The sequence below is a fragment of the Callorhinus ursinus genome, unplaced genomic scaffold (assembly GCF_003265705.2).
Source record: "Callorhinus ursinus isolate GAN/ISIS: 27379988/994484 unplaced genomic scaffold, GSC_fseal_2.0 scaffold2, whole genome shotgun sequence".
Lineage (NCBI taxonomy): Eukaryota > Metazoa > Chordata > Mammalia > Carnivora > Otariidae > Callorhinus > Callorhinus ursinus.
Window position 1 is genome coordinate 56,167,245 of NW_027397064.1, and position 144,179 is coordinate 56,311,423.

The following is a 144,179-nucleotide window of genomic DNA, read 5'->3' on the forward strand; positions in this document are numbered from 1 at the left end:
AGGTGCCTGGCTGGCTCGGTTGGTAGAGGAGGCAACTCTTGATCTCAGGGTCATGAGTTCAAGCCCTACATTCGGTATAGAGACTACTTAAAAAAAAAAAAATTACCCTTTTAGGCTAATATTCAGTATGGTAAGTTGTTCATTTCTTTGTTCTGATTAATTCCCTGAATAGCTTTTGTTTAAACTTCAATAATTTTGGGATAAGGTAGAGTGTGCTTGGAATTTTAAGAACAACGATTAATGACATTAAGTTTGTAAAAGCAAGAAAAATGTAAAACTATTATTTTACATGTTTGCTATGTAGGATATAGCTCTTAGTTTTTGCCCCTTCAATTCTCATATGACATAAAATATTAAATTACTTTAGACTACTGGTCATAGGTAGTCAAGTGATATCTGATGGTTAGAAACATAGTTCAGGATCAGAAATGTTATCACCATTCTTCAGGAAAAGGTGAGATGATAAATTTCTATGATTGGTATGAGAAAGCCTGAAGTAATTAATTAAAAAGAGAAAACATTCACTCTGTTGAATCTGTTTTTGGCAAATTTTACAAGTAAGGGAACTAAATTTCCAAAATTCTAGGCTGCATAATTATTTCTAGGACAAAATTTTTGGTAGATCAACAAAACTAAAAGACAATCTACTGAATGTGAGAAGATATTTGCAAATGACATAACTTAAAAAGGATTAGTATCCGAAATATATAAAGAACTTACACAACTTGACACCAAAAACCAAATAATCCAATTAAAAAATGGGCAGAAAACACAAACAGACATTTCTCCAAAGAAGACATATAGATGGTCAACAGGCACATGAAAAGATGCACAATATCACTCACCATCAGGGAAATGCAAATCAAAACCACAGTAAGATGTCATCTCACACCTGTCAGAACGGCTAAAATCGAAAACACAAGAACAAGTGTTGGCGAGGATGTGGAGAAAAGGAACCCTCGTGCATTGTTGGTGGGAACGCAAACTGATGTAGCCACTGAGGAAAACAGTATGGAGGTCCTTCAAAAAATTAAAAATAGGACTACCATATGATCGAGGAATTGGACTACTGAGTATTTACCCAAAGAATACAAAAACATGAATTTGAAAGGATATATGCATCCCTATGTTTATTACAGCATTATTTGCAATAGATAACCAAGTGTCCATCATTAGATGAATGGATAAAGAAGATGTGATATATATATATATATACACACACACACACAATGGAATATTATTCAGCAATAAGAATGAAATCCTGCCATTTGCAACAATATGGATCTACAGAATATAATGCTAAGCGAAATAAGTCAGTCAGAGAAAGACAAATACCATATGATTTCACTCATATGTGAAATTTAAGAAAAAAACGAAAGAAAAGGAAACCAAAAGAGAAAATATAACATACAGAGAACAAACAGATTGGGGATGGGGGAGAGTGATGGGTGAAACAGGTGAAGGGGATTAAGAGTACATTTATCTTGATAGCATGGAATTGTTGAATGCCTATATTGTACACCTGAAACTTTTTGGTTGAAGATTAATATATAAATTGATGTTTTCACCAAAGATCAAACAAACTAGCTTTCTCTAAAGTACTCAATTTATTAAACTATTCCCTGGGTTTATTACACAGTGGTAAATAATAAACCACACCATTTAAGGGTTAACCAAAAAGAAAAAAAACAAAAGCTTAATTTCAGCTACTATATTTTTTACTTAAGAAATACATGAAATTTAAGAAAACCTTAAATGTTCTAAGATATACCACAAGGCATTAATTACCCACATGATTACCAAAACCCAAATACCATATCGGATTTACAGAGTCAAAGCCTCCCAAACTGTTTCTTAATTCACATATCCTTATAATAATCCTTGTATTTAGGGAGGTATTTATTCCCATTTTGAATATGGAAAAAGGCAACAAGTTGGACCTGTGGCTTTACAAAGGTTATCAAGTAGTACAGATAGTTTGTCTCGGTAATTTGCTCAGCTTTACAGAGGACTGTACAAGTTATTTCCATCACCACTCGAATGCTCATTTAACAAATATTTATTGAGCATCTAGCTTGTGCCAGTGTTGAATACTGAGCTCACAATGGTGGGAACAAAGACGGTTCCTAACCTCATAAAGCTTCTAGATTACTGTGAAAGACAGATGTTAGACATATAATTACCCTTCAGATCAGGATCACATGTGGCTCTGAGAGTATGTAACAACAGACTTGACCCTGTGGTATTGGGGAAGACTTTCCTAAGGAACTCATGTTTCAGCAAAATTCTAAAGGATGAAAGGAACTACTGACACAAAGAGGAGTACATGAAATGAATGGTGCAAGGAAGGGGTGCCGCTGTTGTGAAAGAACTGGGCACATTCGAGGATTTGAAACAGCAGCATAGGAAGAGCTTTTTAAAAAGGGGAAAGCAAATTGATGCAGGCACTGTGGAAAACAGTATGGAGGTTCCTTGAAAGTTAAAAATAGAATTACCATATGATCCAGTAATTCAACAACTGGGTATTTACCCAAAGAAAACAAAAACACTAATTCAAAAAGATATATGCACCCCTCTGTTTATTGCAGCATTATTTACAATAGCCAAAATGTGGAAGCAACCCAAGTGTCCAACCATAGATGAATGGGTAAAGAAGTTGTGGTATGTACATATACAATGGGATATTATTCAGCCATAAGAAAGAATGACATTTTGCCATTTGCACCAACATGGATGGACCCAGAGGGTATAATGTTAAGTGAAATAAGCCAATGAGAGAAAGACAAATACCGTATTATTTCACTCATACATAGAATTTAAGAAACAGTCCACAATAGCCAAACTGTGGAAAGAGCCAAGATGCCCATCGACAGATGAATGGATAAAGAAGATGTGGTATATATACACAATGGAATATTATGCAGCCATCAAAAGGAATGAGATCTTGCCATTTGCAACGACGTGGATGGAACTGGAGGGTGTTATGCTTAGTGAAATAAGTCAATCAGAGAAAGACATGTATCACATGACCTCACTGATATGAGGAATTCTTAATCTCAGGAAACAAACTGAGTGTTACTGGAGTGGTTGGGGGGTGGGAGGGATGGGGTGGCTGGGTGATAGACATTGGGGAGGGTATGTGCTATGGTGAGCGCTGTGAATTGTGCAAGACTGTTGAATCACAGATCTGTACTTCTGAAACAAATAACGCAACATATTTTAAGAAAAAAGAAAAAGAAGAAGATAACAGGAGAGGAAGAAAAGGGGAGTATGTCAGAGGGGGAGACGAACCATGAGAGATGATGGACTCTGAAAAACAAACTGAGGGTTCTAGAGGGGAGGAGGGTGGGGGGATGGGTTAGCCTGGTGATGGGTATTGAGGAGGGCACGTTCTGCATGGAGCACTGGGTGTTATGAACAAACAATGAATCATGGAACACTGCACCAAAAACTAATGATGTAATATATGGTGATTAACATAACAATAAAAAATTTAAAAAAAAAGAATTTAAGAAACAAAACAAATGAACACCAAAAGGAAGAAGAAAAAAAAAAAACAGACTTAAATACAGAGAACTGGTGGTTACCAGAAGGGAGGTGGATAGGGGGATGGGTGAAATCGTTGAAGGGGATTACAAAAAAAAGAAAAAACATTGGCAAAACTGTAATAAGATATAGATGGGGAAGATCAGCAGGATCTTGTTGATAGTTGTTAAGGACTGGGACTTACTTCAATGACTAAGAGTTTTAGACTCAACAATAAGAAAATGAACAATCTGACTTTTAAAATGAGCGAAAGAGGGGTGCCTGGGTGGCTCAGTCGTTAAGCATCTGCCTTCAGCTCAGGTCGTGATCCCAGGGTCCTGGGATCAAGCCCCACGTTGGGCAACCTGCTCTGCGGGAAGCCTGCTTCTCCCTCTCCCACTCCCCCTGCTTGTGTTCCCTCTCTCACTGTGTCTCTGTCAAATAAATAAAAACTTTAAAAAAATAAAATAAGGGGCGCCTGGGTGGCTCATTCGTTAAGCATCTGGCTTCGGCTCAGATCATGGTCCCAGGGTCCTGGGATCAAGCCCCGCATCGGGCTCCCTGCTCCGCAGGAAGCCTGCTTCTCCCTCTCCCACTCCCCCTACTTGTGTTCCTCTCTCGCTGTGACTCTCTCTGTCAAATAAATAAATAAAATCTTTAAAAATAAATAAAAAAATAAAATAAAATAATAAAAAATAAATAAAATGAGCAAAAGATCTGAACAGATATGTCACCAAAGAAGATAGATGGCAAATAAGCATATGAAAATATGTTCTGCATCATATGTCATCAGCAAATTAAAACAATGAGATACTACTACACACCTAGGAGGTGGCCAAAATCCAGAACACTGACAAATACCTAATGACAAGGATGTGAAGCAACAGAAACTCTCATTCATAGCTGGTGGAATGCAAAATCGTAGTCACTCTGGAAGGCAGTGTGGCAGTTTCTTACAAAACTAAACATACTCTGACCATACCATCCAGCACTCATGTTGCTGGGTATTTACCCAAATAAACTGAAAACTTATGTCTACACAAAAACCGGCACACAGATGTTTATAGCAGCTTTATTCATAATTACCAAAACATGGAAGCAACTAAGATATCCTTCAATAGTGAATATCAGCAACCAAGATATCCAGACAATGTAGTATTATTCAGCACTAAAAAAAAAATGAGCTCTCAAGCCATGAAAATACACGGAGGAAACTTAAATGCATATTACTAAGTAAATGAAAGAGCAAATCTGAAAAGGCTAAATACTGTATTATTCCCAACTATATGATATTCTAGAAAAGGCAAAACTATGGAGACAGTAAGAAAGATAAGTAGTTGTCAGGGATTAGGGGGAGGGAGAGATGAATAGGTGGAGCACAGATGATATTTAGAGGAGTGAATCTACTCTGTATGATACCATGATCATTAATACATATCATTATACATTTGTCCAAACCCAAAGAAGGTACAATGAGTGAACCCTCATGCAGACTATGGATTTGGGGTGATAATGATATGCCAATACAGGTTCATCAATTATAGCAAATGTACCATTCTAGTGTGGGATGTTGATAGAGGGGTAAGTTGGAGGTGGGACAGGAGGTATGTGGGACTCTGTACTTTCTGTTCAGTTTTGCTCTAAATCTAAAACTTGCTATAAAAAATATTTTCTTAAAAAGTTTTAGAGGGCAATTCATGATTAGATTTACATTCCTCAGAGATCACTCAGGCTGCAGTGACCTCTGTGAATGGAGATAAAGAAAAAAATGGGTGTAGAAGACAGTTAACTGCAGTTGTCAGGTGAGAGATGGTGCTAGTTGAGTCTAGGGTGGTGTGGGAGGAGAAAGAGAAAACATGTTGGCCCTAGGGAGAGAAATAAGATTCAAGTATATGTCCCTGGATAAATGAATGGACTGCTTACCCTTAGTTTCCTCATATATTAAGAGAGAGAAAAGAGGTATAGGGGTTGGCCAAGGGTCTTCATGATTTGGGTAGAACCTAACACTGAACCATATGTAAGAGAAACACGGAATTAACTGAGTACTTGGGACAATTATCTTTTCTTTTGTAATGGCAGCCCTGTATTAGACAAGAGCAAAATGAGACAGATTATGGTTGTTATGAGAGAACTTTTAAAAAAATTTTCTTTTTTTTTTTAAAGATTATTGATATGAGGAATTCTTAATCTCAGGAAACAAACTGAGGGTAGCTGGAGTGGTGGGGGGTGGGAGAGATGGGGTGGCTGAGTGACAGACACTGGGGAGGGAGGGTATGTGCTATGGTGAGCGCTGTGAATTGTTTAAGACTGATGAATCACAGACCTGTACCTCTGAAACAAATGGTACATTATATGTTAAAAAAAAAAAAAGAAGATAGTAGGAAGGGAAAAATGAAGGGGGGGAAATCAGAAGGGGAGACGAACCATGAGAGACTATGGATTCTGAGAAACAAACTGAGGGTTCTAGAGGGGAGCGGGGTGGGGGGATGGGTTAGCCTGGTGATGGGTATTAAAGAGGGCACGTACTGAATGGAGCACTGGGTGTTCTATACAAACAATGAATCATGGAACACTACATCAAAAACTAATGATGTAATGTATGGTGATTAACATAACATAATAAAATAAAAAAAATAAAAAATAAAAGATTTTATTTATTTATTTGACAGAGACACAGCCAGAAAGGGAACACAAGCAGGGGGAGTGGGAGAGGGAGAAGCAGGCTTCCCGCCAGCAGGGAGCCCAATGCTGGGCTCTGGGATCATGACCTGAGTGGAAGGCAGATGCTTAACAACTGAGCCACCCAGGCACCCTTAAAAAAAATTTTCTTGGGCATTCTTTAAATATAATGATCCACTACTTTAGTAATAATCCTAATTACAGTGATAGCAACCAATAAATATGATAATATAATCAAATATCTAAAATAGATATTTCTAGAAACCAATAAATAGTGTTATTTTGAGTTGGATTTTTCTTTTGTTTACATTTGCAACTTTGAGTCTTGGTAATCTCTATGTAACTTTAACAAAGTTTTATAAACTGGGTAGATATTACTCATTTATAATGTTCATAATATGTTATATACTCTAATGTTCATAATACACTGGCAATCCTATCATTTGCCCCTATCTCACTCCCGTTACTATTTTTCCTGAGTGAACAGAAATAAAATTTGAGAAAGATTTGAGACACAGAAACAGTATCACCTAAGGTCTTGGTTCCCTTATCCCATTCCTAATCCCCAGACAAGCTCTTCTAAAAATATTAAAAGCTTATAAAGGTGCATACCTGAAAAACTGCTTGATAATTAGAGCTAAAAGCTCACTGGTCAGCCATGTCTTGACAAAAAGCATGTTTGAATTTAATAAAAGTGTATTTGAAGAATTAATACACTATAATAAGATAATGTGTAAATCTAGAATATTTTGTTAGAGATGATTAACATGTACCTAATGAGAAAAAACTCATTAGTTGAGAAACAATATTTTCCATTACTAAAGAAAAATCTACTTTCTTGCTGTAAATGAGTTATTTGAGGACAATACATAACTATAATAAACATAAATCCATGCATTATTTTAATATCTTATGCTTCATAAAGAATTGAATATTAAATTATTATAATTTTTAAAAAGGTATTATGGCTAAAAAAAAACAACATAAGTAAATACCTGAAATACCTCCTGGCTATCCCATGATATACGTGCCTAATTCCAATGTTACTTTCTTTCTCAATATTTCAGCAAGGCTGTATGTAGTTCTAATAGGCCATTAACGTAAATGCTATTAAAGAATAATCAGGTCTGCTAAATGAGGTTATATCATTTACCAAGATGACAGATTCTGACTTTGAAGAAGATTGCTGACCCTTTATATGACCACTAAGGACTAATGTTTGACTTATAAATTCTAATTTCATCTTTTGCACACTGAGGAAAGAGATTAACAACTTTATCCACATCAAGATGCTTGTTTTGAAGAATTGATTCCATCTCTTTGAATAGTTCTTTCTCCAGTTTCCTCATGTTGTCCAACAGGGGTTTGGCTTTTTCCTAAACAATTAAAAAATAAAAATAAATAAACACATACACACACACGTACAAGTCTAACCAAATTCCAACTCACCTCTACAGACAAGATTTATTCATTCTTGTTTCCACTTCTAGTCTGGTTCCCCTCCTCTTATTCTTTAGACATAGAAGGAATGAAATTCTTTGGGAAAAATCATTGTTCTAGATTGAATTAACCCCAATTTATTAGGTATTTTTAGTAGAAAAGATAAGAATAACTGTGTAGGATTAGTCTATAAGCAAGAAACTTAGAAGACAGATAACAGGACCATTGAAATTATGATATTATATATGGGGAAGGTTGCTGAAAATTGAGGCTAAGTTTTTTTTAATAAATCTTTATTTTGAAAGCTTTATGATATAGCTACTACAAATAGTTGACTTAAACATCTTATTTTGATAGTATAGCTTTAAGCAGCATTTTTGTCATAAGTAATCAATTTTCGTGTCACCAATGTTCCTTATTCTTCGAGGCTAAGATACTTTTATGAAGTTGGATCTTCTATATTTAAAATCAGGATTATCAGATTCAACAAAGGAAAAAGAACAGCAGTATTCAAGGGAAAGAAACTAAAAGACATTTTCTCAATGATTCCTCCCTATGATTTCTCTCTGTTTCAAGAATGGGGCAAATGGTCATGACTTTTACAGAATGAAGCAATTTTTAAGTTATTGATGAATTACCACAACCAGTTACAGGGTAGGTACTGAAAGAAAAAGTGTGTAAGAAGAAAGTTATCAGAAAATGAGCTTGGGGGGTGCCTGGGTGGCTCAGTTGTTAAGTGTCTGCCTTCGGCTCATGTCATGATCCCAGGGTAGTGGGATTGAGCCCCACATCGGGCTCCCTGCTCGGCGGGAAGCCTGCGTCTCCCTCTCCCCCTCCCCCTGCTTGTGTTCCCTCTCTCGCTGTGTCTCTCTCTGTCAAATAAATAAAATCTTTAAAAAAAAAAAAAAAAAGGAAAGAAAGAAAGAAAGAAAGAAAACGAACTTGGAAGTTTTCCTTCCATTTCTATTTTTTGGAACAGTTTCAGAAGAATAGGTATTAATTCTTCTTTAAATGTTTGGTAGAATTCCCCTGGGAAGCCATCGGGCCCTGGGCTTTTGTTTGTTGGGAGATTTTTGATGACTGCTTCAATTTCCTTAGTGGTTATAGGTCTGTTCAGGTTTTCTATTTCTTCCTGGTTCAGTTTTGGTAGTTGATACATCTCTAGGAATGCATCCATTTCTTTCAGATTATCTAATTTGCTGGCATATAGTTGCTCATAATGTGTTCTTATAATTGTATTTCTTTGGTGTTGGTTGTGATCTCTCCTCTTTCATTCATGATTTTATTTATTTGGGTTATTTCTCTTTTCTTTTTGGTAAGTCTGGCCAGGGGTTTATCAATCTTATTAATTCTTTCAAAGAACCAGCTCCTAGTTTCGTTGATCTGTTCTACTGTTCTTTGGGTTTCTATTTCATTGATTTCTGCTCTGATCTTTATTACTTCTCTTCTCCTGCTGGGTTTAGGCTTTATTTGCTCTTCTTTCTCCAGCTCCTTTAGGTGTAGGGTTAGGTTGTGTATTTGAGAACCTTCTTGTTTCTTGAGAAAGGCTTGTATTGCTATATACTTTCCTCTTAGGACTGCCTTTGCTGCATCCCAAAGATTTTGAACAGCTGTGTTTTCATTTTCATTGGTTTCCATGAATTTTTTAAATTCTTCTTTAATTTCCTGGTTGACCCTTTCATTCTTTATTAGGATGCTCTTTAACCTCCAAGTATTTGAGTTCTTTCCGACTTTCCTCTTGTGATTGAGTTCTAGTTTCAAAGCATTGTGGTCCGAAGATATGCCGGGAATGATCCCAATCTTTTGGTACCGGTTGAGACCTGATTTGTGACCTCGGATGTGATCTATTCTGGAGAATGTTCCATGGGCACTAGAGAAGAATGTGTATTCTGTTGCTTTGGGATGGAAAGTTCTGAATATATCTATGAAGTCCATTTGGTCCAGTGTGTCATTTAAAGTCTTTATTTCCTTGTTGATCTTTTGCTTAGATGATCTGTCCATTTCAGTGTGGGGAGTGTTAAAGTCCCCCACTATTACTGTATTGTTGTTGATGTGTTTCTTTGCTTTTGTTATTAATTGGCTTATATAATTGGCTGCTCCCATGTTAGGGGCATAGATATTTACAATTGTTAGATCTTGTTGGATAGACCCTTTAAGTATGACATAGTGTCCTTCCTCATCTCTTATTATAGTCTTTGGTTTAAAATCTAATTTGTCTGATATAAGGATTGCCACCCCAGCTTTCTTTTGGTGTCCATTAGCATAGGAAATGGTTTCCACCCCCTCACTTTCAATCTGGGGGTGTCTTTGGGTATAAAATGAGTCTCTTGCAGACAGCATATCGATGGGTCTTGTTTTTTATCCAATCTGATACCCTGTGTCTTTTGATTGGGGCATTGAGCCCATTTACATTCAGGGTAACTATTGAAAGATATGAATTTGGTGCCATTGTATTGCCTGTAAGGTTACTGTTACTGTATATTGTCTGTGTTCCTTTCCGGTCTATGTTACTGTTAGGCTCTCTCTTTGCTTAGAGGACCCCTTCCAATATTTCTTGTAGGGCTGGTTTCATGCTTGCAAAGATACAAATGTAGGGATCCGAAGGGGTACGTGCACCCCAATGTTTATAGCAGCAATGTCCACAATAGCCAAACTGTGGAAGGAGCCCAGATGTCCATCGACAGATGAATGGATAAAGAAGATGTGGAGTGTATATATATATGTATATATATACATACACACACACACACACACACACACACACACACACACACACACAATGGAATATTATGCAGCCATCAAAAGGAATGAAATCTTGCCATTTGCAATGACATGGATGGAACTGGAGGATATTATGCTGAGTGAAATAAGTCAATCAGAGAAAGATATGTATCATATGATCTCACTGATATGAGGTATTCTTAATCTCAGGAAACAAACTGAAGGTTGCTGGAGTGATGGGGGGTGGGAGGGATGGGGTGGCTGGGTGATAGATATTGGGGAGGGTATGTGCTATGGTGAGTGCTGTGAATTGTGTAAGACTGTTGAATCACAGACCTGTACCTCTGAAACAAATAATAAATTATATGTTTAAAAAAAAAAAGAAGATAGCAGGAAGGGAAAAATGAAGGGGGGGAAATCAGAGGGGGAGACGAACCATGAGAGACTATGGACTCTAGAATTCTAGGGGGGAGGGGGTGTGGGGAGGGGTTAGCCTGGTGATGGGTATTAAAGAGGGCACATACTGAATGGAGCACTGGGTGTTATATGCAAACAATGAATCAGGGATCACTACATCAAAAACTAATGATGTAATGTATGGTGATTAACATAACATAATAAAATTTAAAAAAAAAGAAAATGAGCATAATTTTAAACATTTGAACCATTATGGCACAGAACTCCAAAAAACAAAGATTCTTAACCTTAATGTGCACTTTAAAATCAAATTGTATCTACTTTTTCTGAAGAAATGCTACTTTACATATCAGTGGGGAAAATGTATTTTGTCTACAAATGGTATTGGAATAATTTAGTCAGCTCTTGGAAAACAGAATCCCTATTTCATAACATACAGAAAAATAAATTTTAGACAAATTAAAGAACTAAATATTTTTTTCAAACACACATATACATACTGAAAAAAAATACAGAAGTTATCTTTTTATTTATTTATTTGACAGAGAGATACACAGCAAGAGAGGGAACACAAGCAGGGAGAGTGGGAGAGGGAGAAGCAGGCCTCCTGCGGAGCAGGGAGCCCAATGCGGGGCTCGATCCCAGGACCCTGGGACCATGACCTGAGCCGAAGGCAGACGCTTAATGACTGAGCCACCCAGGCGCCCCAGAAGTTATCTTTATTTTGAGGTGAGGTTGGCCTTTCAAGCATAAAATCAAGATGCCTTAATGGAAAAGACTAACAAATGTAATTGACTAAACTTAAAACTTTTCTGTCAGACAAAAAAGTTAAACAATAAGCTGATGAAAAATCTGCAACATAACAGACTCAAAATTCACATATTTTTGCCTCTTTGAGGCAAAAGACAAAAACAACCAACAAACAATTGAACAATAGGCTAAGGAAAAGAAGAGGCAAGTCATTTAAGAGGAAATACTAATGGCCAATAAACATATGAGAAGATTTTTAACCACATTAGTAATCAAGAAATGTAAATTAAGGGGCGCCTGGGTGGCTCAGCTGGTTAAGCAGTTAAGCAGCTGCCTTCGGGGGCGCCTGGGTGGCTCAGTTGTTAAGCGTCTGCCTTTGGCTCAGGTCATGATCCAGGGTCCTGGGATCAAGCCCCACATCGGGCTCCAGGCTCCTTGGGAAGGCTGCTTCTCCCTCTCCCACTCCCCCCTGCTTGTATTCCCTCTCTCGCTGTGTCTCTGTCAAATAAATAAATAAAATCTTTAAAAAAAAAACAAACAAACTGGCTGCCTTCGGCTCAAGTCATGATCTCAGGGTCCTGGGACGGATCCTCCCATTGGGCTCCCTGCTCAGCAGGGAGCCTGCTTCTCCCTCTCCCTCTGTCCCTCCCCACCGCTCATGCTTGTGTGCACGCTCTGTCAAATAAATAAAATCTTTAAAAAATGTAAATTAAAAGTAGCATTGACTCTCTCTAAGACATTAAAGTAGATTAGAACCAGAGAAAGACAAATACCATATGATTTCACTTGGATGTGGAATCTAAAAAACGAAACAAACAGCAAAAATAGACCCATAAATACATAGCAAACAGATTGATTGTTGCCAGAGGAGAGGGGGGTGAGGGGGTGAGCAAAATGGGTGAAGAGGATAGGGAGATACAGATGTCCAGTTATGAAATGAATAAGTCACGGCGGGTAAAAGGCACGTAAGGAATATAGTTAATGGTATTGTACTAGCATATGGTGACAGATGGCAGCTACACTTGGGGTGAGCATAGTATAATGTATAGACTTGTCCAATCACTATATTGTACACCTGAAACTAATGTTAACATCATGTGTCGACTATACTTAAATTTAAAAAAAAAAGTAGACTAGAACCCAGCTCTTTGACACTTCCCTCAAATTCTATTGTCTTTCCACTACTTTCTGTTGTCATTCAACATTTACTGCCTATTAACTAAAGCCTAAAACAGTAACAACAGGTTTTAAATTTTAATTTCAGTATTACTTAGAAAAATGTCAATCAGCAATTTAAACAAATATTTAATAATAAGTCTACAAAACCAACCTTCCAGAAGCAGTATTGAGGGGAAAAGGAAGCTGACAACTCTTGAGAACTATAGTAAGCAATTAGTGCAGTGTGGAGGCTGCTCAGGGAGGAATGAGGGAAAATCCCCCCAGAGCAGAGAGTCTTGAAACATATCACTGAGAAACTTGAGCATCAGGGCAAGAGGAACCAAAGGGCTCATCATTCTTCACAGAGCTGTGCTGAGTCTGGAGGGTAAGCCAAGCTCAGACAGTGTATGACACCATGGCCAGTGGATTGGGCTCTCATCAGCACACTTAATGGGCTCCTGGGACAAATTGCTTGCCTCTCACTCCAGGCCACCAGGCTACAAAAAGTGTTTACACTCGAAGTTTTTTTTAAGATTTATTTGAAGGAGGGGAGGGGCAGAGGGAGAGGAAGAGAGAGTCCTAAGCAGACTCCTCACTGAGCACGGGGCCCACACGTGGCCAATGCTGGGCTTCATGTCAGGCTCAATCTCATGACCCTGAGATCACGACCTGAGTTGAAACCAAGAATCAGATGCTGAACTGTGTCACCCAGGTGCCCCTACACTCAAAGTTTTAATAAATAAATAAATATAATATAAAAAATATATTATTTTAATAAAATAAATAAATATAATATAAAAAAATAAAGCAAGAATAGTGTCAAGAATTCACAGCAAATACCAGGTCTGGACAGAACTATCTGCTTTAAGTGTAAGCAAAGCAGGTGGGGGAATGGCAACCATGCAAACATACTACAGACAAAAGTCAATAAATAATTACCTGGAGGACAATTAATTTAATTCACTTTATGTAGAAAGAATGTAAATGTATATACCTTGATGAAGTAAAAGGAATTATAGGCAATAGAGTATAAACAGGTGAGAAAAGGTGTAAGATGGCCAATATTTTCCTTCATTGAAGGAAGTGAGTTGATGGTTCTGTAAAAAACCTTTAGGTAGCCCTTCCATTTCCTTCTAGTCTATTTTTTATCTCTGGGGCAGAGAGCGAAGAGGGCAAGAGAGCTGAAGAAGTATGGATATTATAAAATTGTCAATCTATGTGTGTATCTATCTGTCTCCCCCAAAATATATCTGCTTATTTCTAGAGATGAGATTTTGGATGACATGTTAATCTTCTATAATGCTTACATTTAAAAATCACAAGCATTTATCATTTTTGTTAAACTCCAACTCATTATTATTATTTTAAGTCTAAGGGGTGTTAAGCACTTTCCATTAAAATTAATCTAAGGCTATATGATTCAGAACGTTATGTAAGAGACTATGTTAACTGCCCTCCAGTAGCTTTGTCATTTTTGGTGTGAGATATAAACGATGTAAGCTGCTTAAACTCCCTAAGTCTCAGATTCTTTATCAGTAAAATGGACATAATAATAGTAGCTACTCATAAAAATGAACATAACAGTAGCTACTCATAAAGAATGTGAAGATTAAATAAAATATTCTGTGTAATGGTACCATGATGCTGTTGGATAGTAAGTGCTCAGTAAATATTAGGTACTGTTATTACATTTAATATATTAAATTTCCCTAAAAGATTCACAATGCATTTTTTTTTTTTTACTTTTACAAACTTTATTTTTCGTCAACCTTTCCCATTTCTATTTCCATTTTGTTTGCTTTGTGGAAGAGCAGCTTAAAACCGCTCAGTGGTTGTTCCTGCCCATTCAGTGGCCTGAGCAGTGGGAGCTGCAGACCAGTCTTCAGTGGCCGGCTGGGCGCTCCAGTCCTCAGTGGGGAACTGCTGAATAGGCACCGGGGGCACCTGCATGCCTCCAGACCAGTCTGCGACTTCAGGCTGAGTAGCAGTGAACTCAGGAGCTGGAGCCGTCCATTCACCCTGAAATTCCTCCTTGGTCACAGCCTGTTCAGCAGAGGCCTGCTCTTCCTTTTCCATCTCTTCAGGATCTCTGTAGAAGTAGAGATCAGGCACGACCTCCCAGGGTGTTAACGGGAAATGGTGCCACGCATGCGCAGAACTTCCCTGGCCAGCCTCCACCACATCAGACCCACCGAGTGAGCTCCCTTGTTGTTGCAAGGGATGGCGATCTCCACATAGTGCAGAGGAGAGTCGGCGTTAGAGCGATGGCAGGCAGGTTAACATAGGACGCCTCTGTAAGAGGCTGGTGGTCAGCCCTGGGCTCAGTAACCACCAGCAGTCTCGGCTCCCGGCAGGCTGCCTGGATCGGGTTAGTGAAGGTTCCAGGAGTGAAGCGGCCGGCAATAGGAGTGGCTCCGTAGCAGCAGCAAACTTCAGCACAGCTCGCTGGCCACTATCCCTGGACGATGGGACACTGACATCAGCTGAGTTTTCAATGGCAACAGTGGCACGAGCCACCAGCAGAAGCTTCTCCCAGGTCCTCTTCAGATTTATGATGTAGATACCATCACTTTTCCTTTTGTAGATGTACTGTTCTGTTTGAAAGTCAAGGTTGGTGCCCCCTAAATGGGTTCCTGCTGCAAGGAATTTGAGGACATCCTCCTCCTTCGTTTGCAGGACATCAAGGGCTCCAGACACTGTGAAAGTTTCCCTTTAAGTTATAACAACAGGAACGCAAAACAACGCTGTATGAACACTTCCCTAGGTAGCGCGGAAAGGCTCACAATGCATTCTTAACCATTATTTTTAACCTTCAATTACAGGTCTATAATCTAAACATCTAAACTATTTTTAAACCTATTTTTAGATGAAGGAAGGAAAGAAAGCTGAAATTCCGAAGTTCAAAATGTGGATTGAATCATACTTGAAATCATTCTTAATGATAAAACAGAATATAATTTAATCATACCTCCTTTTTATCTATTATTTTCAAAGCCTGTTGATGTTTTTGGTAGAGTGGGTGTCTTCTGTCAGGCTTAAACTGAAAACGTGGCTTCTTTTTAACTGGATCTTCAAGTGCAAATGTTGGTGAACTGGTATCCAATAGTGGTGGAATATTTGGTACAAATATGAAAGGCTTAAAAATGGATCTAGAAGAAAAAGTCTTCATTAAATTGGCTTGTGGGGATATAAAAATATTCAGCATTATTCTAAATCTTTTAAGATTTCCTCTAGTCTCTATTAATTTGTTACATACTAGTCGTTCCTGTCATACTACTTATACCCGTGTCTGTCTTTCCTGGTACACCGGGCTCTCCTTTGGGGCTGGGGAGCACACTTTATTCAGTATCCCCATGAACCTAACAAAGGGGCTGGCACAGAAACAGTGCCAAGTGAAATTACAGTTCATCATTTTCTACTGCAAACTCCACAGTTGAAGGGTAAGAACAAGCCTCAGTGTTACAGATTGAGGATTAGGATTTGGAATGAAAATCAGCAGCAGTATTAAGGTATTCATGAGTCTCATTCCATCTTCTTGAAAATATCTTTAATAACATGAAAGACCATAACACTAGGAGATAGTGACTATAAGATCATTTCTAAATGTAATGTACATTAAGTTCTATGAGACACTAATGACTAAAGATAGTCTGTACAAATCCTGCTTTAGATATAACTTCAACTACTGATAGCTTAAATTTTATATGCATGTATTTTATAGATATGAGTAGATAAGTAACCATCTAAATCCAGCTCAGCTACATCATTTAATCTTTTTACTGTTATTAATCATCTAATGTTGTAATATTGAATCTGCAAAAGAAAACCATATACTTTTCTTGACAATTTTAAATATATTTGGGGAAAGAGAGTAGGGATAACTGCATAGAAGAATCTATTAACATATTGTCCTATAAAAATGAGAATAGTTATGGCAGTTATGTACATATGGAAATGGCAAACTACAACCTGAACAGAAAATGCATCCAAAAATTATTGTCATATTTGTGTAAGAAAAATTTAGCCTGGCAAAATCACCAACAGACTAATGACTACCCCACTCCTTGACCCCTTGCTGGTTTACAATATTCTATGACTTTACCTCTCAGGATCAGGAGTCCCAGTAAAGAAATGAATGCAAGGAAGGCTGGAGTCTTGAGGTAAAATAGAAACCATGCTTGCAGTGGTCAGGAATTCTCCCTCCATATTAATGCCACTTGGTTTATCTCGGAGAATTTCCATCATTGTTTCAAAAGTTATATTTCCTAGGGAAATCATTTTAAAAATCATCAAATACATATGAATTTGTAGATTGATATACTGTTAATATGAACTGCTTTCTCTATTGATAATATATAACATGAGATAATGATCTAAGTATAAATTAGAGATTGACTCTAAACGAACCCTGTATCATAAATATTAGATTAGCTTCATTCCACTGTTGTAATGAAGATTTTTTTAGAAAATATAAAATACAAAGTCTCAAAACCATTTATCAGGTAAAATCATAACTTCTTAAGAAGGAATAAAAAATGCAAAATATGCTCAGTCTTGTTGCCCTTAACAAAAATTTTTAAGATGTATTTAGTTAGCAGTGAACTGACAATATCAGTAACTACTATCTGAGTCTATTCATTCTGGGAACAAACTATTAAGAGAATATTGTGCTTGGTTTCCAATATTATACAAGATGTTCTTTATAAAATAATATGCTACTTTTCCTATAATAATTTCTGTACCTGACTTTAATACCCTTATCTGAAAGTGTGAATTGTAACCAGAGTGGGAATGAAGGAGACAAAACACATTATTGGTTAATGGAATTTTTATGAACATAATTCTGCTGGACTACTTAAAAAACTTAAATGTCCATTGTGTGTGATGAAAGTAGATGGCATTATATTTTGTTTTCTGTTTTCATATGCGAAGTTTGATATTTTAAGGAGTTTTTTATTTTAGAAAAATAGAAAAAATCTATTTTATCTCTTTAGCAAACACAACATGACCATTGTTACAGAGAGCCTCAGAATTCCATATTTGCAAGGTATTTCCACCAAAAAATTTAAAAAGCCAATCATGCCTTCAGACAGCTCTGCTCTCCGCTATACATTTCCATAGTCAAAGATGTGGTTCCAGATCTAACTCCTAATGACAAGATGAATAATCTTATCCCTACACAATGCAGTCCTCCAAAAGTAGCCCAAATACCTTCTTCTAACATGTCATAATTCTCTTCCCAAAAATTTGACTCTCAGTTCCCCCTGAATCAAATTAAAACTCCTTCAAATGAAAACTTACCATTAAGCTTAATTGAAATAAGGTTTTCCTTTCCTATAAGCATTCCTGATCTTTTGTATATATTGGTCCTATCTCTGCCATTAGATTATAAATTCTCTAAAGACAAGAATGGGATTTTTCTCTATTTAGTTCTCAATCATTCAACACATACTTATTGAGCATCTACTAAATGCCACGCACTGTCTTAGGAAATGGAGAGACCAGAGAGATAGATATTGATGCACTTTGACACAGATATGTAGCTCTGTGAATGTAAAGAAGTGAAAGTCCCCTGGTCCAATTTCAGTTGGGATGACCACAGTTAACCATTCAAAAAAGGATCTTTCCTGAAGAGTTTCAGAATAGGTTTAAAAGCCTTCCTCTGAATAAATACAAGAAATTCTCATTATTGAAAGAAAATGGTACTAGAAAATAGCCATTTAAAGCAGCACATTTAAAATAAGAATCAAAATTTCATGGTAAATAGTGGAGGAAAAGGACTGATTAGGTCTTTAAAATGAAATAATAATATTACAAAAATAAATTTATATAAGCTTATAGTTAACAAAATTTAGGTTAGAATTTTAATATGCTAATTCTTAGAACAATGACCAAATCCAGTGCAATTTTTCCAACAAAAGTGGTAAGAGAATGTAACTTTAACTACTGCAACATGATCATAAAGATAATTTTTGAAAATTATTTATTGAGAAAGTGAGAGCATGAGTGGAGGGGCAGAGGGAGAGGGAGAAGCAGACTCCCCGCCAAGCAAAAAGCCTGACTCAGGACTTGATCCCAGGACCTTGAGACCATGACCTGAGCCGAAGGCAGTTAACCGACTGAACCACCCACTCGCCCAAAACATACTAATTTAAGTCTTTGTCTGATGAAGCTAGTTTGTGGATACCAGTGGGTCACTTTCTACCGTCTGCTTTCTCTTGGTTTTTCAGTCGCTTAGTCTTATTCCTTGGCATGTCTGATAATTTTTTATTGAATGTTGGACACTATGCACGAAAGTCTGTAGAAGTTCTTCATGATGTTTTCCTCAACAGAAGATTTAATTTTCTTCTGGAAAACAGACAGAATATAAGTAGATTACCTATTGATCCAGTTGAGACTGGTCTATTCCCTATGGTAGCTTTTCTGCGGTCTCAACTGAAAGTCTGGGATGTTTCCCAGGCCTCTTCCTGGTTGGCTATTAGATCTAAGTTTTGTCCCTAAGGCCTTGTGAGATTCCCAAATCTCTACTTAGCTTTTTAGGCTCTTAGCAACTACTTTTGTCTTGATTTCTCAGTATCTCATCCTACATTTGTGCTGCTTAGAAGTCAAAAATTGCTTTAAGGAGAAATTGTGACATAAAAGGTCAGGTACTTCTCAGAGTATAGCTAATCTTTTCTCAATCTCTTGGATCTAGGCCCTCATATCCTAACTGTTTTGGGTGTTCACCGATACCTTCAAACAGTTGTTTTTATTCCTCCAGCTTTCATAGTTATTCTGGGGGGGAGGTTAGTGTAATACTAGTTATTCCTTGATAACCAGAAGCAGAAGTCCAGCTCAGTGCTTTTAACCACTCCACTACTGAGCCTCCCATCAGTCCTTTTTTACCCTCAAGTAGTATCAATTTTTCAATAATAGTAACGAACATGATAGACCCATATTATAAAAAGTTGAGCTAAAAAAAAACTCCCATAAAACATATAGTTCCTGCCATCAGATATTTTCACATACTTTATATTGGAAATATTTAACTATTGCATTAAAATTCATTCTAAAGAAACAAATAACTTTCATTTAACACAGTTCGTTGACCACAGGTATTTGTCTCCTCTCTCCTAATACCCTACTACAATGACAGTAAAGGAATAAAAAATGAAATAACTCACAAAGACAAAGAGAGCATGAAAAGCAAGAATTTCCTCCCTCCATTCCCATGATATAAAGGAATAATTAAAAGAAAAACGCTTACAGCAAGTCTGTACTCAAAATGTGATTCTGTGACATTTAAAATTAAAATAAAATTGATTTCCATATAAAATAATCTAATGTTACACCCTCAGTCAATCATATACGTTACTATTTCATGTTAATAGCAAATTTTCCATTTCTCCTTAGGATAGCTATGACTTCAAATTCAAGAAAAATAATTTATAGATAACTTGTTATAAGAACAAATCTTTCATTAATTTTGAGAAAATGCAGGAAGAAAAAAAGAGGGTGTATCTGAAAACAGCCCTTAACATTAAAACTAAACAATAAAGCAAAAGCCTACCATCCACACCTATCAGACACATAGCTTCTGCACCTAGTGAGATTTTAAAATGATTCAAATCTAAATTCCTATAAATGGCAAGTTTTAATGAAAACAGTGTCAGAACCATAACACTGCGATAATACAGGTATTATGAAAATGTTTTCTGTATTCAAAACCTACAATTCTCAAAATGAAGGGAGGATTTACATGATCACTTGAGTAGGATAGCTATAAGTAATCCACTAGCAAGCATTGAATAAGTACTGAGACTGCAGTAGCAGGGTTCAGTAAAATGAATGCAAAACACAGGGTGCAATTTCACTGCAATTTAAACTAGTTATTTAAAATACATGAGTGAATATAGATACAATTTGGATATACATGCAGCACAGTTAATAGCTATCAGGTAGCTGGAAAGAAGAAGGGTAGGCTCTTCCATCTAGAAAAATCATGGGAAAAATTAACTATAATGTACTACTAGACAATTTTCTATGAAAGTATTGGAAAGACATTTATTCTTCTGGCAAGCACAGAAGGCTGGATGAACTGTACATTATACTTGGGGAGAAAAAGAAGTTTCAGGTCAGATGCAACTCTTGCTATAATCATGCATTCATTTTAAATCTATATATAATCCAGCTATTTTGTAGTTAAAAATAACAGAATTAATTACTATGATGCAGTGGCTAATTAATTTATAGTTACCTCTATTTTTTTCTTTCTTTTGTCCAATTACCCGGTTAAACCCTAGGATTCTTGACATTTTCCTCTCCACTTTAATTATGTATTGTTTTTCTTCATTTTTTTAGGAATACTTCCTAATTTATGTCCTGAGCCTCTAAGTTATTGCCAGAAAAAGTACACAAGAGTGATTTTTGTTAAATTATCTGTAAGTTACAATTTAATTTAATTCAACTAACAATCCTTTGTTAACTTAATCAAAAAATACATATTAAACACATACAACATACTAGTGCAAGACACTGAACTAGGTGCTGAGAGAAATATAAGCTCAAATAAGAGAGTCCATTTTTTTCAGTTTCATAGAGGAGATAAATGAAGAGTACAGTTTCCTCATTTGTGAAATGAAGATAATACCTACTTCACATAGTTCCTTACAGAAGATAATGCAATCACTTAGCACAGTGTCCAGCCCGATAGCTTTTAACAAATGGGAATAGGTACTGCTGCAACTGCTACTCAGTCTCTACTTTTACAGCAATAATAAGTCTAAAATTCCTTAGAATAACACATTTTAGCATTTTCTACATACCCATCTACATGGAAAATAAGACAGTTTAAATAACCTATTTATAAAATGCCTAACATTAAGAAACCTTATTAAAAAAACCTTTCACATGAGGGGCGCCTGGGTGGCTCAGTTGTTAAGGTCTGCCTTCAGCTCAGGTCATGGTCCCAGGGTCCTGGGATCGGACCCTGCATCGGACTCCCTGCTCAGCGGGAAGCCTGCTTCTCCCTCACCCCCTCCCCCTGCTTGTGTTCCCTCTCTCGCTATCTCTCTCTCTGTGTCAAAAAATAAAATCTTTAAAAACATTGTCACAAAATGTTTTCTGTCATACCAAATAACTAACAGATTACTAATGTGTTTAATGAATACCTAAGAAGCAAATATCAATCACTGATCTATCTCTAAGTAGTTGCTTTCTGATTGGTTTACAGAACCATTTTATCCTTCAAGTGAAGGAGAATATATTAGTCACATATTTTGAAGTATTAATGGAATGATCCATTTAGTCGCTAACTGCCACCCAATAACCTAAATAGAAGTTACTTTTCCGGAGCTATATGGAAGCAAAGGGACAAAGATACAGTACAAGTTTTTTTAAGAGTTAGTAGTAACCAAATATAAAAATGGAAAAAGATATATTAATAAACACGCAATTTGAAATTACAATTTTTCAACAAACATAAGAATGTAAGAATAATTAGACATATGAGAATATTTCTAATCTCACTAGTAAGAGATTTCTATTTTAAAATAATAACATGCCATTTCTGCTACAAAATTTATCAAGGCTGAACAAAAATAATATCCTATATTGATAAATATATTAGAATGGCACTCAGATATTGCTGATGGAAATTTAAATTGATGCAACTTTTCTGATGATCATTTTGGCAATGTTTTCAAAAGCCTTAAAACATGCATATATTCTTTGACCCTACATCCTACTTCTAGAAACATATTCTAGGAAAATAATCATGGATGGGAATATAAATAAGCTATAAGCATATTATGTAATTTTCAATAATGAAAAACTAAAAACAACCTAAATAGTGGGAAATTTGTTAACTAAATTATGATTCATACAACTAATCTTTACTATATGATGATTAAAATATAACCATATGGAAATAAACAAGATATCAAAATAACAGAAAATTATGCATCTGTCAAAAATATGAGAAAATTGGGACTATATTAAAATAGAATTATCTACATTATATATTGCTAACTAAAGAAAAGTTATATGCCAAAAAGTGTGTGTGGCATACTACCATTTCTGTAAAAAAAGAGAAAAAAATTATACATATTTGTTTCATTAAGTATATATTATCTCTGGAAGAATATATAAGGGGTTGCCTTTGGAAAAAAGAAATTAATATCTAGGGACAGGATAGAAGGAAATGACTTCACTGTGGATTTTGAATCATGCGAATATATTTCTATAAATAAAATAAGGTCATAGAATATTAAATGACATAGGAAGGAGTTCTGCTTTCAATTAGCTGAATAAGCTCCTATCAGACCAACCCTCCCTTAAATAACAATAAACTTGGGACAAAATATAGACTACCTGAAGGTTCTTTACAGTGAACAAAAGCAGGAAAATTCTGGAGGGAGACATATGGAAGATGGGATGAAGCACAGGATAAATTTCCTATTTTTGTTTTGGCTTTAGCCCAAGGGAAGGCCTCCGTCAACACTGTGCAATATTGTGCAAGTATTTACAGAAAACCTTGGGCTTTCTGGCCTGAAGAACTAGAGGTCAACCACAGGTACTAGAAAGTGAAGGAAGAATCCCATAAAAGATAGAGAGGAAAACCCCCAAATTCTGTGCAAAAACCAAACAACAAAAAAACCTGCCCAAATTCCCATCTGTGTTGTGAATCAGCATGTGGGGCACACTGCAAGCAGCACAGCTAAAGATAAAAGAACTGAGCTGAAATTTGAGCTGCCCACCAGTAGAATCTGCAGGTTGAGTACAACCAGTTAAACTGTCTAACAGACAACTGTCAAGAGTTATTCCTTTTTAGGTGAGTTTTGGTGGCTTGTGGCTTTCAAGGAACTAGTTCATTTCCTCAAAGTTTATAGTATTTCCCCGTTATCCTCCTAATGCCGGTAGGGTAGATAATGATATTTCTTTACCTGACATATAACTTGTGTTGTCTTCATTTTTTTCTTGGTCAAGCTTTCTAGGGTGTATCAATTTTATTGATCTTTTCAAACAACCAGGTTTTAGTTTGATCAATATTCTCCATTGTTTCATTTTCAATTTTATTGATTTCTGCTCTTATCTTTATTATTTCCATCCTTTTCCTTGATTGGGATTTTTGTTTGTTCATTTTTGGTTGGTTTTTTGTTTTGTTTCTTGAGGTGAAAGTTTAAGTTTATATTGTTAAGTTTATATTAAGTTTATATTTATATTATATTAATTTCTTATTATCAACTATAAGCATTAAATGCTATAAATTTCCCTGTTAGCACTACCTTTGCTGCATCCCACAAATTTTGGTATATTCATTTTCACTTCATTCCCCTCAAAATATTTTCTAATTTCCCTCGAGACTTCTTTTCTGACCCACTGGTTAAAAATGTGTAATTTCCAAGTATTTGGGGGACTTTGCAGATATCCTTCTATAATTGATTTCAAATTTAATTTCATTATCACCAGAGATCATACTTTGTTATGTTTCTTCTAATTTGGTAAGATTTGTTTTATGACCCAGGATATGGACAACCTTGGTGTATGTTTGATGTGCACTTGAAAAGACTGTGTATTACATTGTTGTTGGGTGGAGTATCCTATAAATAATGGATTAGATATACCAGTGGTTGATGGTATTGTTCAGTTTTTTTATATCCTTGCAGATTTCCTGTCTAGTAGTTCTTCTGATAACTGAGAAGTATTGAAGTCTCCAATTATAATTGTGAAATGGTCTATTTCTCTTTTCAGTTCTATCAGTTCTTGCTTCATATATTTGGAAGCTTTGTTGTTAGATGCATATACATTTACCATGGAGACATAATAATCCCATTAAAATGACCTTTTTTGATTATGTAGTATCCCTCTTTCTTCCTGATAATTTCTTGCTCTAAAGTCTAATTCATCTAATATTTATATAGCCAGCCCAGCTGTCTTTTGATGAGTGTTTACAAGATATATCTTCTCCCATCCTTTTACTTTTCACCTTAAGTTAGTTATTTATATATAGCAATAGCTGAGTCTTGTTTTGTTTTTTAAATTCACTTTCACATGCTCTTTTAATTGGTGTGCCTAGAACATTTATACTTATACATATGTTGGAATTCAGGTCTACATTATATTGTTTGTTTTCCGTTTGATCCTTCTGGTTTGTTGTTCCTCCATTTCCCCTTTCTCGCCTTATTTTTGAATATTTTCTTAGTACTCTATTTTAATTTATCTGTTCAACTTTTTTCTATATCTTATTATGTAGCTTTTTAAAAAGTTGATCTAGGGGCCTGCAGAGCAACATGCCTAAGTTTTATTACGACTACTGTGACACATACCTCACCCATGACTCTCCATCTGTGAGAAAGACACACTGCAGTGGAAGGAATCACAAACAGAATGTGAAAGACTACTATCAGAAATGGATGGAAGAGCAGGCTCAGAGCCTGATCAACAAAACAACCGCTGCATTTCAACAAGGAAAGATACCTCCTACTCCATTCTCTGCTCCTCCTCCTGCAGGGGCAATGATCCCACCTCCCCTCAGTCTCCCGGGTCCTCCTTGCCCTGGTATGATCCCAGCACGCCATAGGGGGGCCCTCCCATGATGCCAATAATGGGCCCTCCTCCTCCTGGGATGATGCCAGTGGGATCTGCTCCTGGAATGAGGCCACCTATGGGAGGCCACATGCCAATGATGCCTGGGCCCCCAATTTTGAGACCTCCTGCCCGTCCCATGATGGTGCCCACTCGGCCAGGAATGACTCGACCAGACAGATAAGAAGAGACAGGAACCTCTTTATATTCATTTTATATTACTTGTTCTACTTCACCAGGAGATCATAGTACTGTGACTCTAGGTGTTTTCCCAGGACAAGGAAGACTTGCTCCCCCTTCCTATCAAAGAGAGAATAGTTTTTGCCAGGGAGTAGTGGGACAAAAAAAAAAAAAAAAAGAGCAATTTTCATTTGTATTGTGAAATGTGAAAATAAAACTGTCAACTGTTGGGTGCCTGGGTGGCTCAGTTGGTTAAGCGACTGCCTTCGGCTCAGGTCATGATCCTGGAGTCCCGGGATCAAGTCCCATATCGGGCTCCCTGCTCGGCGGGGAGTCTGCTTCTCCCTCTGACCCTCTTCCCTCTTGTGCTCTCTATCTCTCATTCTCTCTCTCTCAAATAAATAAATAAAATCTTAAAAAAAAAAAACTGTCAACTGTTTTAGTTAAAAAAAAAAGTTGATCTAGGATTACAATATACATACTTAACTTTTCCATTTACTAGAATTAATATTTTAAAGCTTCAAGGAGCATGTAGAAATCTTACCACCATACAGGTCTCTATGTACTCCCCTCTTTATACTGAGGTAATTGTGTATCATAGGAAATGTAATGTTAGCTTATAACTGTCAGACATATTTTTAAAGTCTTAAGAGGAGAAACATAGTTATATTTACCCAGATATTTCTCATTTTTGTGGCTCTTCCTTCATTCTTAAATTTCCATGTTTCACTGTGGTATCATTTCCTTTATATCTAAAAAACTTCCTTTAAAATTTCTTTTAGATCAATCTATTGGCAACAAAGTCTCTTAATTCTCCTACATATCAGGATATTTTTATTTCTCCTTCATTCCTGAAGAATATTTTGGCTGAATATAGAATTCTGGTTTGACAGATCTTTTTAGAATTTTAAAAATGTTTCACTGCCTTTAGGCATCCATGGTTTATAATGATAAACTCGCAGAAATCATTTTTTTACCTGCATGTAATTTGTTTTTCTTTAGCTGCTTTCAAGACTTTTTTCTTTGTCTTTGGTTTTTAGCAATTTGTGCATTTAGGCATGGATTTGAGTTTATCTTGTTTGAGATTTCTACCTCTCCTGAATCTGTAAGCTTAAGTCTTTTGCCATTTTGACAAGGTTTCAGCCACTATTCAAAAATTTTTCTGCATCACACCATTCTCTCCTTCTGAGAATCTAATGACATAAATTTTAGACATCTGGGTACTATTGCATAGTCCCTAAGACCCTGTTCTTTTTGTTTGCTTGCTTCAACTTCTGTTGTTCAGATTAGACAATTTCTACTGATCTATCTTCATGTCCACTGACTCTTTCCTCTGTCATCTCCATTCTGCTATTGAGCCTACTGAGTTAATTTTTACTTTGGTATTGTGTTTTTCAATGATAAAATTTCTAATGAACTATAGATTCTAATTAAAAGGCAGAACTTATTAGAATGGTTTTAAAAAAGAAAAGATCAAACTATATGCTTTTTATAAGAAATGCACTGATAGTCTGAATACTGATAGTTTGAAAGCAAATGATAGGTAAGTATATGTCATGTAAACAGTAAGCAGAAGACTGGGCTAAAACTGACTTCAAGAAAATGATCATTACCATGAGAAATAATGTTTCATAAAGGCAAAAGGGCCAATTCACCAGGAAGACTTAACAATTATAAATGTGTATGTACTTAACAATAGAGCTTCAAAATACAAAGCAAAAACACACAATTCCATAAATATAACTTGAGATTTTCACACTCCTCTCTCATTAATATATACAATAATTAAAAAAAAATCAGTAAAGGCATAATGATCACAATATCCAGAAGGATCACATCCCTTAGTAGTGGTACCAAACCAGCCCTAGAGTAAAGGCTACTCTAGACCTATCCTAGAAAAGCTTAAAAACAGTTACTTAATTAATATAAGTCCAACACTCGTTAAAGGAATAAAACAAAATCCAGCACGCAACAAATAAAATCTACAATGTCTACTATCCAATTAAAAATTACCAGACACATGAATTAGCAGGAAAATTTGACGCTAAACCAGAAGAAAATCAGATCAACAGAAACAGATCCAGAAATTGCAGAGATAATGGAGTTAGCAGACAGTGAGGCTAAAACAGCTATTATAAAACAGGTATGTGCTGAATATGCTCATTGAAAAAAAACCATGAAAGTAATTAATAGAGAAATGGGAAATATACACAAAAAGTACCAAATGGAACATATAGAGATAAAAAACATAATAACTGAAATGTAGTATCACTAGATGAGATTAACAGCAGATTAGATAATGCAGAGGAAAGGATCAGTAAACTTGAGGACATAATAGAAACTATCCATAGTAAATGTAGAAACTACATCCTTTTATCTCAGTGTCCACATAACTTAAATGTTTTCAATGGCAGTTACATGTAGATTCATTATGGCAAATTTCTCATTTGGATAGGAAATTTGAGTAAAATCTGAATATCTATCATATCAAATATTCACATAGTGACTATAGAGACACAGGTATGCTGAGATCCTGTGGGATTTACTGGTTCAACTAGTGTTTGTTTCTCAGCACAGCACAGGTAGCTCCAGCTGAGCCTACCAAATACATTTAGCTTCGAGTTCAATCTCTCACCAGAGACTGTGCTGACCCATAGCCTGAGACAACAGACAGCTGAATTCCAGGCTGGGACTCTGGGAAGGGAGCAGAATTGCATTTTTCAGATTCATAATCTTGGTAAGTAGTCCAGTTCCTGCTCCCCAAATAAGTCTTCACCTAGACACCGACCTTCTCATGGATGTTAGAACTATCGTTTAAGGCTTATATCTGGTCCAGAATCCCCTCTTTGATACAGATAGGAGAACTATATGAGGAAGAGACACCTCAAATCTTGCCAACACTATGGGTTCTCTCTTCATTTTTGGTAGTTGGTGATTTCCTTTTCTTGTGTTTGACCTAACTATATATATCCTTAATGTTTAAATATTTTATTCAGTATTTCTAGAATTGAGGAGAAGAGGGAATTCTTACATCTGCTCACTTAAAATTCTCAACTAGTTCTAGATACAACTATTTTAGTAAGAAAATAACCAAGAGTATTATCAAAAGACAGATTAAAGAAACCCGTCTCCATATTCCAATAATTTCTGAGAAGAAAAATAATCCCAATTTTGTTTAAGAATATTAGTAAAAACTGAAAAAAGGGGTCTGAGGATTGTGAATCTGAACCTGTCGTTCAAAAAGTATTATTATCCTCTCAGAATTATATAGCACTTCACTCATCTCAAGAAAAAAAGCTTATATTAGTTTATAAAATTTCAGTTTAATAAAACTGTATCTTCACTAAGAATAATTCCTTCAAAACCAGATTTTATCATACCCACATTATACCCAGGCAGAATATAATTTTTCATTCTGATATTATTTCAGTGATAAAATTACCTTTGTGTTTATTCAGAAGCTTGTAGCCTTCACAGTATCTGCCTGGTGAAATCATCATCTTGGCTGTGTCAAGATAAGAGTATGTTGCAGCAAAATCAAACTCCTTTTTACCATCCCACCAACCTTTCTGCTTAGCATAGTTTCTCATGTCTGGATGTTCCCGATCAATCTTGATTGTTATAGAAAGCTGATTAGAAATATTACGAACTCCCTCTATTTTCAAAGAAGAAGAGGGGAAGGGAAAAGAAAAATTGCATTTAACATGTTATATTTATCTGTACATTATGATTCTTAATCACTATTTAAAATGCGAATATAGACTTCTAAATTTTGTACCATGCACATCTCATCTATTACATACTCAAAAAGATAAATAGGGGTGCTTGGGTGGCTTGCTCAGGTAAGTGTCTGACTTTTGATTTCAACTCAGGTCGTGATCTCGGGATCATGAGACAGACCTGCATCGGGCTTTGCGCTGGGTGTGGAACCTGCTTAAGATTCTCTCTCTCCCTCTCCCTCTGTCCCTTCTACTCCCCTCTGCTCTGCTTGTGATCTTACTCTCTCCCTCTCTCTCCCCGCCTCTAAAAAGATAAATGAATTATTTTAATTAAACTTTTTAAACTTTTTATTTTGAGATAATTGTAGATTCACATGCAGTTGTAAGAAGTAATACAGAGATCCTGTGTACCCGTTACACAGTGTCCCCCAATGGTAACATCTTGTATAATAGCACAGCTAAACTATTGGTATTGATACAGTCAAGATACAGAATATTTCCATCTCCACAAAGATCACTCACGTTGCCCTCCTATGGGCACACCCACTTATCTACCCCCACTAAACCCTCATTAAACCCAGGCAACCACTAGTCTGTTATCCATTTCTATTACTGTCATTTCAAGAATATTACACAAATGAAATCATATGGCATATAACCTTTTTTTTCTTTTCTCACTTGACAGCATTCTCTAAAGATTGATCCAGGTTATTACATATATCAATAGTTCATTCCTTTTTATTGCTGAGTATTATTCCATGGTATATATCAGTTTGTTTAACCATTCACAAGTTAAAGGACATCTGGGTTGTTTCTAGTTTTTGGCTATCATGGAGAAAGTTGTTATAAATATTTGCGTACAGGTTCTTGTGTGAATGTAAGTTTCTGAGATAAATGCAAGATTGCAATTGCTGGGTGGTATGGCAGTTGTGTATTTAGTTTTTTTAAAAAACTGCCAAACTGTTTTCCAGAGTAGCTACACACTCTTACCAGCAATGATTAAGTGATCCAGTCTCCACCTTCTCACCAGTGTTTAGTAGTGTCATTTAAAACATTTTAACTCTTTTGATATAAGTACAGAGATAGCTCATTGTGGCTTTAGTTTGCATTTCCCTAATAGCTAATGATATTGAACATTTCATGTGCTTTTTTGACACCTGTATATCCCTTTAGGTGAAATGTATCTTCCTGTCTTTTGCTCATTTTTCTGGTTGGATTGTCTTTTTACTGTTGAGTTTTGAGATTTATTTATTTGACAGAGAGAGACACAGCGAGAGAGGGAACACAAGCAGGGGGAGCGGCAGAGGGAGAAGCAGGTTTCCTACTTAGCAGGGAGCCCGATGTGGGGCTTGATCCCAGAACCCTGGGATCATGACCTGAGCCGAAGGCAGACCCTCAATGACTGAGCCACCCAGGCGCCCCAATAAATAAAATCTTAAAAAAAAAAACAGATCTAATAAAATTTTTTAAAAAAAGAATAACAGTCTGCTAAGCAGAAATCAATTAAATTACTCTAACAAAGTCATCCTTGGGATATTCTCACTACAAAAACTAGAATAACATCATGATAGAATCAGACAGGGAAGAGGAGTTTTCCATCTAATAGATAATTCACTAAAATTTAATTATGTAGTTCTTGGGCTCATTTAGCAATAGGAAGAGAAACCAGTTGGAAAAGTTAATCTACAACTGGATGATTACACTCAATGAAGGTGTTCATTTTGAATGGCTAGTAGGGCTATCTTTCTCAAGAGAATACATTTATTCATTTCTCTCTTGCATTTAGCACACTTAATAAAATAAAGAGTGCTAGTGGTACAATCAGGCCAATTATAAAGTAAGAAAATAGTCTAAATTCAATTTTATATATTATACAAAATAAAAACAGGCAAAATATAAAATAAAATGTCATCAAAACAATTGGCAAGAACTTATTTTGAAAAATAATATCCAAATCCTCCAAAGTGCAAGGCTACCTTCATGAAGACTTTCTGAATTTCTCCAGCCCACAACGACTTTTCCTTTCTCTAAATGTTCACATCATCTATGTGCCTGAATCATTCAGGCATTTAATATTTTACATGTGCAAATTATCTCTCCTGTAAAACTAGGAGATCCAGGAGGTAAGTACATAGAAGGTACATGATCATGCTTGAGTACAAGGCTGTAACTCTAATGAAAGAATATTGAACTGAGAGTCAGGATGGAAAGATTTAAATTCTAAGTCTTTCAATCGCTGCCTCAAGTAAAGCACTTCATTCACATCTCCAGATTTCGTCACTTGAGAAATGAAAGGAATATATGGTCACAAAGAAACCATGAAAAAAATGCATGCAAAGCATCCTAAAACAATCAAATTGTTATTTTACTCAATATTTACTCTTTACTATTGTATCAACATATTCTTTCCAGCCACTAACTGACAGATACTAATCCCCAGGAGCACTCCCCCTTTCTCACCTCCATATCCACAGGCAATAAAATGTTTGAGTTCACCCCAAAGTTAAAAGAGGAAGAAATGGCACGGGGTTATTAAGAAGCAGAAAAGTACTAAAACAGGGCACCTGGGTGGCTCAGTTGGTTAAGCGACTGCCTTCAGCTCAGGTCATGATCCTGGAGTCCCAGGATCGAGTCCCGCATCGGGCTTCCTGCTCAGCAGGGAGTCTGCTTCTCCCTTTGACCGTCTTCCCTCTTGTGCTTCCTATCTCTCATTCTCTCTCTCTCTCAAATAAATAAATAAAATCTTTAAAAAAAAGTACTAAAACAACCAAGAGATGCAGCACAGAAAATATATACAGGTTATATAAAATTAATATCATAATATGGAAAAGAGAGAACACTTTTTCTCTTTTTCAGAAAAGCCCCTTGTAGTGCTCTTTCACTGTTAACATTCTTTCAAATTTTTTCATTTCCCTGAAGTTCAACCCTTCATTGCACTGGATTATAAATCTTGAGAAACAATTAAATGCAATGTCTGCAGTTAAGGGGGTTATTTTATTAATTATAAGACAAATTAAAAAAAAAACAAATCATGAAAAGTTGTCCATACCTCGTACTTTTTCTGCAGCCCAGTACTTCCCTGCAGTCTCCAGAATCCAGGCTTCATTCCTATCAGCTATCAGGAAACTATTGTGATAGCTAAATACCATCGTACTCTCTGAACAATTTCCACCCTGGCCATATTTTTCTAATAGATCAACAATGACATTGAGGGCTTTTTCAGCTGTATCAGCTCTTTCAAGGCCAAGTCTAAAATAAAAATATAAAAGTTCTCAGATTAAAATAAATTTCCATCATTTCTCTTAAATAATTTCATGCACATGAGATTTTTTGTTTATATTCAAAGCAAAAACTCTTTCAAGTTAATGGATAAACTGAAATCCAACTTCTAAGCCATTCCTTCCGAAGTCAGTTTGGAATCATGAAAACAAAGTCTTTGGAATCATAGATCAATGTCCAACTATAAAATGAGGATAATAATATATAGCCCATGAGGTTACTGTGAGAATTAATTAAGGTCTGATAAAGTATGTTAGGTACTTCATATAATTCACATAAATGAATCATAATTTTCAACTCCTTTCCTTCTCCCAATTAATGATCTTTGAGTCTGCAAATTACATGCATATATAAGCATATTTTGGAAATACTGCAGGTTCAGTTCCAGATCACTGGAATAAAACGAATATCACAAAAAGCGAGTCAAATGAATTTTTTGGTTCCCCAGTGTATATAAAAGTTATGTTCACACTATACTATAGTTTATTAAGTGTGCCACAGCATTATGTCTAAAAAAACAATTACATACTTTAATTTAAAAATACTTCCTTGCTAAAAAAATGCTAACCATTATCTGAGCTTTCACCAAGTTATAATCACTAATTACAGATCACCATAACAAATATAATAATAATAAAAAGTTTGAAATATTGTGAGAATTACCAAAATGTGACACAGAGACACAAAGTCCGCAAATGCTGCTGGAAAAATGGTGCTGATACACTTGCCTGGCATAACATTGCCACAACCCTTCAATTTGTAAAAACTGCAATATCTGTGAAGTGCAATAAGGCAAAGCATAATAAGATGAGGTGTGTCTGTACTCTGAAGCATTTTAACACAAACTATAAAGTATCAATGTCCAAAATATGGGAAAAATAGGAAAATAAAACTTATAAGAGTGTTAGACAAGTTCTATACTGAAAAAATATAATTAAAAAATAACCTGACAAGGTCCATGCCCAGTAGTGCCTCTTCATCACAAACTTCTTCTCTTCCCCAGACAGCTTCATTCCCAATGCAAACTCCATGCTCATTGGCTCCCATTTCTGCCCCCCATAACCAAGCTGGGCGACTAAGGACAACAGCATATGTTTCAGGAACTTGATCAATTTCTATGTAAGTACACTGTAAAGAAAATCATAGCAACAACTATAAAACCAAAAAAGAAAAAGTTATCAAGTTTCAGAATCTTACAAATCAAGCAGAAGACATGCCCATTATGAAATAAAGTATAACTAACTTAAAATTTTCTATAATAAATTATTACCCTTAAAATATCTTCAGAATTGACCCTAAAGCTTTTATTCATTCAAATATTTATTAAGCATCTCTTACTACAAAGCACTCTGCTAAGAGATATATTAGTTATAAAGATGAATCAGATACAGATCTTGCTTTTGAGAAACGAAGACTTTTACACTAACTAAAATACAACAAAAATGTAAAGTGTAAGGGCCATTAAGAAAAGTAAAAGTGAGGTGTTAACGCAAGCTCAGGAGAGAGAGTTTCTAGTTGTGAAATCTTGAAATATTTTGTAGAGGAAGATGTATTCAGTTGAAGCTTAAAGGGAATGAATCTCAATCTCAATGTTCAGTATTTCTTAATTAGTGACATAAGTCCCATATGGTAGCCCTTATATACAAGAGAATTGCTATAGAAGCCTATGTAACCTGTGGAAATCACCCATCTGGTGTGATGGGTGTACATATTTTTAATATATATATATATATGTATATATATATATATATATATACTGTAGTATAAAGTAGTATAGTAGTAGTATAAAGAATCAGAACCACTGGTTTACAGAATAGGAGAAATTTAAACATAAAGAGAGAAAGTGGAAATGGATCTAAAATGAATAGTCTTGCAAAAGAAAAAAAAAGGCCTGTATACAGAAAACATCTAATATTTAATATATTTTAGTATTAGAATAGCAACAAAATGAAATCTGAAAAATACATAACAGCAATAAAAGCATAATGTGAAACGTTTTAAGTTCCATGTTGAATGGATTTTTAATAATTTTTAAAGGATCCTTTAACTAATGTGTATACTACCAAATGGACTGCATAAAATGCATGTTAATAGTATTATCACAGGGCCCCATAAGCCTTTTTTAATGATAAAACTGTTACTTCTAGAGACTGGAATGACTTTCTCTATTCTATACCAATCAGAATACTTTCTGTCCATCAAACTCCAGCTGAAACCCCAGCTCCTGGTGAAGACTTCCTTGATTCTCTAGTCTGAATTAACTGCTCCTTCTCCACTGCTGTCACAACTTGTTGCTCTTACTTAAATTTAGCATTTAAACCACCCTACTTTATAATAGGGTTAGTTACATACACATCCTATTCCTCTACTAGACCCTAAGCTCCTGGAAGACAGAACTGGTCTTGACAGCACGCTTTAAATCTTTGCCCTATTTGACATGCTTGTGTATGATAAACATTCAAATATTTGATCAAAGAATTAACAATTATTTTTATTGTTATTTCAGCTTCCTCCAAATCATTGAAATATAAGACCAGAAATCTAGTTCTGACTCAAATTATTTTTCAAATTTAAATCCTTGAATTTTTAACTTCTATAGTCCCTGCCAAATAGCTAGGTAATTATTTTTTTTAAAAAAGCTGTTTATGATATTTTTTAAAGAAAACTATTGCTAACAAAACATGTACTTCACCCACCTGAAGATGTTCTCTCGGGTTATCATGAACTGCAGCAGGAAAATAAACTACTTCCTGTACTTCATCGCACAATCTATCTGAATTTTTCCCAAAAATAATCCCGTTACCAACAGTTGCTGGAGGTAATGCCACAAAAGTATCACAGGAACAAGGTTCCATTTTTTAAAAAACTAAAAAACATATAGAAGATTCAAAATAAAAGGAGAAAAACATTTTTAGTACATACAAAACAAAGAATTTTACTTGATGACCAATGGATGTTATTGCCATACCTAATAAAGGGTGTTCGTTAAAGGTTAAACTTTATACTGTACTACAAAAATCAGAAAGAAAACGACTTGGGAATGAATCCTGTACTACGAGAATCAGTAAGAACATAGCAATGACCAGTATCTTCTTCTAGTCTATAGGTCAAATTTATCCTCTAAGATCTTTCTCTCCTGAAGTCTTCCCTGAATCTCCTTTCACTATTTCCATATTTGGGAAGCCTGCATTTTACTGCTATGAAGACCATATCTGTGTACACATACAAGTTTCCATATCTGTGCACATACATGAGTCTCCTTCTGGATAGTAAGATCATTGAGGGCTGGGAGTACACTTTATTAATCTTTGTATTCTCATCCCCTGAACTTATGAAAAGTCCCAATATTTCCTCAAACAAGAAGAACACACTCAGAATATAATGCTGAGCTGGAGAAGAATACACAGATTATAATACTGAGACGACTAAAATTTTTAAAAACTCACTGAATCAGACAAATACAAAAACATTGTTTTTGTTGATATTTCCAGGAAGAAGTTCACATACATAACTTGTAAATCCTGATTGCAGAATTTAGTATCAACATTGTGTCTTCATTTGTAATTTGGAAAATCTTAAATCCTCAATTTTGGTAGAATATATTTGCTTCCAGAATGGACATACTTTTTTTGAGTTTCCTGCTTTCCTTTATTTTATAATGCCCAAACTTTAGGATGGCTTTATACAAATAAAGGCTAGCAATTTAAAAACAGAACATAAATCTAATAAATGTTTCATTAAAAAATCAAAATGACTCAAGTAAGAAAGAAACACCTTTAGCCTGAATTCTTAAGACTTGTCTCTTTTCCTCAGCTATGGATAGTTCCTCAGTTACACGATAGCTGCTGTTCTTTTCTGTGTGAATTCCAACCTTTAGGTCCTGGATCGCCTTTTCTTTGTGTTCCAAAATTATTTCTACCACTGCATATCCTCGGCAGGCTATTTAATCCCTATCTAAGCCTTCTGTCTCGTTGGTAAATATCTCAGGAGGCTGTTATTAGAATTTAATAAGACAATGTGTAAAGCTTTTTTGCATAGTGCCTGACACATATCAGACACGCAAAGAAAGCTGTTATAGTTATTATTGGACAGAAGAGTAAATTTCTCACAAAAGGTTTATTCTTGCTATCACACCCACTGCCTCCCTGAGAGAGGACTGGGTTGGTGGATCCCCTACAGCGGTAGCAGCCACGTTCCTTGAAAACCCTGGAGTCTCAAGGGCCGTCAAGCTGCACTAGATGATCAGTGCTGTCTAACTGGCGTCCTACGAGAAGCTAAGGAAACATGCCCCCTAGTTAGGAAAACACCTAGCCCACTTAGAAAGGGAAGGTTTGAGAGTCTTTACGAACTCCTAGTACGCATTCATCATTCAACAAATGTTTATGAACATCTTTCTCAGCCAGACACCGTACAGCTGGTAACAAAATATAATCCTCGCTCTCGTGGAGTTGGCATTCTATTTTATGCTTTAGTTCACCAAGAGCTTTCAGAAACATCACATCGTTTGATCCATACGAACGTACTACAGTTTGGGCGAGAATTACTGTTTTCACAACGCAGACGAGAAAATCGGTGCGGAAAACTTCATGGAACCCGAGTCAGAGTCCACAGACTAAAGGGCTCGAACCTCAAACACCCCTTCCCACCCAGCACACACTCCACACCCCCGCTGGCGGCGCTCAGCCCGCCGCCCGCTCACCTCAGACCCGGGGCACCTCCCACAGCCCCTCGGTCCCGCCCGTGCGGCCCCTCGCGGCTGCCCACTTCGCACCTCCGCTACGCACGCCCCTCTCCCGTTCACGCCCCTCCCCCATTCACGCCCCTCCCCCCGGCCCCAGGACCTACCCTCAATGAAAGGGGGAAGGGCGTGCTGGGGTAGGCGGAGGCTCTAGTCGCCGGAAGCTGTCACCTTTGACCGCGGAAGTTCCCTCTCCCCCTGGCGGCGCAGTTCCGGTTAGGAGGCAGTGTTTGTTTACGTTGTTCACAGGTCTAGCGGCTACCTTCCCCACCTTAGGCTTTAGGATGGGGAAGTCTTTCGCCAATTTCATGTGCAAGAAGGACTTTCATCCCGCCTCCAAGTCCAATATCAAAAAAGTAAGTAAGGGGAGCAGGGGAGGGTTCTGGCCCTTGGCTTCTGGGTTCCCAGGGGCTGCTGGAGGTGAAAGTGGTGGTGTCTCTGGGATTCCTGGGACAGTCACCTCTTCCCCAGGCCTAAAGCCCTGATCTTCTCGCCCCTTCTCCGCTGAGAAACTCGCTGACAAAGCTGGCCCTCGACGCCTATTCTACATCAGCCAGAAGACGGGCAGCCTTCGTCTGCTCGGTCGGCTTGTCAGCTAGAATGTAAATCTTTAAGATATGAAGAAGTCTGATCATAAGGTTCCTCATTACTTCCTCAGCTGCTTCTGGTTCCCAGAGATCGTGGCTTCTGAGCTCTGCCATCCTGTCCAAAGATGATTCCCTGTTTATTTAAGATAACTCTTAAAAGGGAAATAAAGTCACCTCTTGCTTCCTCTTTTTATCCCACCTAGTCATGTAGCGTCTGTCTGATGACCTCTTTGAAGTTTGGCTATTTATTTTACTATTTTTTAATTGAAGTATACACAGTGTTACATTAGGCTCAGATACACGACGACGTTTGGCTTTATTTTTGTATTTGCTTATATTTTTTAAAGTAATCTCCACACCCAACGTGGGGCTCGAACTCACGACCCCCGAGATCAGGAGTCACACGTTCTGCGACTGAGCCAGCCAGGCGCCCCCGTTTTGGCTTTTTAAATCGGTTACAGGCATACTCGGTTCAGTACAGAAAAACCGTGCTGAATAGTAGGACAGTGGAAAGCAAGAGTGGTGAAGTAGGAAAAGTCTGACCTTGGAAACAGACCTGGATTCTAGTTATTTCAGCACAGTCACTTTTAGCCCTGAGACCTTGCACAAATATTTAATATCCCTTATCCCCATTTCCTAATCTGTAAATTTAAAATGACCAGTATCCGTTACCTTGCCTTGAGAAATTGTTTTGAGGACTAAATAGGATGGTGTATAAAGGTTTTGAAACAATGTACCACCTAGCATGGGCCCACCACATAGAGGAATTGCCCAATAAAATGCTAATTGCCTCTACACACAAACTTATTTGTAGCCTGACCCTAAAATACATGTGTTACCCAGAGCTTCATCCTTGGCCTGTGGCTTACTTTATATGCTTTTCCAGACAGCCACATCCAATTTCATCGTTTTAACTACTCCCTCTCTACTCCCGACTCTCAAATCTACATTCTAAGTTTTCTCGCCCTAGCTTAAGGCACCTCTAGACAACTATATACTAGACAGTGTCATCTTCGTATATTACAGGCATCTCAAACTCAGCATATCTGAAATGGATATATTTTTCATCCTAAATCTGCTCTTCTTTTTATACTTCCTATCTCATATTAGTAGGAAATAGAGGTAGTAACACAAATCCATCCTGACACCGAAGCCAGAAATTTCAAGATTCCATCACTCCTTTATCTAGGTAGCTAGTAAATTCTCTTTGTCTTACCTTCCAAATATCTCTTGAATTCATCTCTCCTCTTTGTCTCTACTGCCTGTTTCTTAGCTTAGACCCTCATCATCTTCCACCTAAACTGTTAAATTTCCTAAGAGGTTTTTGTTTTTTTGGTTTTTTTTACTCCAGTCTTGACCCCTCTTGACTCCATTCTCTATATAGCCATGAGAATAATATTTTCTTAATTTGGCAGTTTTATTGAGATATAATTCACATACCATACAATCACCCACTTAAAGTGTACTATTCAGTGATGTTTAGTATATTCTCGGATTTGTGCAGTCACCACCACAAACAATTATAGAACATTTTCATCACCTCCCACAAAAAACTGTGTCTGTTAGTAGTCACTCTCCTTTTGTTCTTAACCTTCCCTGCTCTCCCTCCCTAGGTAACGACTAACTTCCTTTCTGTTTCTGTAGGTTTGCCTATTCTGGACATTTCCTATAAATGGAATCATGCAATATGTGGCCTTTTATGAATCGTTTCTTTTTCTTAGTATAAAGTTTTAGAAGTTCATCCATGTGGTAGAATGTATCGGTATTGTATTCCTTTTTATTGCTTAATAATTCCATTGTATGAATATAGCACATTTTATTTATCCATTTATTGATGAATATTTGGGTTGTTTCCATAGAGTAGTCTTTTTAAAACACAATTCTGATCTCTTTTGGCTCCTTATTAAAATACTACAGGATTAAGTCCTAGTTATCTAACTTCAGTTTATTTTTCCTTCTTCATCCCCTATTGCTGTTCTTCCTCAGATTTTATACTCCAGTAATATCAAACTACTTAATTCCTATTTTACACATTTGGGCCTTTGAGTTGTTCCCTCTACTGGTAATATCTTACCCTGTTTTTTCCTTGGCAAAATTTTGATCCTCTTCAAAACCCTGCTTAACATGTATGAAATTATTTATGTATGGTGTTATTTGTTGAAGCAGAGTTTATAATGGCAAAATATTGGAAATTACTTAAATGCCCATCAGTACAGCAGGAGATTAATTAAATAAATGATGGGATAGCTCCACAGTGGAATGATATTCAGCCTGTCCTCCCCCGAAACCAGGAAAGCTTTTATTTACTGATCTAGGAATGATCTCCATGATATTCGGTTTTACTTTATGCATATTCTGTGTGCATGTATGCAGTATATGTTACCATTTATGAAAAGAGTGTGTATGTTTGTTTTATATATGTATATACATATATGTGTAATTTTATGTATATATGCATTAGAACATCTTTAGAAAGATTATAAGAAATTATAACCTTGGCTACCTATGAATATAGTTACTTAATTTAAAAATTAACCTCTAGAGGTGCCTGGGTGGCTCACATGGTTGAGTGTCCAACTCTTGGTTTCAGCTCAGGTCACAGTTTTGGGTTCGTGAGATTGAGCCTCCTGTCAGGCACCGCGCTCAGTGGGGAGTCTGCTTCAGATTCTCTCTCCCCCCTCTCTCTAAAATAAAATAAATAAGTCTTTAAAAAAAATTAACTTCTAAAAACCAAAACTTGCTAGAAAGCATTCCATTATACCAGACTTCCTCCTGTCCTCTAATCACTATCTTGTTCTGTTTATCTTGGGCATATTTCTTTTATCCTGATATCAAACTTTATTATTATTTACACAATTCATTTTTCTTATTATGAAATAGCTTAAACATACAGAAAAGCTATATAATTTTTATTAGATTCTGAGCATTTTGAAGGCAAAAGTGTGTTTTATTTTTATTCCAGTCCATGGTACTCAATATGTATTTAAGCTCTTGAGCAATTGAGACTAATAAATAACTTTGTAAAATCTAGAGCTTTAAAGAAATGGTATTCTTTTAGAAATAATATCCTATTCATTTGAATATTATTAATGTGTTATTCTACCAGGCAGTGACACCCTGAATATATTTGTTGCAGCTGTTTTCATTTTGAGCTACAGTGAAAATTCCAAATGTGCTTTTTATTGCCTATTCCAAGTATAGGGATTTTTTTTGTTCTATAACATTACATTGGTAAGTATGAAGTCAGTGGAAGAAACTTTCAGGAAACTTGTACCAAAAGAAATTTCTGGTATATGCTGTCCCTGAAGAATTCTCTTTTCATTTCTGTTTTTGCTTTTATTTCCATATGAATTCCTTGTCCACATCTAAAACAGTGTCCCCTTAGAACCTTCCTATTTTATCACTACTAAAATACTGGTAACTACCCCTGTTTTGCTTCTAAAATTGAGTAATGGCAGTTTGTCCCACACCCTCCTCACCACACCTATCTGCCCCACAATTAATAATTATAATTTTATCAATGTAAGTATTTGTCCTCCAGTTTACCTTCTTAAAACTTAGCATGTTTGGAGAGAAAGTTCTGACTTGCTGTTTAGATTGAATGGTTGTCAAATACTGTGTCCTTTACTCTAAAAGCAGTAGGAAGGCATTGAAATCTTTTAAACCTAGAAATAACCTGATTAAGTATCCTTGAATAAGTTGTGTGAACTTTTTACCTCCACCACTTTTATGATTTTGAGGATTTCACATAGGGACACATTCAGCCTGTGGTGTGGTGCCCTTGAGCAACTCCCAAGACATTTGACGCATCTGTGTTGTCTCTGTTTCCTCTCTTGTCTCTTCCCTTTTTTCTACAATTACCTTTCAGTTTCTTTTCTTTTTTTCTTTTCCTTATCCTCCATTTCTCCTCTTTTGGAGTGTCTGTGTTACCCATTGGCATTGGTGGGCATTATTTATTCCTACTGGTTGTGCCCTAGACGTTTTCTAGACTAGACATGTTCCATATAGAAAGATGGTCATTCTCTTCTCTGAGATAACACAGAGACTCAGTGCAAGAAGCTGTTGTACCACAGGTGCTCAAAGTGGTTCTTAAGTTTGATATTTTTGCCTGAAAGTTTAGCTGTTTTGAATGACTAGATTTAAGGACCTATATCAAGGCACAAATCAGACTTTTTAGCTGGTATTTTGTGGTGATGTCATTATGGCCAAACAGGTTATGTTGTAAACTATGATAACATTTTATATTTTATTATAAAGAAAAGCAAACTTTTTATTTAACTTAAATTTTTTACTTAATCTAGGTATGGATGGCAGAACAGAAAATATCATATGATAAGAAGAAACAAGAAGAATTAATGCAACAGTATCTTAAAGAACAAGAATCCTATGATAATAGGTAAGAAATTCCACTATGCTAGTGGTTTTATTTGTGTGTGTATGGTTGGCTTTTTTTTTAATTCAATTAATTAACGTAATGTATTATTAGTTTCATAGGTAGAGGTCAGTGATTCATCAGTCTTGTATAATACCCAGTTCTCATTACATCACATGCCCTCCTTAAAGTCCATCACCCAGTTACCCCATCCCCCCACTCGCCTCCCCTCCAGCAGCCCTCAGTTTGTTTCCTATGATTGAGAGTTTCTTATGGTTTGTCTCCCTCTCTGATTTTTGTCATGTTTTATTTTTCCCTCTCTTCCCCTATGATCGTGTTTTGTTTCTTAAATTCCACATATCAGTGAGATCATATGATAATTGTCTTTCTCTGATTGACTTATTTTGCTTATATGCTAGGGTTTTTAGACTAATCAGTTGCATGAGAATGATCACTTATTAAATCATATATTAAATTAGTTTTTTTTGGATTGAATGCCCCAATGATAGGATTCTATTTCCTGTGTACCCTTTTTACTCTTATATCTATACATTGCCACTTTTTCCAACCTTACCCATAATTCACATAAAACATACATTGATGTGACTCTATATACAGTTTATGAGCAAATCCCAACTTAGGTAAAAGTTGGAAGAACAATGAAAGTCTATACTCAAACTACTGAGACAGCTTACAAAGATATTTCTTTAGCGTACACTGAAATGAAGAGATGCACAGGACACCTTCAAGAAGTAAAATGAAGTGTCTCTACTTGACCTACATGTCGTTGCTCTATTAATGGCAGGATCATAGCTAGAGTCCTTTATTGGTTTATTCCAGCATAGGACCTGCCCTTTATTTATTGTAATTTTATGTTTATATTAGCAAGTCTAACTCAAGCTGGTTGCTCTTGGTTAATCAAGCAGTGAATAGTGGTGCTTTAGTTATATAGACCATACTTTCTTCAGCTCATTTCTGTTTTTCATCAAAATATGGAATATAAGTACTACTAAACTGTTACTAAATATTCTCTTTAAAATATAGTATATTAGGAGTGAAATTACAGAAATAAAACTTTTTATTTTTATTTTTTTAAAAGATTTTATTTATTTATTTATTTGACAAAGAGAGACACAGCGAGAGAGGGAACACAAGCAGAGGGAGTGGGAGAAGGAGAAGCAGGCTTCCCGCTGAGCAGGGAGCCCGGTGTGGGGCTCGATCCCAGGACCCTGGGATCATGACCTGAGCTGAAGGCAGACGCTTAACAACTGAGCCACCCAGGTGCCCCAGAAATAAAACTTTTAGTTTCAATTAAGTACTTTTCTCACTAATTCTGTTTAATCTGGTTAACTTTTATTGAGTACCTTCCATGCAAGATAATAAATAGCAGGCCTTTTTGTTACAGGGGCTTATAAAAGTGTGATACATAGTTTGTCTCTGCCCCCAGGAATACCTACTAAGTATTACAGTTCAAAGCTGAATATAATAACTGATATATTAAAAACACAAATGTTTTAAAAACTATAGCATGCTAATGTAGGACAGAATAATAATTTGGGATAACAAAGTAAGACTTCATGAAAGAAGTGATATTTGAGCTGAACTATGAGGATTTAGATCTGTGGTTCTATCTGAAGACCATTATTGCCCCCCCACACACCCATGCCCTTGCCAGGGGACCTGTGGCAGTGTTTGGACACCTTTTTGATTGTCACAAATCAGAGGTTGGATGCTACCAACATCTAGTGGGTGGAGACTGGGGATGCTGCAAAACAACCTACGTTCAGAAAAAAACAAACAAAACAACCTATAGTATGCAGGACAGCCCCACACAGCAAAGAATGATCTGGTCCAAAATGTCAGTAGCATCACTGTTGAGAAACCCTGATTTACATATAGTAAAAGCTTATTAAAGATCACAGGGAAAGTAGAGAGGGTGTTCAGGGAAGCAGCCGATAGTTGAGTTGGGCTGATAAAGAGAGATAGTGGAAGTGGAAAAGTAGGTTTGCAACAGATTATATTGTTTATTCTTTTCTTTTTTTTTAATTAAGTAGGCTCCATTCCCAACATGAGGCTTGAACTCAAGACCCTGAGATCAAGAGTCGCATGTTCTACCAACTGAACCAGTCAGGCATCCCCTGTTTATTCTTTATCTTAAAAAAGAGTTACTTTATTCTAGGTATGGATGGCAGAACAGAAAATATCATATGATAAGAATTCTTATTCTTATTCTTATTCTCTTTGTAATTTAATATTTGAAGCTATACAAATATCCTGTTCTTCCTTGAACTATTGTTCACTAATTTAGCATTCACTGGTGGATATTGCCTGCATCAATTATTACTGTGGTATTCTAATCTATTCCTCTCATTCCTTCTACATTTTAAATTTTGAATTCCTGTGGAAAAAAGAATTTTCCCTTTCCCTCCTTTAGTTATTTATTTAATTATTTATTTCTATCAGTATGGACTCAGGTATTTATTTAATGGGTTATAATCCAATACTATTGTTACTTATTTTGGTGCCCAGATTGTTTCAGTTTTGGCCTTTGACTGCCCTACCAGCTTGGCACCTGTGTCCAGCCCCTGGTAACCACTATTTTACTTCCTATCTCTATGAATTTGCCTGTTATAGGTGCTTCCTATAAGTAGAAAAAAATATTTGTCTCTTTGTGTCTGACTTATTTCACTTAGCACAATGTGTTCAAGATTCATCCATATTGTAGCATGTGTCAGAACTTTTTTCTTTTTATGGCTGATTAATATTCCATTGTATGTATATACCATATTTTGTTTATCCATCCATCCATGGATATACACTCGAGTTGCTTCTGCCTTTTGGCTGTTGTGAGTAATGCTTCTGTAAACATTGGCATGCAAATATCTTATCTGTTTAAGCCCCTGCTTTCAGTTCCTTTAGGTATATACTTAGGAATAGATTTGCTGGATCATATAGTAATTCTGTATCTAGCTTTTAAAGGACCACCAAACTCTTCCATAGTAGCTGCACCATTTTACATTCCTACCAGTAATGCACAAGGGTTCCACTTTCTCCATGTCCTTGCCAGTGTTTATTATGTTCCTTTTTTTTTTTCCATAATAGCCATCCTAATTAGTATGCAGTGGTATCTCATGGTTTTAATTTATATTTCTCTATGGTTTATATTTATATTTTTCTAATAACTAATGATATTGAGCTTTTCATATGCTTGATTTTAACTTTTAAAATGGTGTTAATTTAACATATAATTTGTTAAAAGTGTATGTTGGCTTTAAGTATATATATTTACAGAGTTTTGGAGCCATCACCATAATCTAATATCAGAACGTTTTCATCATCTGAAAAAGAAATATTGTACCCGTTAGCAGTTACTTCCCATTCCCACATCCTGTCCCTCTACCTGTCAACCCTAAGTAACCACTAATTTACTTTCTGTCTCTGTAGATTTGCCTGTTCTGAACTTAGCATATAAATGGGATCATACATAGAAATGGTCTTTTGTGACTGGCTTCTTTCACTTAGTATAATGTTTTTGAAGTTCATCTATTTTGTAGCAGTATCAGTAGTTCATTCCTTTTTATTGCAAAATAATATTCCATTGTATGGATATAGATCTGTCATCCTTTTGCTCTCTTCCTTTTTTTTTTGCTCTCTTCCTTTTTTTTTTTTTACGGTTCTATATAAATTCCAATGGAAATAAGAGAAGAATTATAATTATGTAATATACCCTTTGTGATTGCCTTTTTCAAGTATAAGAGGAGATTCTATTCACTCTTTAGCTTTCATCTTTATAATCAGTACTTACTTGGATCTTATGAATTAAAAGTTTAACTCAACCAGGCATTCAATTTATTGCAGAGCTTTTTTTAAAAAAAAATCACTGCATATCTCTCTAAACAGAACCCAAATTGGGAATTTTCAGTGTTAGAACTAGAAAGAAAATGATTTTTGAGGTGCAGCAGACATTGATTCCATCATAGTAATTAACCTGTTGTAGAATATCTTTAAACTCTTCTCTTCGGCCTCATCAAAGAATTTGATTCTCCTATTGACTTTGACTCTTATTACAAGCATTAATTGGATTTGACTTTCTAAAGAAATTCCAGAGAGACTCATTTTTCCAAAACTGTTTGATCCCTCACAATTAAGAAAAAAATGTTGTCACTATTTAACTTAATTCCAAATTTGTGCTGCCATATAGGATTTCAAAGCTGTCATTATTTCCATAGCATTTTAAAGTTTAAGAAAAGCATCTGAGAGTGACCATGGCATTTTTTCCTCTTTTCTGTTGGAAGGGCGAAGATCTCTCAGGTAATGAGAAAGTCTCAAATTAAAACCAGTTACTAAAGAGACAGCACTGTTTGACTTTCTATTCATGTACTTCAGATGTTATTTAATCAGTGAAGTAAAGTTTTGGAACTTTATCTCTAACAAAAATATTTTCTCTTAACTCCCGTAGGGTTGTGAGAGATGGGGAATGATTATTCTGTAATTTTTTTCCTCCTATGTAAAATTGTTAACTTTCTTGTTTAATTTAGGTTGCTTATGGGAGATGAGCGTGTAAAGAATGGCCTTAATTTCATGTATGAGGCCCCACCAGGAGCTAAAAAAGGTACTTGCTTCATTTCCTTTTTTTAGTCTTTGATGTGTTGACAACTAAAGATTGAGAACTATTAGGACAGACATTTTTTTAAAAATTGCTCTTCATCTTTTGGGGCTCCTGGGTGGCTCAGTCAGTTAAGTGTCCAACTCTTGATTTGGGCTCAGGTCATGATCTCAGGGTCATGAGACTGAGCCCTGTTTTGGGCTCCGTGCTCAGCACAGAGTCTGCTTAGGATTCTCTCTCCCTCTCCCTGCTTGTGTTCTAAGTAAATAAATAAATGTATATATAAATAATCTTTAAATAAATACATACATAAAAGTTGCTCTTCATCTTTTAAAATTGCTATTATTCTGTAAAGGTAATTTTAAAATACTGAATTCAGTATAATAAATACTAAAAATAATTGTTTAATCTAGTAATATTTCGTGACTTGACTTTTTTTAATGACTTGATCTTTGAGGAGGAAAAAATGTCAGCATCAGCAGAAGTGCATTTATTCTTTTATAATTTGTGTATACATCTTTAGTTCTTCTTGCTTAATATACTTATAGATAGCATAATACTCTGTCAATGAAAAATATAAAAGTTTAAAAACTAGGAATTAACATGCTTATTGCATACTGTCTCATTCAATATTGTATTTATCCTTAGTGATTTGAATTTTATCTTGTGAAAGAAGAAAAAAGGTCAAACCAATAATTTCTTACAAGTTACAATTAAATACCATGATATCATAGTATAGTATATGATAGCAGACTTTAATGTTGAAGTTTTTAACTTGATATACCTTTTTTTTCCTCCCATATCTTTGATCTGCAATCAAGAGAACAGAGAGGTAAAGTACTATTTTCTGTGTTTGGATTTACTTGGCAATAGATTATAATTTTATGGAAAAATTGAAAGACTTCTTAATGAATGTTTTTAGAAAGAAGAAACAGAAGGAGAGACCGAATACAAATTTGAATGGCAGAAAGGAGCCCCCCGGGAAAAGTAAGAGCCAGTTTTCTTTTAAGATGAAGTATATATTATGGGGTGCCTGGGTGGCTCAGTCGTTAAGTGTCTGCCTTCGGCTCAGGTCATGATCCTGGGGTCCTGGGATCGAGCCCCACATCGGGCTCCCTGCTAAGCGGGAAGCCTGCTTCTCCCACTCTCCCTCCCCTGCTCGTGTTCCCTCTCTTGCTGTGTCTCTCTCTCTCAAATAAATAAATAAAATCTTAAAAAAAAAAACTTTTTAAAAAAAGATGAAATAGGGCGCTGGGGTGGCTCAGTCGGTTAAGCGGCTGCCTTCGGCTCAGGTCATGATCCCAGGGTCCTGCGATCTAGCCCCATGTCCGGCTCCCTGCTCAGCGGAGAGCCTGCTTCTCCCTCTCCCTCTGCCTGCTTGTGCTGTCTCTCTATCTGTCAAATAAATAAATAAAAAATATAAAAAATCTTAAAAAAAAATAAAATAAAAAAATGAAATATATATCACTAACTTTTCTAATATCCCATCTTATATTGTCTTTTCATTCACTAGTGCAGGCAACTAATGTTAAAAGGTATTTGTTTTATACAACTAATTTACTTGATCATAGACTTTAATTTTATATAGTTTTCCTTTTTTTTAAATCACAAATCATCAGGGGCACCTGAGTGGCTCAGTCGTTGAGCGTCTGCCTTCGGCTTGGGTCATGATCCCAGGGTCCTGGGATCAAGCCCCGCATCAGGCTCCCTGCTCAGTGGGAAGCCTGCTTCTCCCTCTCCCACTCCCCCTGCTTGTGTTCCCTCTCTTGCTGTTTCTCTCTCTGTCAAATAAATAAATAGAATCTTTAAAAAAAAATCACAAATCATCAAACTGGACAATTAATAATAAGTGGTGTTTGGAATTACTAAATAGATTTCATAGTTCTGTGTATTTATTGAAGTTATACATTTTATAATGTATTTAGAACTATAAAACTTTTCAGGATAACTGCTGTTTAATTTATTAAATTGTTCTTAATATTGTGTTTGTACATATTCTCTACTTAATAGATATGCCAAAGATGACATGAACATCAGAGATCAGCCCTTTGGTATTCAGGTAAGTGACCCATATTTTACTCTGTAAGAATAATTTTTGTTTAATAAATACTTCTTTATACTGTTGTCCAAAAGGTATGTAAGCTGAAAAGGGCTCTCTGGTTTTGATTTGTATCAGGTAGTAAAAGGACTAGGGGAGAAAACATTAAATGTAGTAGACTGATAAAATAGGAATTGAGAATCTCATGTTCATGTGGATTCCCTGTACATATGCCTATTAAATTTGATTTTCTCCTGTTTAAAAAAAAAAGATAGGAATCAAAGTTTTGTACTGAGGGTTATAATGATAAGGGTCTCTTCAGTTTTCAGGAATTTGGAGAATTAGCTCAAGGTTAAGAAAAGATTTAAAACTATTTGTTTAGAACCGGGACAAAATATCACCAGAAAGCCAGATTCTTGTTGGAAATAACATTTTTTGGAATCCTGCCTTGCTTATTCATTTACATATTATCTGTGGCTACTTTCCTGCTACATTGGCAGAGTTGGAACAGAGACCTCTGGCCCATAAAGTTTAAAATATTTACTCTCTGGTTCTTTACAGAAAAAGTTTGCCAACCCCTGATTAGGAAACCGAAACTTTAAAGGTTAACTTTTAAAAATTAGAGAATTTAAGATTCAGCCATAACGTAATTCCTTTTTGGTATTTTACCATTTCTTTTTGGATGACATTGTTTTATTGCCACCAAGTAACAGTCAAAAAGAAATAGGATTCATAGCTTTTAGGCAGAATTTATAAGATATTAGTATTTACGTTAAATTACCAAATATAGTCATGGAGTCTTTCACTGGAAATCTTTTAAAAATGACAGTAATTTAACTTAAACTCTACCAAGGAGTAGGGATTTGAACAGTTGTTAGATTCTTACTAAATAACTAAAATAACATCCACTATTTCTCAGGTTCGAAACGTGAGGTGCATTAAATGTCACAAATGGGGTCATGTCAACACAGATCGAGAATGTCCTCTGTTTGGTCTTTCTGGAATCAATGCAAGTTCAGTTCCCACTGATGGCTCAGGTAGGCACTAGACATGAATTATGTTTGTTTTAGAATTTGTATCAAGGATAAACATAACAAGGAAAGATAACATTTTTCTTTCATCTCTCTGGGTATTGTTTTCCTTTAGTTTGGTTTTTTTGGACTAAGTCATGTACCCAAAATATGATCAATGGGAAACTCTGGTAATATATTTTGAATTTGAAATGCTGTGTATTAGAATTAAATTTAATTTTTCTAGCCCAGAGCCTATAAACTTGATTTTAAAGGTAAAAAATATATTAAGCATAGTTCATCAGGTTAGTAACCTAAAAATAGAAGGAAAAAATGGTTATTTCTCATATTCATGTCCTCCAGAATTGTAAATGTAGGCTGACTAGAAGACTCAGCAATTGTATCATTTTAGTCCAGAGATAAAATCAAAACTGAGATTAAAAAGATGTTAAATATGTTAAAATTTTTTACTTGAAAGTTATACCTTCCTGCATATTATTGACAACTTAAAAAAACTGGTCTAATTTGGTTTGGATCATTTGCATTCTCAGATTTTTTTTTTTTTTTTTAATTCACTCTCTATTTGAGAGAGAGTGAGAAAGAGAGCACACAAGCAGGGAGAAGGGCAGAGAGAGTGAAGCAGACTCCCTGCTGAACAGGGAGGGATGTGGGGCTCAATCCCAGGACCCTGAGATCATGACCCGAGCCAAAGGCAGACACCCAACCGACTGAGCCAACCAGGTGCCTCTGAGTTCTCAGATATTAAAGCTGACAAGTTTTAAATTTATCAGTGCCTTATTAGTATATTATTGAGACAGCCACACCAATCCAACTATAAGTCATAATAAATTATAAATAAAAATAACCCACTTAACTGTAATCTTAAACAAGTTACTTCACTTTTATGAGCTTCAACTCATCTTAAAATAAGGATGATAGTATAACTCAAGAGATTTTTCAGCATTATTTTGACTTCCTATGGCTTTCACTACCACCTTTGAGCCCAAGGTTCACTGTCAGTCAGCATATGACCTTCAGCCTCTATTCTCTTACAAGAGTTCCTGCTTCCTTCCAGCAAGCCAGAGGCAGGCTTTAGGATTCAGGATGCCAGTTCCCATATTAAGAGTTTAGGAATTTGATTCATTGTCAAGTTTGATAGTGTTTTGTTTTGGTTTTTTTTTGTGGGTTTGTTTTTTTTTTAAGTAGGCTCCATGCCCAGTGTGGATTCCAGTGCATGGCTTGAATTTATGACCCCGAGATCAAGATCTGAGCTGAGACCAAGAGTCAGAGGCTCAACCGACTGAGCCACCAAGGAGCCCCTTGACACTTTCTTTTATGGTGTTATGGATGTTAGAATGAGTAGAAAAGTACACAGACAGAATATTAACAATTGATTTTTTTTTTTCCTTACTGCTCTAAAGAAGGTTTAGAAATCATATTTTACAGAGAGGGCAACTATTTGCTCAGTGGTGAGAGAATGTTGGTCTGTACCTGGCAATCTCTGACAAAAGAATGTCCCACTAATTCCACAGTGCAGGTACCCGTAAAACCCACATATTGATGTTCCCTCCTCCCCTGCCCCCACTCAACTGATGAAAGAAGAGAGAGCGGTCCCAAAAGAAATAAAGCCCCAAAGAACATGGGTATAGACTAGGTCATATAAAGAACCCGTTGACCCAAATATTTCTTTTTTTTTTTAAGATTTTATTTATTTATTTGATAGAGACAGACATATAGTGACAAAGATAGCGAAAGAGAGCACAAGCAGGGGGAGAGGCAAAGGGAGAGGGAGAAGCAGGCTCCCCATGGAGCACGGAGCCCGATGTCGGGCTCGATCCCAGGACCCCGGGATCATAACCCGAGCCAAAGGCAGACGCTTAACCGACTGAGCCACCCAGGCGCCCCAGCCCAAATATTTCTGACCACTGATCTTAGTAGTCATAGGAATCTGATGTTGTATCTGAAAGGGGGTTGCATCTTTCTCATTTTTCCTTCACTCAGCCTTGTGGTGCCCTTACAACTCTATGACTCCTGTATTGGCTAGGGGCAGGCAGTGGTAATGGCTGTCTTTGTTCCCCAGCTTCATCTTACTTTGATCCTGCTTCTGAGAGAATGAGTAGGATAGACTCCAGACTTAGCCTTTTATTTAGTAATCAATAGACCTGCTTTGTCTTGATTCTATATTAGAAAGTCTATAACAACAACCGAAAGAACTTGTGGTATTAACCTATTTTTAAGAGTATTGGAGGGGCACCTGGGTGGTGGCTCAGTCGGTTAAGTGTCTGCCTTCGGCTCAGGTCATGATCCCAGGGTCCTGGGATCGAGCCCCACATTGGGCTCCCTGCTCCTAGGGAAGCCTGCTTCTCCCTCTCCCTCTGCCCCTACTTGTGTTCCCTCTCTCACTGTGTCTCTGTCAAATAAATAAATAAAATCTTTTTTTTTAAAGATTTTATTTATTTATTTGAGAGAGAGAGAATGAGAGATAGAGAGCACGAGAGGGAAGAGGGTCAGAGGGAGAAGCAGACTCCCTGCTGAGCAGGGAGCCCGATGCGGGACTCGATCCCGGGACTCCAGGATCATGACCTGAGCCGAAGGCAGTCGCTTAACCAACTGAGCCACCCAGGCGCCCCAATAAATAAAATCTTAAAAAAAAAAAAGTATTGGAAATGGTGAGGGGTGCCTGGGTGGCTCAATTGGTTAAGTGTTTGCCTTTGGCTCAGGTCATGATCCTGGGGTCCTGGGATTGATCCCCACTTCAGGCTCTCCCCGCTCAGCAGGGAGCCTGCTTCTCCCTCTCCCTCTGTCCCAACCCCCTGCTCGTGCTCTCTCTCTGTCTCTCAAATAAAATCTTGGTGAATTCAGATACAACAAAGCTGGTTTATTAGCTCTTCTCCACCACCCATTTACATTCATAAACTTTAATCATTCATTTTATACAAAGTTTTTGGAGCCCACTTATGGTGAGGTTATACTGTAGTACTGTTCTTCAGTCATATAAACTTTCAAAATAAAGTGAACCAAATAGAAAAATGCTGTATTTTTTAAGCTTCTAATAAATCTTAACATATTTGTAACCAAGCTTGAGATGTCTACAAATTAGTACTTAGTATTTCTCTGTATCTAAATGAATTGAGCAGTGGGGTGGTAGAGGGTAAAAAAAAGTGTTAACTTTATTGAAATACTATAGTTGATATCACTAATAGATAAAATGTTCCTTCAAGTCAACATGAAAAAGATGAACATATAAACGCAAAAGATCAAAAGACGTAAATATAGGTAGCTTAGAAAAGGAGGGCTCCAAATGGCCATTAAACCTATGAGGACATTTTCAAGAGCATTAATAACCAAAGAAATAGGGACGCCTGGGTGGCTCAGTCAGTTAAGCATCTGCCTTCAGCTTAGGTCACGAACTCAGGGTCCTGGGTTCGAGCCCCGTGTCAGGCTCCCTACTTCTCCCTCTGCTGCTCCCCCTGCTTGTGTGCTCTCTGTCAAATAAATAAAATCTTAAAAAAAAAAATAACCAAAGAAATGAAAACTAAAATAATATATTATCTTTTTGCCTACCAAATTTGGCAAAGATTTAAAAGAAGTATACATCCAGTGTTGAAGCAAGTGTGGTAAAATTAACATTTTAATCCACTGTTGATAAATTGGAATAGCCTTTTTAAAGAGTCATTTGGTGATATGTATCAAAAGCCTTAAAAACATTCATATCCTTTTACCTAGAAATTCAGCTTCCAGGAGTTTTAGGAAAGTGATAAGGGGGAGCTTCTGAGTGGCTCAGTTCGTTAAGCATCCGATTTGTGATTTCAGCTCAGACCATGATCTCAGAATTGTGAGGTTGACCCCTGTGTGTGCTGGGCCCTGCGCTCAGTGGGGAGTCTGCTCTCTCTCTCTCTCCCACCCCTGCACCTCCCCCTACCCCCCGCTTACATGTGCATGCTGTCTCTTTAAAAAATTTTTTTTGTTAAAGATAGATATTGGTTCCCAAGCTCCTATTGAATGAGAGTCCTGAGAGGAGTCTGAGACTCTCACCCGTAGAGGATGATCATGATCTGAAAATTTAGGAAAACAGGTTTAGGCAAAAATGATGCCATAGAATATCCTGTGTAGTGTGGTGTGTTGTTTTTGGAAGTGGGATAGTACAGTGGAGAAGAAAATATGGTAATGTGATGAAAATCCTTTTTTTGATTTTAAGGAAAATGTTCATTTCAGCATCATTTCTAATTTTTCACTCTTATAAACTTAATATCCAGCACTAGGGGAATGGCAGAATAAACTGTTGCTATATTTAGTGAATTAAGGAATACTAATTTAATCTACATTATGATTTTGATAATACAAAACTACATGCATATACATTAGGACTGGAAGGAAACATGGAAGAATGAAATAGTTTAATAATTTGGTGAAATTACAAGTGACTTTCTTTTACTTTTATATTAAAATGTGTGATTAAAATTGGGAAAGAAACTTAAAATTTAGGTTTAATAGACATTGAATATTTTTCCTTTGTACTCCTATATTAAATTTATTTTCAGAATAGTGGGAACAGCTAAATAAAGCAAAGAGTTACTGGTGTTTTGTAAATTGTATATTCATGATGAGAGATAACTAGCAGTCTAATTCTTTGCCTCACTATAGAAAAAGGCATTAGGAAAATTTCCATTTCCATTTTTTCCTTTAAAACTGACATGTGTGAGAACAAATACTGGTAAATACACAGGATATTTTTTAATTTCTTAAATCCTTTATCTTATTCATCTGAGAATATCTCAAAGCACTGAACTCTATAATAAAATTATGGTAAAAATAGATCAGTAACTTTAACCATCTGTGATACCACAGGAGATGATGAAAGTTACTGATCTATTTCTGATGCACTGTCAAGATTGAGAACCATCAGCTTCAGCTGTGTGTGTATAAGAACAATTGATATGATATGAAGATTTCTTAATGATATGGATGTTGTCGAAAACATTTGGTCAAATAAAAAAACATTATAAAACAAAGTAGCTACATGGATTCCATTCGTATTTCTCTTGCTATCTGTAGGTAGACATATAGACAGCTACTTGTAGAAAAATGGCAGGAAACAGACCAATATGTTAACATTGGTTGTACGTTTGTAATTTTTAAGTGAATATTATTTTAGAAAAATTAAAATTTTTTACATAGAAGTAAATTATTTAAAATTTTATTGCTCAGTTAATGTGTTTGAAGTTTGACCTGAATTTAGCAGTGCCACTTAACTAACACTAAGAGAAACTCTTAAAGGTTTCTCAAAAACAAAATAAAAAACTCTACTATATCAAATGGGAAAGCAAATAATGATGTTTTATTCTGAATTTGAATGCAATGAAAAATAAACTGGCCAATTTCCTAATCCACTTGCTGATTCAAGCTAAAAAATCTTTTCATTTTAAAAAATCACCTATTGAATAATGTCTCACCAATGAATAGAGATTATTTTTGCAATAATGCAATTTCAGTGGATGTGGTTATCATGGGATAATCACACCCCTGGGGTACAGCCTTGTGCCTGTAATCTCCCAGGAGTGTAATTATTTCATGATAACCGCAACCCCTGGTGTTGCATTATTTCTATTATGAAATTCTTAGTTTAGTATATAAAGTAACTTACTTTGATCACTGGAAACTGCCAAGGTGCTGTTAGAATGTTCCAGCTGTGAGGTTTACAGAGACCAGCTATAAAATTTACTTCTCCTTTACAGAGTTAAATTAGGCAATCAAAATGCTTCTTTTGGCTAAGCTGGTTTAGAATATCTTTTCTACCAATAAGATCATCTTAACTTTGTAAGTTTCCGTGCACTCTAAATACATCGGAATTACATGTAAAACTCTCAAGCTTCATTGGTGACTGAATTTTTATAAAATATTTTTATATTACAGTATAATTAAATGGCCTGCCCACCTGCTTCTTACCCATACTCTTTGACCCTTATTCTTACCATTGACTCTTACCATCTGTCCCTTATTTTTTTAGTGTATACTGAAATTAAACATTTTTTTAAATCCACAGTGGGGGTTTTCAAGGTGAGAGGGGTATTTTTGTTTTTTTGCTTTCTTAATAGATTTAATAGTTACATATATCTGTGTGCCTCCTACTTAATCCTTTTGTTTTGTTTTTTGTTTGTGCTTTTTCTTAACAGACTACTTTTTTAAAGAAGTTTTAGGTTCAGAGCAAAATTGAGAGGAAACTACAGGGATTTCCCATAGCACCCTGCCCCCACAAATGTATAGCTTCTCCTATTATCACCATCCTCTACAAGAGTGGTACATTTGTTACAATTTTTTTAATATTTTAGTTTTAAGTAATCTTCTTACCCAACGTGGGGCTCGAACTTAGAATCCTGTGATCAAGAGTTGGCGTGCTGCACCGCACTGAGTCAGCCAGGCGCCCCACATTTGTTATAATTGATCAACCTATACTGACACATCATTATCTCCCAAAATCCATAGTTTGCATTAGGACTCACTCAGCATTGTACGTTCTGTCGGTTTGAGCAGAGGTATAATGTCATGTTTCCAACATTATGGTATCATACAGAGTAGTTTCACTGTCCTAGAAATTGTGTTTTGCCTGTTCATCCCTCCTTTCCCTCGAGCCTCTGACAACCACTGACTTTTTACTGTCTCCATAGTTTTAAACTTTTCCTGAAGTTCATGTAGTTGGAATCTTACAGTATGTAGCCTTTTCACATTGGCTTCTTTCACTTAGTAATATGCACTGAAGTTTCCTCCTCATGACTTCATAGCTCATTTCTTTTTAGTGCTAAATAATATTCCATTATCTGGATGTGCTGCAGTTTATTGATCTAATGGACATATTGGTTGCTTCCAAGTTTTGGCAGTTATGAATAAAGCTGCTATAAACATCCATGTGCGGGTTTTTGTGTGGTCATAAGTTTTCACCTCTTTTGGGCAAACACCAAGGAGCATGATTGCTGGATAGTGTGGTAAGAGTATGTTTAGTTTTTTAAGAAACTGCCAAACTGTCTTCTGAAGTAGCCATACCACTTTTACATTCCCATCAGCAGTGAATGAAAGTTCCTGTTATCCACATCCTCGCCAGCATTTAACAGTGTCAATGTTAGGAATTTTGGCCATTATAATAGGTGTGCAGTAGTATATTGTTGTTTTATTTTGCATTTCCCTGATGACATATGATGCATCACATCTTTTCATGTGCTTATTTGCTGTCTGTGTATCTTCTTGGTAAGGTGTGTGTTAAGGCCTTTGGCCCATTTTTTTTAAATTGGGTTTGTTTTTAGTGCTGAGTTTTAAGAATTCTTTGTATATTTTCGATGATATTCCTTTACCAGATGTGTCTCCTACAAATATTTTTTCCCAGTCTGTTGAATGTCTTTTCATTTTCTTGACCAGGTGTTTTTTTTAGCAGTTTTACTGAGTTAAAATTTACGTACCATACAGTTCATGCCTTAAAGTGTACATTTCAGTGGTTTGAATTTGTATATTAACAAGAGTTATACATCCATCATCACTATAATTAATTTTAGAATATTTTCATTACCCCAAAGGGAAACCCCTCAGCCCTTCACCTTCCAGCTCCTAGTCTCCCCAAGCCCTGGGCAACCACTAATCTACTTTCTATTTTTTTTGTAGATTTCCTATTCTAGACATTTCATATAAATGAAACCATTCAATATGTAGTAAAGAAGGTAGATTTAGTATCATTTTCTTTGCCTTTAAATTTCACACTTACACAATTATAATTGCCTTTCTTCCGCCCACCATCCCAAACACTTAACATCCAGTGTCCTCTTCCCATAGAGTCTAGGCATGTCACCCTTCTTGCACATCAATTAAGCACAGAGTATTGTTGTTAACTAGGGAAGGTCACCTAAGCCAGAGTTTTTATTAGGGTTTATTTACATAGTCTTGATTGATTAACTTCTTGGCCATATAGCTGAACTCCCCTCTAGTTCCTCTCCCTTCTCCAGAGATCAGGCTAATGTCATGTGGTTCAAAGCTCCAACCCTCTAATTACATGGTTGATCTTTCTGGTGTGGCCAGCCCTGTCCTAACTCATCTCCTTAAGCCTAACCTATCTAGGCACTCACTATGAGTCACCTCATTAATATAAGCTATCAGGTCCCATCATGAATAACAGACACTCCTGTCACTCAAGAAATTTCCAGGTTCTTTTTTTTTTTAAACAGGAAGTTTTGATTTTTTTTTTTTTTTAAATTTTATTTATTTGACAGAGAGCGTGAGAGAGGGAACACAAGCCAGGAGAGTGGGAGAAGGAGAAGCAGGCCTCCCGCTGAACAGGGAGGCTGATGCGGGTCTCGATCCCAGGACCCTGGGATCGTGACCTGAGCCGAAGGCAGACACTTGACGACTGAGCCACCCAGGTGCCCTGAAATTTCAAGGTTCTATAAGTTACCTAGGAAATATCTAACCAAAGAGGTAAAAGATCTGTATCCTGAAAACTATAGAACACTTATGAAAGAAATTGAAGATGACACAAAGAAATGGGAAAACATTCCATGCTCATGGATTAGAACAAATGTGTTAAAATGTACTACCCAAAACAGTCTACACATTTAATGCAATCCCTGTCAAAATACCACCAGCATTTTCAAACAAGATATTATGTTAGATCGGTTAAGAATAAGAAAAAATATTTTATATTTTATTTTCAAATGCTCTTTCTTTATGTAGATCCAGATTTCTGATCTGTGTCATTTTCCTTCTCTCTGAAGAACATCTTTTAATCTTTCTTGCAAGGCAGGTCTGCTAGTGAAAGATTCCTCAATTTTTGTTAGTTTAAGAAACTCTTTATTTCTTCTTCACTTTTGAAGGGCAATTGCACTCATTACAGAATTCAGTGTTGGTAGATTTATCTTTCAACACTAAATACTTCACTCTCCTGTTGCTTGCATGGTTTTTCAAGAGAAGCATGATGTAATTTTTATCTCTGTTCTTTTCTAGGTAAGGGTTCCCCGCCCCCCCGCCAGCATCTTTCAAGATTTTCTCTTTGTGTTTAATTTTCTGAAGTTTGCGTATGCTATAAGGGTAGATTTTTTTGTATTTATCATGCTTGGTGATCTCTCAGCTTCCTGAATCTGTGGTTTGTTGTCTATCATTAGTCTTGGGAACGCTCATCCCTTTCAGGTATTTCTTCTTTTATCTCTCTTTTCTCTCTTATCCTTCTGGTATTCCTGTTGTATATATGTTGTACCTTTTGTAATTGTCCCACAGTTTTTGAACATTCTGGTTTTCTTTTTTTCACTTTCTTTCCCTTTGCTTTCAGTTTGAGAAGTTCCTGTTGACATATCTTAAAGCTCACTGATTCTTTCCTCAGGCATGTCCAATCTACTGATGAGCTCATCGGAGGCATTCATTTCTGTTAATGTTTTTTATTTCTAGCATTTCCTTTAGATTATTTCTTTTGAGTTTCTATTATCCATCTATTTTTACATGTTGTCCATTAGAACCTTTAGCATATTGGTCTTATTTTAAATTCCCAATCGGATAAGTCCAAAATTTCCATAATAGCTAAGTCTGATTCTGATGCTTGCTTTGTCTTTTAGCATACTTGTAATTTTTTGTTGAAAACTGGACATGATGTGTCTTTAGTGTGAGGTCTTATGTTTATCTGGCTAGGAGCTAGGTTGTATTTACAATTGGGTGTAGCTGTAGATGTCAGGGCCTAAATTTCCTCTAGTGTCCTTGTTTTTGTCTCCCCTGTTATCTTTTGGTGTCCCTACAGGCTGCTTCTTTATAACATATAACAGTCTGAGGCTTGCTTCAGTTGTAATCTCCTCTTTTTATACAGGAGCCCTATTTGATATGGTGGTAAGGTATAGGGGAAGGGGAATCATTCTATAATCCTATGACTAAGTTTCATTCTTTTCTTTTTTAAGGTTTATTTTTATTTATTTATTTAAGTAATTGCTACACCCACCGTGGGGCTCAAACTCATGACCCTGAGATCAAGAGTTGCATGCTCCTCCAACTGAGCCAGCCAGGCGCTCCTAAATCTCACTCTTTTAGTGAGCCTCTGCCCCTGGGCTATAACCTTCACAGGTCCTTCTGAGCTTTTTTTCCCTACTTCTCAGCTTTTTTTTCCCACGTAGGTTAGACTCTGGTAAAATAGTTTCCCTTGAGAATAAGCATATGTTCAGGACAACAAAATGCTCTGGGCATATTTTCAAAATGGTTACTTTTCCCTTCTTACTGTTGGAAGGTAAATATAAGGGGATTATAGTCACAGTGAGAACCTGGTGAGGCTCCTGGAAGTAAAACTCATTAAAGTGTTTTTAGTTCTCAAGCTAGTCTGTGCTTAGTCCAACAATAGTATATTCTTTTAAGTATTCCTCCTAGTAGTTGCTGACTCTGTTGGTGGTGTCTGATCCTGTTAAACTGTGATTCTCTGTATCGCCCCTCTCCTATTTTGGGGGCAGTGTTTTACCCTGTGGCCTCAATTCTCTAATACCTCCAGGAAGTTTTGTTGATTTTCAGTTTTTTCAGCTTTTTGTTGTTGTAAGGATGGGAGGACTTTCAAGCTCTTTATATATTGTACCAAAATCTAAAAGTTGTTAAAGCAACATAATAGTGAATAAACTTTGAATCCAAATTTGTTAACATTATACTTTCATATTATACTAATTATTTGACTTTTGGTTTTTTAGGCTTAAGTTGCTATATATTTAAAGTTGCTCTGCCATTTTTTTAACTTAGCTAAAATATTTGGAACTGACTTCATATAATATGGCAAATTTTACATTTTTAATGAAAGTAAATTTCAAATTCAAAAGAGTGCCACTGGATAGTTTTGACATGTACAAAATTTCTTTTTCTTTATAATGTCTAAGTCTCAGAACCAGTCACACTACAAATGGCTAAACTGATGTTAGGTATGTTTCACATGTCTCTACGAGTTCTGTTTACACCATGGTTTTTAATGTGTTTCATTCAGTATGAAAATGAATAAATAGCTTAAATTGAGGAACATATTATTTTTACACTTACTACAAAGATTTATTTGCCTATGAATGCTCTTTTCCTTAGCTAATTTTCCCTAACTCTTGATTTAATTTCCTTGAAGAATGTTACACCGAACTGTAGCACTGATAGAAGTTTTCTGCAACAGTTTCCACATGCTGCTCTTCCGTCTTTTCATTAGCCTTTTTTTTTTAAGATTTATTAATTTAAAGATAGCAAGAGAGAGAATGAGCACGCGCACGTGAGAGAGCAGGTGGGAGGGGCAAAGGTAGAAAGAAACCCAAGCAGACTCCACACTGAGCCCAATGTGGGGCTCAATCCCATGACCCTGAGATCACCACCCAAGCCAAAACCAAGAGCTGGACACCCAACCGACAGCACCACTCAGGCACCCCTTCATCAGCTTTTTATGTTGAAAACATTTTGTCACTTCAGAATATGTTTGGGAAATTTCGCAAAATAACTGTCTGGTCATAAGCTTTGCTAAAAAGATACCTAGGAGCATGCGAGAGGCACTTTCTGTAGAAAGAAAGATGATAAACTCAGTTGCCCATCTCGCAAATCTCCCTGAATCTGTTATGGAGTTCCCTTATGCAACTCCTTGAAGAAGTTGAATCCTAGCAGCAAAGCTACTAAGATAGACCTATATCTGATGGCAGAATTTTTGTTTAATTCTCCAACATAATTCTACTGCAGAAAAAGTATTTGTGTTACCAGAATCTTATTAAAGCTAAACTGGGAATACCTGGCTGGCTCACTCAGAAGAGCATGCAGCTCTCAGGGTCATGAGTTCAAGCCCATATTGGGTGTGGAGCCTACTTAAAAAAAAAAAAAGGCTAAACTCCTAAAGTAGGCATATATTAAAACTAATAAATAAAGGATTGACCTCAAAATAAAAAAGTGAAGTTAGTCACCATTTCTCTCCTTTATGTAGTTGATCAGTCAGGAACCATTTTTTTTTTTTTTTTGATGCATGTGGAAGCTAATTAGCTGAAAAGAAATATTGACCTATTAAAGAGATAATTCAGTAAAACTTGTCAAGTCATGGTGCTTCAAAGGTCAAAATGGTGCTCTTGATTAATACTTTAAATTTTGGCTCTTTTATTTTAAGTGATTACCAATGGTTAAGGCATTTCTGACTATTTATAAGCACTATTATAATTCAGTGCTTAAATTTGTTGTTACAGGGACTAGGCCTTGAAATTCCATTGACATTAACAAATTAATTGTAATCCTGTTCTATCAGTAAATGACTCTGCTCTGTGTTAAAAGCATGTGTGGGACAGTGGGGGCTAGGCTTTCCATAATCTCCAAGGGGTATTAAGATTCTCAGATCACAGTCATAACTCTCTTTTACATGATTCTTCCTATTAACATCATTCCATCTACCCAAGGTCTGCCCGCTTCAAGTAAAGGAAATTAGCTAGTGATTTTCTGGAAAAGGAAAATGAATGAAATGTAGTCCACCTAGTAAATATTAATTCTGCTACGCAAATCAAACTTAATGAAGTTAACAACCTTCATCATGTTCTGCTCGCTTAGAATGCCCTACTTTTTACCTTTTCCCAAATCATATGAGAGTTTGAAAATCAAACTCAGTTTCTTGTTCTTTTCTGGAAAGTCTAAGCTTTTCTGAATTAGGAACTGTATCTTACTTATCTTTGTATCCCAGTGCCTTGCACAGTGTACATGCTTAACAAATAACAGTTTAGTGATTGAATGGAAAGGTTTTGCTAACTATTATAAACATCACTGTTTCTTATCTTCTCTGAATATATCTCATAACACAGACTTATAATTTATAATTTATATTTTTCCTGTTCTTTGATATGAACTAGTGTTCCCCAAAAGATTATAAACTTGAAGGCAAAAACTAAGTTCTCCATTCTCTATCTCTAAGAGGCCTAATGAAATAAAATAATGGCTCAGTAATACATACTGATTTTTTAAAATCACTTTCTATATTATATAGTAGGGATGAATTAGTTGAAATTTCCTATGCCGGGCTCTCTCCATAGTTAGACGTAATACAGAAATGTAGTGAGAATCTATAATAACGTGGTCATTCAGTAATTACTGTTGACTGGTTTAAAATATCATGTGTAACTTTCTTTAAAATGCATTGGTTCTTTAAAAAAATTTTTTTTCAAAAAAAAAGTAATAAAATGCATTGGTTCTTAAGTGTAGAGTTTGAGCCTGACAGATGTATGTACCCATGTAACCAGCGTCTCTGACAAGATACCGAGCACAGTATTGCCATAACCCAGAAGATATCCGTATATCCCTTGCCAGTCTGCCTCCTCCACCCACAACTGCTATTCTAATTTCTAATCTCATATGTTAGTTTACCTGTTCATGAACTTCATATAAATGGAATCATATGGTATGTAATTTTTGTTGTCTGACTTCTTTGGCTCAACATAATGTTTTTGAGGTTCATGGATGAATAATTTTTAAGAGCTCTCATATTCTTAGGAGCATTCATATTCTTAAAACTTAATTAAAACATGGTGCTAACTTCTAATACTTCATGTTCATCACAGCACAAAGGATTTTTCTTAGTCCTCTATGGACTATGAATTCACTTTATTATCACTGGATGTATCATCACTAAAATATTTGCATATAACTTAAGTTGAAGATATAATCAAATGTAAGTCATATTTTTAACTATTCTGTTAAGGGAAGATTGTTTTTAATAAATAGTGTTCTTTGCTGGCATACAATAAGAGAGGTTTTATTTTTTCCTTGTTTTTGTGTATTTTCTAGACACACAGACTAAAATGAAATGTTTAATTTTTCCTTTACATTGTATGTTTTAATAGAGATCAAATTAGCTGTCTTCAGTATGAACTTGGGATAAGGGCAATAAGAAACCCTATTGTTTCCAGCCTCCACTAAGCTGAACTGGCAGTGTGTCAGGAAAATTCCCAGTATGGAGCAGTTTTATTACAATTCAGTACAATTGGTTCTTGCATAACCTTTAGAAAATCATACATAAAACATTCTCATCTATATAAATAAAAATCACCCACACACTTTATTAATAGCTTTGTTCACTTTTTCCCTGGGACTTGTGCTGCATGTTCCTACTGTGCCCCCCTTTTCAGTCTTTTTTTAAGATAACTTTCTATAAGCTTTCTTAAAAGCAAAAAGGTTAGGTAATATTAGGAATCATATATAAGATTCTTGATAATTTCCACTAGACCAGATCTCCCTCTCAATTGTGTACTATAACTAGTGTCTCTATTTGTCCTTTTTACATTTAGTAACAGGGAGTGGTTTTTTTACTAGATACAGTCAGCTTAATTTTAGGAAAGAAAGACAGAAGGTTGTACTTTCATGGAAATAAGAATTAATATATTTTATTTGTGATAATCTTTGGGGTTTATTTTAAAACATTTTTAAGATTCTACCACTGTCACTATGACCACATGGTAACAGCAAACATACTAGGTTGAAGTCTCAGCCTTTTTTCTTTTTTTTTTTTAAAGATTTTATTTATTCATGAGAGACAGAGAGAGAGAGGCAGAGGGAGAAGCAGGCTCCCAAGGAGCAGGGAGCCCGATGCAGGACTCGATCCCAGGACCCTGGGATCATGACCTGAGCCGAAGGCAGACGCTTAACCAGCTGAGCCACCCAGGCGCCCTCAGCCTTTTTTCCTTAGTCTAGTTCATTAGCCAGAAATGTGTTTGTTTCAAGTGTCATTTTTCTAAATCTAAATTTAAGAAGATTTTCTGTGTATTCCCCCAAAGTATATGGCATAAAATGCCAAAATAATTTAATAATAAGCCTCTAGATCTAACTACCAACTTACAAAATACAGGTGACTAGAAGAACATATTAAATGACATCACTATCCAGAATGTGCGAAATTTACAGGACAAATGACCCTGTTGTCTCAACAAATGAAAGCTGGTAGGGGGTGGAGGTGGTGACATTTTTTAGATTAAAACAGACTTATGTGTCACTTACATCTCATTTTTAGTATATGTGCCGCTGAAGCGAGCACTGTGTCACTTATGCCTCAATTTAAAAAGAGAGAGAAATTTCAGAGATACGTGAACTACATGCAGTGTGTGGACCTTGTTTGGATCCTAATCTGGGCAAACCCAACTGTGAAAAGATACTTTTGAGACAACCTGAATGTTGACTAGATATCAGATGATACTTTAAAAATGTCAGTATGGATAGGTGTAATAAAGGTGTTAGCGTTTTGTTTTTAAGAAATACTCCTTGTTTATTAGTGATTAAATACCAAAGTGATACCTGAGATTTTTTATCCATCAAATAAAATCTAGGTTTATCAAATCTCTATCAATAACTCTATCAAAAAAGAAAGGAAGTTGGAAGTAATAGATAAGAATGACAAAACATTGATAATTGTTGAAGCTGTGTAAGGAGTACATAGGGTTCATTATATTATTCTCTCTAGGTTTGAAGATTTTCACAGTATAAAGTTAAAATACACAGTGAGAAGGAAAAAAATGATCACCACTGTATTTTTTTTAAGATTTTATTTATAAATTTTAAGAGAATGCAAGCGACCAGGGGGAGGGCAGAGGGGGAGGGAGAGGGAGAGAGAATCTGAAGCAGACTCCGTGCTCAGCATGGAGCCTGACACAGGGCTCTATCTCACAATCCCGAGATCATGACCTGACCCCAAATCAACAGACCCTTAACCCTGGCTGAGCCACCCAGGCGCCCCTACCACTTTATTTATTTATTTATTAAGATTTGTTTATTTTAGAGAGAGAGAGAGAGAGAACCAGCAGGAGGGGCAGAGGGAGAGGAAATCCCATGCAGACTCTGCACTGAGCCCGAGTCCAACACAGGAAGTCGATCTCACAACCCTGAGATCACCCCCCAAGCGAAACCAGGAGTCAGGAGCTCAACTGACTGTACCACCCAGGCACCCCGTCACCACTTTAATAGCAAACAAACTATATTCACTTTAGAAATAGTAGACACTTTTCAGCAAACAGTAACATCCCATAAATTAATGTGTTAAATTTAGGGGAAGGAGTAAAAGGCATTTGTAATACAGCCTTACCTAATGTACAATTCAGGGCCCTCCCTTCTCCCGCTGAATACTATGAAACTGTAGAATGTTTCGCTTGAAAGGAATGATGAACTTTCAAAGGAAGATACATCTGTCCTTGGGAAGAGCAGATAGGCCTAGTGCTAGCAGTGAAACGCAACTCTTTGCCTTCACCATTCAGCTTTCTTTTGTGCCGTTTGTGGGAGTCACTTGGGACTGCTAATTGTGAAGTCAGTGATGTGGCCTTTCTCATAGCCAGAACTTTTGACTTCCTATATTATTCTCTGATAAAACATCTATTTTACTACAGAATATTTTTTACCTTCCATTACTTTTGCTTAGTTCTATAAAAATGAATGCTCTAAATGAATAGATTAGGCCCTTTACAAACATAATTTTGTACAGCATAATTCACCTTCTGGGATTTTTTTTTTCCTGAGACACTGACTTCGTGGTGTTTTTCTAGTAGAAAATAGTCTAGGTCTAATTGGGACACGGAGCTGAATATCATAGTCACAATCAGTATTTTGATGCTTACCCATATCACAGCAAAGAGTTTGCAAAATTAGTGAATACTGAAAACGGTTTCTTCAGTGATCTGCTTTTCTAAGTTGTAACATTGGTTTTCATGCAGTGGAGGCTTAACCCAGCCTGACTGAAGTAGTCTAGAAAGGAGCCCTCACAAATCTACATTTTAAAACAAAAGCCCTTTTCTTGAATTCTCTAGAATTATTCAACCATAGCAAATCTAAGAGCAAACCAAACATTCCTGAGATCCAAATACAGCTGTAATTTAAATTATTAAGGCACTATACATGAAAGTAGTCGTTTTGCATTTTGAATATATTTGTAAAATGTGTTTTTTCAACATATCTATGTAATCTATTATATCAACTAAATTTTAAGTTCTCAGCTGGAGTAATCTCTGTCAATTTAACTCTTCATAGCCACTGTCACAATAACAGGAAAGTATAAAGATATCTTGCTAAATATATCTTAATTAAACCTGACTTCTCACATCTTCTAAACCCGGAACTTTTGATGATAGAAGAAGGTTTAAGTATAAGAGTATACGAGTAGGGGGATGGGGCAATGGGGTAACTGGGTGATGGACATTAAGGAGGGCACGTGATGTAATGCACACTGGGTATTATATAAGACTGATGAATCACTGACCACCTCTGAAACTAATAATACATTATATGTTAATTAATTGAATTTAAATAAAAATATTCAGAAATAAAATATGCCAGCTAAAAAAAAAATAAAATGTGTTACCAACATTAAGGAAAAGACTGTTACTGAGAAATAGTTTAAATATGATAGATGTTTTCTGAAGAGCCTATTGGCTATCCACTCCTCTAGATTTATGCTTCATGCAGTGATTTGGTCTTCTAGTTTACTCCCTTGAACATAATTAAACAAAAAATAAATAAAATCATATTGTATTATTAAAAAAAGAGGGCACCTGGGTGGCTCAGTCATTAAGCGTCTGCCTTCGGCTCAGGTCATGATCCCAGGGTCCTGGGATCGAGCCCCGCATCAGGCTCCCTGCTCGGCGAGAAGCCTGCTTCTCCCTCTCCCACTCCCCCTGCTTGTGTCTCCTCTCTCACTGTGTCTCTCTCTGTCAAATAAATAAAATAAAAATAAAAGTAAAAAATAAAAAAGAATATATGAATAAGACTGGATTTTGAAAAATATTACTCTGATAGCATTTTTTAATTATAAAGAATATGTCATAAAATAATCATAAATGTTTTATAGCAACTGGCAAAAATAATAATTGTTACTGTATATTGAATACTGTTTGTCAGGTGGTTCCCTAAGTATTTAGTCTTACAGTGTGGAAGTGTATGCCAAGCATATGTACTATACAGAGTTCACTTGAGGTTTTAGAGCAATACAAATGTTGCAAGAGTCCTGTTTGGTTCATAATCTATATAATCTGTTAGACTGGCTAAAGGGAGATCATTTTCTTGAAGTAGTTATAACCACTATAATGAAAATGTAAAGGGCGCCTGGGTGGCTCAGTAGTTAAGCGTCTGCCTTTGGCTCGGGTCATGATCCAGGGTCCTGGGATCGAGTCCCACATCGGGCTCCCTGCTCGGCAAGAAGCCTGCTTCTCCCTCTCCCACTCCCCCTGCTTGTGTTCCTGCTCTTGCTATCTCTCTGTCAAATAAATAAATTAAGATCTTAAAAAAAAAGAAAATGGTAAATGTGTTTTTTTTTAAACTTACTAAAATTACCCATCTTTTGATGAAATTAGTAGTCTCTCGTTATAATGGCCAAGCTCTTTGGCCCTTTCCTGGAGTAGTTTTTATCCTAATTTTTAGTGTGCTTGCTTTCTGAATTCATTTGACATAAAAAAAAAATTAACGAGGAGATGTAGGGGCGCCTGGGTAGCTCAGTCCTTAAGCATCTGCCTTCGGCTCAGGTCATGATCCCAGGGTCCTGGGATCGAGCCCCGCATCGGGCTCCCTGCTCCGCAGGAAGCCTGCTTCTCCCTCTCCCACTCCCCCTGCTTGTGTTCCCTCTCTTGCTGTCTCTGTCTGTCAAATAAATAAAATCTTAAAAAAAAAAAAAAAGGAAATGTAGTTTTGACACTTCAGAAAACACATTTTCTACTTTACAAAATTATGTTCATACTTTCAGTTGTTCTTGGTAATATGAATAGAATGGTAAAGCCCATAGATCCTAATAAAAGATAGTAACATACACCTGAACTTTTCTGACCAAACTTTTTAGCCAAAGATGCTACTGACAAGTGAACAGATTTGAATTTTATTGTCTTTTGTTTTCCATGGTAACATGTAGGTGAATTCGCAGATAACTAGTAAAAGGCCAATAAAGCAGTGAAAAAAAAAGAGATGAAGTATTTAATAAAAAACTAGAGAATCTGGGGCGCCTGGGTGGCTCAGTTGGTTGAGCGACTGCCTTCGGCTCAGGTCATGATCCTGGAGTCCCGGGATCGAGTCCCGCATTGGGCTCCCCGCTCAGCGGGGAGTCTGCTTCCCCCTCTGGCCCTCCCCTCTTGCATGCTTTCTCTCTCCCTCTCTCATTCTGTCTCTCAAATAAATAAATAAAATCTTAAAAAACAAAACAAAACTAGAGAATCTGTTTTTGAAGTTTCTCTGTCCCCAGCCCTCCCTTACGAATTCCTTGTTGGCAGGCACTGTCCTATTCTTCCTTGTATTCCGGATAGATTACCCAGGGTAGTTCATTTAAGACAGTATAGATAATTTAGGCCAGAAACCTTAAATAGCTTCGTGAAATGTCCTTATATGCTACTTGCAGGGAAAACAAAATGAAACTGAAATAATATGCAAGAGGAAAGGATCCCTCCTTCCATATGGTAAACATATTAATGTTTGAGGGAAGAGCACAGACATTTTTTAAAATCGTTTTTTAATTGTATCTATCTTTAGTCCATATTATTTATCTTTGGTATATATCGTGTGACCATAAAGGAGCTTGCTTTTCAGTTTGGGATTTTGTGAAAGTGGAAACAGCAGCTTGTGAAAAATACAACACACACACACACACACACCTATAGCCAGCCTAAAAGTGTTTGTCACCAACCCCAAGCTGGTAACTAGACATTTCAATCTCTGAGTGTATATATGGGAGATTAACAAAAGTGCTTAATAGTGACCCATAGCGTGTGTGTGTGTGTGTGTGTTCTTTTGATAATTCACAACCACATAGCAATGTATTCATGTTGGTATTTGATAAATAAGGATGAGGAATTTTTAATTGGAAACTACAATAATAAATTGCTCATGTACCTTTAAAAGTATCTTTTTAAAATTGAATTCTTGCGGCAAGAAAACTATTAAAGTTTAATTGCAATTTTTTTACCATTTTTCTTTGATTTTATACTAAAAACTGCCAAGCAGATATCTAAATGTATCTTTTTCAATGTGACAAAGTTACATAAGAAGAGAATCCCCTAGCACGTAAAGAAAAATGCAATTATTTTCTATTCTGAATCTCCAGACTGCTGTTTTAGAAAATCATATCTGATTATTTGCTCAGCAGAAGATTATTGAGTTGATTTAGCTGTGATTTTACTTAACAAAGCTTCAACTGCATTCCTACTGTGGAGTCCAGAAAAGGTAGAGAGATATAAATGATACATTCAAACTGTGATTTTTGTGAACAGGGCCATCGATGCACCCCTCGGAGCTAATAGCGGAGATGAGAAACAGTGGGTTTGCACTGAAACGAAATGTACTGGGGAGAAACTTGACCGCAAATGATCCATCACAGGTAATGATCTTTTTATCGGTAAGCTGAAAATGTCTATAAATCTAAATGTGATTGCTTGTGAATTGCTACTTAATGTTTTCCAATATGCATATATCCATAGGAAAGCAAGATAGAGCAAAGAAAATGCCTAAAATGTATTTTGATTTTGATTCTTTATTATTTTAACCTAAATGAGAAATTGTTTTTAAACCTGTATTTTAATAAATGAAACTGCTCCTCTAGGTTTATGTGGATGAAATCTCTAACCGAACTGGTGATAAGGTGTTTTTTTTTTCCCTCCTGCTAACTTACATTAAATAGAACCAATGAGAAGTGGTATATGGACGCAAACTCCTAAAAATTATAGAAAATATTTTAAACTTACTTAATTTATTAAACTGTACATAGATCCAGAAAATGGTTGCATTTGAAGGGTTATAGATATCCTAACCACAAACTACTTTATTTAATGAGGAAACTGGAGCCCAGAGAAGTAAAGCAATTGCCCTTGTGGCTCATGTGGTTGTTTAAGAGAGAGAACTGACACTAAAACTCAGACTCCCATTGGCATAAACTTGTGGTACTCTGAAAAGAGGCACATTACTTTTCAAACACTGCTAGGGACTCTTCCTATAACCTATATAATCATATATCTGTACTGTTTGATATATTGGTATATACTTGATAATGTACTGTTGAATTTATAAAGGCTAAAATTGTGGATGTTTTGACCTTCTTATACAGTTCATGAGCAGGGACACCTGGGAGGCTCAGTAAGCATCTGCCTTCGGCTCGGATCATGATCTCAGGGTCCTGGAATCCAGCTCCCCATCGGGCTCCCTACTGAGTGGGGAGCCTGCTTCTTGCTCTCCCTCTGCTGCTCCCCCTGCTTGTGCTCTCTCACTCTGTCAAATAAATAAAATCTTTAAAAATAATAATAGGAGTACCTGGGTGGCTCAGTCGTTAAGCGTCTGCCTTTGGCTCAGGTCATGATCCCAGGGTCCTGGGATCGAACCCCGCATCGGGCTCCCTGCTCCGCGGGAAGCCTGCTTCTCCCTCTCCCACTCCCCCTGCTTGTGTTCCCTCTCTCGCTGTGTCTCTGTCAAATAAATAAATAAAATCTTAAAAAATAATAATAAATAAATAGTAAATAAAGTTCATGATCTTCTTGGTTTTAACATTTCATTAAGTTAAAAATAAAATATTTAAATGCTTAAGTGTTTAAATTCAAACTCAAGAGGTGGAGAGTAGAAGCCAAGCTATAAATGTTTTATCTGTGTTTTCTATCTTCTTCTTCCTGATAAAGTTTGTTAATGCTGACAGAGCAGTTATCTTCACCTCTTAGTGTGTTATGATCCTCCTTGGCAAGCAGACTACAAGATTTTTTAGTCCCCGACCCCCTGCTTCCGAATCCAGGATGTCATACTCATCTATAGTATGTCTCTAACACAAAATTTCTTATTTGTAAATGTTCTCTTTCCCATCTGATAACTAATTTGTCTTGCAATCTAGCAATTTATTGATGTCTTTGTTGATTCAGGAATATGTTGCAAGTGAAGGTGAAGAAGATCCAGAAGTCGAATTTTTAAAGTCACTAACAACCAAACAAAAACAGAAACTTCTCAGGTAATTAAAAGTGTATATTTAATGGATTCAACTATTTTTTCTTACATTTTATCTTAGTATCATATTTAACCCTGATCCTAAGAGCTTATGAAGCAACTTTAAACCATGAATCACATCTACTAATTTGTTCTTCAGCTATAATAATACAGTTTTGTCTTTCTTTCAGAAATATGAAAACGAATGTAAGATTATATATTCAGATGATGGCACAAAATCATTGTTCTTCCCAGAACATTTAGTTTGGAAATAGCTTTGTTTGTAGGTGTTACTTTTCATAATGGATTTGTACATATCTTTGCACACAGTTTGTTCTCATAAAACACTTGTGGGCCATGTATTATTCTTTTTGTAAGATTTTATGAGGAATGCTGAAAATGTTTAAACTTAAGGTAAATATGAATCTTGTTAAACAGACTACCTCTGGATTAAAGAATTCAAGAAATGTCTGCTGAGTCCAATAGAGGGAGCTCATGATGTTTCAGTATGTGGATTTTGAGAATGGCTGGACAGAACCCTCAGTGAAGACATTTTTATTTCAGAGTAACTCAGACACATAAACAAGTTACTCTTCTGAGAATGTGAAGTACTCTTCAGAAATTCAGAATGACTTAATATTGATTAGTATTTCCATACTTTAAAATGGCACATATTAATTTTTCATCTGATTATAGCTACATATTTCAGTTTACATTAGCATGTAACTAATGTTATAAAGCTTCCTTGAGGTGAGGATGACTGTTTATTTAGAGTGGTATATAATTTCAAATTTTGATTCAGTAAGAATTTTTTTAAGGGTCATTACTGTTGAAGAAAGTACAGTGAGAGAATTGGCTTAATGCATTTAATTTTATGTGTGACTTGCATAATTTAAAAGAAAATTGTCATTTAATAAAGAATGCATTTATATCTGAATACCACTTTCAGTAGTGTCGAAGAAAGTATATTGTCTATTTAAAATTTCATTTTTGTCAACAAAAGGACTATTTTTACATAGTTTGTTACTATTTTCCCAATAACAGGAAATTGGACCGGCTTGAGAAGAAAAAAAAGAAAAAGAAAAAAGATAGAAAAAAGAAAAAGCTTCAGAAGAGCAGAAGTAGACACAAAAAACATAAAAATAGGTCCCCCTCCTCCTCCTCCTCCTCCTCCTCCTCCTCCTCCTCCCCCTCCTCCTCCAGTGAGACTTCAGAAAGCAGCAGTGAGAGTGACAACAAAGAAAAGAAACTACCAAAGAAGAAAAGAAAGAAAAATAAGTGTTTGGGGAATAGCAACAGTGATTGTGAAGAGAAGGACAAGTCGAAGAAGAGAAAAGTTCATGAAGAACTTTCTAGCAGTCACCATCACAAAGAAAAAGCCAAGGAAAAGCCTAGGTTTTTAAAACAAGAGAGTTCTGGGGAGAATAGCAAATGGAGCCATTCTGATTCTGACAGAAAGTCCAGAAGCCATAACCAGCACCCAGAGAAGAGAGGACCTGAAAGAAACGAGAGGGGCAGTAGGAGCCAGAGCAAGGGCGAGCGGGGCAGCAGAAGTCACAGTGATTACAAGCAAAGGGAAACAAGAAAGCGGCCACAGCGAAGTCCCAGTGAAGAGTGGAATGGAAGGAGTGATGCCAGAAGCCATGGCACAGATGTACACAGGGGAGGAAGAGTGCGCAGAGAGAGCCCAGGAGATAAGCATACCAGGGTGACGCAAAGAGAACGAAGCAGAAGCAGAGAGAATAAAGAGAGACTGTATGTGACAATTACCTGGGAATAAAAGTATCTCCACTTTCTTATTGAGTATCTGTGGCAAGGGCTAAATTATATACTATTGTCTTTCTAATAAAAAAGCTCTGTTTTAATTTTCCATTCCTGAAAACTGTCACATCAAATACAAAAACTACATGAGTCCTAGCAGAATGAACTTTGCAAATATTTGTAAGTAATTTCTTTTCGGACTGTAAAAATATTTTCTGTTGATTAAGTGTTTCTTGTGCCCTATACTAGATTAAAAACCCCATATAACTCTGTGGCATTTTCTTTGTTCTGAAACATCATTAAAAGAATGACAGTACATTGAATGGGTATAATTTAATTTTTGTTGTTGTTTTCTGTTCAAATGTATTACTTTTAAGATCTGAATTTACTTGAAGCAAAGTATAATCATTGTTAAAATTCTCTAGTATGAATTCAGTAGTGGATTTGATCACTGTTTCCTTAAGACGTTTAAACTCCCTTCAGGTTCTATTTACGTTTGGATGGCATATTAGTTTTCTGTGCTGCCAATTACCTCAAACTTCAAACAACACAGATGCACAGTTCTGGAGATCAGAAGTCTGAAATGGATCTCACTGGGCTAAAATCAAGGTGTCAGCAGGATTGGTTCCTTCTGGAGGCTCTAGGAGAAAATCCATTTGCTTGCTTATTTTCAGCTTCTGGAGTCTGCCTGCATTCCTTGGCTCCTGGCCCCTTTTTCCATCTTCAGAACTAACGAGGGTAAAGTTAAGTCCTCACGTCTGATCACTCTGACATTTTGATATTCTGCATCCCTCTTGCACTAATTTTAAGGACCCTTGTGATTAGATTGGGCCACCAGAGAAACTCCCCTATGTTAAAATAAACTGATTGGCAATCTTAATTCTATCCACAACCTTAGTTCCCCTTTGCCATGTAACCTAAGATATTCACAGTTACAGGGATGAGAACGTATACTTTGAGGGGACATTATTCTGCCTACCACTGGTGGCCTTTCTGCTACTAGCACACAACTATTAAAGATTTTCCTTCTAAAGATTAAGCATTTATATAATGTCATGGACTATTATAAACTATTAAATAATTTCATAAGTATAGGCATATAAAGCATATTTAAACTTAGCTGCAAATTTTCCTTTGTGCTTCAAAGGATATGGTAAAGGAAAGCTATAGAAAAAGATTTTTTGATACAGATTATAAGTAATCTGCAATTCCAAAAAAAATCTAAAACATCATGGACAAAGTATTTGTTATTAAGGTTCCACATTTTTAAAAAAATCTTATTTAATACAATGCAAATATTGGTTAGTTTGGATGATTTTGAGGGTTGTCAGTCATAATTTCATAAATTCTATAAGTTTGAAAGGAGTTAAATCGCTTTATGTAGCCTGATATATATATGTCTTTGTCACATACATGCACACACACAAATGTCTGGTTTAGAAGAAACAAAAGGCATAAGCAACCCTTTATTTAGATTTTTAAGAGGGTTTGAGGTGGGGGGAGAACTTGAATTCCTTATACAGTATTCTGTAATAACTTACAGTGCGCCTCAAAGATCTCTTTCCTTCATTTAAAAAAAAAGCATGCATTTGAAATTGATAAAGACTGCTCATTTACACCTTGAGTTCATCAGTGTTGCACTGATTATTTTCTATCTTATGCCTTTTTAGACTTTATAATTTTTATAATGTCAAAACCTATGCAGTACTTAACTGCCTCAAAGGGTTTCTGAACCAATACAGTGTTCATGAAGAGAGATGTTGAAATGCATCCTGTAATTAAAAGTGAATTAAAGAACTACATTGTCATTTCTTACACTTTTTTCATTTGACTTTTGCAAAAGTGTGATCCATTTTTAAAGTGGCCATAAAAAAAAATGTGGCCGTGAGAATTTTTTTTTTTAATCACTGGTTTAATTATCCTTCATTGTTAAGACTGAGAAACTATCAAGTACTACCAATAGCCCCAATACTCTTATCTATCTAACGGTGAGAAAAATTCCTGTGTGGTCATGGAAGGTGTTGATTTGCTGTTTGGCTTTCAGCTTTGGTCACCAAAGGGTGCTAGACAGCCCCCCAGGGACTAGCATTCCAATTTTGCAAACTTAAAACCTGAAGGGAGGGATTTTCACGTAGAATCAACATGATAAGAGCTTTAACGAGGCTCACTGCTTGTGCATACTTGTAATGGTATGGGTATAGGGAATTGAAAGTGATTTTTTTAAACAAAAAATGTTACACATCTAATTCTACTTTTGCTTTTGAAATACAAGGTAAAAAGCAAGAAATAAACACCGTAATAAAAAGGACATCTAGTTGTATGTGTGGAGACTTCCCTAAGTACCAAAGATCATAGAATCCTCCAAGTTTAATGAATCTATGATGCAAGAACCCAAACAAGTCTTCAACAGTGACATTTAGAAGACCACAAGAAAAGTCTGGTTATTGCCATTCTTCTTAGCCTTACGGGAGAAATTCTTATAAAGAAATCTGGGTATGCCTAGTGACATTTATTTGTCCATAGGCCTGAGACTGCACTGGCCCCGCCCAGGAGCCTGTTCTGGGGCACTCTCCTCTCCCCTTTCCCTGGCCTAACATTTAACATAATTTAACACTAGCAAATTAATTCCTGTAGGAGGTGCTGTCGATTTACAAATGCCCAGGAAAGATCAGGTTACTAGGTTAGGACTTGTTTATTTATCTGAATGTCTATGTGGTTAGTTAGCCATAATTTCATTTAGTAAATGTGCCCCAATAGGCAGAGGTGGCTGCAGCATAGTGGCAGGTCTGCTTACCTTGCATCGTGGAAGTGGAAATCTTGTTTTGAGTCACACGGTTTTAAGCTGAAGAAAGCTTTTTATCTGAAAGGCTTGGAGAGACCTTTCTTGCTGTTCTTCCATGAGACTGCTTGCTGATAGTGAATCAGATCAGGCCATGCTGCTGGGAGCCGGCGTTTCCCAGTTTTAATCACCGAACATTTCATATGCTTTACACTGAAGCTCTTAGATTTCAAAATCCACCCGAGCCATTTCACTCTCCTCCCCACCTAAGGCCCATAAGGGCCAAGTCACTGGGCGAAGTCGCTGGGGGAAGCAGTTCAGTGAGGCCGCATCCTCTACCGCCCGTGCTTAAGATCCGGGAGAAAACTGCATTTTAGCTTCAGTAGCTGAAGGATATTCAGGAATCTTTTTTAGGTTTTCTGCAAGAAAACCTTGGTAGTTACCACTTCCTAAAAAGACAGGCATGCAATAGCTGCAGGCCTTGGGGGCGTTTTTTGGACCAAAAAGGAGAAATGCTTTTTTAACAGTCGTGAGAAACAAGTAAGACCGAGGGAACCCTAAGGTCTGGGAAGTGCGATGGCAACTGCGAGTTCTGCCCAGGCTCCTAAAACCCGGTTCCTGCTGACAGGGAAACAGATACTCCCCATCACCTTCCGCCTTTCTCCTCCCTTCACGCCACACTTAGCATCCCTCAGAATGTAGCAGTTATAAGGACAGCGAGGTGCGGGATGAAAGTCAGGAGCCGCTTGTAATGGAAAGAAACCCACACTCTGGCCCAAACTGCCCGTGAGCCGCCTGCCGCCCACTCATAGACCCGGAAAACCCCCGTCCGGCCCTTCGGCTCCAAGGGACCGAGGGGGTGGAGAAATGGAGGTCCGGGGCCTCGGCTGCTGACCAGAGCGGGGCTTCCAAGGACCTTGCCCAAAAGCCAAAGGAAGCCGGAAGGGGGCTGGAGTAGGGAGATGGAGGGAGTCCGGTGCTGGGGTTGCCCCTGCCCCTCCCCAGAGGCGACGCCACCCAGCGTACTGCGGCGCTTTCCTTCTACTGTGTCCGGCCACTTTCTGATCGCACCTCAAACCCAAATGGAAAAGCTGAGACTTAGGGGTTAGCCTCCCCTTCCTGGAAGCTGCGCCTCCCGGGCCGAGAGGCTGCTGGACTCCCCATCCACAAAGTGTAACGGGAAGGGGTCCGGGTTAGCCCGCAGCACGGGTGCCCGCCCCCCGCCGCTCGCCTGTAGCCTTGACCCGCCCAGGAGGAATTCCCGGGCCACTCCGCCAGGCTGCGGGCCAAGGGGGCTGCGCCCTGGGGGCCCGCCGCCGGGGCCGCCGCGCGCCCTCGCCCGCTAGCCCCCGCCTAACCTCGCCCGGCCTTCCGCGCGTTTCTCCTGCGAAGGTCGGAGGGTGGACTCGCCTTCGGTGGTTAGGAAAGCGAGCGAAATTTCTCTCGTTGCTCGGCTGGCTCCACAGGTGAAGAGGGCGCTTTAGGACGCTGATGCTAATTTCTCGCTCTTGGGGCAAAATGGAAATGTCAACTCCAGCCTGCAGTCTGCCAGCAGAAAACGGACTGGGGGAGACAACCTATCACTTTGCTTTTCTTTTATATATGAACCACCCAGAAACGGTTAGGTGTTCGCAAAACAATGCAAAATCCCTGATAAGAATTTCCAAAGGAAGAGAGTGCAGGGATCTTAGAAAAATCTAAAAAACTTAGGTGTTTTTCTTTCCCGGGTCTCAGAGAACAGGCCCTGGAGGATTGTGTCCCCACGGACATTCAGAAACCTTCCCCTTAACTGGAATTGCAAACACACTGTATATATTTATATCAATAACATATAGGGTAGGCATGTCTGTATGTATTTACCTCATACATATTTCTATAAACTCCAGCGTCTAGAAGGGGTGGGGGGTAAATAACACGGAACGGTTAAAATTATGGAGAAGGGATAATAACTGATTACTAATTTGAAAGTAAATAAACAGGTGACTTTTTCAGATCAAATTCCTCCTTGGATCGTTACAATAAATATCTCTGAAGGAAGCTCTCTATTTATGTTGTCATTGATTAATTCTTCACTACCTCATTTGATTTCGATTTAGAACGATTTGATTCTAATTTAATTAGCATGTAATTTGGATGTACATAATTACTGTAATTATGACATTCAGGTAAGGCAGCTTTAGGCTGAAAGGCAATTTCAAATTTTCTAGCAACCTACTTTGTACTGGGAAATGGACAAGGACTTTGCGCCCTGCTATCCAAGTAGTAATTAGCACATCTTTGAAATAGGCAGTGCGGCGGGGTTTGTATTAAAACAGCAAATACAAACCCAGCCGAGCTACTCGCTGCAAAGGTGGCTGCGAGTTCCCGGAAACGCACCGCTTCTCCCCGGCTGGAGATCGGGGAGCCAGGCGCCCTAGCGTCTCGGCTGACTCTCGCTATTGCGGGCGACCGCGCTTTTGCCGCCCTGGGCGCGGGATTTAGAGGTGTAGCTTTTAAGATCAAAATACAATAAAGGCGCGGGGGGGTGCGAAAAGGGGGGGGAGAAGCCACCGCACGAAGTCTGAAGATGAGGGGTGGGGTAGTGGACTGGGAAGAGGAGGGAAAGGGGCGGCGGGGGGGAGGGCGATGCACAGCCTGGAGAGAAAATTGGTCAACGTCTCCAAATGTTACCCGATTTTAGATTTGGGTCTCAAAGGGGGAAAGGTGGGGACACAAGGGGTCAGTTTCCGCCGGCAGGGAGTGCGGACTCTTCAGGAGGGGCTGGGGCGAGGGGTTTCGGGGCTTCTGGCCGCCTTCGGGGGCCCTGCGCGCTCCTCCAGGTTCCGGCCTGCTCAGCAGCCCCCAGCACCACCCGACTCGGGCGGGACCGCTGCCTGGAGGGCGGCGGCAAGGCAAAAGGATACTTCGGCCCTCCCCGGTCCGGCTGCGGGGTCCCTCGCTAACCTCCCCTTCAGAGGGGAGTCTGGGGACGTGGGACGGTCTGGTGGCCTGGTTTAATCAGCTTGGTTCCGGTCGGTCCCGGATAGTCCACGCGGGCGGGCCTCGCCGATCGGGAGCCCTCGGATCCCGAGTCCTTGGGCCAAGAGCGCGGGGGACTGTGCCCACGGCCGCGTCCCCGTCCCGGGGTCCACGTCGCCGCCGACAGCGCCCAGCGTGCTCAACTCCGAGTTGGAAGACCCTGAAGTTACCTTGAAAGGCGTGTTAAATGCGACAATTCTAAGAGTTGGGCCAAGCGGGGCGTTATTTTGTTTTGTTTGGATTTTCAGTTAGCACGCTCCAAAAACGACCTCCTTCCTGGAACCAGTAATACCGGCCATTGCTAAGTGGTGCCCCTGCATGGCGGGGCTCGTCCCCCTCCCCTGGTACACAAAAACTCGCTTTTCTTTGCTCGCTTCGCTGGGGTTGCTGCTTCTCGCGGCAAACGCCGGTCTCCCGGCGCTAATAGCGACAAGCCAGGAGGACAGCGCGGCCTTCCCGGCCCGGAGCTCTAGATGGCGCCCGCGAGCCGCACTCGCCAAGCTCCTCTTAAGGGAATCAAGAGCGACTGTCAAACATAAAAGCAAATCAGAGTTTTCAGTTTTTTTAATGTGTTAAGAATGTTATTCCTTAAGAAAATTTGTAGCTAAATTATTCTCACTTAAAATAAACACTTAGTATACCAATTACACAAATGGGCGGGATTTATGTGAGATTTACTTCATCTGCATTTTTGTAGTGGGAGAGAGTCTTGGTGAATACAGATAATAGATGCAAATAAGATTAGAGTTAAAATAAATAAAGTTTCCATCTGAATAACAAGAAATTCAATTTTACACGACTTATAACTATTTGACAGAATGTCCAGACACGCCGTTCAGGTGCACAATCTAATCTCGTCAAAATAATGTTGCTGTCTCTCCTTGAGGAAAGAAAATCTTTCTCTTTTTTCCTCTTTCTCTTTTTCCTCATCAGGTAGGCTCCAGTTCACTCCTGGGGGGGGGGCGGGGAAGAGACCCAGAAAAGGTTACCGCGGGGGCGGGGGAAGAGGGTGTGTTTGGGGGCTGGGTGGGCGCGGTGCTGAGGAAAACTTGCTCTTCGTTCCTTTACTGCGCAGGAAGCTTTGGGAGAAAGGAACAGGAAACGCTGGGAGAAACCGGCTGAAACGAAATCGCATTTCCCCTCAGGCGGGCCGCGCGGAACTCAGAGACCGGGTCTGCGCCCCCAACACCTGGGCCGCGGTCCCCGCCCCACGCCGGCCTGCAGGCCGCTGCCGAGGTCTGCGCCCGCACCCCTCCCTCGGCCATCCGCTCCTCTCGGGCCCCGGAGCCGGAGCATCCCAGGCGGCCGGAGCCCCGAGGTGGCCCTGGGGAGACGCGGCCCCACCTCAGGTGGAGACCGAGCTGGTCTCCTCGCTCGAGGGCCTCCCCTCCCACGCACGCTGTCCCCAGTTTGCTCGGCCTCAGCAGGTCGCCACCTGCACAGGCCAAGGCTTCCCCGCGCCCCCAGGAGCCCCTGGGGCTGAGGGTGGGAAGGAGAGGGGGGCTGGGATCTGCTTTCGCCTGACGGGTTGGGCCAGGGGGCAGGGGCCCCGCTTCCTGCGGGTGCAGACTCCGCGAGCTCTGGTCTCCCGGCTGGACGCTCAGGCCGGGCCGCCGCCCGCAGTTCCCGGGAGCCGCGGTGATGGACGTCCGCTGACCCGCGGGGCAGAGGCAGCGCGCAGAGGCCTTGATCACTGGGCTGCGGCCGGAGCCGCGCGGCCAGCGGGACCTGCACGGCCAGGCCCTTTGATCTGCCTTTATTATCCACGAGAAACAAAGCTGCCTGGGACAGACGCCCGGGCGCCCTCATCCCTCAGGAAACCCCACCTCACTCTCACCTCGGTGCCGCCGGCCCGCAGCCCCCCAAACGCGCCGGGCACCCTCTCGGCCTCCAGCGCCACGGCCCAAAGCCCCCGGAGCGAACGCACCCCGGCCGGCTTCTCCAGAAGCCCGGGCCTGACCCAGGAGGCGCGCGGGCGGCTCGGGAGGGAGGTCCTGGTTATGAACTGTTGGAGCGGGGAGAGAAAATGGCCAAAGAGAAGAAAAACTCGAGGAGGAAGAGCGGGGGTAACCGAGGCTGTGGGGACCGCAAAACGAGGAGAGGGAAGAAGACACCGAACCTCACGCTGCAAATGGCCCCTCTGGGGACCTTAGCTCCATGTTTTATCGCTACTTTGCTACTTGGCTTTTTAGAGCAGAGTGTGCGAGAAAACATTTTGTCGGTTGTTAGTAACAGTAATTTATTTTTTCATCCCTAAAAATCAAACCTTCATTCAAATTCCCAAGACGGACAGTAATAAAAAAATAAATAAATCCCACTGGGGCTGACTTTGCTTGTGTTTCCCATTGTGTGGGGAGCCTCTCAGAATATTTTTATTCTGTAAATATGTACTTTATTTTCTAAATTAACATTTTCGAATTGCAAAATTATCTCATTTACCAATTTTCTTTTTCGTCTCTCCCTCTCTTCTCCCTCTCTTTTAAACTGGGGCTGTTAAGTTGGTGGTCAGAAGACAAAGAGAGTGAAAATAATTTTCATTTCAATAATTGCCTTCTGGTCAATTTAACTGTGCCTTATTTTGAAAGAGACTGTCTAAATGAGATTCCTGTCCCAAATGTGTTCCCAGGCCTGATCCCAGCCTTTAATTATTCCTGAGTTTTTTTTTCTTCAGAATAAGACGCCGCACTGAGTAATCACAAAGAAGTCAGAGAGCATCCTTGAACCTTTTCAGAAGCAGCGCCACTGATATTCAAATAACCTGCGAGGGCCATTTGACGGCGCGGGGACCTAGGCATTTCCAATTCACTATTTGCATAGATCAGCCGTCTTTGAAAAGGAAAGGAGCAGTTGTCTTCCATAACATTAAAAAGCCTAGTTATCAAATCAAGTGCTTAGTTTGGGGGCTTTTAAAACGTTTACATTTTATCTCAGGTTGCCCTTTACCGTTTGACATGCAAATTTGGTGCAGTTAATTTAGACAATTAAAAAGATCTTCAAGGGAGCTTTGTCACGGAGAATATTTGGAGTTTTCCCCGTGGACCAGCTGAGATAAAGTTGGCCAGAACAAATGATGTCTAGGAGATTAATTAGATATTTGATAAGACATGAATCCCTAATAAGGGAATACAAGGCACAGGGGGCTGCTGTGTGCTCTAAGTCAAAATTAATAACATTTAACAAGATTTTCATTTAGGCATGAAATGTCTTTTCCGGGGTATTGACTCTAGCGATTTATTCCCCTGAGTCGCCTCCCAACGTAGAGGGCTTGGGAGCTAAAAGACTTCTTTTAAAAAGCTTTTTCCTTTCACAGATTGTTTTTAAATCGCTTTTTAAAAACAAACAAACCCACTGGAGTTTTGTCCGACCCCTCCGGGAGGTGTAGGCACCTCCCCAGTTAAAGCTGCCAAGGATCTTTGCTTTATGTGAGGGGCTCCAGAGTTTTAGAATGTCACCTTTTGAGAGCTCTCTCATTAAGTAATACAACTACACGTCCTTATAACCCAATTTAATTTACGCTATTGATATACAAATAAATAATTTTGACTTCTCAAAAACGTATATGTATTATGGCTTTTATAACTCACATAAACCTAAAACTAACATTAAAGGAATTTTTTTCCCAACAAAAAAAAAGCCGACCCACGTAAAGGTTATTGACAGGGGAACAGGATTAAAAAAAAGTAAGTGTATTGTTCAGAGTCCTTTAATAATACCAAAATGAAAATATGATGTCAAGATTTTCTTCATACAGATAAACGCATTTAATTTCTTTAGATGACCTTAACTTACGTGTTTGTGAGTGAAATGATAACTCAACATTTTAAATATCTTTTACATATATACTGACTTTCACAAAGTGCATCAGAAAATTAAAAAAAAAACTCCCTGAATTTCAGGAATTCACCAAAAAAAAACCTCTATTCCAATGAACATTTACAAGAAAATAAAAAAGAACACAATCTTTTGAACCCTATTTATACAGATGTTATGAAATACAGAGAAACTGTCACTAGACTTCCAGTTTAATTTCTCACCTTAAGCCTTTTTTTGATGCTTCCTTTTTAGGAAAAAAAAAGTCTCATTGTAAGTAGATATCAAGCAGGACTTGGAGCATTTTATATATAATATAATCCACACAAAGGGTCTGTTTGTATAGGTCCCGTTTGTTTTCAAATGTTCTGACAGTCCTTTGCAGAGTGGTGGCTTGTTTTTTGAGAAAAGGAAAGAGAAGGGTAGTGGGGGGGGGGGTGGGGGAGGAGGGAGCGTTTCTGTGTATTGCTCTTCGCTCAAGAAGTTTGTGCGAGTGTTGTGTGTGTGCGTGTGTGTGTGTACGCGCGCAGGCGCGCGCTAATGTGCGTGCTTGTGGTCGTAGGTCTCCGGTGTGTGTGTGTGTCTGTGTGCAGGTTTTTGAAGTGTTGTTTGTGTCGGAGGATGGTTTGCTTTTGTTCCTGGACCACGCTTTCGATTCTCATCTGGGCTGGGACAGCAGAGGGGAGCTCCTGGCGTGGCCCGCGAGCAGCGGCCGAGGAGCCCGGCGCTGCTCCACTTGGCGCTGGCCTTGGGGCGTCACTGGAGCCCCCGCCCGTCCGTGCCCCGCTCGCTGGCCCTCCGAACCTCTCGCTCGCTCTCGGTGTCTCTACTCGCTCGCTCGCACTTCTCGCCCGGCCTCTAAGAGTCGTTGGGGCCAGATGCGGCTTCCTTGCCTCCCGCCGAGGCCGCAGCCGCCGCCGCAGCCGCCGCCGCCGCCGCCGCCGCCGCCGCCGCCGCCCGGGCGGCACTGACGCTGGAGTCGTGCAGGATGAGGTCTGGGGACTCGGAGCGGGGCGTCTCCAGGTTGCTGGCGTCCGTGTCACTGTCGCTGCCCTTTTTGCCCCCGCCGCCCCCGTTGTGCGTCTTAATGTGTTTGCTCAGGTGGTCGCTGCGCATGAAGCGCTTGTTGCACACCGGACAGGCGAAGCGCTTCTCGCCCGTGTGAGTCCGCAGGTGCCGCTGCAGCTCGTCCGAGCGCGTGAAGCGCTTGCCGCAGAAGAGCCAGTTGCACACGAAGGGCCGCTCGCCCGTGTGCCAGCGCAGGTGTGCCTTCAGGTGCGACGTCTTGCCGTACACCTTGCCGCAGCCCGGGATGTGGCAGCTGTGAAGGCCCTTGCGCCGCAGGCTCGCTCCGGCCGGGCCCAGCCGCTCCGCCTCCTGGCAGTTGGGGCAGTCGCAGGTGGCGCGGCCGGAATAGCGGCGGGCGGAACGCGCCGAGCTCCCCCCGGCGGCGGCGGCCGCGGCGCCCGAGATCATGGCGCTGGCAGCGGCGGCCGCCACCGCGGCGCTGGAGTCCGAGTAGGAGGGCAGCACCGGCTTGAAGCCGTCCTGAGCCAGCAGGTGCTGGCTGGTCGAGAGCAAGTGCGAGGCGGCGGCGGCCGAGGAGCCGAGGCCCGTGGAGCTGAAGGCCGAGTGCGTGAGCGAGCTGAAGTCGGGGTTGTAGGTGCCGAGCTGCGAGTGCAGCGAGGCCTGGGGGGCGCCCGAGTGCAGCGAGCTCTGGAGCCCCCCAGCGGGGTTCTGCACCTCCAGCCACGAGCCCGGGCTGCTGTGCACGTCCCACCACGACGACGCCGCGCCGTTGGTCACCTCGCCCGCCGCCAGCGTCGAGTGGAAGCCCGACTTGTACCACGACTCGTACGGGTGCGCCATGCCCACGCGCGGGTACAGGCCGTCGGCCGCCGTCGTGTGCACCTTGGAGATGAAGGCCGATTGGCCACCCGCCTCCTGCGGGGACACTCCGGCCGCCGCCGCCGCGGCCGCCGCCGAGTTGGAGAAGAGGCCGCCGTAGTCGCTGCTGAAAGCGGACGACGTGGGGGACGTGGAGGCCAGGCAGAAGGCGCTGTTGGCTGCGCCCGAGCCCCCCGCCAGGCCGCCCGAGCCGCGGCCACCGGTGGCCACCGCGAAGCCCGAGAGGCTGGAGCCGAGGTTGCAGCTGGACGAGGAGCGCTTCCAGGGGTGGAAGCCGCCTTTGGCGAAGGCGCTCGACTCCGGCAGCGTCGTCAGCGGGCTCGTGTTGCCGATCTTGTTGCAGGTCGCCGCCAGCATGGCCAACGGGGTCGTTCCGAAGCGCGGCTCTTCCTAGAGTGGGTGGGGTGAGGGAGGGAGCAAGGAGAAGGAGGGCAGGAAGAAGTGGGAGGAAGACACAAAGTGCACCCGTGAGCAGCCTCGTTTCCCCGCGGCTGGTCCCGGGGGGTCGTGGCTCCCGGGCTCGCGCCTCCTCCCCGCGCGCTCGCCAAGGATGCGCCGCTCCCAAGGGCGAGGGGCCCGGCGCTGGAAAGTTGTTCTTCGGTGGGGCTACAAATCAAAGATGTCTCAGTTCTCCCCGTCTCAGCCGCTGCAACCCCTACCCAGGGCCGGACTCGGGTTGCTCGCCTCCCGCTCGCCGTAAGCCCGCTCCTCTCACTGAGGCCCCCAAATCGCCCTTCGGGGTAAAGCACGGAAGTAAACACAACAACAAACACCGGGTGAGGGCGGAGGCGGCCGAAACAGCGGCTCGGGGGCGGGGGAAACTTGGGACACTGCTTCCAAGGGTGGCTACGACTTGACTCTATTTTTTTTTTTAAATAGAAAAAGGTTGTTGTTAATGTTTACACCCCCCCCAAAAAAACCCCTCTATTATGAAAACAAGAATCCGAGGAGAAGGGACCCAGCGATGGATTTCAAAGTCACAAGCGAACTGGGGAGCCACAGAAGTGTAAATGTTTGTTAACGTGACTACACGGACTGCAAAACGATTAAGGCTGTTTTCTGGAAACACCACTGTCGCGTAATTGCAACAATCCCCGGAGCAAGGGGGGAGGGGTATAAATCACCAGGGGAAGAAAAGAAACCTCTAGGTTTTCTTTAAAGCCACATAAAAAGGGACTTGCTTAACAAATCATTTTCTTACAAAGGCATCTCCTAGGTTTCAATAACTTGGAAAGAATCGGTCCCAGAAATGTGGAAAGTGCTAAAAGGAGCTGAAGCTGCAGTCCGGCAGCAACAGTTTCTCCGGAGCCGCGGACGCAGAGAAGCCATAACGAAAATTTACTGCAGTTAAAACAAGCAAATGCCTTGCCGCACTTCCGACTTACCCCGAGTATAGACGTGGCCATAGCAGGTCCCTGGGCTGCGCGGCGGGGCCGGGAGCGGGGCTGAGCCTGACGGCTGCTCCGGAAAGCTGCTCGGATCCCGCGCAGCTCCCGCGTCCCCGCGCTCGCGCCGAGCGGACTCCGGGCTCCCGCCGGCTAAACTCAGCCTAAGTGCGAGGAGCTCCCGCTTTGAAGTGCCGCTGGCTGCGCCTCTCGCCCAATGAGGGCGCAGGCGGAGCAGACGGGAGCTGCCCCGCAGCCAATCAGATGCGCCGAGGGGCCCAAGCCAGGGCTCCCGGCGCGTGCCAGTCAAGGCGGCTAGCGAGGTGTTGGGGGGGGGGGGGGCGCGGGCTAGAGACTGAAGAAATTACAGTGCAATTAAAAATTTACACACACGCACCAAGCCAGGTTTAAGTAGCGCTGAGACCAGCCACAGGCCCCCCGAACCACCCCGAGATGATGCAAGTTAGAACTGACAGTCCTGCTCCACTCCCCACTTGTGGGAAAGAAGGCAGGAGGGGAGGGGGCGCCGAGGCGGAGGCCGCACCAGCAAGGCCTAAGTAAAGACGGAAATGTCAACGCTCACTTTGTGTGTCTAGGCTCTCGCCTGCGGAGCACAACTTCAGCTGGGATCCATCATTCTCGCTCGCAATTTTATCATTGTCGTTTGTCTTGTACTCAGTTCCTTTTCCCAACTGGATTCGGTTTTACCCACTCCAGAGTCACATTGAGGAGAGGGCGCGAAAGGACAGCTCCTCTGAGAGGAGAGAAATAGGCCTCTCCGTCCAGGTCTACACCCACAGACTTGGGAGGGCCTGGAGCCGGCGCATCCCGCTATTTCCCCCAGAGGTCTAAGTGACTTCCTAATTGTCGCTCTGGCCTCTGACCCGGGGTAATACAAGTGCCACTCACACCAGAAGCTTCTAGTGGTAATTGAGGGCACCCTTTGTACCGTTCCGCCAGCGCCTAGATACCAGGTTAACCCAGTTGTCAAATACGACTAAACAGTGGGAAGCGCTGATTATCTGCCGGGTTTCGCAGGGGGCTGGCGTGGGGGTGGAAGGCATCAACCCATACAACACGCTGCACGAAGCCGCTTATTTTCACGTTGTAACAACTTTGGAAACATAGGGCCGCGCGAGCTGCGTCCGCCCCCCCCCCCCCGCCACCCGCGCTGAAGCTGCAGCTTGCTCGGCTGTTTGTTTAACCCGGTGAAGATTTGCACGTCACGTTTCAGCCCGGAGTCGAGTTTTCTTGCCCCAGCTTCAAAACCCACTCCCACTCCAGACCTCCTGGGCCTAGAGGCTCTTGTGCTCAGCAAAGGCGCCGTTGAGAGGTGGGCTCTCCCCATGCAGCGCCCTGCTTTCGTGGACGTGCTCCAGGAGCCTCTCTTGGGAACCTCCATCCGCGAGTGAGGGGGACAAGGCCACACGTGGGCGCCTCCACATTTTGCAGGCTGAAAGCATCCTGAAGTCCTCTCCGGATCTTGTCGGTGTGAAAAGAGGTGTCCTCAGACAGACAACTGCGCGTGCTGGAGTCCCTCAGCAATCGCTAAGCAGTTTGCTTTTCTTTCTGGGTCTCGCTTTCTCTTTCTTCAGGGCAGTTGGAGCTGCTTTTGAACCAGAAATGCCAGCGTCCTCGGACAGACCTGGATACTGGTTTTAATGTACCACAGTCCCTTCCAAACCCACATCCTGCTTTTTAAAAGACATTGTAACCACGAACCCCAAGTGCTTAGGTGCAAAAGAGGAGTTGTTGCCGAGGGGAGCAAGTAAGGAGGAGTGGAACTGTGTCCCTAGTATTTTCTCTCCTCTTTGCAATATCTCTTGGCCCAAAAGTGCGACCACTGTGCCTCTTCTCTCGGCCCTAAGATGTAGCCTTCGTGCATCCTGGTGCACTCGGTGGGTGGAAGGGCTGTATGGGTTGCTTTCTTTGCTTTTCGTTATAATACCTTTGCTCAGAATGCCCCCCAAACACACACACACTTTATTTTAAAGTGGGGAAAGCACCGAGGAAATTGTGACAGAGAAAGAAGGAGGGGGGACGAGAGAGTGAGAAGACCCGTTGCTATCCTGAAGCTCTGTGCCCTGGGGGATTGTGGTGGAAATGGGGGTGGGGGCGGGGGTGGAGAAGGTGTCAAAAGACTCGGGGGGACTCAGGGTGGAAGATTAAGGGGAAATCCAGGCAGCCTGGAAGAGCCAGAAAGCCCGGCAGGGGGACCCGGGAGCTGTTCCCAACAGGTGACTTCTGCCCTGGAAGGGGAGACTGGTGCTCGGCTTCCCGTAGAGTCTCCGCGTCGATTTACTAATAGAGGGATTGTTAAGTGGCAGCGAGGCGTTTCCGACTCACCCACTGCAGCCCGGGTAGGAGAGGCGCGGAGGTTTCCCCTTACCACCTCCTCCCCCACCTCCAACACACCCCCTCCTTAAGGAAACCTGACAACGTAATAAATAAAGACAATCCGGAAAGCCACTTAGCACTAGTGACATTTTCAAGTCAACCATTTAAAATAGCTCATGCTGGCACCTCGGGCTCCAGGAGCCCTGGTTACCTTCCTCTTCTCCTTCTCGTCTGCTCCCCTCCCCCTCCTGCCGTTTTCAATGTGGTTCCAGCTGTCAGACTCTCTACGTGGGCACTCGGATATTCCTTTAGGTACACGGGTCCGGATCACAATAAAAGTTAGGGAAATCTTCCAAACGAACGCAAGCCGACACCCCGGCCACTTCATCTCTAAGGTGGGGCCCCAAGGAAATCTTCCCAAAGAAGTCCAGTTTGTGTGTGTGTGTGTGACAGATTTTTTCATCCTCGAAAAAATCTGGTTTTTAAACAAAGATCAATGTGTTATGCTAAAGTGTTGAGCTGACTGTTAAAACATTTGGGGAAATAATGACAATGTAACAAAGGCCTGGTTTGGAGTGAATCATCACCCTTTTAAAAGTTAAAGCAATTTTCGGGAGAATAGCTTTCAGCAAACGCTTTACATTATTCAAAACGGCCAAATAATGCTCTATTATAGCGCCTGAATGCTGCCAGTCAGCCCCTAAGTGCAATTTGTGCAAAGGCCCCGGTGCCTTATCTCCACTTCTTTATAAAGAGGTGAATATAAAACAATTTCTTCCAAACCCAGACAGAGAGCACGAAAATTGCTTCCCTTTCTGCAATCAGGGCAATTTAACTGGAGTGCAATTAGCACTATTAAATGTCGATTCTGCATAAACAAATCTGACTGAGCAGCGAAAGTGGGGTGAGAACCTCATATACACTGAAACTGATTTTTTAAAATTATGTATCCGGGTCCTTTACAATTGATCCGTGACGTTTTCATCTTGGAATATATTTACATCGCAAATACACTATGGTTAAATCAACATAATTTTTTTTGCAAAAAAAAAAATTCAATAGGAATCCTAATAAAGAAGAATAGGGTAATTAAAGGGAAGAGTTCACTTCCTTTGAACAAATATTGTTTCTCCCATCTTGCCTCTCCCGAGAGCTTTGATCTGAGCAACTGCTCAAGTTGCGGCGTTTAGAAGGCAAAGCCGGGGAACAATTCCGTCATTAGCGCTGATCCGAAGGATTGGAGCTCCTACACCACAGGAAAAAAAATGCTTCTCCCGGATGCACAGGAAGCAGGGTGGGGACGGGGAGGACCATCTATTTTCTGAATAATTCGAAGTATTAGGTGGCTGCCCAGTCTCCCGGGGGCTTCGACCCCTCCCAGAGTTAGCAGCGGATATACGGCTCCAGGGTGGGGTGAGGTGGACTTGGGGAGACTTGAGGATGTGGGCGGGAGGGGAGGCGTTGGGGGGAGGAGGAACCGAAGGTTCTCGCATGGGCCCTGCTGGTTGCTGTCAAAGCCTTGACCACCGGGACCGGGAAGCCCGGGGGCGGGGACAGGGGAGAGGGAAGCGAAAGGAGCCGGTAAAAAGCATTTATCTGACCTGTCCTCCACCCACCTGCCTTTATTTACTTATTTGGTAAGCCACAGCGCTCCCTTTTTGAATCATTTGCTCAGTTAATTATGCTTTTCATTTGCATGATCTACACTAGAGCAGTGATTATCAGGTCAGCACGGTGTTGGGATTGGGGAGATACATTAATAACTTGGGTTAAAAAAATAAAAAAAAAAGCTGCCCCTGTGTACCATAGTCTCTTGCCACGAACAAGGGCGAAGGAAGCAGGGGCAGACAGAAGCGCCTGTTGAGTGCAGTAAATCCTTTCCACAGTTGGAGCTTGCCAGTTGTGGGTGCAAATGAAATGCAGCTTTTGATTAGAAGGGAATCTTTTATAGTTAACACATATTTATATTTTAAAAAAGCACCAGCCTTGAGATCAGATGAATGGAGAAAATTAATTAAAAATTGAGGAACTCTCCCGCAATTTCTGCTGAGCTTTCATTTAATACTTGTTCTATAACGCCCTAATTCCAACCCAACCCTTGGGTATATAAAAGAGCCTGGAAGGATCTTTCCTCTACCTCAGATGTGATACTGTTATTTAGAGGTGGCAGGAGATACAAATCCTTCTTGCCTGTAAGGTCTACTGGAGGAAGTAAAAACCCCTGGTCATTAAGTACACTCCAAACATTTGCTCCACAACTAATTTTCTGCTGCTAGATGTATCTGGGCCTTATATTTTAAGCCTGCCTTGATCTGTTTATCTGAGCCAAAAATGCATTAACAATTAAAGGAAAGACTGGTGTGTCAAAGGAAGGAAGGGAACTGTAGACTGTGTGATGATTTTAATGACTGCAATTATTGGAAGATTATTCAACAAGCATCATAGATTTGTTTACTGCATTACTCGGAAACTATGGGGGGCCTATTGGACGTGGAGTTTCACCTTCCTCCCTCCATTACCAGCTACCACAGAGGGGTCTTAGACCTAAGCAAATGTGTCATTCAGTGTTGGCTTTCTTCTTTTTTTAGAGTGTTTCTACCAAAGTAAGGCACAATTTGTTGTCTCAATCAACTTAAATGGAACCACCTCTGGAACATTAAAGTAATCTTTTGAGTTAACATCAAAAAAAAAAAAAAAAAGCCAAAGGCCAGAGGATTCTGGTCATCATTCAGCTCCTCCCAGCCAGGGTCCCAGTTTCCTCAGTTTTACTCTTTCATAGGCAGCTTTTGAGGATACTTCCAACTCAGCCTCCTCCATCCAGAGCTTGGAGGAGACACTCCCACCACAAGATGTTAAGCAGGAGTTTAGGCGTATCTCCAGGACTCCATATTGGAGAAAGTTTGGCTTCTTCTTCCTTCTTCCTTCCTTTTAGCATGCCCCTCCCTCCATATTATTTGCTATCACAATGGTGATACTCCTGGTGTTACCATATTAGAAATAAGTAAATCAAAAGAAAAGAGATGGCTAAGAGAATACCCATTTGCTGCTAAGGAAGTTTTTACTGTACATACAGACATAAAGGATGCAAATAAGGAAGGTTTCTTGTCTGATACAAACAATAAACAATCCATCATTGCCTGGGCTTTGCTCATTAGAGAATTAGTAATTTGTTAAAGAAAAAAGACAGAGAGAGAGAATTACTAATTTAAAAGTGGGCTTTGAAAAGAGAAGAAAAAAAAAAAGAATAGTAAGTATCTCCAGTAAGCCCCCACTCCTCCCACCCCTGAAGCACCCACACTCCAGTGGCCAGGCCACTGTGGTGCTCCGCCTGGGTCTGTAATCATCCAGTCTCAAGATGAAGGTGGACTTTGGCTGGAATCGAAACCTTCCCTGTTCAAACAGGAACCTACAGAACTCTGCAAGTGGCAATTAGGAGCCTATTACAAGCCATTAGATTGATCAATGTACCTTAAACAATGCGAATGATTTATATGGCTGATTTACAGGGGGGAAGAAAAGGGAAAGACTGGGACTGCAGCTTCTTTACATCCGTTGCACTGTTCTGGAGAAGACCCGGGTGCAGCCTCTGTTCATCACTGCTTGGAACCACCAGAGCGATTTATTTAGAAAACTTTTCAAGCACAGACACAGGCTCGCCTGGCTTGTCCGGTGGGTGGCGAGATGCACATTCTTTGCCCCTTTCTCTACTTTCTAAGGAAGAGCTTAGAAAGACCAAGGCCAGGAGGAGCAGCCGGGGGTCACAGCGAAGCCACTCCCCTAACGGAGGACACCGCCCGGAGCGGTCCCAGCTGCCTTCCTTCCCCGGGTCTGTCCCCGGAGAGGGGGAGGATGACTTACATACTTGTTTAACGCAGTGTTGGAGAGCTGTGTGGCCTCCTAATTACGGCAGGAACACAGAACCATTAGCCCTTGAAGTTTCAGGCGCGACTCGGGGAGGAGCGGCGACCCGGGGAGGAGCGGCAACCCAGCTCCCCGCGTGCACATGACTCGGGGGTGGAGGGGTGGGGTGGGAGGGGAGTGCGCGGAACAGAACTCCTAGCTAGGGCTTACTATTTTGGCTAATGTGGAGAAGACAAAATTACAACAGAGTTGAAGCGATCAAAGCTGGCCCCCGCCACCCCTCCTCCCGCCCTCCTTCCCGGCCCAAAGTCTGTTTGTAGTTGTCTCTGCTGCAGACGCTCGTTGGTCTTCTCACGACAAGGAAATTCCTGCCAGTTTTTTCCAGAGCCTGCAAGGAGAGGACAGATGCACTTCACACTTCCCGGAGAATTCCCTTTGTCTTATCCACCCCCCCCACTCCCCCAGTCTGCTTCGGCTCTGCGGTGAGGAAGACAGCGCTCGGAAAGACCCTGGGCCACCCGGGGCGGGGGGAGGGGGGCGTTTGTGACCGAACCCCACGCCCAACTCTGCCCCTGCTGCTCCCTCCTCTACCCCCTTCCTCTTTTTTCTCTTTCCCAACCTTCTCTCCTCCTTTCCCCTCCCTCCTTCCAATTCTCTAGATCCCCTTACCACTCAAGTCTTCTCCCAGGATCCCGCTCCCAGAGTTTGGGCAAGGCACTGTTTATTTCCCAGCCTTAGCGGTTTGGCGGGAAAGGGCTTCGTCCTGGCTTGTTCGTGGATGTCTGGAACAAATCCTTGTGTGTGTACCTAAATGTGGAATGGGAAGCATAATGGGTTGATAATGGGGCACAGAGGGAAGAGGGGCGAAAAAAGAGAGCGAAACCATTTGCTTTGGGAGAGTCTTTTGCAGCGGGTATGGGATGGGAACCCAGGATTGGGAAACTCTTCTAGGTGGATCACGATTTCACACACCCACACACACCACTACCAACTGCTCTCATCTGCCCTTTTTGACCCCATATCTTGCTCTCCTGAGTTCTGCTCTGAGTTAGTTCTTTTCAATCCTGCACTTCCTAGGATTTCTCAGGGCCCCCCAACGCGGTGAGTGGCTGAGGAAGAAGGTTGGTTATAAGATGCCCACCAAGGACCCCGTACCCCTGTACTGTGATATCCCCGGGAACAGGCCTATCCTGGGTCCATACGTCCATGCTTTCTGGAGTCCTGCCGCTCTCGAGTCCAAACCTGAGCGGCTAGCCTCTCCTGTCACACGCACGGATGGATGTCACACCCACCCCCATGGCGAGACCAGACTGACTCCTCCAGCCTGACTCGCTTCTTGGAGGACACAGAGGGGAAGAGGGAGGCTCCGCACACATTAGGCACGTGCGCCTCCCCCCTGCCCTTCCTCCCGCTGCCGCATGCAGAATGCACATTGATGACACAGACACACTTACTCGGGCACGCGCCCGCGGCGTCCGTCGTCCTTCCCAGCCAGGCAGCTGCAGGCGAGACGGCCTTGAGGCAGGTGACACCACCGCGGGGAGGCGGGCTTGGCGCTCCAGATGCCTACCTGGGCGCGGGGACGTTCAGGTCCCCCAGAGCCCGCTGTGGGCCTCCGGGGCCTGGTGACCGGCGGCCTTGCCGCGGCTGGGCCTCCCGTCAGCCTCCTGCCGAGCTCCGCGTGCCGACTGCACCTCTGCGCTGGGCTCCGCACCTCCGCTTCCGTAGGCCCCCGAGCGCCCCTCTTCCAGAAGCCTGCCTCCCGCCCGCCTCCCATAGGCTCGGCTACATCTGGGATGCATTGCCCCCTAATTGTCAACCCCATTATTGTGATCAAGTGAACGTCGCTAATCTCTACATTTATTGTTTAGGTAAATAGAGGCTGCGTTTAATCAATACGCAGGGCCCCAGCCCTCGCTGCGCCAAGTAACTTAAGTCAACGGTGAAAGATTTCAGTGTGTGCGTAATTATAGAGCACGCGGAATATTCACTCCAGCCTAATCCCACAGCTCCCCTCCAGCCCGGGGGAGCGGGGGAAGGGAACGAGAGGAATCCCCACCCTCCAAGGGATCGAGGGTCGGCTCGGTTCGGGGAAGAAAAGGATTTTGTGGCAGTGACGCCGCGCGCCCGGCGCGGGGGGCCTGCGGCTGGACTGGGGACCGCTCTCCCTCCGGAGCGGCCAACTCCCGCGCTCCGCGCCCTCTCCCTGCGGGCTTTTGGATCCCTCCACTTGAAATCTGCCGCAGTGAAGGGGGTGGTTCCCCACCCGTCAGGTCCCCGCCGGGCGGGAAGGCTGAGGGCGGGGCCCGGGAGGCGGGTCGCCGGGTGCTCCGGTCGCCCTGGCCTCCAGGAGCAGTCTCGCTTTCCCCCAGCTGCTCCCTTCTCCGCCGGAACTCCAATGCCAAGCCTGGGCGCGCAGAGAGCGGGTTTTTTGCGCTTCTTCTTAAATAGCTATTGTTTCTTAATTAAGAGGACTTTAGCCCAACCCAATCGAGAGGATCTGGGATTCGCAGCAGGGGATGGCCAGGCCTGGGGAGGTTGGCTCTGGAGAGGGGTGGTGTCGGCTCTTTACAGCAGCTTGGCTGCCGCACTGGCCTTACAGGGAGGGCTTCAGGGCCACGGCAGGGAGAGGGTTAGTTGGAAACCTTCCCGGTGGCTGCTGAAAGAACCGAGCTCTCCCGACGCTCTGGAGTGGGACCCAGGAGGTTAACCCTGCAGTCTGAGGCTCTAACACTTTCTCCTTGGGCATTTTGTCGCTGGCCTTTTCTGCTTCTCCTGGTGTCTCTTTCTGCCGCTCCATTCCCCGGGAATGTTGGATATAAACAACCAATAACTCCGGTTGTAATCAGATACCCGCCTTTCGTGGAGTGGTCCCGCTTTATTTAAATAAGCTGGATTCTAACGTCAACTCATCATTTGCAAGTTTAGGGTGTTGGCGCAACCACCGAACTAAATTACAGCTGGAGCTTGAGTGAAGGCCGACAGTATTGGATGGCAGATGGCTGTTTTTAATTTTTGGAATTGAACAGTTCTCTTATAAGGTATCACTCTGCTTTCTCTTTCCCTTAAAAGTTAGAGCATTTAGAACAAGAGGAAAATTAAACACAAATGTCAGTGCAATCCTGAAATCCTTTTTCTTCCTCTTATTTCTTCCTGAGCCTCCCCTCTGCGGGCCCCAAGCCTCCACCCAAGCCTGTGAGTCTCCTCATCAGCTATTCAGATCTTTCACCACCCTGCTGCAAATCAGTGTTGCCAGTTACTCCAGAGGACAGATAACTATGACTTCAGACTCTTGATTGGGAATATCAACTTAACTTTTTCTGGACTGTGGTTGTTTTTAAGCTAGAACGAGGAAAAGAGAGGCAAGGGGGCTGATGGTCAGGACTGCTGGGCCCTTTGGGACTTTGAGGAGCTCGGTGTGAGTAAAGGTCCACCACATGATGCTGTGTTCTTGGGCAGACCAGGAAGCTTCTCAGTTTCCTCCTCTATAAACTGAAACTAATAATTTAGACTTGGAACGATTGTTATAAAAGTTACATAAAACTATATAGGACGATCCTGGCAATATGCTCAAAACTTCATAGTTGAGCTTAAAATAGGTTCTTGCCTTCGGTTTTCCACTGAAATAGCATTCCCACCTAAAACTTACTTTGGAACTAAAGTCAAAACCAATAGCTGCTGTAAGACAGAATTTTCGTTTGTGTATGGAAAGCATGGGGCCTCGTACAGAATCAGGTTGGGTAAAGATGAGTGGAGTAACAGCTAACAGTTGCCTGTTTGGGAAGGAGTAAGGTTAGCTGTTCCCATCCGCAGCACATTTCATAGGCCCAGCTTTCACAGGTCTGCACATGGGAAAGCGGAGGCCTTGTCCCTACTAGAGATGGCTTATATTTATCGAGCACTTATATGCCAGGCACTCTGCCAAGTGCTTTACACACAGCATTTCATTTAATCCACGTGATAAATCTTATCAGGTAAGTATTATTGCTATCTCTCTTTTTAAATGTTTATTATGGGAAATCTCAAATATTTATTTAAAAGTAGAGGGAATATGATAATGAGCCCCTCTATGTTCATCAGCCAGCATCAACAATTGTCAGCTCCTAGCCAAGCTTGTTTACTCTCTACCCCATCCATTTCCTCCTCCCTTATTTTAATGCAAATCTCAGGCATCATATCATTTATTTGTAAATATCCCGGTATGTCTTAGAATATCAAAAGACTCTTAAAAAGAAACCAAAACCACAATACCATGTTATAATCATACCTAAACACATTTGAAATAATTCCTTAATATTATCAAACATCTAATCAGTGTTCAAAGTCTCCCCAGTTGTCTCATAAATGAGGTTTTACAATTGCTCTTTTCCCTTTCAAATCAGATCTAAGCAATAACCACACATTTAGTCTCTCAAGTCTCTTCTAATCTATGGGTCCTTCTCCCTCTTTTTCTTTCCTTGCAATTTATTTATTGAAGTAACCATGATGTTTGTCCTGATATCCTTTTTTATAAATGAAGAAAGAGGATCAGAGAGGTTAAAGGAATTTAGTGAAAGGTAAAAAGGAATTGAGTCCTAGCTATGTCTGACTCCAGAGTCCAAGCCCTTAATGGCTTTATTATATTCCCTTTAAATCAAGTGATGAAAAGCAAGACACAGGAAAACACAATCACCCATAAAAGATTTCAGAACATGCATGGCTCTCCTAAGTAACCAATTCCTTTACCAAGTGCCCACAGAAAACCATACACTTAAAACCCAGGAAGGGTTTGAAATGTGGGAAAAGAAATTGAAAACAGGATAACTCAGTAACCTCCTTATGTTTTGAATCTAACTGAATAATTCTTGTATGCAAATATATCTGTAACAGGGTGAAAGGACTTTTATTTCAAACAAATATTTACCAAAGCAAAAACATTCCTTGAATCTACCAGTTTCCTTTTCCTCTCTTCTCCTCCTTTAGTTTCCTCCTATTTCACCCTTTTTTTCTGCCCTCGATACCTAGATAAGGAGAGAATATCTCTTTTAAGTAGTTATTTTAAAATACCAGTCAAATTAACAATTTGGTAGTTTGATATGTGATATCTGGCTTTTGTTACAGTAGTTTTGAAACCACAGTTACCCTAGCAACAGAATACATTTTTTTCTTTTAAAAAATTTTAGCTGTCGAGGAGAAAAAAAAAAAGAAAAAGAAAACTTCTTGCCAGAATTTTCCCATAATAGCTTCCATTAACTGCAGTGACTTCTATTGGAGAGGCCAACACTGCTGTCTCCTGCTGTCACCACTCATTCACTGATCTAGCAGATGTTTTGTTTGATAAGGCCAATTTGAGCTTTATAAAACATTTATTTTTTTCACCTCGAAGGAGCAAATACCAGTAAGGATGGGATTCAGCGTCTATCAATGGATACCATACAAGGGCCTCCACCTGCCAGTGGAGTTTCTAGGTAAGAAGAAATACTAAAACAAACCTAAAGACTTCATTTATTTTTTTAAAATAGGGGGGATGGTTAAACTCATTTGATCAGTCCCTAGAGACTTAGCAAGAGCAAAAGAGAAAAGAGTGAGGAGAAGAGCCAATAGCCAATGGAATCTTTCTGGAGAACACCTGGTGGATGTGTGCCCAAAGAGGGCAATGATGCTAAATAGTGAGATGAGGGAATAAGAGAGGGAGTGATGCACATTGCATTGAGTTTTATAGATTTGATAAGCTGTTGTGTTAGCATTTCAAGGAGGTGAAGTAGAGAAGAATCAGCAAAGGAAAAATGTGTCTATTAGGGCTTTTGGAGCAAGTAGACTTTGAGCATCTGTGAGAATCTTCACTTGCTTCTGAATAAAATTCCTTTCACAATCATGCTCCTAACACACATAGTCTTAGATTACTCTTTATTTACAACAAAACAAAACAAAAAACTAACAACTGATTTTATAGAATTACAAATATTCAAAATCCTTTCTCTTGAGTAGCAGGAAGTTTGGTTTCAAGACCTGGGGCTATGGTATGAATAAACTGGGTAGCTCTGTTCTTGTTGGTAAGATGCCTCCTTTTATGAATCTCCTGTGGGATTTTTATTTCTTCATTCTGCAGAAGACCAAAAAAAAAAAAAAAAAAAAAAAAGAATTCAGGTTCAGGAAGTCCCCCTCTGCAATATAATGGCTCAAGAAAATGAAGGTTCCAGTCCTTCAATTTTACTTTACATTGCCCTACCGAAGTAAAATATTTTGACTTGAGGAATTACATTTTTAGCTAGGATGAGAACTAAAAAGAGAGAGGAAGAGAATGTCAATTCCATTTGTAGAAAATGTAATTTCTCTACAGTAAACTCATCCTGAACTACAACAACAACAACATTTTTGCAAATATATGCACATTCCTCTCTAAGTCAAAATTGAAGGGAAAAAAAAAAAAAGAACAGAACCAGCAATGTCCCAGTTAGGGTTTTTTTCTCAACTACTTGAACAATTAAAGAAATGTACTGCTCCTCTTTTTCCCAGCTTTTTTTTTTTTTAGATATAATTGACATATAACACTGTGTAAGTGGAAGGTGTACAACATGTTGATTCGATGCACATATATATTGTGAAATGATCACCACAATAAGGTTAGTTAACACATCCATCACCTCACGTAATTGCCATTTTTGTTGTGGCGGTGGTGAGAACATTTAAGATCTACTCTTTTAGCAACTCCCAACTTCCAAATATACAATACAGTATTGTTCACTATCGTCACCATGCTATACATCCTCAGATCTCCAGAACTTACTCATCTCATGGTGGTTCCACCAACAGCTCCTCATTTCTCCCCCAGCCAGCCAGTCAGGAATTCAGATAGAGTACAGTGGGGATGGATGACTTGTCTCTGCTTCACCACATTTGAAGCCTCGGCTGAGAAGACTCAAGACTGAACTGGGGTGTCCTGGATGAGTCTTCATTCATACGTCTGGCAGTTGATGCTGGCCCTCACCCAGGATACCCATATGTGGTCTCTCCTGGTGGTTTCTCTGTATGGGCTAGTTTGGACTTCCTAGCGTGTGAATTCCAAGAGTGAGTGTCCCAGGAGAGCAAGATGAAACGCGTGGCATTTTTGTGATCATTCTGCAGTGCTCTGTTGCTTGGGGCAGTCACAAATGTTTGCCCAGTTTTGAGGGGAAAGGACATCAACTCTACCTCTCCAAGGGAGAAATGTTTAGATCACACTGTAGAAAGAGCCCTTAAGATCCGAGATACTGTTTCAGCCCCTCTTGGAAAATACTGTCTGCAACAATATATGTATATCCATAAGGGAGATTCCTAACAGAGTGCAGGGAGTTGACATTTGAAAGCTACTTTTTACTGCCTGTAGCAGTTGAAAATTAAAGTTTTTCCTCAAAGACTGAGAGGCAAAGCAGGATTTTACATACTCCCTATGCTTTCTTTATTAGGAATTATTTTCCACTAGTTTCTTGGAAGTGTAAAATTTGCAATGTGTTAACATTTTGCTCTCACAGACACAATTAATAAGTACATTACAATTCTTTAAACTTCTCATCAGCAGATAAACATCAGGCCCAGGAATTTCTGTACCTATGGGAGTTTCTGCTTTAGCTAAAAACACTACAATGAGGATATTGATCTAATAACTCCATTACTCACATCCTTTAAAATAAAATTTGAGGGGCACCTGGGTAGCTCAGTCATTAAGCGTCTGTCTTTGGCTCAGGTCGTGATCCCAGGGTCCTGGGATAGAGCCCCACATTGGGCTCCCTACTCAGCCGGAGGCTTGCTTCTCCCTCTCCTACTCCCCCTGCTTGTGTTCTTGCTCTCACTCTCTCTCTCTCTCTCTCTCTGTCAAATAAATAAATAAAATCTTTAAAAAAAAATTTGACAGACTGCTTTAATAGAGGACTATTGATAATAGAAAAAATAATGCTCAATCTCTCGGTTGTGCATTCTTTTTTATCAGCTTCTATTTGATTATACAATGCAAAGTTTTGGACTGTTAGAAATCAGCCTATATTTTTAGAAATGTTTAAAAAATATTTTATTTACCTGTTTGACAGAGAGAGAGACAGCAAGAGCAGGAACACAAGCAGGGGGAGTGGGAGAGGGAGAAGCAGGCTTCCCGCCGAGCAGGGAGCCCGATGCGGGGCTCCATCCCAGGACCCTGGGATCATGACCTGAGCCGAAGGCAGATGCTTAACGACTGAGCCACCCAGGTGCCCAAAAATCAGCCTACATTTTTGAAAGAAACTTTAAGACTTTTGTTACTGCAGGTCTTTTTTTTTTTTTAATATGAAAAGAGACTGAGGAGATGTCCTAATGTTTGGTTAACAAATTAAAAACCTATGTTTAAATGCTTTAATATCCTGGTCCTATTTCACTGTGTCATCAGGGGTTGATTTACCAGCTGTAAAATTACATAAGAAATCTTTTAAATGTAGAACTGTTGACAATATTTGAACTTCTGTATGTATACTGTGATCTTCTGATAATGATTACATCAATTGTGACAGCTCACCCAGACCAGCTCTGAAAGCAGAGATGCATTTATAGAGATCTGAGATGGGTTATGAGGCTGGGTTTGAGTTCAGTATCCAATGCTTGTTATAAATTCAACAGTTTAGGCCTTTTCCATCCTTCTCCAAGTCCTTTCTGCAAACTTTATGAACAAAACATCTCTTTTAAGAACCAGATCATTGGTATATTTGGATAGCCTATCAATTAAGAAAGCAAGAAAGATGTTGATTATATAGCAAGGACAGACCCAAGAGAAAGGAATTCTGGAAGCTGACAATCTGTCATTTTAAAACATTAGGTTGAATGTAACACACCTCATTTAATAGTTACATTAGATGAGGAGGCATTAGCTCAGAGCTAACCCATCTTTCTAGGCGCCTAACTCCACCATAATGGAGAAATAGAGAAAGAAGTACACAGAAATATGAATAAGTTAGGATTCATTTGGCTACATGTATCAAAACAATGAGAAGCCAAAATAAATGTGTTGGCTTGAAGTTGGGAAAATAGAAGTTTACTTCTAAACTGATATGGTGACTCCATGATCATCAAGGATCTGACTCCTGTCTTGATGTCTCACTTACTGGACTTAGTACGCAGCCTTAATGATCAAGATGCTTAAGTTCCAGCTACTGATTCTACATTCTAGTCAGCAAAAAGGAGGAAGGGTAAAGAAAACATATTCCCTCCCTTTAAGAACACTTCCCAGGAGCTAAACTCAACACTTTAGTTGAGTCTAAACATCTCCTATAGTAGAATTTACTCACATAGCCACATCCATGTGCAAGGAAGGTTGAGAAATAGTCTTTATTCCTCATGGCCATGTTCCTAGCTAAAAAATCTATAACCAGGGGAAAGGGGTGAGGCACAGGAGGGCAAATAGTAGCCCCTACCACAAAATTAGTGCTTTGAGAGAGGAGCGATGATCTAGAAACCAAGAACCTGCTGTGCTAAGACAAGTTTATACACATCTGTAAACTTCATTCTATCCAAGTGAACATCAAGAATTATTACCTAAATGAGACAAAGTTTTATCGATGTTGCTAAATGTGAAAATGGCATTGTGGTTATGTTAAAATAATGCTCTTTTTAAAGATTTATATTGAGTATGAAAAGATTAAATAGCACGATCTCTGGGATTTGCTTAACTTTTTTTTTTAATTTATTGTTTTAGTAATCTCTACACCCAACGGTGGGACTCGAACTCACAACCCCAAGATCAAGAGTCCTCTGTTCCTCCGAGCCAGCCAGGTGCCCCTCTCTGAGATTTGCTTAAAACAGTAATGCAAAGGAAAAAATTGGGGCTGGGGTGGGGGAAGATGAAGGAAATATGGTCAAAATATTGATAAGTTTAAATTTGGGGTTATAGGTATTTGGGATTTATCATCCTACTATTTTTTAGTATGTTTGAAACTTTTCCCAGTAGAAAATTTTTTGTAAATAATCAGGATCAAAATTTCTAAATCCTAAATGGTAATATGAGTTCCTTATAGCCTTGGCCAAACTGCTAAATGTTTCTGAGTCTCGGCTTCTTCATATGTAAAATGCAGTGGATAATACTTGTCCTAACCAGTTAACACGCTGCACTGAAGGTCAAATGTAAAAATGCCTGTGAAAGTGTTTCAGAGCCTATAATGTAGTATGGTAGCAGTTATTGTTAATGATATGCTTGCTGTCATTTTTGTTATCATTATTAATGTGAGGCCAGAGGCCATGTCCCATTATTCACTGCTGTATCTCCAGTGACTAGTAAAATGCCTAACACATAATAGATAGGAAATAAATGTTGGATGAGTAAGAACAGAAATTGTTAAGAAAAAAAAATATGTATCTGAAACTGACAGGGATAAAAGAGACCTGAGAGATAATCCAATAACCTCATATGACAGGTGAGGAAACTGAGGCCCAGAGCAATGAAATGACTGGCTTAAAGTGACGCAGGGTGGCAGTTTCTGTACAGTGGAAGAGGCAAAGGCATAGTCAGCCTTAGAATCACAAGGGAAATACCAGAGACCCAGAGAGAATTTTATTCCCTTTTGGCTACCTTGGGAAAATGCACCATAATATAATCATGTTATTTCTTGTTATAGTCCCAAGGAATAGCGTGTTCTCTAGCAGTTACTCAGATTTTGTTCTATTAACACCATTTCCAAACAGGAGGCTAACCAGTGGGAACCCAAAAATCCTTTTGTCATGAAAACATATGGGTTCTAATAGTGGCCCTATCATAAGAATTGGTCTTGTAGATGGAACTATTTACAATCTTTTCTTTAAAAGTTCTCATAATACTGCTGAGTGAAATAAGTCAATCAGAGAAAGACATGTATCACATGACCTCACTGATATGAGGAATTCTTAATCTCAGGAAACAAACTGAGTGTTACTGGAGTGGTTGGGGGTGGGAGGGATGGGATGGCTGGGTGATAGACACTGGGGAGGGTATGTGCTACGGTGAGCGCTGTGAATTGTGCAAGACTGTTGAATCACAGACCTGTACTTCTGAAACAAATAACGCAACATATTTTAAGAAAAAAGGAAAAGAAGAAGATAACAGGAGAGGAAGAAAAGGGGAGTATGTCAGAGGGGGAGACGAACCATGAGAGATGATGGACTCTGAAAAACAAACTGAGGGTTTAGAGGGTAGGGGGGTGGGGGGATGGGTTAGCCTGGTGATGGGTATTGAGGAGGGCACGTTCTGCATGGAGCACTGGGTGTTATGAACAAACAATGAATCATGGAACACTGCATCAAAAACTAATGATGTAATATATGGTGATTAACATAACAATAAAAAAATAAAAAAAAAGTTCTCATAATACTGTTACATAATCTTTGTGGTCAAGGACTGTGAATTCAGTCCAAATCTTTTATAGGAAATTCTCCACTTGAGTATGTATCTGAATTGATCATTTCATCAATGGCCTGACACAGCAGGGCTGAGTTAGGACCACATTTTCAGATGAACACTCTATTTTAATGTGTTGTATATGGATGCTCAACACTCTCCAGGAGAATAACAGTAGATAGCAATCATCAAGTAGCCAAGATTCCAATAAGAGAAATTATCAGACATTTATTTATTTTGGCATATAATAAAGATGTATTTTTGCGCATGAGTCTATGGCTTGGTTAGGTAGTTCTGCTGATCTGAGCTGGGCTTTGTTGATCTCATCTGGGTTCACTTGAATCTGTGATCAGCTGGCAGATCAGCCAGGAGCTAATTAGACTAGGATGGCCATGGATAAGACTCCTGTACTCTTGTCCTCTAGCAGGCTAACTCAGGCTTGCTATCACGAGGAGGCAGGGTTTCAAAAGAGCATGCAGAAGCATGGAAGGCTACTTGAGTTCTCCTCTCAGAACTGACACATTCACTTCTGCTGCATTGTACTGGTTAAGCAAGCAACAAGGCCAGGAGAGATTCAGAAGTAGGGAAAATGGATTCCACCTCAAGATGGGAGAAGCTGCAAAATCACATCATTAAGAGCACTGGTACCGGGAAGAGAAGAATGGAGGTCCTTTTTGCTATCAGTCTACTATAATAAGGATGGGATTGTGCTAGGGGTACCTTAGTGACGTTTCTCCTTGGAGTGCTCCCGACTAACCAGACACACAACTTCCCAAGTGCTTTACCTCTTGAGTTAGGAGAAGGGGAAAACTTCATGGGAATAGTGGAGAAAATCTTGAAGTCAGGCAGTCTGGGAAGAGGTATAAGACTTAGGAAGGTTGCAGGGGTGCCTGGGTGGCTCAGTCAGTTAAGCATCTGCCTTAGGCTCAGGTCATGATTCCAGAGTCTTGGGGTTGAGCCCCGCATCGGGCTCCCTGCTCAGCGGGGAGCCTGCTTCTCCCTCTCCCTCTGCTGTTCTCCCCTACTTGTGCTCTCTCTCTCTGTCAAATAAATGGATAAAATCTCTTTAAAAAAAGATTTTAGAAAGTTACAAAAATAGGCCTAGATGTTATTTTTCTGTGCTTTCCAAAGCTTGCCTATGGCCAATAACAACACGGATTTTTGTGTTCTGGGCCTTAAGCTCTTTGCATGCATATAGCAGCTCATTTAATCCTTACAACCATCACATGAGATATCATTGTTTCTTCTTTATGGATAAGGTGACGGAGGCTTGGGGACGTTAAAGATGGAGCAGCCTGATCGAGGTCTCTCAGCCCTAAGTGAGGGAGTGTGGTTTCAAACCCTGTGCACTCTGATTTCAAGGCCAGTGGGAGATAGTAAACACTATGCTATTTAGTCTCATAAACTGCAGACGCTCCCTCTGCATTAGCATTGCACATCTATTTGGAGGTACAGAAAAAGCCTGGCAATCCCAACTTAAATAAGTAACAGAATTTTCATTTGCAGTTAATATGGTAAAGCAGGTTGGTGTCAAATCAGAAAGCAGGAGTCAACAAATTTTTCCTATCAAGGGCCAGAGAGTAAATATTTTAGGCTTGTGGGTCATATAGTCTCTTTCAGAATTCTCAAGTCTGCTTTTATAGTACAAAAGCAGCCAGAGACAATGTGTAAATGAATGAATGGCTGTATGCCAACAAAATTTTATTTACAAAAATAGGTGGCTAGCCAGATTTGTCATACAGAATTTGAAACGAAGCCAGGACTTAGCAAAAACATACTTTGTTCCAAAGGACAGTTTGACATGTTCTCCAAATCCTCTCAAACATAATAATAATAATCATGCACGTTATAATAATTCATATATGCTACTAATAAAAGATATTTTTACAAATAAGGCAAAATCATGACTGTCACACAACTATTAAAAAGTCCATGTCAAAGATTTTATTTAACTCATTAATTAATGAGGGAAACAGTAAGAGGTTAAAACCCTTTCAAAGAAGAATCCAAAGAACAAACACATATGGCAGCTCAGGAATGCTGAAATTAATTTGCTAGTAGATGAAAAACTGATTGATATTTACAGGGAATAAAATGTAAGGTTTGGAATCATCTCTTCTACAGGGTGATGGCCAAATGCATCTTCACCAAACACAATTTATTTATAGGAACATAAGAATATTTATAGGAATATAAGAATATCCATCACCCAAGAAAGTAGAATTCACAATGTAAATAATAACAAATATTTTAATATAATAATAAAATATATAATATAATCATCGAAAAACTGTAAGACATGTGAAGAAGCAGGAAAATTATAAGGAGAAAAATCAATCAATAGAAATGGTGAGAAAACTGACACAGGTCATAGAATTCGGTAAGCAAAGACATTGAAATAGGTATCACAACTGTATTGCGTATGTTCCAAAAGCTAGTAGTTGTTTTCAATAGAGGAGCAATTCTTCCCCCCAGGCAACATTTGGCAATGTCTGGAGATAGTTTGGTTGTCAGAGTTGGCAGAATTGGTGCTACTGGCATATAGTGGGTGGAAGCCAAGGTTGCTGCTCACCATCCTACGGTGCACAGGACAGCCCCCACAATGAAGAATTATTCAGCCCAAAATGTCAGTAGTGGTGAGGTTGAGAAACACTGAACGAGAGGAAAGATTGAGTATGTTAAGTGGAGGCATGGAAGATCAGAAAATGACACAAATTGAATTTGTAGAAATGCGAACAATGACAGAGATGAAAAATGCACTGGATAGGATTAATTTTAGATTGGATATTGCAGAAAAAACAAGAATGAACTTGAAGACATGGCAATATAAACCATCCACAATGAACTTAGACAAAAACAAGTCTGGGGGAACAAAAGGAATAAAGCCTCAGTGAGCCGTGGGACAACTTCAAGTGGCCTAATGTACATGTAATTGGAGGCCTGACAGAAAGAGGGATGGGAGTGACAGAAAAAAAACAATCTTTGAAAAAACAAAAAGCCAACATTTTCCCAAATCTGATAAAAACAGATCCAAGAAGTTCCACAAACCCCAAGCCCAAGAAACATGAAGAAAACACCAAGGCAACATCATGATCAAATTGTTTAAAACAAGTTATAAAGAGAAAATACTAAAAGCAACCAGAAAGAGAGAAAAAAGACATGACATGTACAGAGGAACAAAGATAATGATGACAGAACATTTCTTGACAGAAACAACATAAACAACAACAAAAAAGCAACATTTTTAAAGTACAATAACGAAAAGCTCTCATAGATATACTACACTAAAATATCTTTTAAAAATGAAGGCAAAATGAAGACTTTTTCAGACATTAAAAAGATGAAAGAATTCATCATCAGTGTTATCCACATTGCAAAAAATGTTAAAGGAAACCTTTTAGGCAGAAATATGAAAGTACCAAAAAGAATCAAGAGCATTGGAAATGGTAAAAATGTAGGTAAATGTGTTAGATTTTTTTCTTATTATTTCAATCTTTTAAAAAGATAATTGACTGTTTAAACAACAAACAAAATAATGTAATGTGGGGTTTACAGCATATGTTGAAGTGAAATGCATGACAGTAATAGGACAAAGTGCTGGTTTACTTGGAAGGGAGATGAAGGGGGGGTTGTCTAGGAATTCTTGTCTGTGATTGAATGAATGGTTTGTTAAACTTAGTGAGAAGTATTAGAAAACTTGTCTGGCCTAGAGGTTGAGTCAAGCTCCCCCATTTGGTAGGTATAATATTTCTTTCCTAAAGCAAAGAAGAAGGAAGCCAGGTGGAGACTGTTTTGTGCAAGCACTTATTATGCATTTCTTCAGCAATAATACGGGTCACTGTTTGATTCTCCTTTTGAACATCTTATCCACTGGGTCCACAAGCCATCCGTACAACAGGCTTAGTAGCTTGGCCTGTCCTAGAGTAGACTGAGATTAGGGAACAGGCATTCAGGAAGGTTCTCCTTTAGGGTACATGGCAAGGAACAGACCAGCAAGATGTCCTTCCTAAAGCCAGGAGGACATGGCTACTAGGATACTCAGCTGGTGAAGTCCAACCTGGCTTTGCGGTGCTGCTGCCCTAAGTTAAGCTAATGGGCAGATAGCCCCACTTTATACAAGGCCTGGGTGTACTTCCCAAAACCTTTTTATTTGTCCCTAGTATGACAACCCAGAATGTTTTTATAATCACAGAGAGGCAAAGATATTTCTAAATATAAGACCAAGGCCAGAAATGAGGAATGTGGCCTCATTTACCAGTCCTTGGGATTCACTTTATGCCAACATTGTATTAAGCAACTGATTTACCTAACGTTTTCATAGATCTGACCAATCATCATGACACTGTGTAAATACAGAACTTGAAATAATTTGTCTTCAAAAGTGAGGCTGCATAATCTGGCCTTAAAGATGTCAAGCCTAGAAATTGTCAAAATTGGATTCTTAGGATAACATATAACTGAAAGACAAACGAATTATGGTATGGCGCTTCATTAGCTATAAAATCCCACAGAAAGCTCTGTGATTCCTAGTGCTTCTACGCTCTGTTCTAATACATGATTTTGCTTCTAATGCTGTTGGGAATGTTGGAAATCAACTGAATTGTTTATACAAACTCATAAATGCAAATTGATTTCTTACTCTATACAATACTCTGGGAATTAGTAATGTTTTGACCAAAAATGACGATTCCTTTAAAACTAAGCACATGGTTTTTATTTGAAGAGACAAGCTGATAACAGTCTTAATTTGAGCGCAGTGAAAATGTTTTTAATGAACGTGGGGAAGCTGGATATATTATGTCAACAACCTGTTTGTTATCAACCTTCCAAATAAGTAAAAAAGTCCTAGGTAGAAAATTAAGATTAACATCAATTACATTTCTTTTGTGCAGCATGTCTTTATCTAAGCCATTTGGACTGGAGCACTTCATCTGGATTTTACATAGATTGCATAGTTGACAAATACAGTTAATGGATAGCTACCGTGCTAATCTGCATGGTTATTGTGGAATGAGCTTTTTGCTAGTTTGTGTTGCAATGAGAAACATGCAAATAGCTTAATGGCTTACAACAGCAAAGGTTTCATTTTCACTCATGGAATGGGTTAGCTGCGTTTCTCTCTGCTCAGTGTGTGCTCATTTCAGGATCCAGGTTGAACAGCATGAAGGAGCAACACCTACTTAGGACACTCATTATTATGGCAGAGTGCAAAGAATATAATGGCTGAACCATGCAATGGCTCTCAAGCTTCTGTTTAGATACTACACATCAACTGTGTCTCACATTTCATTGGCCAAAACAAATCACATGGGTAAACCCAATGTTAATAAGTGAGGAAGTATGTGCCTCCCCTGTGAAGGGACTGCAAGTCACATGGAAATGTGTAGGATAGATCATCCTCTTACAGGAAGTGTGATGAATAATTAAGAACAATAATGCAATCTTCCAGTTATTAAATGGGATGCATCTGACGAAGAAATAATTCAACAGACTGTGCTGTTCTGATCCTTCAAATAAGACCAACCTGATTATTTATGTAGTATCCTTGCAAATTTCATCACTATACTTCCAATTTAAGAATCATGAAACTTCTAGTGAAATATGAACCATTGCTTACTCTGTGCATTTTTGTTTGTTTTGTTTTGTTTAAAGACTTTATTTATTTTATTTATTTGACAGAGAGAGAGACAGGGAGAGAGGGAACACAAGCAGGGGGAGTGGGAGAGGGAGAAGCAGGTCTCCCGCCCAGCAGGGAGCCCCATGTGGGGCTCAATCCCAGGACCCTGGGATCATGACCTGAGCCGAAGGCAGACACTTAACGACTGAGCCACCCAGGTGCCCTACTCAGTGCATTTGTGTTTTGGGTGGAAAGATGGAACAGAAATGTTTCCTTAACAGGACCTATCACTAACTAGTAATGCCAAAGATCGTGGCGAATCTGTGTAACAGTTGTGCTTCAAAGCATTTCTTCCCAAATATGTTCTTTTTAAAATGTATGGCAGATACCACCATTCGCAGTTCCTATTACTGTTTATACTTCCGTCCTTTAAACTTTGTCCCCTATGCAAAATCTTTTCTTCAGAAGAGCTGTCATTGATTTTTTCCAGTATTCCATCGAGATGCCACATGGTCTGAAGCTGAATGTCAGTGTATATCCTCCCAGCAATTCTTGTGGCTGTAATCATCTGCACACCTTCGAGTTAGCTCATCATATAGGAACCAGTGGTTATCCTGATGCTACGAGCATGTGCCGGGCAGGGAATGATTTTTGAGGAGCTCTGCTACCATACAAATTTTATAAGTCTTTATTGCGATTCAAGGATTTTGATATGATGTTTGATTTTATTTATATTTTTTTGAAAGAGATTGAGCTCCACCACAATTCAAGGATCTTCATTTTTGTCTGTTGCTTGATTCTACCCTATTTTTCAGTTTCCATTATGATATGGTGGTCTTCCTGATACTATTGTTTCATTTTCTTCATTAGTGCATGTGAGAATTTACCTCTCCCCCCAACCCCCCTCCACTGCCTGTAGAGAGAAAATTATCTGTCATTATTATTGGACCAGATGGCTCATTAAAGAGATTCTGGGTAATGGGCAGACCTGATAGAGTAGGTAAAGGTGAGATGATTCATCGAGATTTGAACTTGCCTGTCACCTTTGCCAGGGACATGAGCGGAGAGTTGGAGGTTTCCAAAGGATAAAAACCAGCAACTGAGTGGATGATCCAACAGAGGCATAAACTTTGAATTTGAAGATCAGAAATTCTGCTCACCCCTGGCAGGATGCTGATATAAGATGGAACACACACTATGAGGACTCAGATGAATGGAATTTGCTGAAGAAGCAACTGTTCCTTAAAAGCCTTCACAATTCACCAACAAAGGGTTTCAGCACTCCTGAAAGGGACTGAGAAGAAGGGTCTAGGCTGAAGCCCCACCTTTATCAGTATGAAAGGGATGACTAGCTGGTCAAATTTTATTTATTTCTTTTTTTAAAGATTTTATTTATTTATTTGAGAGAGTGAGAGCGCACAAGCCAGGGGGAGGGGCAGAGGGAGAGGGAGAAGCAGACTCCCTGCTGAGCAGGGAGTCTGATGTGGGGATCGATCGTAGGACCCCAAGATCACAACCTGAGCTGAAGGCAGATGCTTAACCGACTGAGCCACCCTGGTGCCCCTAGCCAGTCAAATTTTAAACCAGAGAGGGAACTCTCTCCCTTCTGTGTCTAGGGGATTAGGAAAAGGCAGAATCCAAGAGACAAGGTGGCTGATGGCACCAGCTAGGGCACGGAGCCCGCATCCTGTGATAAGAACCAGCAGGTGGTTTCTGGAAGAGATGGAGAATTCCGTCAGTTCTGACATTGGTGCCTGCCAATTGGTGAGCAGTTTCAGCGAGTATCTAACTCAGACTGGGCAGGGGTACAGCATGGATGTGGGCACTGTGTCAGTCAAAGCCAATCCGGGACTGAAAGCTAGTTGCTTAGATAAGAAATTCGTGCTCTGTACACTATAAAAAGGGAAAGGAAATCTCATGCCCCTCTCTCCGGAGAGGAGGAGTTGACACTCTGGTTAGACTTCAAGAAACTTATTAGTCTACAATTACCTGTAGGCAGGGTCACTGTGATTAAAAACATGCCTTTTCTTCTCCTCCTGGCTTTCATATGGTGAGCTGACACAGACGCCTGCTCAAAACACTCAGATATTTTGTTCCTTTTTGGTACTTTCCCTGCACTCATGCAGCAGAAGGAATGAAATGAACTGAGGCTGCTCCCTTGGGGAAGCCTGGGTTATATTTCTATCTATATCCTTTTCCATTAGATGTTTTAGTTCCTGGGTTAAGTCCCTTGCAGGGAGAGTATAGTCTTGCACGGTCCAGGTAAAACCAACTATATTCGTAAGCAGTTTAAAAAGTCTTTCTTGTGCCTTGGAAATTTCTCTGAAGAACATGATACACCAACCTGAATCTGTTCCTAACCTGGCATCATTCTATCAGTTGGAGAGAATTCACCCTCCCCTGGGCAACATCAAAGAGAAAAAAGAAGCAGGATTTTCAGGGCTACAGAATGTGCTCAGGGGTGTTCAAATTCCAGGTCTACATATGGTGGGCTTTCATTTGTTATGAATGTTTGCTTGGGATCATGGTGGGATAAGCAATACACTGGGCAGACGACTTACCATAAACACATTGGAAAAGCCATGCTTTACAGGTGTTTTACACATAGGAATCTTTTATGTGTAGACTGGGGAGAAAATGGATGTTCCACAGCCTTCCTAGCCCAGCAGACCTTTTCTTTTGGAGAATAATGAAAATATATCCTTTCTTACACATTTCCTATTTCTGCTATCCAGAAAGATTGTATCCAAGAGGCATGTGATTCCAGAATTGTCCATTGGATGATGGGTGAATACTACAGATTAATTTGGCTAAATTTCTGGAAGTTGTATCCAACTATCCGTCCCATTCGAAGTGATGCACAGGATAGCAATTTGCTGCTGGCCTTCGGCAGTCTATTTTGTGATAAGACGAAAGGACCGACATCATGTAAATCATGATAGTGTTCAGACTTCCCATACATCGCTCCCACAGGGAACAAGTCTGTGTTGGCCAGACAATGATTCCTAAGTCATAATGGAAACAAAAAAAGGGTGGGAAGGTTAATAGTACAACATGGAACTCACTTTCAGGCTTTCAGTGGTGGGACATGGTAAGGGAAAGTGTCATGATGGGAAGCTAACTGCTAAGATCACTGAACGTACTTCCATCAGGAATTTCTCACCTTGTGTCAAGATGGGTAACCCTAGAATTCAGCTGCTCACTAGAAACCGTTCTGGTAATTTGATGGGAGCAGGAAGAGAGAAATGTAACATTGAATTGAGAACATTTCTGGGTACATCAAAGGAAGACCATGAATTGGCTTTTGCCGCTTTGGGATTCCTTATGTCTGATTTATGACACAATTTAGATAAAAAATTCTCAAAAAATAAGTTATGGGTATTATTACTTCAGGTAAACATCTTTGTTCATATGTGATCAGAGCTCAGTGAATTGTTTGTAGTTTAACTGAAATATATTTCAACATGCAATATTATTGTAGCATCATTACACTCAAGGTTCAGAAGTGAAAATTTCTTTTCCTGGGATTTTTTGCTTTGAGTGATGGTTGGAGCTTAATATTATGTAGATGAGCCAATGACTATATCAACACTTTTAACTCCACAACATTATTGAATATAGTGTACTTGAAAAGTAGGCTCAAAGGTGAACTAAATAATGGATCCTTTTGGAAAAGCGATTAAGATCTACATACCAAAATATCCTGATGAAATGTCAAAAATGTCATGTCCAACATTGAGATGTTTGCAAGTTAAATTTTTTTCCAGACTGTCATCATCATGGGACAATGTAAAGGTAGCCTTCAAATATTGGTTTGCCCTCAGTGCCTAATTCTGTTAAATTTTTTCAAGTTTAAACAGTCACCTCCATTCATGATTTTTAAATCCATGTTATTAATATTAATAGAGTGTTTCAGTTCTCAAAGTTCTCTGCTTCTTAAAGACACTTGCCAGGCATTTTTATTCTTTTTTAAAGAAAATTCATAAAGAATTCAAAAAGAAAAATCAAAGAAAAAATCATAAAGTTCATTCTTCTAAAGTGTACAATTCGGTGGTTTTTAGTATATTCTTAAGATTGTTCAACAGTCACCTTTATACAATTACAGAACATTTTATCATTTCAAAAAAGAAACCCTGAACCCATGAGCAGTAACCTGCCATTCTCCCGTGCCCCCAGTCCATGGCAACCACTGATCTACTTTCTGTCTCTATGGATTTGCCTCTTCTGGACATTTCATATAAATGGAACCATATAGTATGTAGCCTTTTGCATCTGGCTTCTTTCACTTAGTATAATGTTTTCAGTGTCCATACATATTTTAGCATGAATCAGTGCTCTATTTCTTTTTATGGCTAAATAGTACTCCTGTATGAATATACTATTTTTATTTATCCCATTCATCAGTTGGTGGACATTGGGTTGTTTCCAGTTTTTGGCTATTATAAGTAATGCTGCTATGAACGTTTGTGTATAAGTTTTTCTGTGAAAATATGGTTTTAATTCTCTTGGGTATCTAGGTCATTTGTCTGGGTCATACAGTACATACTGGGTCATACAGTAACTATATTTAACTGTTTTAGGAATTGCCAGATTGTTTTCCAAAGTGGCTGTGCTATTTTACATTCTCATCATTGATGTATGAGAGTTCCAATTTCTCCATATCCTTGCCAACATTTGTTATTGTCTTTTTCATTACAGCCATCCTAGTGGGTGTGAGGTGATATCTCCATTTTCAATTCCCTAATGACTAGTGGTGTTGAGTAAGCATCATTCATGGGCTTAATGGCTATTTGTACACCTTCTTTGGAGAAATGTCTATTCAGGTTCTTTGCCCATTTTTTTTTAAATTGGGTTGTTTTCTAAAATTATTGAGCTGTAAGAGTTCTTTATATATTCTGGTTACTAGACCCTTATAGATACATGATTTGCAAATACTTTCTCCTATTCTTCATTTTCTTGATAGTAGTATCCTTTGAAGCACACCAGTTTTTAATTTTTTTTTCCTGCCAAAAGCTTTATTGTTTCCATTTGGTCTAGGGCTTAGGAGAGGGCTCCAGGTAGTTACAAAGTTGTCTAGTGGCTTCAGGAAGAGACTCAGGTACAAGCCTTGGCAGCGGGGGGGGGGGGGGGGGGGGGGGGGGGCCCCCCGGAGCCCCCCCCCCCCCAAAGGCCGCCGGGCTCTGGAAGCTCCTAGTGGCGCTTGAGGGGGAGCCTTTCGAAGAGATACTGGCCCAGCCCAGCCTGGGCAGGTGAGTCAGGCGGTTGGCCATCTTCTTGAGGAGTTTCACCTCCTCATTCAGGAAGCGGCTCTCCGGGAAGTCACGGAGCCGGGGGTCTGCGCTGGCAGAACCCAGGCATGCAGCCCAAGAGCGCCGGGGCCAGGTTCTTCTCGGGGACCCTGGCGGCAGCCTGGACTCCCGGGTTCGACCCTGCTCTTCTGGCGCTGCTTCTGCGTGTCCTGGAAGAGGGCGTGGCTGCGAGCGGTTCCCGTGTCCCCGAGGGGCTGGAGCCTTTGCTCTGCTCACCAACCCGGGAAGCAATGTCCGCTGCGCTCCAGAGCCACATCCTCGTGGGGTCAAAATGGAAGCCCGGAGAGAGGTAGCTGTAAGAGGCCCGCAGATGCCTGCCGATCAGGGGGTTGACGGCTGCCTCCACCTCAGTGGAATAAATCTGGGAGCTCGCGGTTGGTCGGCAGTAAGGAGGTAAGCCCCCCAACGGCGTTGGCTGGCCCTGAAGGCAGAGGTTAGCTAGAGTAGGATTCTGAAGGGAAAAGAGGTTGCAGGTGGTCACAGGCTGGAAGAAGGGGCGTCTCCTGGGTCTGTTACACCCACTTTTTTTTTTTTTAAAGATCTTATTTATTTATTTGAGAGAGGGTGAGCGGGAGAGAGAGCACAAGCGGGAGGAGAGGCAGAGGGACAAGCGGACTCCCCACTGACCAGGGAGCCTGACGCTGGGCTCGGTCCCTCGACCTCCCACATCATGACCCAAGCCGAAGGCAGAGGCTTAACCAACTGAGGCAACCCAGGAGCCCCACATCTAAACAGTCTTAAAGCAAGACACAGATCCTTAGCACTGCCAGGTGCACTGCCCAGTTTTTAATTTTGATGAGATCTAATTTATACAATTTTTACTTTGGTTGCTTTTGTCCTATCTAAGAAACCATTGCCTAATCCAAGGTCATGAAGATTTAACCCTATGTTTTCTTTTAAGAATTTTACAGTCCAAAAAAAAAAAAAAGTTTTACAGTTCTAGTTCTTGCATTTAGGTCTTTGATCCATTGTTTTTTAAGATTTCATTTATTTATTTGAGAGAGAGAGTGCGGGCGCAAGCACAAGCGGGGATGGTGGGGGGGGGTGGGGGAAAGAGGGAGGGAGAGGGAGAAGCAGAGGGAGAGGGAGAAGCAGTCTCCCATCTGAGCAGGGAACTGGATGATGGGCTCAATCCCAGAACCCCGGAATCATGACCTGAGCCGAAGGCAGAGCTTAACCAACTGAGCCATCCAGGCACCCAGTCTTTGATCCATTTTTAATTAACATTTGAATATCGTGTTCCATAGGGGTCCAATTTCATTTCTCTGCATATGGATATCTATTCCATTTTCTTTTCTTTTTTGGGGGGGAGAGAAAGCAAGCAGAACAGAGGGAGAGAGAGAATCTTATGCACTCTCCACGCTCAGTGTAGAGCCCAATGTGGGGCTGGATCTCATGACCTAAGCTGAAATCAAGAGCCCCAGGCTTAACTGCCTGAGCCACCCCTGCACCTCTCTATTTTTTAATAGAAGCAACACTGCCTAGAAGATGGTTTCTAGGCAGTGTTGCTTCTATTAAAAAATATGAAGAGTGTTGATAAAATAACTGATATAATTCTAATGAAATACAGTATTAACAATAAAATGACTACTCAATTTCTGATTTCTAGGTTCTTGTCCAAGTTACACTGGTTTTCATCTAAGAAACAACAAAATCTCTTTTGTTTAACTTTGAAATAATTTGACCATCATAGATTTGTATAAATCTCTGAAGTACCAACTGTCTCCAGGTTTTGTTAGTTTCTTACAGGGCATTTTCAAAGAGCAAACTGCTTGAACTGACTTTGAGTTCCCTAGTTGGTAATTGGTATTCTGAACATGAAGCAAACATAGTTTTTAACAAATAGTGAACTGTGTATTTTATTTTAGCATTACTTGCTCTCCATATATTTAAAGCAATGATTGGACAGCCAGTATTTTCAGCTATACCCTCTTATTTCATGGCATTTTCTTGACTTGGCTTTAGTCAATTGTAGCTGTTAAATTTGAATCCTGTTCTTCTATCACCTATAATGCTCCTTTGCCTGTTTGTAACTAGGAGTATGGAGCTATTTTATTCAGAAGTAATCAATGAAATGACAAAAATCCCAAATGAGTAAATTTGGCTTCATCTACCTCATTTTTGAAATTAGTGCAATTTGCAATTTAGCATTCCTGGTCAAGGAAATACTGGCTGCCTTTGAAAATGTTATAGGAAAAAAAAAAAAGCACATATAGCAATGCACCTATGTTCCTCAAAGACATCCAGACCTGAGGTTATTCTCCAACCGGGCTGCTGTAGAATGGGCATTCTAACAAGCAGATGTTGTAAGCAAGAATATGAATTATTAATGCACCAGAGCATTGCCACCAACAGACCGCAAAATCTATTTTAAAAATTCTTTTACACACATAGTACAGATCCTGTTCTGGCACTGTGTGCTCTAAAAGCTGCAGGTACATTTTAGAAAAAACACTGATGAAGCCATTACTGTTCTGTCCATTTGTTCATAGTATATGTCATTATTCAAGAAATTTAAGAACCATAATGATGGAAAATCACACAGAAAGAAAAGTAAAGGAACATGGACTCTGTCAGAAAAAAAGGGCTACATTTTTATTCAAGAGGTCCCTAATGATGGAAAATCACAGTGAAAGGCAGAGGTGAAACCGGGATTCCATAAAGGACCTGACACACACCAGTAGTACAAGTAGGAGAACAGTCATAGCAGACTGGTACAAATAAAGAAAAACAAAATTAACGAGAGACAAGCTGTACTGGGGCTGACGCACAAAACAGCAACAAATCACAGTGAATTCTGAAGATTAATTTCAAAGAATCTTCTGAAATAAGCAAGGAGACAGACAGCATCAATACTAATGAAACTGAAATGGAACTCCAAAAGAGCCACAGCATAAAATGGCACATGAATGTTTTGTTTTTAAATGGATTGTAGATTGGATCACAGGACCATCAGGAAAATGAAAGGACATTCACAAGAACATCATAACAGGGCCAGCTGTGTGATAAGCAATTACAACATCAGTGCTAAAATCTCCAATGTAAAAGAAAAACATCAGTGTTGAAATAAAAGAAAATGTCAACAGTCTGCAGATGAGGTAAAAGAAAGTGAAGAATAGATTTTATTGAGACTCAATAGCCTGCACTATGTCAATATCGAATGTCTTTGATAAAACAGACAGTAGGCATTCGAAGAAAGATCAAAATTTGATTCCATCTTGTATTGCAATTTCCCTTCAGATTGTCAGCTAATGCAGCTCTAGGATCAGCCCAATGCTTCCACTGCTTAAATTACTTACTGGTTGTAAACTAGATGCTTTGGGAAGCTGTGTAATTTTGACAGGCTCCTAGAATTCTGCAAAGGTGTCTCTTGTGCATCCCTGTAAATCAGATTTTAAAATGAACATTTTTAGTGTGTTAATAGTGTAGGCTACTTAGAGGAATTTGAGATCCCAAATTTTTATAAAATGAAGGATTTGTTATTAAAGGGCAAATTACCACATCCCCGTTGGTTTTATGGAGTGCTGACTTCCAGATGGACAGGTCCAGGGGCTGTGTAGCAATGTCATTGTGGCAGTCCACTTGGCATTTCCATTGCTATGTGGTACCACAGAGGGAGAAAATAACACCCACTTCAAGCTTTTTCTCTCTTCCTTTAGCTCTACAACATTTATGATTGCAGGTTGTTGAGCTGTTTTAACCACTAGCTGAGCCAAAGCCTGTTTGCCGAGGAAGGAAGAGTATCGGGAGGTTCACTTCTCATCCACAATTAGAAAAGCAAGTCATATGTGGCACAAAACAGCCTCCGTAGGGTTGGGTTCTTCACCAGTCTCCCCCCAAAAGATGGATAGGAAGTTATGGGCATTTCTGGGGAACTCAAACAAGACCCTATTGCAAGTGCTTTCTGCACTACCATAAGGCAATAATATTAGCACTGTAGTAATTTAATAATATATCCAGAGATTCCTTGGTACTCTTTCCTTCAAGAGCTGGCACTTAATTCCTTTCTCCCTGATAGGGGGATGGAATTAGTGACAAATCAAATATGATGGAAATGATGGGGCATGATGTTGGAGTTGAGGTCATAAAAGGCATTGAGGTGTCCTTCTTGCTGTCTCTTGAATAACCCACTCAGGGGAAAGTACTGGCAATCTCATGAGGTAATCTCAGGAGGCACTCAAGCAGTCCTACGGAGAGGCCTATCGATGGAGGAACTGAGCCTCCACACAGCCAACAGGAGTAATGGAGGCCTTTTGTCAAGAACCAGGTGAATGAACCATCCTCTTCTCCCAGTCAGGCTTCAGAGGGCTGTAGCCATGTCTAATGTCTGGAATGCAACCTCATGAGAGTTTCTGAGCCAGAATCCCTCGGCTAATCCCTCGGCTAACTTAATTCCTCACCCACAGAAACTGTGAGATAATAAATGTTTGCTGTTAAGCTACTAAGTTTGGGGGTGATTTACTGTGTAGCAGTAGCCAATACAAGCCCCTGGCGTTCATTTATGGTATGTGCCGGGCTCTGTGCAAAACTTCTTAGGAGAGAATGAGCTTCTCTAAAGAGGTCTAAGATCTCTAATTTCAATGCACATATGAATCAGCCTGTTAAAAATGCTGTCTTCGATGGCTTATCAATGGGGCCTATGAATCTGTATTTTAACTAGCTTCCCATGTAATTCTGATGCAGTTGGCTAGAGCATACTATTTGAGAAATATTGCTTCAAACTTTTACCCATTTCCTTCAGAAAACCCAAAAACTGTATTGGAGTTTCTGGAAAGAGGAGATAGCGTATCCTGATGAAAAGATATTTTGAGAGACTAACACCTCCCCAAACCAGATCATTTATTTATTTTTTTTAAATTTTTTATTGTTATGTTAATCATCATATATTACATCATTAGTTTTTGATATAGTGTTCCATGATTCATTGTTTGTGCCTAACACCCAGTGCTCCATGCAGAATGTGCCCTCTTTAATACCCATCACCAGGCTAACCCATCCCCCTACCCTCCTCCCCTCTAGAACCCTCAGTTTGTTTTTCAGAGTCCATCGTCTCTCATGGTTCATCTCCCCCTCTGACTTACTCCTCTTCATTCTTCCCCTCCTGCTATCTTCTTTTTCTTTTTTCTTAACATATGTTGCATTATTTGTTTCAGAAGTACAGATCTGTGATTCAACAGTCTTGCACAATTCACAGTGCTCACCATAGCACACACCCTCCCCAATGTCTATCACCCAGCCACCCCATCCCTCCCACCACTCCAGCAACCCTCAGTTTGTTTCCTGAGATTAAGAATTCCTCATATCAGTGAGGTCATATGATACATGTCTTTCTCTGATTGACTTATTTCACTCAGCATAACACCCTCCAGTTCCAACCACGTCGTTGCAAATGGCAAGATCTCATTCCTTTTGATGGCTGCATAATATTCCATTGTGTATATATACCACATCTTCTTTATCCATTCATCTCAAACCAGATCATTTAAACAATGTCTTCTTTGCTTTGGTGAACATAGTGGGTAGAATATCTATACTCCCCAGGGAATTTTAGAGTTGCATTTAAGGTGAATCTATAGGTAAAAATCTAGGGCTCATTTGGTCACAATTTTTAGGAGGTGAAGACAGGGACATTTCAGAGGAGATAGTTGCTAACATGGTACATCTGAGGGTCCCCAAAGGCCTTTCCCCAGATAGAAATCTTTACTTTCAAGGGATAGGTTAAATTCATTCTCTTATCTCAACCATCTCTTTTAAAATGTAAGTACATAAAAAAATAAAAATAAAATGTAAATACTTTTGGGTCAGGTAACATTCGTCCCTCAAAGAGAGTGAAAGCATCAAATCTTTTTTTCTTTTTTCCTGTTAGTTTTAGAAAGGAGTAGGGGAAGGGGCACCTGGGTGGCTCAGTCGTTAAGCATCTGCCTTCGGCTCAGGTCATGGTCCCAGGGTCCTGGGATCAAGCCCTGCACTGGGCTCTCTGCTCGGCGGGAAGCCTGCTTCTCCCTCTCCCCCTGCTTGTGTTCCTGCTCTTGCTGTGTCTCTCTCTGTCAAATAAATAAATAAAATCTTAAAAAGAAAGAAAGAAAGAAGGAAAGGACTAGGGGAGTGGAGAAAAAGAAGGGCTGTTTCATGGAAACTGTGATACCACCAGTCATAAGGAGTGCCTTTATTGCATTTTTTAAAAAAGATTTTATTTATTTATTTGACAGAGGGAGAGAGAGGGAGAGAGAGAGCAAGCACGCACAAGCAGGGGGAGCAGCAGAGGGAGAGGGAGAAGCAGACTCCCTGCTGAGCAGCAACCCCACTCAGGGAGCCCAGAACCCTGGGATCATGACCTGAGCCAAAGGCAGATGCTTAACTGACTGAGTCTCCCACATGCCCCTATTACATGTATTTTTTAAAAAGAAAAAGTACTTCCAATTATAGTTGGAAGATGACATCAGTTGTAAGGTATATTTTGATTTCTGAGATATTGAAATGTGAAAAAATATGCATCTTAGATGAAATAAGAGTAATTTTATGGCCGGCAACAGTGGTTATCAACCACTTATCATTGGTTAGAAAGAATCTGGATAACGAAACTATTTCTCATTTTTGTGTTTTAAAATGCTAAAGATTATGATAGAAAGTAATATTAAAATTTTAAATTACTAATAAATTTGTTGGGGAGAATGGGGAGAAAACAGAATAATTTTGTAGCCTGAAGATATACTTATCATTAATAAGAGGTCTAGCATATGCTTCTATCTTTCTTTACTGGGCTCCCCCTACTAAACTTTCCTATATTCCTTCGTTACTCCTCTACCTCTCACTCCTAGAGAAAGCAGACACCATTAGACCAGAATTCCCTCAATGTCCTAGCAACACGTCTAAAGCCTATGCTATGTGTATAACCTCTATTCCTCCAACTTCAGAGGAAGAGGCTCCCTGCTCCCCTTGTGTAAGGCCAATCCCTCCATCTGTGCCCTAGACTTTACTTACTTTTGATTTCTCAGAGAACTCACTTAAACTATTATTGCTTTTTCCTGTCCTTAACTTTAACCAATCCATCTCTACTGGCTCCTTCCCATCCACATTTAAGCATCCTCAAGTGTGTCTCATTTTAACAGTTCTTTGAAATAAATACAAAGTAGTAAGTTCAAATAAATTGAGTGAAATTATAAAACCCCAGGCAGAGCTTAAATGAAAATCCTCCCTCCTTCAACTGCAGAAAGCATCTTCTGAGAGAGCTCCTGTGTTCCATATGCTAACTATTCACTTCTTCAAAACAAATACTTGTTAAGCACCTTCTAGGAATATGGTCGAAAGCTGGGAATGTTTTCATCCACCAGAAAAATAGAAGTTGGCTCCAAAGTTCCAACTGGAATATATATATTTTTCATGAGTTTCCTAACTAGAAAGTTAGAGAGAAGCACGTTTTCTTTGTAGTTGGGAAGAAATAACCATAAATAAGGACTGAAATGCTTAGCTATTTGGATGAAATGTGTCCACCAAGACTACTTATTCTAGTCCTCGTCAATAAAAATTGAACTGGAAGTGTGGTAACTTCTACAGATTCTTAACATTGAAACATTTCTTTTTTTAATTAATTAATTTTTTAAGATTTTATTTATTTATTTGAGAAGGAGAGTGAGCAAGAGAGCACAAGCAGGGGGAGCGGCAGGCAGAGGGAAAAGCAGGCTCCCTGCTGAGCAAGGGGGCCTGATGAGGGACTTTATCCCAGGACCCGGAGATCATGACCTGAGCCAAAGGCAGATGCTTAACCGACTGAGCCCCCCAGGTGCCCTGACACTGAAACATCTCTATAATCAAAACAACCAGCCATATTCTAGTATACCAAAATATTACATAAAGCTGAATTAATGCAATTTAAAGACCCAATTTCTTAAGAAAAAAATTATAATACCATCAAAAATATAAAATACTTTTCTGACTAAAGACATGCAAGACCTGTACACTAAAAACTATATAACATTGCTGAGAGAAGTTAAAGACCTAAATAAAAGGAAAACTATACTTTGTTCATAGGGTTGAAGACTAAATATTGTTAAGATGTAAATTCTCTCCAAACTGATCCATCCATTCAATGTAACCCTAATAAAAAACTCGGCAGGCCATTTTATAGAAACTGACAAACTGATTCTAAAATTGATATGGAAATGCAGAGGACCTAGCATAGCCAAAAAAAAGTGAAAAGGAAGAACAAAGCTGGAGGACTATCTGATCAAGACTTTGTAAAGCTTCAGTAACCAAGATAGTGAAATGTAATGGCACAAAGACAAACAGATCAATTAAAGAGAATACAGAGTCTAGAAATAGGCAACATGAGTTTTTGACAAAGATATATATAGGCAGTTCAGTGGAAAAAAGATAATTGTTCTAACAAATGGTGCTGGAATATCTGGATATCCAAACATGTAAAACAATGAATGGATATATACGTATGTCAAAACTTGTCAAATTGTATACTTTAAATATATATTATTTATTGTATGTCATTTATACCTCAATATAATGCTGTTTAAAAAACATTAAGACATTATTTTTGAAAATTCAATGTGTAGTTTTTCAGACGATGTTGTCAGAAGTCTTCCAAATTGTAATTAGAATGGCATCTGGGTTAGGATCTTCTTTGGAAAGATAAACAAAACAAGAGAGCAACCCTCTACCTTCGTAAGTTTGTATCAGGTTAAGTCCAGATGCTACTATTGGGTTATCTTCTTTTGAACTTAAAAAATTTCTTATCGGGGCGTCTGGCTGGCTCAGTCGGTAGAACATGTGACTCTTGATCTCAGGGTTGTGGGTTCAAGCCCCACACTGGGTGTGGAGTCTACTTAAAAAAAAAAAGATATATTAAAAAAAAAGTTCTTACTGTTTTGGGTTAGAATCGGTAATCAGAACTAATTGTCATTTTTGCTAAAAGTTAAAAGAATAGATTTGTAACTTTGAAGTGACAAAAGTAGTTCTCTAAAATAAATTCTAATTTTAGAATGATACGATTCATTCAGATTTTTTTCTGTCATCCTTGATAATATGAGTTGATACTATTATATAAGGCAGAAAATCCTATTACATTTAGTGGTTCACCATGCAAGGGAAATTAAGTGATTCCTAGAATCCCCCAGAGTAAAATTCTAAGGGTAACAGTTAGTGCATCGGACCTTTTTTTTTAAAGGAAGTTGAGGATTTTTTAAATTTTTATTTATTTATTTATTTGAGAGAGAGAGAATCAGAGAGAGAGCACATGAGAGGGGGAAGGGTCAGAGGGAGAAGCAGACTCCCTGCTGAGCAGGGAGCCCGATGCGGGACTCGATCCTGAGACTCCAGGATAATGACCTGAGCCGAAAGCAGTCGCTTAACCAACTGAGCCACCCAGGCGCCCAACAGTTTAGCTTTTTGTACATTCTGACAGCGTAATAGCTATTAGAATAACAACTGAGCTTGTTTTAGTGGTTAAGAGGTTTGCCATTCAAAAGACCTGGGCTAAATGTCCATCGAGCGATGAAAGGATAAACAAAATGTGAAATACATATGAAGACATATTATTTAGTTTTAAAAAAGAATGGAATTCTGATACATGCTACAACATGGATTAATTGTGACAACATGCCAGACACAAAATGACAAATATGTGATTCCACTTACACGAGGTACCGGGAATAGTCAAATTCATAGAGACAGAAAGTAGAATAGTGGTTACCAGGGGCTGGGAGGAGAGGGAACGGGGAGTTAGTGCTAAGAGGGCACAGAGTTTCAATTTGGGGATGATGAAAAAGTCCTAAAGATGGATGGTGCTGATGGTTGCAAAACAGTGTGTATGTGCTTCTTGCTACTGAATAGTACTCTTCAAAATGGTTAAAATGGCAAATTTTATGTTCTGTACATTTTAACCACAGTAAAAATGAATATTTTTGAAGTCCTGGGCTGAGAACTGGTTCTGTCACTAAAAGCTATGAGATTTGGGGCTATATGGGAGCCACAGGTTCCTCATATGCCAATAGGGATGATACCTACCTCACGTGTTTTGTGAGAATGAGATGAGATGAGATAAATCATGTAAAGTATTTAAAAACTCTTTTGTATAAAGTAGAAGTGAAGAAGCGGTAGTTATATTATATATATTTATCTACCTCTCTATCTCCAAGGTCAACAATTTGTTGAATGAATAAATGAATGAGTGAAGAAATGAGTGACCTGCAGGGCTCATTTTCTAGTGTATCTGAGATGTTAGAACAGTAGTAATAAAAGGACTACTAATATTTGCATCCTGATTTAGAGTTCACAGAGAGCTTTCACATATATCACCTTGTTTGAATGTCACCGTAACAAAAGAGCAGGGCAGATGTGAACCTGCTGTTCCCACCCACCAGGAACCTCCTGCAGGGCAGCGATGGGGGTGATTAGGACGATGCAAGAGAGGAGTATGGCAGACTTGAATGTTAAGCCCAGGTTCAGAGGCCAGGGTCTTTTCCACAGACACAGAATGACCAACAGGACAGAAAAATGTGCAGAACATAGATCATAGGAAGGGTTAGTGCATCGGACCACAGTTTGGTTCCTTTGCCCCAGATAGCCCCCCTTCCCTCACGTGTAAAAATTAGTTACTCTGCCTCTGGCAAATAGGGGTTAAAGTGGGAATTCACAGCACCTGAGATAGGGTGTCTTGATGGTGAGTGAGAGCTAGAGAGGGTGGGAGAGAGAAAAACCGGACCCAGGAGAGCCTCCAAGGAAGAAAGAACACTGGCCTAGAATCTCATCTCTGTTGCTGTAAGGAAACCCTGCAGCGATGAAGGGAGGCCGTCTCACTTCTTGGTCCATGACTTCTCCCATTCTCAAGTCGCTGTCCTGCTCTACGGTTGTGTGATATTGCATTTTATAGAGCGTGGAAGATATGGATCAGGCAAAGCTGGAAAAAACAAGGAAACAGAGCTAGTGCAAACTGGAGCAGATTAGTGATTTTTTTTTTTTTTTTTTGCTGGAAGTTGAGGACAGTGACTTAAGCAAGAAGTGAGGGAGATAACCGCCAAGAAATGGGACAGTCTTTTTTATTGCTCCAGAGCATTTTGCAGCACTGAAAATGAGACTGTGGAGTCCCCTGTGCATTATTCTCTGCGGCAACGCTTCCTCCATAATTCCCTGAGCTGTCTTTTGTTTTTACAGAATAGATTTTTAGAGGTGTTGTTTTCTACCGACAAAATACAATTTCTGCCCTTAAATTCCACCACTGAAGTGTGTACCAAATCCTCATTTCCTTTACAATGTTAGAATTGAGTCGTAAGAAAGCTGGATGGCCATACAATCACCGGGAAATGTGCTTGAAGCGAAGCCTTAGTGAGAGGACTCTAACCTCAAACTGCATGGCAAGCACACGGTTTTCCCAGTGCCTTCATCATGCGAGAGGTGATCTTCCTATAGGCTCTTTTGTTGTCTGCCCGCCTAAGATGCTCTTTCCGGCTCTAATGAGTGAGGCTACAGACACATGTCAGTGCTCCTTTCTCTCTACTCCTCTGACCTCGGATAGCATGCCGCCAGATTCTGTCTCCATCGTTACAACAGAAAGTGCTATCTTTAAAGGACGGTGTCTTTTGCAGTCTTGTAAGAACTCCAGCTGGTCTGGCAAAGGTTGCAACCTATTTCACATCTTAAAGGACTACTCTTTATTTTGGGATGTCTTTAAAAAGCAACACTCTACAACTACCTGTTTCCTTATGTAAAATTCCCCGTGTCCTTGACCACGGCACCTAAGAACACACTTAGGAGTCATAAATACCTACAAGTAAGATCTGAAAAACTTGATGTGAAGAATTATTAGCATGTTATTAATTGTACATAGTAAGAATCTTTAAAATAAGCAGAAACTTCTTGAATGAACATTTGTACGACACAATATATTTTCAGATCAAATCAGGTTGTTGGTCTATTAGCAGATACTAAGAAAATTTCATATGGATGTGAAATTGTGATGGTTTCTAAAACTATGATATCTCTGTCAGGAAAAGAAATACTGCTCCTAGTATGTGGTGTCCAGAGAGCGTCTGATCTACTGTAATATAGATGTTGCTTTAGCTGTGTGTAGGTTAAAAAAGCAATGGAGGCCTACAGAACACGGATGACTACTGGGGGTGAGAATGTACTGGAGCCTAGCGCATGGCCCCCTGGAGGAGTGGAGCTCAAGGTAGGAGGGGCTGTCTCTTAAAAGGAACAGGGTCTTAGAGAGGAGATGAGATTCACCCAGTTTAAAGGAGGCAGTAGATGGCCTACACAGTAGGTATTTAGAAGGAGACTCTGGAGGAATACATGGGGAGCGAATTAGTTTGCTCTGGCTGCGATAACTAGTACCACAGACTGGGGGTGGCTTAAATAACAGAAATTTATTTCCTCATAGTTCTGGAGGCTGTAAGTCCAAGATCAAGGTGACAACAGTGTTGATTTTTTCTGAAGGCCTCTCTCCTTGGGTTTTAGGTGGCCATCCTTCTGTGTCTTAATCTCCTCTTCTTAAATGGATTCAGTCATACTAGGTTAGGAACCACCCCACATGATCTCATTTTACTTTAATTACCTCTTTAAAAGCCCAAATATAGTCAATTCTGAGGTACTGGAGGCTAGGACTTCAGCATATGAATTTGGGACAGACATGGTTCAGCCCACAACAGAGAGCATTCTAGGCAGTCATGGAGACATGGAAGTATATGACAATCACGGAGTGTTTGCTACAGCAAAAGGGTAACATGCTCCTGGGGGAGTGGAGAGATGGGGCTGGAAAGGTAGATAGAGGTTACAGGATTGAGGGGCTTGTCTATCGATGCCGTAAAGTTTGGATTTTATCCTGGAGACTATGAGGAGCCATGGAAAATTTTAAATTATGGAAATGGCACAATCAAATTCACATTTTTGAATTCTCTGTCTGCATTAGGGATTGAATTGTAGAGAAAGATAGTGTTTGAAGGCAGGGAAATTAATTAGGAAGGTAAGGGTGAATCCAGAGAGAGGGGGCAAACTAGGAGGAGACGCTTTTTAGGATGTTGTCTAGAGACTACAAGGGAGGAAATGGTATGGAGGAACCTAAAGCTATGAATGAGGGAAGTCAACAGAATAAGTCAAGAACTAAATCTCTTTTTTATTCTTTAAGATTTTATATATTTATTTGACAGAGAGAGTGAGCACAAGCAGGGGGAGCAGCAGAGGGAGAGGGAGAAGCGGACTCTCCGCTGAGCAAGGAGCCCAGTGTGGGGCTTGATCCCAGGACCCAGGGATCATGACCTGAGCCGAAGGCAGATGCCCAACTGACTGATCCACCCGGGTACCCCAAGAATAAGTTCTTGAAAGAAGCCAAAGGGGTGCAAGAAGCACAGAGAAGGTGATCAATGGAGAAAAAAGGTGTAAGGATAAAGAGAGGTTGAGACACATTTACAAGTGGAGGGGAATGAAAGTAGTTCCTGCCTGCTACCTCTGGTTTTGATATTGCTTACCTGCTGAGAGAATGGTGGAGAAAGTCTGGGACTTGAGGAGAATGGTAAAGGTTTGAGGTAGACATTATGAATAGAAGGAATAAAACAATTTCTGGGCCACGCTGAAATGCCAGTGTGGTAGGGCTCTCACAGGAGTGCAGAGAGAGACCAGAGGATGGTAGTCCTGGCATAGAGAAGTCCAACTGGGTTGCTTTCTGCTTGGATGGCTGACAGCGTTGATGAGGCTTAAGCCGCAGGCTGAGGGAATCCAAGGGGCTGGGGAGAGAGTGGCTGACATTTTGGGATCCAGGGGAGGGGAAGGAAGAGGAACCGGAAGGGGCTAGAAGTCTGACAACCTAAGACACTGAAGGGAGAGATAAGGCCTGAGAACCCGTTTAAAGACAGGGAGGCATGAAATTCAGGAGCAAAGCGGGTGGTGGTGAGAACAATGAGGTTTCTGATTAAAGAGTTGAGAGGAAGAACAGTTTCAGGTAGTGACAGTGTCTTGAAGTCAATATTAATGAGTGGAGAGATGTGCTAAGATTACATAGTAGAGTCTGATATTAGACCTAAAAGGAAAAGTTCCTAAAAGTGCTGGCAACATGGCTCTATTGTTTGGTCTGTTTTTAAACTTTGGGCTTGGGGAAGTATTGGAAACCACTGTTCCCTAAGGAAGATGAAAGTGGAAAGATAGAGCTCTGAAAGGCAAGTACATCTGGGGACCATTAATTATACGTAAAAACAAAGACACCGTCTAAACAAGAAACAGGACAGGAGAGGTAAGCACTGTGCCTCTTGCGATGTTAAATAATTAGCTAGAAAGAATTCTTTGCCTAAATCTTCATAATAAGGCAATTTTATTTGGTTTATACTTCCTGTAAATCTTGAAACAAGAGAACTTCTATTTAACTTTAGTTATATAAGTTCCCCCTACCCCTGAAAAACAGCGTGAATTCTTTTATGGTCTTGTCATCCTCCCTGGGGTTATGAGTTTGATTAGTAAAGTGGACCTGTAATTTCTAACTTCACACTCTACACTTAATCTAGCTATCCATTATTGCCCTAATTTCTCCCTCCAGAAATCAGTTTTTAGACAGCTTTCTTTTCCAAAAAGCTATCTATAATATTAAAATAAAAACTAAAAAAAAAGAAAAATCATTAACCTTATTTATTTACAGTATTCTATAGGAATCTTTAAAGTGAACAAAGCTAAACATGAATGTTCACAGTATCAGTCATAATAGCAAGAAGTGAAAACAACCCAAATTGTCTATCAGCTGATGAATGAGTAACTAAAATATGGTATATCCTTATAATTGAATATCACTTGGCAATAAAAAGAAATGATGTACCAATATGTGCTACAGCACAGATGAACCTTGAGAACGTTATGTTAAGTAACAGAAGCCAAACACCAAAAGCCACATGTTGCATGATTCCACTTTGCAAATGTCCAGAATAGGCAAATTCACAGAGACAGAAAATAGATGAGTGGTTTCCAGGGATGGGGGTGGGGTGGGTGGGAGGAATGGGGAACAACTGCTAATAGGTACAGGGTTTCTCTTCGGGGTGATGAAATGTTCTAGAATTAGATAGTGGTGATGGCTGCACATTGTGAATATACAGTTGACCCTGAACAATATGTGTGTGAACTGCGCAGGTCTACTTAAACATGGATATTTTTTTTTGGACAAATACAGCTCAGTACTGTAAATGTATTTTCTCTTATGATTTTCTTTAATTTTTTAAAAAGATTTATTTATTTATTTGAGAGAGAGAGTGTGTGGGGGGTGGAGGAGGGGGAGAAGGAGGGGGAGAGAGAATCTCAAGCAGAATCTTCGCTGAGTGTGGAGCCTAATGTGGGGCTCGATCTCATGACCCTGAGATCATGACCTAAGCAGAAATCAAGAGTCAAGACACTTAACTGACTGAGCCACCCAGGCACCCCTCTTATGATTTTCTTAATAACACTATTTTCTCTAGCTTGCTTTATTGTAAGAATATAGTATGTAGGGGTGCCTGGGTGGCTCAGTCGTTAAGCATCTGCCTTCGGCTCAGGTCATGATCCCAGGGTCCTGGGATCGAGCCCCGCATCGGGCTCCCTACTCTGTGAGAACCCTGCTTCTCCCTCTCCCACTCCCCCTGCTTGTGTTCCTGCTCTCGCTGTGTCTCTCTCTGTCAAATAAATAAATAAATAAACAAATAAAATTAAAAAAAAGAATATAGTATGTAATACCTATAACATATAAAATATGTGTTATCAAGTGTCTGTGTTATCGGTAAGTCTCCTGGTAAACAGGCTATCAGTTAAGTTTGGGCAGCCCTAACTCCTGAGTTGTTCAAGGGTCAACAATACCAAAAAACACAGTTACAGATCTTGAAAAAGCGAATTTTATGGTATCTGATATATATCAATAAAAAATAAGGTGAATAAAGCTACTACAGATTAAAGTAAAGTCTCTATGACACACAGGACATGCTACATAGAAATAAAGTATTTACTCCAATTTAATGCCCGATGGTTAGTTTATTTTGCTTTGTTATACCATTGTATACTAGATATATATATACTATACAACGTACTTTATAGTATTACTGTACACCCCTAAGATATAAAGTTATCTAACTTACGTTTGACCTCATTTTAAAAAATCCTATCTTTTAATCAGTTGGTCATATTTCCTTTTTGTTTGAATTTAACATTTCTACCTACATTAAACATTTCTTATTTACACCCATAGTTTGGAAAGCATCACTACACAGGCAAAATTCTTAATGGTGAATCTGGGTCTATAGTCCATGAGTCAAACAGCCAGCAGTGGAAGCAACCAGTAAGAAATATTATGCAATTTGATACACTCTTTCATACTGCTTTGCGAAAATCAGACAAATGGTCATTGGTTGGGTACCATTTTATAATTCAAGAAAAGTGGGTGATTGGTTCAAAGGAGATATACTGATTTGAGCAAGATTTTCTTCTTTACCAGATTAGTTAAACGCATTCATGGTGTCCTCAAAAAAAAAAAAAAAAAAAAAAGGAACGAAGGGAAGAGAAAAAGGAAGGGGAGGGAGCTGTGCAATCTTCTAATGTCTGGAGCAACATTCCCTGCTGGCCTGAGACGGGGTTTGAGGTTGAGACTGGCAGCGCTTGGTCTGGTCAGAGATACTCCCACACTTAAGTGCACCAGTGCACAAGAAGAGAGGAGTCAGGACTCAGACTTCCTATAACTTACCCCAAACAAGGCAGCTCTCGACTTTACTGTTGTGGTCGTTTTCTAAAATTGGCCGTCAACATTTCCTCCCCTCCCTGAATGCTTATTTTGTTCCTCATATTTAGAAGCAGCTGACTGTAACAAAACAGGATACACAGAGTGGCTTGAAAAACAGAAGTTTATTTCTCATAGTTCTGGAGGCTGGAAGCCTGAGATCAGGGTACGAATTCTGGTGGGAGCCATCTCCCACGGGCTGACTTCTTGTTGTTTCCTCACACATTGGAAAGAGACAACCAGCTCTCTGGCCTCTTCTTGTATGGGCACTAATCCCATTCATGAGTGCTCCATCCTTACGACCTAGTCATCTCCCAAAGGCTCTACCTCCTAATACCATTACATTGCGGATTAGATTTCAATGTGAATTTTGGGGAGACACACACATTCAGTCCATAACAGGAAGTTTATCCCCCCCCCCTCCCTGCTTTAATCTGAGCTAGTCTTGTGGCTTGCTTTGCCCAATAGAACATAGCAAAAGTGGCTTTCTGGGACTTCCAAGCTCAGGTCTTAAGGGAACTGGCACTTCATTTCCTATACCTTGGAACCCTGAGCCATCATGTAAGAAATCCAGACTCCTGGGGCACCTGGGTGGCTCAGTCGGTTAAGCGTCTGCCTTCAGCTCAGGTCATGATCCGAGGGTCCTGGGATCGAGCCCCGCATCGGGCTCCTTGCTCAGCAGGGAGCCTGCTTCTCCCTCTGCTGCTCCCCCTGCTTGTGCTCTCTCTCTGATAAATAGATAGAATCTTAAAAAAAAAAAAAAAAGAAAGAGAGAAAAAGAAAGCCAGACTCCTCAGCCAGAGAGAGGCCACATGGAATGACCCTGGAGGAGGAGATATCATATGGAGAGAGAGACCGCAAGGACGAACACTGAGACACCAGACATGTGAGTTAAGAAGCACTTGTATGTTCCAGAGCCAACTACTGTTAATGCAGTTACACAAGGGACCCCAAATAAGACCAGAAGAACCACCCAGCCAAAGCCTTGACAACCCATAGAATCATGAGAAATAATAAAACTGCTATTATTTTAAGTCACTAAGTTTTGGGGTTTTTAAAAAATATAGCAAGAGGTAACTAAGAAATTGGAATCCGGAAGTATGGTGTTGTTGTTACAAAGACCTAAAAACGTGTGGCACTGACTTTGGGACCATTGGATGGAGGGCCAGAAGGGCCTTGGGGAGACTAAATGAAGACAGAAGGACAGATAAAATTATCATATGCTGGAGAAAAGGCAACTCCTGTTACACAATGGTGGAGAGTTTGGTAACTCTGTAGTCTGTAGCTATAGGCAGGATAGAAGACATGCTTCGTGAACTTGTGAATATGGCTAAAAAGATTTCCAGGCAGAATATTGCCAGTACCATTAGTTTCTTGTAGCTGCATATAATGAAATATGAATATAGAGAACATCAAGTCAGGATGTTGCTGGCAAAGATCAAATCCAAAATGCTGCCAGCTAGACGATAGGGCTTCTGAGAATTTTAAAGCACCTCTCTTAGATTTTCTCTGCTAGGCAAAATGGCTTACAAGAATCTTAAGGGCATTTGTCCCATAGCACCTGACTGAATCCAAGGTGGAGGGGGTCTGTTTCAAAGGTTTTTATTTTATTTTATTTTTTAAGATTTTATTTATTTATTTGAGAGAGAGAGAGAGAGGGAGAGAGAGAGAGAATGAGCAGGGAAGAGGGACAGAGGGAGAGCGAGAGCGAGAGCGAGAGAGAGAAGCAGACTCCCTGCTGAGCAGAGAGAGAAGCAGACTCCCCCCTGACGCAGGGCTCCATCTCAGGACCCTGAGATCATGACCTGAGCCGAAAGCAGATGCTTAATGACTGAGCCCCCCAGGCGCCCCACAAAGTTATTTTTTAAAAACCAAGTTATATGAGCATGGACTGAAGGGACAGAGAGATTGATTAATAATGAAAGTCTCCAACATCCTCTGGGCAAGAAGCAAGCAGAGAAAGCTACTCACCTGTAAACATGGGCCATTTGTCACAGAAAAGAAAGAATGACCCCTGGGGCAGAGCCAAGGGCCTAGAGAATCTAAAAGAACTACTTGTAGCAAGCAGAACTAGATCTTTTTTTTTTTTAAGATTTTATTTATTTATTTGAGAGAGAGAATGAGAGGTAGAGAGCACGAGAGGGAAGAGGGTCCGAGGGAGAAGCAGACTCCCCGCCGAGCAGGGAGCCCGATGCGGGACTTGATCCCGAGACTCCAGGATCATGACCTGAGCCGAAGGCAGTTGCCCAACCAACTGAGCCACCCAGGCGCCCCAAGCAGAACTAGATCTTAATCAAGAAACATTTCTGATCTCTGAGTTGCAGGAAATGACAATATGTGTTTGGCTGAATTTCAGAAGGGCTGTGGTCTGGTCACTGCTTTATGCCTCTCACCCAGCACCCCCTTCTGAGTGGAGCTGTCTTGCTTATCCTCTCCTCATTACACCATTGTTTTATGGGATGCATGTGGGGCAGATATTTGTCTTTCTTGTTCAAAGGTCTTTACGACCGAGGTGCTGCCCCTGCGAGACCACACCTGTAGCGCCTCAAGTGCTCCTGGACCTTATGTAGCTGACAAGATCCTGGACTTTGACCTGATGCCATAATAGTATGAGATTTTTAGGGGTTTTGAGAAGGGCTGAGTATACGTCACACAGAAAAGGGATGTGAATTGTTACGGCCAGAGGGTGGTCCGTAGTAGCTAGTCTCCAGATTGTCTCCCCAAATACTTCATACTGTATATGCTCGCCACTCTTCACATCAAGAGATGGGCTTATGTCCCTTTCCTTGAAGCCAGACTGGCTCTGACCAGTAATGTGGACAAAGTGATTCTTGGTCTTGTGGACATAGACTCTCTAAGAGAACTGGCAGCTTCTTCTTCCAGTTGTTCCTGAAATGCTCCCTCTTTGAACCCAGCCACCATGCTGTGAGACACCAAGAGCTACATGGAGAGGACTGAGGTGCCCTCACCAACAACCCCAGCTGGGTAGCACCAAATGCCAGCCGAATGAGAGAAACTATTTGGATCTACTAGCAATCCTAGTGCCTACCAGATGCCACTTGAAGCAGAAAAACTACCCAGGGAGCACCTGGGTGGCTCAGTCGGTTAAGCATCTAACTCTTGATTTCGGCTCAGGTCATGATCTCAGGGTTGTGAGATCGAGCCCTGCATTGGTCTCTGTGCTTGGTGGGTGTGGAGTCTGCTTGAGATTCTCTCTCCCCCTCCCTCCCCCTCCCTCCCTGTCTTATTTATTTATTTTTTAAGATTTTATTTATTTGACAGAGAGAGACAGTGAGAGAGGGAACACAAGCAGGGGGAGTGGGAGAGGGAGAAGCAGGCCTCCCGCTGAGCAGGGAGCCCGATGTGGGGCTCGATCCCAGGACCCTAGAATCATGACCTGAGCTGATGTCAGTGCTCCCTCTGTCTCTTAAAAAGAAAAAAAGGATGTGCATATCTTGGGGAAATATTTTATGATTAATAGGAAAACTTCAAGTTTAACAGAGAAAAACATGGTTTGCAATTAAAAAAATATTATTCTAGAAACCTTTATATAAGTACAAGAAAGGTCTTACTTTTACATACAGTGCTAATGTACAGATAGCCAAAGCCTTGCTTTATCATAGTCTTAATAAATAGACTTTCTTCTTTTAGTAAGTATTATTCATATAACAAGATATATTTGTGGCTTATGTGATGATAGAGTTCTATTATATTTCTATAGAAAAATATTTTTTCTTGTTACTTATGGAGTTCTTTGGTTGGCTTAATGCTGTCAAACAACCTGACAAAGATCTGTTCATTGCATCATAGTTTCCTTAAAGTTGATATTTGTGGTATTAAATATAAAGTGCAATAAAAGACAGCTACGTTTGATAGGTACAACATTCCTGAGATTTTGACTTGAGAAAAATAGTGTGGATTAGAACACTAACATAAAAAAAAAACAACCCCAAACAGCATGAAATATCTCTTCAAAGCCCCACATCTAAGACAGAATCTGTGGTTAGAGAATAGTGACATTTCTATACTTTCCCAAGATAGCTCATTTCAATTTATTCACAAATGATTGGGTAGTTATATTTAGCTAACAATTCTGTACAAAGGAGTCTCTTCCACTTCCTTTAGCAGTATAGTTTTATATAAATGTGAGCTATGGCTTTAGGCCGAATCGTTCCTTTTATTTGCTTGTTCTAGACTTTCACAATTTCATAATCTGGCTTTTCTTGGGGTTATTTTTTCTGGTTGGTAGGGACTTTACTACACTTTAATTGTCAGCAGAAATACTGATGGAGACAGTGGTGAGAAGTCTAGCAGACAGGTAGGTCTCCTGCAGATCTTGTCCCTGTCCCCTGCCCTGAGCCCCCTTGCTCTGCCCCAGGTGCTCTTTACTAGTGACTAAGTGAATTGCTGTCTAGAGTTTCTCTGAGACTTGCTAGCTCTCCATCTCATTTAACCTTGCTCAGTCTCTACAAGTTCGCACAGGTGTTCCCCACTCCAGGAAACCCTCCAGTTAGGTTCAATTAGGTTTCACTTTTAACTTCTTCAGCAAGACTATCTCATAGGCAATGCAATGTAAGTTATATTGCATCCCTTCAGGAGGTTTATAATGTCTGGTTATCCAGCTTTTAGTGATGCTAAACTGACCGGTGGTAACCGCTTAATGGTTACATTGTAAAGTGAACGATGAACTTTCTCCTAAATAGTTTTATCATCCATTGATGAGCACTGCCTAAACCACAAAATAGTGGTTTTCAAATTCTGTCATCCCTTTTACATTTACTAACTTGATTTTTCTCTTCAGTTAGGACTATTTAGTGATTCTAAAATACAGTTTGTGGAGGACAGGCAAGATAAATTTTCTTTTCTTTTCCATGAATTTCTAATTTCCTTTAAGATTTCATTTATTTGACAGAGAGAGACACAGCGAGAGAGGGAACACAAGCAGGGGGACTGGGAGAGGGAGAAGCAGGCTTCCCGCTCAGCAGGGAGCCCGATGGGGGGCTCCATCCCAGGACCCTGGGACCATGACCTGAGCCGAAGGCAGATGCCTAACCGATTGAGCCACTCAGGCGCCCCAACTTCCTTGCTTTCAAGAAGACGACACTGCAGGTTCATTTTATACACTTTCTGTTTCAGACCTGGGATCAGCTAACCTAAATATGATATAATCTGGCTGTTAGGCCTGTTCATTGCTACTGGGTTTGTCATTGCTTCTAGGCTCTTTCAGGAAATAAAAAATTATAGGACTTTTACTTTTTTTGTTTTTCTATATGTTTCATCTCTTACATGTAAAGTTTTGGATCCTAACACATTAACATAATTATGTGCTTTATAATATCCATGAAAGAGTTTCAAAAATGAAACCAATTTTTTTTTTTTACTAATCCTTACGCTATTAAATGAAATGTATACTTTGCCTTTCTTTTTGTCCTTAAGATTCATATTCCTAGCAATAGATTTAGTCAAAGTCTTGTGTTCTAAAAAAAAAAAAAAACTTAAAAATAGTTCTTTTGTGTGGGTCAATCACCAACTTGATATACAGCTAAGTTCATTTGTTTTAGGATAGTCATCGTGGTAGTCTGTCAGGCAGTGTCCTTTGTTTACTTTACAAGCATCATTAGAAAATGCTTTTCTTCAAGCTGTAATGAGAACTGAGGTTAAAGGATGGAAGAAATGAGAAGAAACACAGTTCTGGGGCCTCATCTTCCTACTTATATGCATCATTTAATAGTTCACAGTGATTTCAGAGCAATGCATCCAGGATTCCCTGAATAAACTGTTCCCTGGCAAAACATCTTAATCATTGCTTCAATTTAGATAATCCTGGTCATGTCATGAATACTGAAGCCTTAATGTTTCCAGGCTCTTGTTTGTCCTTGAATACCAAAGCTGCTTGATATACTGAATATATTCTCCAATATACACACATATACACACGTTTCTTTACCTGTGCTGTTAGACTGCATCATTTACTATGTGTCAAATATCATTTGACTGTTGTGGGACAAGCATGTTTAAATAGAAAGTACAGGGGCGCCTGGGTGGCTCAGTCGTTAAGCGTGTCTGCCTTCGGCTCAGGTCATGATCCCAGGGTCCAGCCCCGCATCGGGCTCCCTGCTCCGCGGGGAGCCTGCTTCTCCCTCTCCCACTCCCCCTGCTTGTGTTCCCTCTCTTGCTGTCTCTGTCTTTCTCTCTCTGTCAAAATAAATGAATAAAATCTTAAAACAAAAAGCCAAACAAATAGAAAGTACAAGAACTCTGGAGTCAGTTGGAATTGGTTTTATATAGCCTAATAGTTACTAACAATGAGACTATAGTAAAATAACCTTTTATGGACTTGATGTTCTTGGCTGTAAAAGAGACATACTTACAGAGTTAGTAAAATTGGTCCCAAATGTAAAGTGGCTCACACAGTATCTGGCACACAATAGTGGTTTAATAACCATTTCATTTTCTCAACCTAAAAAGCCCCTATATTATATATAAACAGAAGCAGTACAAATCATTTGATCTTGAAGATGATTGTGAGTAGTGCTTCTTCCCTTGATACTTAGGTCATTTTAATATAGCTCTACATTAAAGGAGCAACAACCTGAGCTATTATTTATTGCTTCAGTTGGCCAGGAAACCAAAGCGTTAAGCAGGCTTTTTAGTTCTGTTAATTTATATAAAGGCACAGAGTAAAATAAAAAAAGTGGCTATCCCAATCAGAGGTTCTCCAATAGACCATCAGGATATCCCAAAGATAGTTTCTAGAGGAAGATTCCTCAATAATTTTCCAGAGTCACTCAAGAAAGCCTCCAAATTTCATCTCCCTCTTTGGGGATCTTTTACCCACCTGTATTCTCATTCAGAGTAGAATGAAGCACAAGACTCTTAATTCTTTTTTTTAATTTTATTTATTTATTTGAGAGAGAGAGAGAGAGAGTACAAGCAAGGAGAACAGCAGAAGGAGAGGGAGTGGGAGAAGCAGACTCCCCGCGGAGCAGGGAGCCCAAAGCTGCGGGGCTCCATCCCAGGACCGTGGGACCATGACCCGAGCCGAAGGCAGATGCTTAATGACTGAGCCACCCAGGCGCTCCAAGACTTTTAATTCTTTTTTTTTTTAAAGATTTTTTTTATTTATTTATTTGAGAGAGAGAGAGAGAATGAGAGATAGAAAGCACGAGAGGGAAGAGGGTCAGAGGGAGAAGCAGACTCCCTGCTGAGCAGGGAGCCCGATGTGGGACTCGATCCCGGGACTCCAGGATCATGACCTGAGCCGAAGGCAGTCGCTTAACCGACTGAGCCACCCAGGCGCCCCCAAGACTTTTAATTCTAAGTTTCAACTTGATAGTGAGACATCTGGTGGGAGCAATGCTTTTCTTAGTGTTGGTGCTCACTTTTTTTCCTCATTAAATAGTCATCTTTGTCATTTGCTAGCTAAAAAAGCAAGGGAAGAGAATGCTCTTCAACAGATTTGCTGCTTCAAGTTCAGCAAAAAGTACTTCTCCTAAATCAGTGTAATAGCAACTTTCAAAGGGTTGCTGTTCTTTTTTTTCCAAAGATTTTTTATTTAATTATTTGAGAGAGAGAAAGAATGAGAGATAGAGAGCACGAGAGGGAAGAGGGTCAGAGGGAGAAGCAGACTCCCCGCCGAGCAGGGAGCCCGATGTGGGACTCGATCCCGGGACTCCAGGATCATGACCTGAGCTGCAGTCGCTTAACCAACTGAGCCACCCAGGCGCCCCATGTTGTGGTACTCAAGAAAATAATTTCATATGAATGACAACACAAAGTGAAGAAAAGGATATTCTAAATATATGGGGACGGTTTTCTGGATGCTGGATATATGATAGCTTAATGTAGAGAGAAAAAATGTGATACAGGTAACAGAGAAAAATGCTATTTTGTAACTATATAGAGTACTTTAAAACAGTTGAGATATAATGGACATATAACTAAGTTTAAGGTGTACAAAGTGTTGATTTGATACACAAATACATTGTAATATGATTACCACTATCGCTAGCTAACACCTCCATCACCTCACACAATTATTTCTTTTTGGTGATGAGAACATTTAAGATCTAGTCTTTTAGTAACTTTCAAGTATATAAAACAGTAGTGTTAACTATAATCACAAGGCTGTGCATTAGATCCCCAGAACTTATCTTTTAACTGCAAGTGTGAACTTTTTGACCAAAACTTCCCTAATTCTCCCATCCCCCAGGGTACTTTTTTTTTTTTTTGCAAGTGGTTCCCTTCCCCTGTAAAGTTATTATCTTGTTTGTCTCACTGAGTCTTCATTGATCATGTAGAATAGTAGATATCCTGCTGGATCTTTGGGAATTGCCTGCTTTAGTAGTAAAGGTCACTCATAGGGATGTTTCTACTCTATAACCCCCACCTACTTGACTAAGGCTGATGGGGCCCTTGCTAGAACTTTACCTAAGCTGGGCCAATCAGATTCTGTTTTTTGTGACTATGTGACTGTGAGTTGGAAATGTAGTTCGGTTATCAGGTAACTTAGCAGTAGAAATTGGCCTCTCTTGAAACTCTGCCTAGCTCACTGAGATCTGTGTGACCTGTTTTGTAAGGCACTTTAAAGGTGGTCAAAAGTGCAAGTAAGAAAGATGTAACTGCAAATAGAGAAACAGGTAATTGACTCAAGGACTTGATAGTGTGAAGTGAAGGGAATGGGTAGATCTGAGCGATATTGAGATTGAAGAAGTAGCTACATTTGGCCAAAAGACAGTGGTAAGTTGAAGGTGATTCTACTACTCTACGATTGGGGAACATTTTCAATTAGTATTGGAGGGGCTGGTTGTGGGGTAAAGTAGGCTCTCTGGGATTCTTCAGCTTTCTAAGTAATGGTTCCTCTCTGTTTCCACAAGCAGCAGTGTGAAAAGCAACTATAGAACCTCACTACTAAAACAGCAGTAAATGATTTAGGAATTACTCTGTCAGGACTAGTCATAAGTTTATATTGATGGTGGGTACAAAATGTGGCCTAGTTAGCTTATTTCTGTTTCATAGCTAGAGTGTATCCAGACAACTCTTTTATAAATGCATCGTTCTGGTAACAGGGGAGTTAGATTGAGAGAATATAAATAGTGCATGTTAATGAATGATATTAAAAAGTAAAATCAAGTTGACTGTGTCTTTGAGAATTCCAAATTTACAGAAAAAGCTTTTTAACCTGCCTCAGTAGGTCACTCTCATAGGGCTAAGGAAAACCTTAATGTAATTTTATTATAAATAATGGCTCAGTTGTTGCTTATAAGGAGTTATTAGAAAAAATTTTACTGAAAGGGAACAGATTTTTCAGTTAGATTGGGGTCTGAAATCTGGTTTCTGCCATTTACTAGTTGTGTGACATATCCAAATTACATTACCTTTCTGATTTTGTTCCCTCATCTCTAAAATGGGGATAGCAACCAATTCAAATTTTTCCTTTATTATGAACTAGTCTCTGTTTTATTTATTTTTTAGTAATCTCTACACCCAATATGGGGCTCCAACTCACAACCCCGAGATCAAGAGTCACATGCTCTACCAACTGAGCCAGCCAGGCGCCCCATGAACCAGACTTCTTGAAAGAAGCATCTAGGGTCACAATTTTTGGGAAAGTATTACATTCTTGCAACACATACTTGAAAGTTTATGGAAAGAATTCCTTCTACAGATGGAGCTCATGGTACAGTTAGGTGTGGGCGGGATGGGATGAAATCTTAATATTAACACTACCCTTTATTACTACTTATGAACCTTTCCTGTTGTGCCAGGTACTGTTGCACCAAGCTTTATACATGGATTTCAATAGTCTCACTTTTATCTAAGAGGAAATTGAAGCCCAGAGAAGTACTTTATCCAGGGTCACAAGAGTGGAATCCAGATGGGAACCTCTATTTCCCAAATTCCAAAGGCCCTTGCTCATAACCATCCAGAGGAAAAGCGGGGAAGCTGGCTCTATTAAACGCGTTATGGGATCCAGTGCCGGTAAAAACCCTGAACCATAAAGTGATGAAGGAATCCTTAGATCATAAGCTTCCCTTGCCACCGCCCCCCGCCCCGCCTTTTTTTCCTTTAAGAAAGTTTATTTAACAGCATTTGGATTGGCTGAAGAAAGTTACAGGAAAAGGATGGCGGGCTGGGGCAGTTGTCCCCGAGGGCTCGGTTTGCAGGCAGGAGGTCCGCAGGATTGGCGCGGCTGTTCGCCAGACCTCAGGAGATCCGTCTCCGGGGGAACGGGTGCGGGGGGGGGGTTAGGCCGAGGGTGCTTCGAGATCCCGCGGGTGATCTGTGGGGCTGCAGGCCAACGAGAGAGCGCGTGCGGCAACGAGGGGCTTGCTCCAGGAGGGAAGCGGAGACCCCGCGCGGAGAAGCTCCACGTGCCGAGACGGCGGAAGACGGGAGCTCCCGGTGCTAGCGCGGGGGAGGAGGTGCGTGTATGTGTAAGTCGAGAAGGCAGTCAGACTGGCTCTGGCTCAGGCACCCCCTCCGGTCCCCTCGGGCGCCGCGTGACTCCTCCCACCTTGCTCCCGCCTCCTGGCTGGTCGGACCAATGGACGGGGCGGGCGGGAGCGAGGGGCGGGGCGGGGCGCGCGGTCTGCGCGCAGGTGCCGCCAGGCGCCCGGCCCGCCCGTTCCGCCGCCGCCACCACCACAGCCGCCGCCGCCGTCGTGCGTGCTGCTAGGCGGAGGGGCCGGGCCTGTGCTTTCTCCTCCTTCCTCCCCGCCTCCCGTTGCCGGCAGGATCCGTCTCCCGCTGCCGCTGGGACCCCGTGTCATCGCCCGCCCCGAGCACGGTGAGTCCCTCCGGGAGCCCGCGGGCGCGCTCCCCGCCTCGTCTTCGGCGCCCCAGCCGGTGGCCCTGAGGCCGGTGTGAGGCCAGGGCCGGGTGGCCGGGATGGGCGAGGGCAGGGGGGCGGCGAGGGGTGTGTGGATGAATGAGGCGCTCTTGGACTAGGCCGCGCGTCCTGAGAGCGGCCCACGCCTCACCCAGGCACGCTCTGGGGGAAGCCTTCTGCAGAGGCCGGGACGCCCAGTGGCCCAATCCACCGAGGGAGATGTTGGGTGGAGGCCCGCTTTGGCAGGGCTGCCGGCCACCCCACCGTAGGAGGCCAGAGGACAGGAGAGGCTCTGCTTGTGCTTCGGCGGCCTGGGCTTTGGCTGGGAACAGGTGTGAGTTAAGACCCCGAGAAGGGAGATCCCTGGTCCTAGGGGTGAGGGATCAAGACGCTGGAATATTATTTCATGAGCAGGGCCTCAGCGTGGCCGCTGGAGGTTCAGCAGGCGCCAGAAGACAGAGACAGTTTTAGTTCCCAGCTAATAAGACATGAGGTTAGCAGTCCTCGTGAGTTCAGCTTGCAGTAGTAAAGTGGTACTGATTCTGCAAGGAGGAACTTGCAGCCAGATTAGCAGGGACCTGGAAAGTTTCAATTTGTAAATAAAAAGAGTTAGTGGATTCATTTACGACTAGAAGGAGCTGGAGGTAGATTCTGGACCGTTGAGTCGTACTTACGGTGCCAAAGGTGGAAGAGATTGGTCGGAAAGATCCTGGTACTGGTGTGTGTTCATCCGCGTGAAAATGGTGCTTGTGGGGAAAATGGGAAGGTTCCAGGTAAGAGGAATGGTTTGGGGGAAGGTGAGTTGGTTGCTGGTAGTACTAGAATGGATTCTCTTTGACTGTTATCTGTGCTTCTGCTTCTGAATGCTTTCATTCTTGTAACCATGTATCAGATTAAGAAAAAGTGTTTTGTGAACAGTATGGATGGAAGATTGGCAGCTAAATTTTAAATTTATTTTTGATGTATGGTACCACATATTTTTAGATTAATCTTTCCAGGACTTCTTAGGAGTGACTGCCTTGACAGCTATCAGAATCGGATCTACTTCTAGAACTTTTTACATTTTTGTTGAAAAAGTGGATTTAGCTCCGTATTGGTTTTGGATTGGTATATACAGTATGTTTTATTCCTAATTTGTTACTCAGTAGTATATTTTGTGTGATGAAATGTGCTTTTGGTTAATGGGGAGTATAAAAAATTTTGTTTATATGTATGTTTGTTTTGACATTTCAGATGCCCCCCAAAAAGGGAGGTGATGGAATTAAACCACCCCCAATCATTGGAAGATTTGGAACCTCCTTGAAAATTGGTATTGTTGGATTGCCAAATGTTGGGTAGGTGAATGTTGGGCTTTTCTCTTTTTCATCTTGTGAATATTGGGTCTTGTTGTAGGAAAGGGAACTCATGTGGTAATTCAAACTTAAATTGAAGAAAAGAAGCTGGGAAGCTGGAATATTAATGTTGCAAAACAAGGTTTTCATTTGGATGTATTTTATTTTTGGTTTTCTACACGGATACTGTGTTGAAACTTGAATTACTTCTGTTGTTTGTTTTGCTAAACTAGAGAAAGAAGCAATGAGAATTGAAACATTAAGTTGAACCGGATCAGCTCTGTTTGTTTGAGACACTATTGGGAGACACTCAATATTGAATTTAAGTGGAATTGAAGTAGTTTAAATTTGATTTTTATGCTCGCTGGCTATGTAGGGTACCTACCTAGGCTGGCTATAGTAGGATACTTTAAGAATTAGTTCTAAAAGCCCCAGTATAAAGTTGATTAGATTCTTGGGAGATCAGGGGTCAGATGGCTTAAGTTTTACTGGAGAAGAAAGTAACA

At 40.1% G+C, this 144,179-nt stretch overlaps 4 protein-coding genes and 2 pseudogenes across 6 annotated transcripts in view; 3 read left to right on the forward strand and 3 right to left on the reverse strand.

Annotated features, from left to right (window-relative positions):
* Nucleotides 1-3,509: 3,509 nt before the first annotated feature.
* Nucleotides 3,510-37,340, reverse strand: SCRN3 (secernin 3). 3 transcript variants are annotated; one of them, XM_025850050.2, is made up of 8 exons: nucleotides 37,278-37,340; nucleotides 35,129-35,298; nucleotides 33,379-33,560; nucleotides 32,203-32,402; nucleotides 28,877-29,089; nucleotides 16,793-16,955; nucleotides 15,659-15,839; nucleotides 3,510-7,580 (listed from the first exon to the last, which is right to left on the reverse strand). In XM_025850050.2, the coding sequence occupies exons 2-8, from the start codon at nucleotides 35,285-35,287 to the stop codon at nucleotides 7,410-7,412; spliced, it is 1,269 nt and encodes a 422-aa protein (XP_025705835.1). In that variant the 5' UTR covers nucleotides 35,288-35,298; nucleotides 37,278-37,340; the 3' UTR covers nucleotides 3,510-7,409. The 3 variants fall into 3 exon arrangements, with proteins under 3 accessions (XP_025705835.1, XP_025705827.1, XP_025705843.1); XM_025850042.2 differs by lacking the exon at nucleotides 37,278-37,340 and adding an exon at nucleotides 37,132-37,261; XM_025850058.2 differs by lacking the exons at nucleotides 3,510-7,580; nucleotides 37,278-37,340 and adding exons at nucleotides 14,818-15,400; nucleotides 37,132-37,261.
* Nucleotides 24,960-25,475, forward strand: LOC112807286 (U1 small nuclear ribonucleoprotein C-like; annotated as a pseudogene).
* Nucleotides 37,341-37,361: 21 nt separating the features above from the next.
* CIRSR (corepressor of RBPJ and splicing regulator) lies at nucleotides 37,362-73,766 on the forward strand. The gene is made up of 10 exons (XM_073882315.1): nucleotides 37,362-37,526; nucleotides 42,059-42,153; nucleotides 46,668-46,741; nucleotides 47,557-47,567; nucleotides 47,658-47,722; nucleotides 48,746-48,794; nucleotides 49,693-49,810; nucleotides 69,982-70,088; nucleotides 71,608-71,693; nucleotides 72,713-73,766. The coding sequence occupies exons 1-10, from the start codon at nucleotides 37,455-37,457 to the stop codon at nucleotides 73,446-73,448; spliced, it is 1,413 nt and encodes a 470-aa protein (XP_073738416.1). The 5' UTR covers nucleotides 37,362-37,454; the 3' UTR covers nucleotides 73,449-73,766.
* Nucleotides 73,767-82,850: 9,084 nt separating this feature from the next.
* Nucleotides 82,851-86,468, reverse strand: SP9 (Sp9 transcription factor). Its single transcript, XM_025887756.2, has 2 exons — nucleotides 86,330-86,468; nucleotides 82,851-85,334 (listed from the first exon to the last, which is right to left on the reverse strand). The coding sequence occupies exons 1-2, from the start codon at nucleotides 86,348-86,350 to the stop codon at nucleotides 83,895-83,897; spliced, it is 1,461 nt and encodes a 486-aa protein (XP_025743541.1). The 5' UTR covers nucleotides 86,351-86,468; the 3' UTR covers nucleotides 82,851-83,894.
* A 28,210-nt stretch (nucleotides 86,469-114,678) lies between these two features.
* On the reverse strand, nucleotides 114,679-126,342 carry LOC112807875 (ferritin light chain pseudogene; annotated as a pseudogene).
* A 15,791-nt stretch (nucleotides 126,343-142,133) lies between these two features.
* Nucleotides 142,134-144,179, forward strand: part of OLA1 (Obg like ATPase 1) — a 189,498-nt gene continuing 187,452 nt past the window's right edge. Inside the window, exons 1-2 of the mRNA XM_025850090.2 lie at nucleotides 142,134-142,300; nucleotides 143,576-143,676. Coding sequence (XP_025705875.1) covers nucleotides 143,576-143,676 — 101 coding nt within the window. The 5' untranslated portion in view covers nucleotides 142,134-142,300. The remainder of the gene's footprint in view (nucleotides 142,301-143,575; nucleotides 143,677-144,179) is intronic.

Coding starts and splice junctions, on each gene's coding strand:
- CIRSR (XM_073882315.1), top strand. CDS start 37,455: ATGGGGAAGTCTTTCGCCAATTTCATGTGCAAGAAGGACTTTCATCCC. Junction 42,154..46,667: donor CAAGAATCCTATGATAATAG/GTAAGAAATTCC, acceptor TGTTTAATTTAG/GTTGCTTATGGGAGATGAGC. Junction 71,694..72,712: donor CAAAAACAGAAACTTCTCAG/GTAATTAAAAGT, acceptor TCCCAATAACAG/GAAATTGGACCGGCTTGAGA.
- SP9 (XM_025887756.2), bottom strand. CDS start 86,350: ATGGCCACGTCTATACTCGGG. Junction 85,335..86,329: donor TGGCCACGTCTATACTCGGG/GTAAGTCGGAAG, acceptor CACCCACTCTAG/GAAGAGCCGCGCTTCGGAAC.
- SCRN3 (XM_025850050.2), bottom strand. CDS start 35,287: ATGGAACCTTGTTCCTGTGATACTTTTGTGGCATTACCTCCAGCAACT. Junction 33,561..35,128: donor ACCCGAGAGAACATCTTCAG/GTGGGTGAAGTA, acceptor TTTTCTTTACAG/TGTACTTACATAGAAATTGA. Junction 7,581..15,658: donor AAATAATAGATAAAAAGGAG/GTATGATTAAAT, acceptor TTAATTGTTTAG/GAAAAAGCCAAACCCCTGTT.